Genomic DNA, 144,179 nt, shown 5'->3' on the forward strand with positions numbered 1-144,179 from the left:
GACATAGTCAACACTATTACAACGTAAACCCCTACTCTTACCACACAAAGAACATTAGTGTTGGTTTCACCGTCTCCACCTGTCTCATCAAGTTGACAATGCCACACCACTGGCAAGAATACAACCTATAACATGCCCTGATAAAAAATGGGCAACATGTGAAGACAGTTTGCTTTAACTTTTCCTTCTCACTATCATTCTCTCGCTTTTTTCATCTCCTACCGTAACAGTCATACGCACACAAACTCATGCATGCAAACACTCACAATCAATTAAACAAAAAAAACACAAAAAGTTAAGACAGAAAGTTGAGATAGGGAGAAAGAGAACTTTAATTACAGAAATAATTTCTGCTGCGTTCATAACTGTTGTCACACTTGTTATGATTTATTGTGTTCAAAATTTCATAGCCTACTTAGCTGTTGAAACGGAAGTATGCAGGAACACTACTGTTAAACACACATTTAGGAAACAAAGAACAGCTGAAACCAAAAGCTGATTAAAGCGCATCCCTTCACAATGACACTTGCACTGCACTGGGGTCTTTCTACATTCAGCTTTCAATTATCCATTGATAATTGAATATGAGCTTCCCCTTAGAGTGGTGTCTCTGGCCACTAAATGAATGAGGTTTAATATTCACTCAACTTTTTAACAAATGGTTTGGTCCACCGACAGTCAGAGCGACCTGTCTGCGGACTAGAAATCAAAAGCAATGAGTTAAAAATTACTGAAACCTTGTAAAGCTGCAGAGTTGAGTGTCATGGCACTACAAGTGATGAGTTAAGTTATCCAATTTATTCAATGTAAATGCCATAATGTGTATTTCAGTGCAACGTGAAATGTAAGTTAAAACGTTTCAATAACAAGGTGCATAAAAGGTCTTTATAGGCCCTGATAACAATAAAGGCATTATTTTATTAATCCAGACAGACATTGTATGGATTCAGCCCAATTTTAGACCTGAATTGGTCGCTCCCAACTCATTTTAGAATCAAGCTGAATTTATCCCAAATTGATTGACACCTGACATGCAGTTTGATGGATTTTAGATTAATTGTCTGAGCAATTAATCATCTGGATTTCTGGCATGTCAGAAATTTCAGTTGACTGTCTTGCAGTCTGAGCAGTTGCATAGCACGATTTCTCACATGGCTGCTGCCAAAAGATTCGTTATAAACTCTTCTGAGCTTGTTTTCATATTATTAGAATAATCTTTTTATATATTGTGACTGCTGTGATATTTTGTTTGTATCTGTCAAGTATCCATGGTTTGTTTTCATACTTCTTGTCCTTCTTAGACTTATAGACTTTCCCCTCTTAGAATTGTACTATAACATTGTCCTCTGTTTTTGTTTTGTTACTTCACCTTGCAGAGGTGTGAACTCAAGCACATGACTTAGACTTGAGTCAGTCTCAAGCCATACACTTTATGACTTACACTTTATGACTCAACTTAACAAGATAAACAAACAAACAAAAAAGTAGATGGCTAATTTGACTTGGACTTTTCCAGTCGCACAGCATCCAGTCAAGTTGCAAGAGATAACCATGACGAACTACAGTTATGTTACTGCACACCAGTTGGAAAAAACAATACGAATGATAATTTCTTTGTGTACAAAAACTATGATGTGGTTAACAAAATCAGATTGCAGTATATGTGGGTCAAAAAGTGCACGTAAATATGCAACAAACAGACTTGTTTTGCAAATTAAAGACAAATTTTAAAAACCATTTGTGATTTTTGGTAATTTAATATATTATGACTCTGCTGTTGAAAGGCGTTATAATTGCTGAGCATAATACGAATGTTTGGGACTCAAAGAATAAAATTTAGTACTCTGGTCTTGACTTGGGACTCAAGTGCAAAGACTAGTATTTGACTGTATCCAGCCCTTAGTTTAGAAAACGGTCATTATAGAGCCCTCACATTGTTACCAATCTCTATAAATGTGCAGTCTATCTCCCATTCACTTCAATTGAAACCCAAACAACTGATAAATTAAAATATGCATTTCACTTTCCCACTGCAAAAAGTGATACATCATGTTCAAAAAACATGAAGACATTATTCTAGTGCTGTATCATCACCCCAATTTATACAATATTACACTACAAGACTTCAAACTGCAGCATCACTGTCATAGACTCTTTCCAGTTGATGATTACTCCGCTATATTAGATATATCCACATTAAGTATCTGACATTACATCCTTTATCTGGGCTGAATGGAGGGCAATTCTGTCCGGAAATTGGCAAATGTCAATCTATCTTTACTAGCGCTTCTACAAGGAATCCTGATCATCAGTTACACCTGTATTATTCCTGCCATGACAAGCAAAAATGTCTGCTGTTAAGACATACAGGGTATGGCTGACTATAAATGATAGGGCAGTACATAAAAATGATAAAAGATGTTTAACATGGGAAATGTTGATGGTTGTCAGCTAGTAATGTCAGTTTCAGATTGTGGTTATAACACTGCCCATACTATTTCCTCCTGTCCCACTTGTTTTTCACCCCAGCATGAGATTCAATTTTGCCCTGCCAATTTCAGGTCTGACAGCAGCTTAACCACTTCTGCTCTAACTTGAGATTACCATTTTAGTGGTGGATGTTGGCCACGGTATATGGCCTGGGAATAAGTTCTGTCTGAGAGGCCTAATTCAGGACAAGAAAAGAAGCTTGACCAGGGAAGTGGATTTTCTTCATTGCTTCAGTACATACTGACGCTCTAGTAGAAAGTCACAATGCTTAGGTCATTCGTATGGTAATCTCAGAGGCTATATTTGTATTTTAGGGGTGTACAGTCAAAGTCATTCTGTAGTTTTTCCCAAGTTAAATATATACAGTTTACAGGTGGAATTTTAAGGGGGGATAGGGTTAACTCACCATAACCATAACTCCATACACAAACAATAACTTAACCCTTTGCGACCAGGAATGAAATTACTTTCCTTAAATACTTTCCAAGTATTTAAACCTTTGAACCTGAGCAAATTTGCACAGATTTCTATCAAAAACATGGAAAAAAAGGCACTGAGCAACTTGACAATAAATGTTTCCACAAAATGCAATAAATTAGTGTATTTAGAATTTTTTTTTTAAAATTAAGCTGGGAAATGCCTAGGGAAAAAAAGAAAAGAAAGCGAGGGAAAAAAAGAAAACTAATTTCCATGTCATTTCTTCTTTTATTTTTTCATCGTGTTCCCTTCTCCATGCTTTTGAAAGAAATCAAGCCAATTATCTCAAGTTTTAAACGGTTAATTAGGCCCTTTTGAGTATACCCTTGTATATAATTTCATCTACTGCCAAGCCAATATATAGAATCTCTCTACCTATTTCCTTTTTTCCCCCATTCACATTTTTCTACTTCATGTGCACTTGCTGCTCTTATTCTGCATTCACATTGTCATATGTTACCTATAAAAACAACTAACTGAAGTGTGCTAATGATGTTGGACAGTGTTATTAAATCCACCAATTCTCCCTCCTCTTTTCACGCATCACTCTGTGAGCGGCCCCGTCTATCCCTTCCCTCGACCACCTATTCACTCCAGGTCTCTGTATCTCACAGAGCTAATGTGACATTTATCTGTAATTAGACTCTTACATATTTTAATAGAAAATGATATCCCTTAAGGTCTCCCTGTCATTTGCATGGGCAGCTCTGATGATAATCAGGTCCTAGAAAAAACATTCTCGGTGACATGGGCTGTCATCCCAAATTAGCAGGCGCAAAATCCTTATCAGGGGAGTGACCTTCCAGAGCACTGCTCAAACTTGGGCAGCATGTGGGAAGAGAATGGTCTGTGCATCTGCATAGATACATTTTTATTAGCATCTCAAACAACCTCTGAAGCTTATTACAGATATTTTTAAGACCACTAAAGCCATAGTTTATGATGTGTTATATTGTACAGAGTCCCATATATATAATTATTAGGCAAACAGAGTATTTATCAGAGGGTGTTGGTCAAGCTTCACATCAGACATTTTCATGTCTGCTATATCAACACTGAGGTCCAGATTTTAGTGAGGGGGCTCTTTTATTGGTGCACTTATCTCCTGTAAAAATATGCAGCAGCCAATCTGTCTTTGTTGACACGATGGCTCATGAATATTCTATGTGAGAGAGTGGGTTTGCTTAGTGTGCTTGTTCCATAAAGCCATCCCTGTGAGGGTTACCATCTTATGAAGAACTCCTAGTGAGCTGCACTAGTTAGTAATGAGTGAGCATGTGGCATGCTGCGATGAAAAACTGTAAAAACTTGAAACTGCCAAGTGCAGCAGAGTGTGTTAGTTTGCGCAAGTGATGCTCCGATCAATAGAGTGATAGTTTGTGCAATTCATCAATGCCACCTGGTCTCAGGTGTCTATGGCAGTTTATGTTCCCCACATGCAGTCAAAGTGGGGACGCTGACTGTGGTGGCACATCAGATATAGTTTGCAGTTGTTTTTATTTTTGTTTGCTTTTGTTAACCTTATTTAAACATGGATTCGTGTTGGTTTGAATATGTTTGATTGGAACCTGATTGGCTGCTAGCCTATACCTTTTTTTACAGAATCCTTACGGTACATATGCCCACATTTATTACATTTATCCTTTTTACATCCTTAATGCAGCACTATCTCTTCAGCCCTTTCTTCAATCCCTCTTTCATCATATCAAGAGAGCTCTTTGCTCAGGAATGAGATAAGATGAGTAAGGTGGTTGAGTGTGGCAGATTGGGAGTAAAATGTGAAACAAAGCAATTGCGTTTCATATTGAATTGGGAATAAGGGACAACATGAACTCCCCCTGCGCAACCCTCATAGTTTGGACTTCCTGCAGAGACTGTTGAAGGTCCAGAGGAAATTGAAGGGCCTTATCAGTCAGTCTGATAACCGCACAAGTTATGGAGTCTGTCAGTTTTTTAACTCTGACATCTGCTGTGCTTTTTTTTTCTAGAGGGCTGCAGGTGTTTACATTTTAGATTGAAGAATGCACACCTTAATGTATACCATGACCATTCTTTTACCTACAACTCAATTACAATATGTTTAGTAACTCCTGTCATAGCTGAGCCACCTCAATATAGTTGTGAAAAAAAGAATGACTTTTCACGACAGAAGGGGGGCAGAATCTAAAAGAGCCAGTGACTTGTGATCAAGTGGGATTCATTATTGAGCACATCTGAGTTAGATCAGATTTGGATGGTTAAGAGCATTAACAAGGTGCATCTTGTGTTGACTTCTCTTATATTTTTTTTTTACCAGAAAATTAGGAAAAAAATATGACATATTTAAAGAGAATGTTGCTGCATGAGGCCCAATGTCTGGGCTTGATTCTCCAGTTAATGTTTGTAGTTAAGATGAAAAAAACGCTTAATACAGACAGAAGCATCCACTGATTAGATAAAGTTCGAGGTGAAGACCCTGCTGCCTGTTTTCATGACCCCTTTGTCTGTTGCAAAAATTAGATTTTAATTCTCCACTTTTGTTCTGTTGCCTCCTGAAATCTGATGTGATTCAGTTGTATTTCCCACAGCACGGTGTCTGTGAGGCTCCTTTTTCTGGATCACATCTGTCATGGGTGGCCAGAGACTGACAGTGAAAGGAAGAGAGGCAGAAAGAGAGGGAGAGAGAGCTTTGTGAGCTTCTCAGTGCGACATCTGCTGTTACACTGGGAATTCCTCCCATGCAGTTTGCTGCATGGGGCAAGGAACACGGACTCTAAGGTTTTTTGCTTCTATCTTGGCCACTCTCACTATAAGTGAAACTCTGTATTTGCTTCATTCTTGAAGCAAATACAGAGTATCTAAGAGCAAGAACATTGCAATACAACTACTAATAGTGTAACATATAATAAATGGTAAATGGACTGCATGTCTACAGTGCTTATCTACCTCAATGGACCTTAGAGTGCTTTAGAATTTGCCTCTCATCCTTACCCCCTACATTCAGAGCAACTTGCCAAAGGACCCTTTGACATGTGGTCAGTGATCAAACTATCAGCCCTGATAGATCTTCAAACAGTCCCAATTCTATGACAAGTTTCAAAATTCCAAATAAATACTGAGGTAATTGTGAATGATACTATTTTATTATGGCTCCTTGCCGGTAGCAGAAGCCAGAGGCATTATCGTTTTACATTGTTCATATGTACATACTTTCATCCATCCCTTTCCTTTGAACAAGATATCCCAAAAATACCTTCCACTTCACCATTAAACTTGGTGGTCAAAGGTCACTGTGACCTTGCATCTGGCTCAATTCTATGAACAGCTTGAGTGTTATTTTTTTTTCAATTTTGGCATAAACATTCCTCTAGACCCAGCAATGAACTGGTTAGAAATATGTGGTCAAAGTTCAAGCTAATTGCAGATTTTCTTAATATTTGGCACAAGCATTCACTGTGATTGTGATAAACTGATTAGAAAGTGGCTGTCAATGGTGAAAGGTAAAAATGTTTTTGGCCATACCTCAAGATTTCATACTCTACATTTTGACAACATCTCACACAATAGGATATACTAATGAAGTTAGAAGTTATATCCAAAAGTTCACTGTGACATCATCATCATATATTACAAAAACACTTTTCCGGCCAATATTTAACATCATATTCCAGCAACAGAATGGGAGACATTTGTTCAAATACTGAATTCGTGACACTAATCTTAAGTGCCTACCTTGAATCTGTGCAGATTTCTTGTGTTTGAAGCATCCATGTTTTCACAGACATGGAAGTAAACTCTAAGTTCAACTTGAGTGGTTTGCAGAGGCATACAACCGTGAAGTGGTAATTCTAGGTTCTAGTATTTTTAGGATTCTTAGACAGGCCAACAATGTCTCGCATTCACATGGCGAATGCTTTGGAGTATTTTTAATATGGTCAGCAATACTGAACCGAGTACCAGGTTATTCTTTAATATCTATTATAGCTTGCTGCTTTTGTGTTTCATCGTTATTGTCCCCAGTTGTTCATAAAACATATTTTGTTTAGAATTCCTTCATGTGCACTCAACTGGATTGCATTTCCTTTAATATGGCAGCTGATTTATCCAGAGAACATATTTTCTAATGGATCTTTGTTTGGGTTTAAGAGGAGCAACTTTGAGTGCAGAGAGGCAAGCGAAGGACACTGTGTTCCAATAGACAAACGTGTACATCAAATGGAGGTAAAACTACACTGGATTCTCTGAAAAATTAAATATTTCTAAATATTTTAAAATATTATAATATAATTGTGACATATCTAAATTATCAATCGAAAGGCCCAGTGTCATAATCAGATCAAGTGTGTGATGATAGTTTGTAATTGGGGAAAATGATGAATAAGGGAAGTACCTCTGCTGCATTAAAACAAGCTAGTAAAATTACATCATACCCACTGTCTGTTTTGTGCTGAAATCTCCTTTGATACTTTAGCGAAACTGTGTGGCAGTTTCTGAACCACTATTCACCTTTATCTTTGAGCAAATGCTGTCCCTCTCCCTGCAGGTTTTACATCTAAACCAGAAAAATGTGTGTCAAAGCCTGACATTTAATGGAATCAAGCTTTGCAAAAGTTGCAAGACAGGCCAGCTCTGTGTTAATGCTGCACTCATGTAGGACTGATTTGGCCTTTTGTTGCTTCAGTGCAAATCAGAGGGGACATTTTACCAAAAAAAGAAAAAAAAAATAGCTAATAGCCGTGGTAGCTATTAATAGCTACCACAACAACCAAAATGTCCCCAAACTAGTACAAGATGTTTCCTCATTCAACATGCTCTGTGCTAGAGCAGCTGCTGGAGCAAGGGAGTGATGTCTGAAACTACAGTGGGAATGAGGAGCGCTTGTTGGATGCTACCCCAGCAGAATGAGACATGGTTGATGGCATTGCAAATGTGCTGAAGCCAATGATGACAAACAAGACATGGCCCATAGTTACACAGTTACACCGACTGAGCAAACACAGTGCTGCAAGCAACAGTGAGTCCTGCTGAAGACAACGAAACAAGGAAATGCAACAGAGAAAAAGATTTTTGACAGATTGGCTCGGGGACGCTTGACTAAACTGGGAGAATGTGAGGCTGCCAAGGCCGCCGTCACATACTTGGGGAAAGGAAAGGTGGTCCAGTAAGAAAAAGAGTATACGTGACAAAGTTACAGCTATCACTCACTATCTGCCACCAACTACTAAAAAGGAACTCATGCGTTAAATAGGTATAGTGCGTTAATATCACCAATTTTGGAAAAGAAATGATTTTCACTTGTAGCGCTCTGACAGATTTGATAAAAGCCAAGGCTAAGTATGGCTGGAACGCTTTATGACAAATGTCAAAAAGTGTTTGAAAATGTGCAGACACTGGCTGCTCCATGAGTACAGGAACAATTTTCTCTGCAGGTGGACACTTCAGTGCAGGAGCAGGTGCAGTCCTATTACAGGAGAGATTATCAGAGAGTGTTATAGACCTGTCACCTTCTTCTCTACTAAGTTTAACATGCACCAACTCAATTACTTTGTTAGGAGAAAGCGCTAGCATTAAATATGATCACTGCAGCACTTTTGGCTGATGAAACATAATATCTTTTCCAGCTTTGCTGTTCTGGTGCCAGGCAGTTTAGGTTGGTCAATTTTTTTTACTGCCGCGGCTAGTTTGCTGTTCGCCTATTCAAGTGGTGTCCTTGGTAACAGTTAGTTTCTCTCTCACCTGTTGTTGTAAATGTGGCTCGAGAAATATCAGGAATTATGGAAGTGTGATTGTTATTTCTCTTTTGGCTTTTTCTTCAGCACGTTTAAGTCATAATCTTAATGACTATTCATTAATTCACCCTCAACTAAACCTACACTGGAAAATTCATGTTCAGAACAGTATTTTCGTATTTTAATTAAAGCTACTGTTGCACATATTGCCACCCTCTGTAAAGATGAGAGGTCAGTGCATTTTTGGTGATGAAGCCTGCTGTTAATTTGAATCTGTTATCCTGCATCTGCGCCAACTAGCAAAGTGTGATATTACTTTATTTAAGCTTTAATATGTGAAAACAGAAGCATAGCCTGAAACACTGACTGTTTGTAGAGTTCTGTTTTAAATTGACTTTATTTCCAACAAGAAAATATGTGGCCTTAAAGCTCTGGAAAGTATATTGGTACTATGTCTGTTTAACCTCATATACAGGTGGATGTATGAATTATACATTAATTTAAAAAGTTACAGCTCTAAATGGTAGGACCAATGGATGATTTTGGAGTCGCAATATGTTAGAAAATCTCAATGAATTCTTTGCACTCAGAATGCCACCAGAGGAAGATGCAAGAATGCACACTATAAATCTTCCTAAGATGTGTGTTTTCTGTCATCAGCATGTGTGTATCACTCATGCACTGAATGAAAACTTCTTGTTAAGAATTCTATATTTAACCTAGCAGTGCCCCTATAGGAGAGGCCAGATTGGGCTACTGAAAATCCTGGAGTGGAACACCAAACACCAAAAGTTGATACTGAATTTCAGCAATACGTTTATGGTGTTGCAGAGTATAGGCTTGTTGAACACTAGTGATATAATTTGCTTTCTTATTTTAAAGTTTATATTACCAATTAGGCTACAGTCAACATTTTGAGTTCCACAACCATCCTGTTTTAATGTGTTTTGTATCTATACATGTGTTAGGAAACTCATTGTTCGTAAAATAGGCTGGCTGTACATACATTTTTAATTTGAAGGTGTACATTGGCTGTAAAAGAACAATGAGTACATGTACCAGAGAAGACTGGTGGGAACATGTACAACCCATTTTCATTCAGATATCTTCAGGTTAAGAGCTCAAGGGACCCTTTTAAAAATGGCCATTTTCCCTCACCAAAATGTATCCTTACTCTATTCTTTAGCACTATTTAGCGCCCTTGCTTAACAGTTATGCTGACATGGATGGTACCAATGATGCCTTAGGTTATCTAGTTACACAAGATACCACTACCTTCACAAAAATGAGAAAGACACAGCCTCTCAAAGACAGTAATTTTGGCCTCCAAACATTTTTCTCATGTGGGGGGCAGCTTTTGGGAGTGCACTGATTAAACCATCTAATTTCAGAAATCAAGTGGTGACATCTCTTTGGATTAAAGAACCGGAGAACAACATTTCCAGTGTTTGATTTCTCTGTATCAAAAATATTGAATGACTTTTTGTATAACCTTCATTCTTTCACATTCCTCCTACCGCTGTTCCTCTCCTTCCTCCCTTACTCGCCTCTCAGAGGCCTTGTTGACCTTATTATAAATATTTTGACCTTTTCACCGTCTGGCTTCTCCAGTTGTGGACAAGGGCACATTACAGGTAAGTGATCAGTCGAACAGAATGGCTGACAAGGGGTCAGATGGACAGGACGGTGGGTGGTAGAGTGCTGGGGGCGGGGCTCAGGGTGGAAAGACTCCTGAATGTCAGAGATGAGGGCAGTGATGAGGAAGAAAGAAGGTGAGAAACACAGAAGAGTCAAGGCGCCCTGGCACGCTGTTCACTGTCCAGATGACCCCTCTCACTTTCTCTCAGCAGAAGGATGTGCCTGCCAGCAACTCAGTCCATCATGTTGACTCCAACAGCTGAGCAACATCTGTTCATTAGACTTGACAGATGAAAGCAAGGCCTGTGAAGATGGGATGAGGAGGATGAGAGCTGTTCCAACATAATATATCTCCCATATAATTATGAGGAGCTCATGTAATATAGCAGCCCCGGTAAGCTGTTGTGTTCCCAGTCTCTTGTACATGTGATCCACACACCAGGCTGCACAGATAGGTAGCAAGAGAGGGAATTGTGAGAGGTAATCGAGGCATTTGCTTCATCCGTCACGCTCCTTTCAGCTCTATTGTGCTGTGCTGAAGGTCTTTCTCTCCATTACATTGTTTTGTTGCTTTTTTCCTCAACCTCTGAAATGTCACAGGGAAATGAGCACAAAGCATTGACATGGATGAGAACCGATAAATAATGCAGAGTACACCCCCCACACACACCTCCTTCCATCTGCCCTCGTGTGTTTATCGGGGGAGACGGTGGAGGGCAGGCACCCAGGGGACACTAGGGCCAGAAACACTTCAGTGCACATTACATACAAAACCACATGCATCTTGTGCATGTTTCTATGCAGAACTCATTTTAATGTTTAATACAATACTGCATGGGGAACACAGCATGCCCTAGCAGAGGTAAAATCACACTCAAACAACATGCAGACAAATGGACCAGATTAAATGAAGTCAGACCTAAAAACACACATATAACCTCACATAAAACAGTTGATGCTTCTTTACTACTATACATAAACTTTATTGAACATTGCTTGGGAGGGCATGCATCAGGATACAGGCAGCGAGAGTGGCCATGAACGGAATGAATCTGATTTTATCACCCTGGGAAGGGGGTCACACCACCCAGGCCTTTAACAAATACCGTGGTTGGGAAAAGGGATTAGAAAGAAAGGTCAGTGAGTGCAGGACTGAGACAGAAAAGAGAATTAAGTCATCACTATAGCTATCTGAAGTTCAAACACTCTGTCCATTCCCCTCTATCCTTATCACCCTCATAACAGCAACACTGGTGGCTGCATGTGTGTTAGCCAGACATGCTCTTTTTTTTTCCTGCTGGTGATAGGCGTTACCAACGGTTTTTGGGATTTTGTACGTGTTTTCCATGTGTTCTTGGCATTTGGAAAGGACTGATAAGGGTGAATCTTGGAAGGAACAAAAAAAGAAAAGAAAAGAAAAAGAAAACAACTCATGATGTGGTTCTATCAAACATACTGATATGGTTCTGTGACTCAAGTAGGAAAATTAAATACAAGGACCAACATTTTATATCAGGTGCTGAGGATTCACATGTCTTCACTGAACTCTAGACTAGTCTGAACATCTATTCTTAGAGTTATTATCATTGTGGTGATGTTCTCAACCCCACCACCACATTACGTTGCCTATTATCTATCTATCTATCTATCTATCTATCTATCTATCTATCTATCTATCTATCTATCTATCTATAAAATGTTTTGTAGTATATAAAACATTGGTTTCAAGTGAAGCATAGCAAAGGTATAGGGATTCAGCTGTCCTTTGCCTGTCTGGTTTTTGTTTACTGTTTAGTCTTTTTGTACAAAAAAAATGTACACACTGTTTGAATTGTGAAGAAATGCATTCATCAATGCTTTCATCTTTTTACATGCATAATTTTCATCAAGGCAAGTCCACAAGTTTCACTTTATGCACAGAACAAAGCGCCAGTGACTGATTGCTTCTGACCATAATCATTGCCCGTCTGATCACCTGCATCATCTCATTTTGTCATGTGCAAAACAGTCAGATACATCAGGGAACACACCTGTCAACACTACTTCTTCTTACGGCCTTTACTCATACAGCCATGCTTCAAACATCAGAGACTCAAGCCTTTTGCTTTGCAAAAGTTCTATTTTCTCCTTGAGTAGTTTGCTTCTCATCTTTCCACATGCCTCTAAGTGAGGCTCTCCTTTACAAAACAGACATTTATTTCAGAGCATTGAACATTTTGCACACTTGGCTAAGAGACTTTTTTCCACTCACAATCTGTGTGCATAGCACTTTATGCCGTGTTGACATTTCTTTTTGTGATTTAAGCTCTGCGTGCACTGTCGCGTGTGATAGAACCAGTATAAAGAATTTTACATCACTGAGATAAGATGCTTGGCAGTTTGGGGCTTGGTCATAGATTTGATCAATAACATCTTTCAAGTTAGCATATATGCTTTGATGATACTGATATGTACAGTAGAAGACATGAAAGGCATGTTTGTCATGAGACGGTGGCAGGAGATTTAAGATTCTCTATTAGGCCATTGTTTTATGATACTCTTTTGCTTTGGTCTTGCTTAATAGAGTACAAACAATCGGGACTGTAAAAGGAGTCTATAAATAGACCTCACATGAAAATAACACATTTTAATAAATGTGTCTGTATTAGCGATGAGCAAGCGCACCATTATCTGAATCTATGTCTTTATCTGTTCAACCACATACATTATCTGTATCTGGGTAAGCAGGGTTTTAGCCAGGAGTGGGTGGGGGTTAAATCAAAAGTGATAGGGACCTAACCGGGTGTTGCTATCTTAAACCTGCTATTGATATGGCTGTTCATTAGAAAACTATTATTAGAACAGCCTTAGAATTGAGCTTCAGATCATTTTTGATCACAAAAATTCATTGAAAACAACTACCTAAATGATGATTTTCCTTTATAATGAGTACAGATAATGCAACATGTTCCCCTCCCAAGTTGTTGCGTATTGCTCACGTTAAACTTATAATTGTAAAAAGTACATTATCTGTACCAGATAATGGTGTCATCTGCATATTCGGCTACAAAGATCATATCCTCCTCCATGTATTAATGGTGGTTTACATGGTTGAGTGAGATTTGAAATGTTGGTCCTGCTACCTTTTGAATAAAGCAGATTAGGTAAAATATGCCTGTGCATTTTCAGTATATTTCAGCTGTTCCATTAGCATTTACAGGCTCCACACTCTGAAATTGGGAAAAGCACCACTTTGGAGCTGTGAGTCATCAGTCTCTGTTAAATAATATAAAACATGTTGATAAAACCTACAGAGGTACAACAAAAAAACAAGATCAGACATCTGAGACGGTCCAGAGAAGAACAAGACGCCTATGACAAAAAATAGGGTCATATGGACATGCTGTGACCTGAGTCTGTGCTTGCCAAGGAGACAACCCAAGAGGCTGCTTGTTGACATTGGGTGAAGGAAGCTGTCTTCTCTGCAGGTTTGAAGCAAAAGCCCTGCTGAGGAAGGAGTGTGGAAAGGCGATGGGAAAGATGGCTCAGTCGGCCTAAGATATTCTGGAAAGCTTTCAGCAATTCTGGAGGTGAGACCAGCCAACAACCAGGCTGCTCTCGGTACGATTAGGGAAAATGCTAACACTAACTGGGGATATTGTCAGAAAATGAAAGGAGGACTTTTGAGGAACTGCTATGCTCCATAAAAACGCTCTCTGGGCAAGAGAGACCCTGCTAGATTTGGCAGCGGGGGGAGGCAGTGTTCAGAGTTGGAGTCAATATCCAAAAACAACCCACTCAAAGCACATGATGTGGCACTCAGATCAAGAATCCACTTGATTTTTTCTGCTCTATAAGGACCTCCTTGCGAACAGCAATTATGTGAATGGGATATTTACAGTAAACAAGTTGATTTACAGGCAGGGTGAAATAAGAGGGCAAAGTCCAGCATTTGATGGGAAACATAACATACTGACTCAAGAAGAAAGGCATTTTCCAAACTAGAAGGGCACTTGCATTATGGCAGTTTTACAACTAAATATATATATGTATGTATATATATGCAAAAGCAAATCTATTACAGTAGATTAACCAACTGGAAAAAGTTTCTTCCTTGTGAGAAGCAGAAAGCATACAGAATATGTTGAGACATTACTGTAATAGCTTGGGCGCTCTGTTGCCTGCTCTGCTTCACTATGAAACACTTCCATTGTCCAAAGATGATTGACATGCTGGCTTTCATCTGTATTTCGTGTTGCCAGTCAAACTCTCAGCAAAGTGAAAGAAATCAGGAGAGAAAAGAAACTCTTACTTCCTCGGATGACTGTCTTCTCTCTCTGTCTCATAATACTCCATTCTTACTCAAAGCTTCTTTCATTTTTTTTCTGTAACTGCATTCCTCATGCTCACTTTACTTAGTGCAACTTTGCACCACAACAGTTGATTGAAACCCTACACATTTGCAAAACCTGGGCTGTATCATGTCTCTCCCAGAAAGCCAAAAGCCTCTGCCCCAAAATAAGAGAAACAAAAGCAATCGAGCTGGAGAGGGAGGGGGCAGAGAGGAAGGCACAGATTATGCACTGCCATTTGTTACCCTAGGAGGCACTGTTGATCCTAAATTGAGGAAAACTGGGTTGCAGCCAATGCCATCTTATCATGCCAGCTCACTTGAGTATGGAGACAGACAAAACAAAAGATAAATTCAAGTAAAAAATACAGAACAGACACATCTGAGATACGGCACATTACTCATGACAGACATGACCCCATTCTGTTACAGAATTCTGGGTATACATATATCAAACAACTGGTCTATACATCCATGCAACTGTACACTGTATCAAACCACTGGACTACAAACAAAGGGGCATTTTCAATAGCAAATTGGCAGAGATGTTTGTATTGGAAATGTAACACAATACACTGGCACCAGTTCAGTATATGGCTGAAAACAGAGTTCTGAACTATATTAGCACTAAGATGCCATTTTCGCATAAAAATCATTTTGGGAATGTTCACAAGGATGCATGCAGAGAGCAGAAAACCTGATTAGATTCATTGGTTTATGGTATGAAAAAAACAAACAAAAAGAAACTAAAAACTGCCCCTGTGTCAATGTGCCCTCTGTCCCCTAGAGCTCTTGTGCCATCACAGAGTGGCAGGCCTTAGTTCTTACTGATCTGTGAGCATGAGCGACAGCCACTGATCTCGCCTGGAGTGGCGCCACTGCAGTGCTCGTAATGCCCAGATTTTTTTTCAAACAGAAAAGTCATTGAAGAGGTTAAACGTTTAGCTATGTGCAGAGGGGAAACAGGCAGATCTGGTTAAGGACCCAAACAGGGGCGGGGGATGTGTCTTCTTCCAGGGCAAGATGCCAGCTGGAACATGGCTCACAATTACAGGCTTCTATCCACTTCACATTAGCTGGGCTTGATTTCTGCTTTGAGTCTGGGAATGAGCCTTGAACAGCTGGTTCATAAGGTGAGACATTTTTCAGGACACAGATAACACCTCATAATTGCAGGTTCGATTGCACACAGTGCTTGGCATGCGATTAGCTGCATTTATAAGGAATTGCAACTTGTTGTAGGGAAATAATTAGGGCCTCATTGTGAGAAAGTGCAAAACAAAATAGCACTCACACACAACGCAGTTCAACTTGTCTAACCATATAAACTGCTGTAACATTCAAAAGGTCAAAAGTACACTGTGGATAATTAGTTTAAAGGATACAAGACTGTGTAGGTTTTTCAAAGCACTATAACTGTAAGTCTGTTGCTCTGGTTCCACTCATGAAAATGGGAAACTGTCACAGGGTCTACACCACAGGCCTGAGTTAGCAGCATGTTTGTGCAGAGCAGCTTCAGCACTCTGTGTATGTCTGCACAGTATGGCTTTTGCATTAAATGTAATACTAGAATGCTCTGCACGCAAATACCACAAGCACAATGTTCAAATTTTTGTTTTGTTTTTGCGAGCATATGTGCTGCATATTTACACTTTGCTACAAATCCTGGATTTCCCACACATTCATTATTTTGTGGCAGCCAGCTAGGATTAAAACATCTGCCACCACAAAACAACTTTATATATATGGAGCTGGACCATTCATCAGTGGAGAAAGGACAGGACAGACAGCCTACCAAAAAGATCAACTATCAAATCGATTAACAACAATAACAACAATTATTTAAAATAATAAAAAATAAAATAAAACACAGACTGGTGGGTCCATCCTCTCTCTCAATGAGCTGCAGACTTTCCTTTATCCCGTGCAGAAACTCTAGCTTGTGCCAACATTTTACCTCTGCCGATATTCTGTATCATAGCAACCAGACACAACCAAAGGGTCTTAGCTGAAAAAAAATGCTGTGCTCATTATTGCATCTCATTGCCCTTCTGTGTTCTTTGTGGGTTTTTTTTTTTTGGTTTTTTTTAAGTTTGGGTCTTTCAAAATGCAACAATATACATAATGAAACCCTAGCAATAAAACTTATCTACATAGCACTAAAATCAAGATAAATTAAGTAATCTGCAAAAAACAACAAAACACAGTGTTAATACTGCAATATTGCACTGTTGAGCCAACCATATCACCCCATGATCCTTCAATGCAACATCTGTCCTTCGCAGGACGTGTTCAGGCACAACATTGAACTGTACTTAGGTAAGGTATATTTTTGCATCATTAAAGCCCATCACACATTCACTGTTGCTATGCAGAAAAAACTAAAGAAAAAAAGACCTAAACAAATAAATGTCCTGTAGAGATGCATTATTAGATTCTCTCATTCATTAAGTGTTTTTCTTAAAGTCAGTGCAGTTGAAAGAGGTTGCAGCATCACATTCAGAATCAGAACCTGACTGTGGGAGCACTTTGATGCCTTTGTGTGCCTGCTAGAGCTCCACTCAAGAGATCTCTTGGTCCATTGCCCGCTGCCATCTTGTTGATACACCTTACTGTCACACCCCCATGATCCTTCTGGCACACAGTTCCCTCACATCTGCTTGCACTTCCTCCTGGGCCAGACAACATCAATGTTTGCTTTGGCGATTTAACGTAATGCCAACAGAGAGGGACTGTGGCGTTTCATGTCAGCAGGCACATAAAAAAAGACTGCCAATTAAAGCAGCTCTTAGGAATGGATAAATAATAATAATAATAATGTAAAAACTATATTACATGTGTGTTTTTTATAATAATTTACCATTAATTGATTACATTTTTTTTTTATCATTGGAAAAATGCTCGACAATTGTGTTGGTAAAATAAAGAGATGAAAAAAGATGAAAAGGAAAATGGAGGCAGAGCAAGGCAATGCAGAAACATCTGGTCTCAAACTAAACTCTTATATTGCACACTGTACAGAATTTGCATGAGGGAATACGATACGATAATTGCTTTAGTTTTACGGGAACGCAGTGTTTTTTTTTTCATCCAACCAAAATCCTTCACTGACAATAAATACATCATCCCCATGATGTCCAGACTGGGAAGAATTCAATGCACCAGCTGTAAGGAAGACAAGCCTGTGTTGCGGTGAGTTCAATGCCTCGGGAAACCAAGAGAGAGAATGTGAGAGATGGATGGGATGAGTGACAGGGGAGGAAGGGAGAGAGGGAGACTGTAGGCCATGGTGCTAAACAGACAGAATGTGGCATACCAACAGATGTGCACATGAATACACTGGCAGGCGTTTTAATTGCCACAATTACACTGTGCCACCATCTTGAGGAGACAAGTGATGAGATGTTGTCACTTAGAAATAGGAGCCAGGATTGTCCGATTTTGGCAGTGGGATGGTGATTTAAATTTCATTCTACCAATTGAGTAATTGAAATGTGCTCAATTTCAGATGTACATATAATAGTTGTTTCTTTTTATTGTAATGTCACTGGTGCTTCTGTGACATCTAAATTAGTGCTGAGTGCATTCCTTTGTTTTCTGCTTTAGTTAGGAACAATGATTTCATGAATTTACCTTCCAGTTTAATTTCCCTAACACTTTACCCAAGCAGACCAAATAGGAGTAAACTGAAGGGAGAGACCGATTTGTGATATCAGTTATCAGCAACAATCAAAATGATCTATTTTAACAATAAATAACAAAACATAACAAGACTATAGTATATGCAAAACAAGGCCATAGCCCACAAATCCAAACTTGTGTCTCTGGTTAGCACTTAAACAGGTTCTTGGGAGTCAAAATTAAGCCTTGGTAGCCTTGTGACTGAATGCTGAGCTGGTCTTTGATTTTAGATAGAAGTGTTGCTGGCTCACACATAAATAGCTTAAGTGCTGGGTTCATGTCCTCCTGGCCAGCTGTGGCTAACTCTTCAATAGTATTTCTGCTGCTGCCAGTGCCACTTCCTGCAATTTCCCAAATTACTGTGTGTTCCAGTGTGCCACCTGCACCTCCTCCAGTCTGTCTGACTGGCACTCTGCTAAACCACTGGAATCCTCCATGTGCAGTATTGTCATGTTGGGTGTGGTGTTCCTGATGTGTGTTTAATATTCTGCTGGCAGCGTTCAAGATTGACTAAAGCATTCCCACCTGTGACAACCAACTGGCAAACAAATTTCTTCCTTTTCATTTGGGGAAGCTCTGGACAGGAGAGACATGCTGGCTGAGTTGTCAAAATAGGCTATAATAGAAGTCAGGGGTATGCTGTATACAATTCAAACGTTGCCTGCATTATATATAGGGCTGTCAATAGATTAAAACATTTAATCGTGATTAATCACATGATTGTCCATTGTTAACTTGCAATTAATCACAAATAAATGGCTTATTTTTTACTCTGTTCTATATATACCTTAAAGGGTTATTATTCACGTTTTTGTACTCTTGTTAATTGCTTGCTATATGCAAATGTATGTATATTATTATTGCAAAGATCCAGAACAATGACAAATACTCTACCAGAATTATCTCCAGAATAACCTCAAAGGCACTGCATGCTCCAAAAAATTTGCTGAAAGAGAAACTTAAGCATGTTTCTGTAGAGAAACTGTGATGGCTCATTGGAGGCTGTGTCCGACCAATTTGCATTTACAAATTATAGAAACATACAATCACAATAAAAACACAAGTAGTACCAGACTACTCCTGACGTGCTAATGTGAGGAGAAAATGTGATTAAATTGCTGTGTCGACTTTGGGATATAATACAATCCTGACAACTTTCCAAGTGACGCGACTTATGATGTACCTTATAAACTGCCAAAGTGTGCTCCCCTTAATGAGAGTGTCCTCTAGATTCTCAAGTCATGTTATAAGGGGAAAAACAACTGAACTGTAATCAGATTTTACTAGTAAGCAGGGACCGTTTTCAGAATGTATAATTCAGAAGCGCGTACGGTGGATTCTTTTGAATTACTGTAGTACATGTAACATCAGTGTGCCTGGCTGTCAAAATGGGGCCCGCGATAGAGCTGCCTGGTTAAAGAGCATAAAGAACAATCATATCATCCTCCTTGCTTGTTTGTGAATATCTCACACTCCCTTAATTAAAATACTTTGGTTCTAAGAAAAAGTCAAGAAGTGAAACATCTGCACAGCTTAAAAACATGAGATTCGAGTCAAAGATTCAAGCCAGCCATCGCATCATGGTTGGCCTTCCTGGTGTAAAAGTATAATCGAAATAAATGTTTCATGAGACGACCCATACATAACACAACACGGCGCTGCGCACAGACTGCCCAGCACTAGTCAACCTCTATGACTGTCAACATGCTGTTTAGGTCACCCGCTGAATATGTGAACCCAATAGTACACTAAGAATGCATGACACAGCTATTTGTTTTCTTAAATAAACATGGAAGCATGCCTCGTATGAGAGACAGGGAGACGGCACACTCTCTGACAACTGAAAAGAGTAGAGAGGGGATGCAACACTCCTTTGAAACATGTGGGGTCTTGCGTTGATCAAACAAAGCTAATCACTCTTCAGCATATCTAGTACTCCAATAGTCAGCAGTTGATCATTTAAAAACCAATTCATTTACAGCCTATTTTTCTCTCTCATTTTGTTTTACCTTGGAGGCATCCACATTTTAATCATCATTACCATGATCGTAATTACCATTCACATCATCATAATCCTAAAGACATTAAACAAGCTGCTGCTAATTCCTCATGACAAAGAGCTTGGGCGCATTCACCGACTGCACTCTATTGCTTTAAATTGCTTTCGCAACCCCGAATGCTTGCTCAAGTCCCAAATGAGGTTGGCACGGAGAACTGACAGACCTTTTACCCAGGTTATTGCAATTCAGATGTAAGCAAAAAAAAAGTACTATAATTTAATCAGTCGTCATTTTGACAAACTCTAATTTGAGGAAGAATGTATTAAAGAGAACGGGGACATTACAAGTTTTGTGCCGAATAAGCAAAAATGTCAACGTGTTTGATAAATTCAACATCATTTGAATTTGCAAAACAGGTCTTTGCATCTCGGGTTCTTTTTGAATATTGATGGCGGTCGGTTCCTGCTAAAAATGAAAGCTTGACCCAAGTGTATTGTAAAATGGTGGTCAGGGATTTAGTTAATGGGCTGTTGAGAAGCGGCAATGCAGAGCTTGTTTTTTTTTTGAGCTGCAGTTAAAATATTGATTACCTAACCTCCAACTTTCTTACAAAAACTTCTCCCCTGAGGTAAAAGTTAAATATTTAAAGTGATCAAACTATGTAATTAAAGCAGGGAGTTGTACTCTAGTGTAATAAAAATGTTTAAATAAAACCTTACATATTGTATGATGGAAAACCAGAGAGAGGAAGTGTAGGAGAAGCATAGTTATTTCTCTGTCACTGTCTCTTGCTCTCTCTCCCACACACGCGCACACACATGTACTCACATGCACGCACATGCATATATTGTAATTCAAATTAAGGATGAGTTGGCACACACCAAACTTTGTATATCACAGTAACCATGGTGCCACAATGTCAATCATTCCCCAGGCTCCTGTACCACAGACCATAATTCAACACTGGAATAAAGACATACTGTATGTAGCTTGAAGGAGTGCAGACACTTTTCTGTGTCACTAAGAGAGAAAATAACATATATTTATTTTAAATCAGGCTTTTAGTCATTTAAAATGTATGTTTTTAAGTCTTCAGTGTGTGTAAGGGTAATATCTGCAGAACAGGTGGTGATGTTAAATGAAGTGATGAATTACTGCAGCTTCAAATGTGGAAAAAAAATACTGAAAACAGAAGAGAGTCACTTTTGATTCATTGTTGAGGTCATACGTTTGTGGCTCATTGCTCAAATATAGTATTCGAAATATTGTGCATATTTTTAAGAGTATGCAGGCCACAAAGTTGCACTGTGTTGTGTTAAGGGAATAGGCAGCAGCTGTGAAGACAGTCTTTGGTGTCACAATGCACTTCATCGCTCATATCTGTGGCACATTTGTGGCACCACCATAGATGGTAAAATAGTTGTTTTGAAGATACCACTGGAGGTGCACCTAATAGTCTCCCCTTAACAAATACAACTTGTTGTGCTGTTTGGAAAAAAAAGTCAATAAGCTGTGCTTTTGTTGTCAGGCCACATCTGTTGCAAAGGTTATTTACCCAGGGCTAGAACAAAAACAATTTGCCATAAAAACTGCTGCAGCCTCTAGATATGTACCAAGTTTGGTGCAAATCAAACAGCAAATACAAGACTTACCTGAAAAAAAAACTCATTTTTTTTTCAGTTGTAAAAAGTTGCTCAAAAATTGAAAGTTAGAGTCTATATATGATCCAGTGGGCAAATTCGTACTGTCCAGAAAATTTCGGCAAAGTTTCAGGTAAATAAGTGTGAGTGTGTAAACATTTTAGTCTTTTTGTAAAAATCTGATGCTGTTTACATCTCTTGCAGGCATCTGTGCTTGCTGAAGTTGATAGTGAGCAGCACACATGAGTGAGCCAGCTATGTTTAACTCTTTCTCCTAGAAATGATGTCTATATAGTGTTAAATTATTTTCTCTATTATGTTGTGGTGAAAAGCATAATTGCTGCTTGGATTATGCTCACAGGCAATGTTTTTAGAGTAAATTTACATACATACATAAATGTACAATTGGCAGGCAGGTGTAAAGAGTGAATGACTCTGACTCCAGAGTTCACATGTTCAAAGGATTTGTGTGTCGTAACATTTAGGCAAAAAGAGTACTTTTGTTAAGGTAAGGGAAGTTAACCTTAAGTTGGTTAAACTTAACCAAGTGCTGCCTGTGTCTAAACATAAACATGAAAAAGCTTAATAAGGCTATATTCATGACAAAGAGATATTGTTTCCCAAGGTCAGATATTTTGGTGGAAAACAAATTAAACATGTTGTCAGTTAATATTTTTCTGATGAGATTACATTTATGGGTCTTGCCAGAAACATTAATTAAAGGTATTTCCACATTATGTTCATAGAAAACTTAATCCGGTTGGCAATATTTTTCCTTCAAAATGTATTTGCTGTTGCAGATTAGTTGTATTTAAATGTTTTTTGAAGAAACAACATTGGTTTAGATAAAACCATCCAATAAAAGCCAGAGAAATCAAATGTGCTTCATCAGTTTTTTGAGAAGTTTCTAAATGTGTAATCCTTTTTTCCTGCTGTCTCTTAAAGAACAAGAATCACACTTTTCAGAGCCACTTTCAAGCCTAGTAAGTGGCCAACAAAGAGGTTTTCTGTGGAACAGCACAATTTTAAAGATTATGAGCTAACCCACTAATCCCGCTCCATGATACATTTCACTGCTTCAGGTTTTTTACATTTATATAAAATATTCTCCAAACTTGGTACATCTTCTGCCTTTTGATCATATTTGGATAACAAATTGTCTTGCCGTGCAATTGATACACAGTTTATACGAAATGGTTCAACAAAGTAGTTCAATTTCATAAAACAGTTGACATACTTTAATTTCTACCACTGCTTTTGAGGCCAGAAAGTCTGTATGAGTCATTTTAAAGCAATGCCACTCCTATAAAAAAAAACAAAAACAAAAGAACAACTTGACAGATAGAAATGAAAAAATGTTTTCTCTGAGCAATGTTGTTGTGAAACATGCAATCATGCCCACTGTCATGGAGCAGAAGAAGCGCTATGAGGTCTGCATTCAGTGCCTCTGGGATGCTGAGGAGACATCACTCCAAACTAAATGTGGCAGCTCAGATAGATGTTGATTTATGGTGCCCCTCTTGCCCTCTGCACCTCTATCTGTCTTCACCATCAGGCTGCATTTGCAAAGTTTGTACTCAATATGAAGTGCCAACCACCCATGCAGTCCCTTTCACTGAGTCAAGTGCATGGGGTTGTGGATCGCAGCGGTGATAGATCACTGATACCACAGCGGCCAGCCTCATAAATATATCTCTGCAGTTTCAATCAAAAATTTGACTATTCCGATTTTTTATTTGCATAATCAACGTTCCACCTGAGTTGTGCACACAGCATTGACAGTTTCACTGTGCATTATACAGGTAAGCTACATATTTGTTGTGCCTGGTGATGGTGCCTATTTTGTGTTCATCTTGTCAGTCAAAATCATGACTCACACTCTGGGCTGCAGAGTTGGGTAAAAGCTTTATCCTCAAATGAGCTTATACAACCATCAACACAGATATAAGAGCAAACAAAGCCATGCTGTGCTGAAGCCAGCTGGAGAATTGACTGATGTTCAAATATGGTAGACAGACATGGTTAGACAGGCTGGAGTTTTTCCAAACTACCCTTGTTTTCACTTCCAATTTTAAACCAATTAGTCAATCGTTACTGACCACAGTTCAGCAGCCTGATGCAGTCGCGGCTTTATAATAGCGATTCTTCACATGTCACCGTCCACATGTGGTAGTTGTTAAGATCATGTCCAAAAAGCTGTCCAACCAAGCACATGGTTTTCTGTATGCAACCTTTAATAAAATATGTTTAAATGTCACAAACAACTAGTATATCCTTTGAAAACTGCACAGTACATTAACAATGTGTAACAGTTTAAGTTGAGACATTCATAGAACATTCATAAAAATCTATGCATGGATTACAGAACAGGCCTACCAGGCCCAAGGGTCCAAAGTGTCTGGGTGCGCCTGGCCCTCACTTGCAAAATGTCACTCAAATCAATATGTACCAACCAGGAAAACACTCAAAATGACCACAATGAGATACAAAAAGACCACGAAGAGTCACAAAAAAACTGCAAAAACCTGGCAAACTACAAAGCAACACAAAAAAAGACTAATATCTTCTTAGAGACACAAAATTACTTCAATAAGATGCAAAACCACCATAAAGACTCTGTTTCTAGCTCCTGTGTGGGAAAGGTGGTGGGCCATAGAAGGCCCCACCACCTGTGCCCAGTGGCCCCATGTCTCATAATAAACTAATGCATAAATCTACTACAAAACCTTTAGTGCAAGCAAAACATAATGCAGCATGTCCACAGCAGTCTGGAACAGTTAATGTGCTTTTAACATCTAATTTTAGCTCTTTCTTCATGTACCTCTAACAGTATGTTGTGTGCATTTATGCATTTCTTGCAATGAACTGCCTCTTCATTCTGCAACTTGAGACTTTATACTGGTCAGCAATTTAGTTTCCACTGTTCTCCTCATGTTTTACAAACTATTTAATTTCTCTGGCTTCCTGAAAGAAGACTAATGCATAGTGATGGTCCATTAAGGTGAATGTGGTGATAATTTTACAGTGAAACCCCCAAGCAGGCAGTTGCAGATGAGGATTTGCTTTTTGTGTTTCCGGTAGTTTGTTTTAGTGACTGTCTACTTAGTCAACATTAGGGTGTCATTTTCACCAAACTTCTGCTGCAAGCCTGAAACCAAAGTCGCAGTTGAAGTGCTCTGCTGTCTAAAATGGTATTTAGGCATATACAGTTTTGGGGTAAGTTGTGTTTATCAGACAACAAATGCCAAATGCATGCTCCTACTAAATTGCTATTCAAGTCACTGGTTGACTGTCAAGACTGGTCCCACCCTTTAAGCAATGAGAGTCACGCATAATCTTCTTTTACAATGCTGATTCTGTCAAAAGAGATTACAGGGAAGGGTGTATTGCTATTTTTGCCGCAAACAAATAATTAATGGTGTGAATCTGGGTGTTCTGCAAGGTTTTAGATTAGCAGTGGTGGGAGTACTGTAGTGGCACCAGTGTAAAATATCACCTCCGCTGCCAAATGTATCACCATCTGCCCTCCCTCTCTCCATGCAAATCACTTTTGCTCCAAGCGCAGCCTTGGCAGCCAAAGCATTGCATGGTGGAATATACCAAAGACAGAGCAAATGAATACCATTAGTGGTGTTTTACTGTAGAATGCTTTCAAGTTCTGCTGCATTGCACTGCGAGAAATGAACATAGACTTAAACTAAATGTCTTACTTTTCTCACTTCTTAAAACTTGTCAGAAAACTGTAGCTCATATAGCTACCTGCTAATTTTAATCTGAAAAAGTAGATTCTGTCTCATAGAAATAAAAAGGTCAACCTTAAAAGCAACAAAATGACCAGGGTATGTCCTGGGGTAAGTGGATTTAGAGACTACTTTTATCAAATGTTATCTAGCCTTCGCTAATTTAAACAACATTTGTCACAATGGAACAGTGTACAAACAGAGGTTGTTTGAAGTTAAGGAAAAGAAATATTTTCTCTGCCGGCTGCACCCTCTTTGGCATTTTTTTCGAGGGGAAACATACACTTGTGTCCCGCTGACAAACAGAATAAAAAAGATTTGAACAGAGAACCCAAGAAAACACCATATGTTAATACCTAAAACAACTCTACAGAGAGCCATCTAATAGTTGGTGCCAGAGACTTACTGGGGCTGAAATTCAGTCTGGGACTCTGAGATGGAGAGAGTATTTATGGGAGCACACAAAGGGCGCAAGCAGAAAATCTCTTGGCAGTAATTTTAACACTAATACAGTTTTTGAGGTATAAAGAGGACCTGATGAGCCTGAAGACCTTAAAGACACTTTAGGATATCTTGTTGACATCTGGCTCCTCAGTTTGTAGAAGCACGTTAACACTGTACTCAGTCAAAGCAAGACCAGGCCGGGCAAACGTTGCAACAGTATACTACCAACTAGAGTTAACTTCTGTATCAAAATGTGCACAGTAAATTAATAGAGTTAATTTAGACATGCATGCACACTAAGGTGCTGAATGTTTTTCAATATAAAAAACTACAGTTTAGTCCCATAAAAAACACTGTGTGATAGAGTGTAAATAAAACAAGAAGCTTATCATCAAAATCAAAGTAATCAAGTATTTGGAGACACAACCAACCAACTGCCAAGGTATACGTTCCTATACTTTCTCAAAACCCTCAAATCAAAGGGAGATTGTCCTACCTCACATCACCAGCCGGAGCAGTCCAACAGGCATCAGTGGCCGGGCAAACAGAGCCACAGCAGCCTTTGGTCCTTCCACCATGGGAAACATCTGTTGAAAAAAATAAATAAATGAAAAATCAGCTTCATCTTGCATTCTTTCTTTCTTTATTTATTTATTTGCTTTTGAGCTCCTATTTTTTCTGAACGGCCCATTTCTTTTTAATTTCCTGTCTTCTCTCTTTTTTACCAGTTTTGCTTATTGCATTAACCACAAAAACTCCAGATGGATGGAAACTCTTCTTAATGAAAATGACTGAGCTAATCAGATATCAACAAAAACGAGGACCAGTCCAAATTGGGAGGGCCACTCAGAGTTCAGGCCACTCAGGGCTCTATCGTACGCTCAGCGCAAGGCGATGTGGCAAGTTGTGTGTGTTGATATGCGTCATGGATGTCTCTTGGACATTAATGAGGGCACATTACAGGATGTAAGAAGGGGTGAGGCTGACCTGTGTGTGCTGATGTCAGTTAACCCAAATATGCCAGCAGCAACACGTGCACTGAGAGATCGGCTGGCTCCTCCCATTTCTGCTTGATTTTTCTGCTGAGTGGCGAGCTTTGTTTACCCCTCTTCCTCTTCACATCATTGTACACTTTTCTGCATTGTAAGGCCGTTCTGGAGGTTCCACAAAATGATTGAACCTGCACCGCTACTTCCTCTCACGCGTGCTTTACCTCTGCTGCTTTTGTGGACATCTGCTGCTTCCGCAAATTATCTGCTCGCATGCCCTCACCTCACGCACAAGCAGATCAGTTTCTTCAGCAGAACACTTCTCGCATCTGTAATTCGCCAAACCCACCATTTAGATTGCAATCCGCCAATTCCTGGCGCACCTGGTTTTTAAAGGGAATAGGAGATGATGCACGGATTGGTTAATTCATGTTCTGGCCAAAACACACCCATGACTAATTAAGAGTCTAAATACAACCCCTCTGCGCTGTGCGCTGCACCTGGCACCCAAGCTATGTGCCGTTTAACTGGCAAAATGGACTTTGGCATGCCCTGAACGCATTTGTGCCATGTGCTTTAGAGCATGCACTATAGATTGTCTAAATAGGGCCCTCAGAGTTTGAGATTGGCCCGATGTGACATGCAGCGCTCCGCTTTGCAGTACTTCTGCAGCTGTGAAGGCCAGGCTGAACAATGGCCAAGGACCAAAAAGTCACTACTTACATCAGAAATTGAAAGAACAAAAACAAAAAAACTAACCATTCGGTAGTCTTCCCGAAATTCCTGATGGCCATCCTGCCCGTGGTTGGTAAAAAGACACTAAATATCTACTGCTTTAAGTGACTCCACCAACACAATGCCGCAACATTTCATCTTCACATCATTGTAGTTTATTGTACTATAGCTCTTACTGAAACTTAACATGTTCTAATCATTTAAAGATTATCTCTTGCTGTCTTTTATACCAAACCATATAATGTGGTGTTTACACATTGTTCATTTTCAAATGACCACACTTAGCTTTAAGAGGCAATGTCACTTTTTCACCAACAGGGAATATGACGCTCCTTAGAGAAATTAGTAACAGCAGACTATGAATTAATTTCATTTTGGTGGAACCAAACTAAAGTTATAATTGGATTTCTATTCTTTTCCTTCCTTATCTTAAAGTTATTTTAATTTTATTTTCTACATTTCTTTCTCAGTAACTTGACTATCAGAAACAGGTTCTCTCATTGTCAGCAGGTGCTTGAAAATCACTGGATTACCTCAAAGAAATCTCAGACAGCTGTACTCCCAGCAGGTTTCAGACCCAGGTAATATTAAATGAGTTCTATAAACTACACAATGAATTTAACAATCTCCAATTAGAAGAGATCGTTCTGGTAACCTCATGAAGGACACGGTAAGGAAAAACGCCTTGTTACCAGAAACATATTCAATGTCAGTATTGCGTTTGACTAAATTTGTGTTGGATAAATATTGGGTACAATTGCAAAAGATCCTGACCCTCTTTATTTAAATAAATAAAAATGTCTATAAAACATTATTTATAGCCCTCAGGGCAAATCTCTGTTTGTTGCAGTATGTTGTGGTAATTAACCACCATGCTGTGTATGTGTTCTCTGTTTCCCTGAATGTCTTCACTCCTCTGCAAAGCACCATGGCCTTTGCATGCCCCCCCACCCCCAGCAGGTGGGCATGTGTCCTCGCTCTGTTATCTCCGTAGTTATTCATGGCAGCAGGTGCTCTCTCTGACATTTGTGGGGCGGGTCTTCAGCCTTTGTCTTCCAAGTCCTGGGGGAGTGCAGCAACCATGACTTTACTGCACCTGATCCCCTGTACGGCATATGCATTTGTCCATTACTCTCCCACCCTCCCCTGCTCGTGTCACTGCTCCAGTGCAGGACACTGATTATGTAAACTAGAGGATGGCACGATTAGCATGCAGAGAGGCACAGGAACTCCTTCTGTATTTTCATATGAAAGAAACTTTCTGGAACAAAGTTCAACATCAGAGTGGTAGATTAATGTAATTTCTGCTTTGATGTTTATGCTCAGCATTCCTTTGAGACGAACTGGGCGGTGGTGGAAGAAGGGACTCTGGAGACAGGAGCTATTTGATTTATCCCACCACTTAGCACAGCATTTCATTAACACACCACAACTGACTTGGGAGTCTTGTCCAGACTTTTACCAGTAAATGGACACATTGTCCCATATTGCACACCTGTGCCTCTAAACCAGGTATGGGGGGGGTCTTTTATATATTGTTCATTGTTTTTCTTATTATAAAAGAACAGTGTAAGCACAAAGGAATGTTTTTTCTTCCTTTTATGTGCATGCATCTCTGTATATGTATGCATGTGTATATGCTTTGATCTGAGGCATCGTGAGTCATTGTTTATCCAGCGGCTGACTATTCTACTTAAAGAGTTAAGAGACAACATCCTTACAGGAGTCTTAACTGCTGTTGTTCCAACAAATTTACCAAAGCGATTACCTAATTTTAACCTATTTAGAAAGGATACATACAAATTAAGAGAGAAGCTGTTTCAAATGCAGTTAACCAGAGGATTTGCTAAATATCTAATATTTGGTGCACTGCTTTTGCATGTACTAGTTTTTTAAATAGTACATTGCAACTAAAAAAAAATATATTGTATATGCATCTATATTTGGTGCAAAATTGTTTTGGAGTAGTGACTATTATTATGGGGAATCCATTTTAAAGATTATGAATAAACCCCTTTCTCTTTGTTGTCTTCATATCATTAATAATATATAACATTTCTCGATGCAATCAGCGACTTCACTTTGCTTTTTGATACCTTGCTGAGATCAGCTGTGGCATCCAGGATCCTGTGTTAGATGTGATTCTTGTCATGAAGAAGCCATACTGTGATGATGGCCTGTAGGGATCAGAATATTAAACTGATTCATGAACTGGTTGAAAGACTCATGTGATTCCACATGAAATCAAGAGCAATGTCCTCAAGGAGCTCATTCAAAGAACTTTGTAAGATGAAACACCATACAACATATAGTATTTGATAATGTGTTTTATAACTGTCTGAAATAACAGCATCTTCGACTGTGAATTCTCAGCTTTCTAACGTTTTTTCTGTTTCTCACAACATCCGAATAATAGGCATGCAGACAAAAATTAACTAGAGTAAGTCTGTTTATATGAAAAATATTGTTAGTTTTTGACCTTATGTGGGATTTGATGGTACCCAGTCAAATACCAAAGCTCTGATTTGGTAACACCTCTGAGCTAAGCTGCCAAACTAAAGAATCCCTGTTGTACCTTTGTTAAAATTTGATTTGCAATGTTTTAATGGTAAACAGTTGCTTCTTGACACATCCAGCAGTTTCTGCACTGGCAAATGTAAGACCAGTATCAACCCTCCTTCTAATTCTGTTTGGGTTTTTTTTAAATAATCTACCAACTCCTAATGAAAATATCTTTAGCTGTTAAATGCTTCACTATATGTTGACCAGTCCCCAATTTTGTCTGATTGCAGTTTGGTGCTGAGTAGTTAATGTACAGTGGGATTTAAAACTTTTTTGCCTAAAACAGCTGATCCTGAAATTGACACTTTTGACAAATTTTCACCAAATTAGTTCTGATTATTGAACTGGCTCTGTTTTTAGGATTTTTGGAACCTTGCTGCTATCTAGCGAACCAGCCAGTGTTGAGTGGAATCACTGTATTCAACACAAGGTTATGTAAAATGCACAGTGGAAGTAAAATGTAGCCTATGCAAGATAGTGTATTGCACTGTTTAACTGTTAGCATTTTTCTGTTATGACAGATATTTGTTTTCATCCAAAAAACAACAAAAAAAACCAAAACAAAACATGCATTGAGAAATATTAATGAAAAAAACTCCATCCTCTTTCCTGGCCTGTAGAATATGAATACGCCCACTGATGTTGTCATGGTTTGCACTTCAGGTCAAGGAAAATCTGATTTTTCTTTTTTTTTTTTTTTTTTAATTTCATCTAAGAATCAACTTTTCAGGTTCAGAACCAATTTATTTTGGGCCAAAATGCTCTGAACTGTTCAAAATTAGGTGCTGGACCAGGAACAATACCCATTCTATGTTGAAGAAAAAGTTGCATATGAAAGCATGAGAGTGAACCAAAACAGCTGAACAGTTAATTAAAACTTAAAGTACTGTAAAGAGGAAGAGAGTTGCACATTTGGGTAACAATCCTCTGTTGGTTCATCCGTACGAGCAAACGCTTTTACATTGTCTCATTGTTTTCACATTGTCATTTGATGCATTGTTTTTATAAAATCTTTTACAGCCACTTAAAGGAACAATAATTGCATTATTCATGTAAATGTTCCACCATGGATAAAAGCATGCATCCACGAATGAGGGAGATTTCTTTAAAAATAGTTTAAATTACTTTGAAAAAAAAAAGCTTATCCTTAATAAGCAATAATTTTACAAAAAGAGGAAGAAAAAAACCAAAAAACAAACAGCGCAGTGTGTTCATCTATGTTAGCAAGATCTGTCTTTTTGGGGCTGATAGTAGTTTCTTTAGGGAAAACTGCCTCTGTGAAATGAGAGAAAACACTGCATGGTGTACTGATACCTGCTTGACTGATAAACTATTTGAACCCAAAACTGTAATACAGCTATAACAAGATTCTGATCCCTGCAAAGATAGTCTAGTCACTTCCCACAGAATCTGAACACAAAATAGCAAAAAGGATCAGCCAATGAAGATTTCACTCTCTCTTGCAGCTTAACTCAGCTTCTTTTCAAACTAACTTATAGTCCTTATCTGCTCTATGCCACATTCCATCCCTCTTATTCCTTCCCATATCCCTCTCCTCTCTTCCGCTGATCCAGCATCTCAGCATCTCCCCCTCCCTCTGTCTGTTCACCTCCATCCCTCCATACCCTGTCCCTCCATCCATGCCAGCTTCTCTGACACCCTGCATTACTCTAGCAGCAATGGGCACTACTGTTGGACGGCTTCCCAGCGCCGGACGTCCTCCAAGGGGAGAGTCAGTGTGTCACAGCAGATTAATGCCTTGCTCGCTGACTGATCAACTCCCGCCGGTCTGGAACCTGAGTCTACTGTGGCGTGGCCCAGATAGGGAGGTGATGCTATCCAGACTCATTGCCACTCAGGTGGTCTGGCCTGGGAAAGTGTGATCTATACATTTAATCTTCCAGACAGTGTCACAATGGAGCAGCGGGATGCTGTTGTGGAAAAGGCTTTGACAGGTCTGAGAGCGGAGGAGAGCAGTGAGTGGGAGGTAATCAAGCTAAGTGGCTGTTTATGAAGAAAGAAAACGGTGCGGTCACTACTTATGTGATTTAACTGCAAATGCAACATAAACATTGTGTATTTAGTGAACGCGTATGAGCAGCTTCCTGAATAAATATACTGCCTTTAAGCTCCGTCTCGTTTTAGTGTGATGCCTGTCTCACAATATGAGCAATATGCCTGCATATTTAAAACTATTCATCTTTTATGGCAGTGCTAAGGGGTTTAAGAGAGAGAGAGAAGAGATATATGTTTCACCAATCATTAACTCATTAACTATATGGCATTATCAACCTGTCTGTCCCATTCAGGATATAATAGGTTTTGACATACAGAAAAATGAACACCTGTGCATGTTTCAATCACTTATGAAATTACAACCTCAGCAGGCCTGTCTCTTCAAGACCCTTATTAACCGTAAAGGAAAGTGACACGGAAAACATGAAAATTCTCATATCTAAAAAGCTGCCGCAATAATAAAATAATAGGGGGTCATCTATAATCGGCCCTCACCTCAAGATGATGGTGTCTTTTCAAACTCAATTACACATTAGCAGGGCAATTTCTTCCTTTATCTATCACACTTCATCAACTAGGGCTTGGCTGCATACTCTATCCTCCTCATTAGCAATCACTCCATCACTCACTAATAATGGCCTATCAACACTGTCTCAATGACCAAAGTTACAGCTGGGGAGAATGAAATATTAACTTATGAAGTTAACCCAGGGTCGTGTTTCAACATTGTGAAATTAGATCAGATTTAGTCAAATATCATCATAAATCAAATATGAAGGGGACTTGAGAACAATCAAAGTAGTTCAAAAAATAATCAAAAAGAAAACACAAGCTTTTAAGCTGCCCTCACATGATAAGAATTGTTTTCTCCTCACTAACTGGGAGGCAGAACACGGATACCTGCAGAAGAGTTAAACAAAGCGCAGGTATATGTCACTTAGGAAACAACTTTTGCTGTTGCAGACCTCTTGTGGGTTAAACCTCAAAGAAGTTTTATTTACAATGCATTTGAGTTTATTTCAAAAGAAGGCCCTGGCAATCGCCTTTCAGACAAGATGTTTGCGATACAAAGTAAACCGCCTGTCACTGTGTCTGCCTGGCATAGCTAACGTACATAAACACCTATGCTAACTTTTTCATTGGACTATGAATTTGCTGAATTTATAAACTTAATGCCTATTTTGCAACCCACTGATGACAGTGTAAGTAGCTAGAATTGAGCCTGATTGTTATTATTATTATTCATCCTGTTTCTCAGCTAAATCGGGCAACCAGGCATCACCTGACTTATCTGTCTGACGGGCCAAGTTTAGGCTGATGCTGGGGCAGGCCATTTTTGATAACAGCCTGGTGTGGCAGTACAAGCAGTCATATTTATTTTGCCCCATTCTGAGGAGGAATTCATTATGGTTGGAGTTATTTCTTCCTGTGTGCCATGTTTGGGCCAATGCTGGGCCAGGTCATGGATGCTACCTGGGAAAGCAGGTAAAACCATCTGACTGCTGACATTTTCCCATGTATTATTTTTCCTTGTTAGATTGCGGTATGTTTTTATTGTTGTGTTAAAATGTTAAGAAGGTTTACAAATGTAAACACAGGTATGAAACTGGGGAAACACATGTGTCACCTTCCCCTTGTCTCCGTTCTTATTTTGAATATATATTCACACACTGTTCCCTTTTGCTTATCTGTGCTCTTTTCTATTTCGTTAATCGTAAACGTCTCTTACATCTATTGTTGCACTTGTTTGTTTGTTTTTGTATTTCTTAAGGATAACTTTTTTATTTATCACTCTCGACTGCCCCTGCTTGCATGATGCGCAACTCATTCTGGCAACATCGTTTACAGCTGTTATCTGATTGGTTGCATTTTTAAAGGTCAGCACCAAATGAGGTCAAGTTGGAATAATTTGATCTTTGAGCGCTCTGTTGCAATTTCAAGCAGAGGACCATGCCAAGGGTAGCGCTTCCATCATGCTGGTCGCCACCACTCTTGCAATAGGAAAACTATCATAGCAAGTGCACAGTGGTTTTATCATTGATCATGTTTGGGTGACTTTAAAGGCATGGAGTGATTAAAAGTCTTACAGCAGACAGGACTCAATTATAACTGAAAAACTGGTCAATTCTGAGCATAGGAAGGACAATAAAAAGATTCATTTAAGACTGGTTTAACACACAGAAACAGCACATTGAGGGGAAAAGGGAAATAAGCAGGACCCGAGGCAGGCATCTTGGTTTGTGTGTCTCACCATTAGCATAAATGGATGCTGACTGCCTGCAGTCAGGACCAATACACTATCTATAAGGGCCCATTTCTCTCAAATTTACTTTGCCGCCGGTGTGACGGACGGTCGCTAGTCTTAGCAGCCTAAATCAGTTCACTTTCAAATACCTCTTCAGGCATGCCTGCCATAGCCTGAGGTGCATGCAATGAGTGTCACACCCCCCCTTGTCCTCTCCCATTACCCTCACAGATGCCATGGCAAATGGCTGGCTTGAGGACACGGGTCTGCTGTTTTGTATTCATGTCAGGATAGTGGAGTATTGAGAGTATCTGTTCAATACAAATGCCACGTGAGTAACATTTCCTTAGGTAATGACGATTTTAAAATGCGGTAAGAACAATAATCTGTCTGTCCATCTCTCTCTGAAACACACACACACAAACTCTCACACACACAGAGAGTAAATGCTCACATCTGCCAAGAAAGCACTTAAGCAAAACTGGCATGGTGAAATTTGATACTACTTGATTAGTGCTTTGCATAAGTATTGCGTTTTGTGCTTAAGGGCCACAAGCAATGTCAAATAGACACTTGAGAATCAACAGCTATTACTACGTCTCCTCACGTAAACCTAGTTTTCATCACAGCACCGATCTGTCCTCATGGGACCGTCCTGTTTTAGAGCAACTTAATCTATGCCCTTGATTCATTTTACGATGTACAGTAAAAAATGTGACACCGTCTTGTTGCGCTGTTTCTTCCACTGAGTCATTATCTCTCTGACAAAGTTCATATATTTTCTAGCAGAGTGGTCTGATGCTCAATAATGCAAATTAGTTCTTTAATCTAAGCCTCCCTTAAACTGATAATTAAATAAATGATTTATAGTTGCATGAGAGGCAATAACACTTTGCATGCAAAATATCCACCTGATTGGTTGGATGTGATGTGTTTCCTCAATATTTCCTATCAAACGAATATGATTTCAAGCTGCAGTCGTCTATAATTGGCATGAGTTCTGCACTGCAGAGTAGTTATGTCTGTTGCTTTCAAATTTAAACAGCAAAAGTGACTTTGATTCTAAAAGTGCTTCACATACACACTCTATTACCACTACTACTGCATCCTGGACTTCCCAAACAGGGATTTGTCTACTGTCTGAGCTAACCTTGTACTCCATTACGAGGTCAAGGCCCTGCACCTGCTTTTCCAGGTGTGAGGGAAGACCCTGATGATGCACTCCTAATGACTTGCCAGAAGGAAAGGGCACTCCATGCAGCTGCATACTTTACATCCAGGTAAAGGCTGGTCATTACCATCCATCTTCGTATAAGTCAGGATTTAGAGAGTATGCTTGCTGTTGGGCTTTCCTTGTTAGGCAGGAGATGTGTAATGAAGAAAACATGTGTTGATCACTGAACATGAGTGATGTCTTCTATGTCCATTTGGCCTGAGCTGGCGAGGCATGCAATGAAATTAATCAATCAGAAATGTTGGGGAATGTGCTGCAGTTATAGCATATTAAAATGTTGGAAACCAGTCAGAGTATGCAAGGGTCATCACTGCAGCAGAGTAATTGCTGAATTCCTTTCACCAGACTATGAAAAACAACAATATCTCTATATGCAGATGAACCCATTAAAAATGCTGCATACAGGCCCGTCATGATTTAGCACCACCAGTGGTACAGGTGCTGCTTCATCGGATAATATATATTTCAACTGAGTGATAAACAAGTGAGTTATTTTATTGTTTATTATCTAGATCAAAGCATTTTAAAGTGCTCATCAATTTATCAGGTGTCGACGACGCCAATGGAAATGCCCCAGTTTTCTGTTGGTGTAGGATCGGCTGTTGAACACGTTCACTTTATTTCAGCATATGCTCAGCCTGCCCTTCATTTCAGTCACTCTGGCTCTGTTGAACACTCCCTGACCTTTGTGTCCTTTCTATTCGACTTATATCAGGGAACAAAATTTGCTTGAGGCCCAAGACACCACAGCTTTTCTAAAAGACTGCAGCTATACTAATCCTAAGCAGAAAATCAATTCATGAATTAATTGTTGAGCATGTCTTGCAGATCAATCTTTCACTATTACCACAACGAGGGAACACTGGAGGCAGCATGTCTATTTATATCAGCCAGCAGCAAAACTGGAATGGTTTTAACCTGTTCGCAAATATGGACTAAATCAAATGCCAATATGCCTTGGGGTAGCATTGAAATGATATGGTATATTCTGTTAAATCATATATGTACATACCATACAAATAGATGTCGCTAGGGTTTTGATTTTTTGTTATTTGTTTTTCAATTAAATGCTTAATTCAAAATCTATTTTGCTAATTTACAGAATCCACACCTCTTGCTACAAAACCTTTCGAGTTTCATAACTCATTCCACCAATCAAAATATTTGACTTGTTCAGAAAAAAAGAAAAAAAACATAAAACATGATGAATAAATATATAAAAGACAGCATGAAGAAAATCATGCACACTGTTTTTCTTACTGAGGACAGATACCATGGCTTCATATCCATGTTTATGTAGCCAACTAGAGCCTCGAATCACAGCATGTCCTTCGCCTCACTTCCCAGACTACAGACTACCTCAGCAGAAGGAGAGTGGGCAGTAGCTACAGACAGGGACCCCCAGTCAGAAGCCGCAGCAACCTGAATTCAGCCAGTGAATACCCCAGCTCTGGGGGAACGGACACTCCGAACTCCCTGCTGGACCAGCTATCAGGTTAGACCCAGTGCTGCTGCTGGCCACCAGCCTGCTCGCTGTGACACCCGGTGTTGCAGGGTTTGTGCTGGCTGAATTCAAATTGCTGCAGCCGCTGATCAAAGGTTTGACTTCGAGCTGTTGCCAGTTCTCCTCCCGAGAAAGCAGGCCACAGGCGAAGGGATATTGTGGTGGCTAGTGGTAGTTTGCTACTTGTCTCATTTGTTATCTGATAAACAGAGAGAGAAAGAGAGAGAGAGAGGCCCGGGAGGGCTGAGCAATTGTGCTGTGTGCAACTCTACAATTAAATAAAATTAAATAAATCAATGTATAGGAAACACTGGGTTACTGTATGAGGCTCATGCATATGCCCGTGGTCGACTGGTGGAAGGGGCTTGGGGCAGAGAGATGAGAGCTGCAGGAGGAGGGTGTATTTTCAAATCCTGACCCTTTTCCCAAATTTCTAGTGTTACACATCTTGAATTTTAAAGTTCAAACAACATCAGCACATCAACTGTTTTCTGATACAGATTTTGATCAAAAATCTGTTTTGGTTGGAGATATATTGACCAATATGAATTGAATTATGTATATTTTAGTTTCTTTATATAAAGCGTGTTTTTCTCAATGTACTTTGCAAATGCTGGGATTTCTTTGATGCGGAAACTGTGATGTGCACATTCTAATCTATGTTTTTGCCCCGGGATTTGGCTGGAGAAGCTGACAAACACTTCAATCTCCCAATTTAAGAAAAGCCATTAACATTGTCTGCCCTACTTTATGGTGATATAAGGCAGAACAAGACCGTGGCATTTCAGAGATGACTGACGCAGTTGTTTTTCCTAATCTGTTTCCTCTGTCTTGTTACGAAACAACAACTTCTGTTCATCAAATGCGGGTCAAAAGTTCAGCCTGCATGTAGCCAAGTTCACAGTTACCACAGGGCAGCAACATGAATTTCATAGTGCAAACAAACATCTAACCAACCACAAACTCCAGCTCTTCATCTGTCATTCCCACAGCAAGGTCAAAGAATGCTTTCGCCTTTCTCCACATATTCCTCTTCCTCTGATCTGACCTTCAACCCTCCTCTCTCTGAATCACTGTTCACTTGTCTACTTCTATGACACTCAGGATCGCCTCACACTGTTCATCTCTCCGTTTGCACCCTGACCTGTTCTCTTCAGCCCAAACTCATCTCTGGTGACAACACCCGATTGACATTAACGACACTACAGAAAAGAAAGGTTAATTAAGACCAAATGTTCCCTGCCCATTCCTCAGCACCATCTGCTGTGCAGGTCCAGTCAAACAGACACAGAACTGACAGTTCCCACTGCAGTAACGAAGTGTATATGTACTATCTAAATGCATACCTCTTCCAAAAAACACTGAAACTTACAAAAGCTGAAATACATCTATATTTCTTTTCTTCATATAAATAAAACAACTAGCTGGTAAAAAAAAAACAAGGGTAAATTCACACAAATACCCCTTTCTCACCAAAATTAACACATGCAAATGGGGTTTTCAAAAACAGGTAAACCTGCTAAAAATAGTTTGACGTTTCCCATTGCCAACAGAGCAGAGCTTGTACACCGCCCTGCAACCGACAGGGGTGCTTTTTTATTATTTGTGTTTGGTTTTGTTTTGGTGTGTCGGACGGAAAAAGTTAAACCATTGAAAGTGACATGGACCGAGGACTGTGAAAACTTTACAGTGGTTACTTCTCTTTATATCTCTTATGTATTCAGTCTCTCTTTCAAACTTGGTGCAGACTAAATTGGATCGATGTTTTAGCTCTGCTTGGGAGGCGATGGACAGTATTTAATGGCGACGCATTATTGCATCTCGCCAGTTAAGGAGCTTAAATTATCGCCTTCATCCAGGTGTTGCGTTTCCATCAATGCTGATCGGAGCTGGAGGTGATAAATACCTGACACGAATGTAAATAATGATTGTTTTTATTCCCATTGCATTGAAAAGCTGGGGGTTAGCAGGGTTTTTATGCATGGAAATGAGGCTTAAATGTGATCAAGTACATGCATGCATCTACAGGTTGCCCCTTTTTGTCAAGTGGCATGAACAATTCTTAAGCTCTTGTTTTGGCTCATGACCAATATTTTTACTAAATCTTCCCCAAGTCTGTGAAGTTATTGAAAGTTAGGAATTTCTCTGTAAGAGGCCACTCCAATTGTCACCCCCTCCCTATTAGCCAACTGGCATGACCACAAACATACACCTTCATACACTCGACCTAAATGCCAAATTTTAGCCTCTGATGGCAAAAACTTTGGCCACCAGATTGTAGAATTTTTTTTGTGGATAACCAATAGACTGGCCGATAGAGTGAGCTATAGAGCTGCTGTTTGCAGCTGCAGACATTATTAACTCCATATGTCTGTGTTATTAAATTCACAATAATTTCTATCAGGGTAAATCTAACACCGTATTAAGACCTGACAGTTGCATTTTGAACATACATGTAATCCAGTGTAGAAACTGATAGCATCTTTTTCATTTACTCATGCACTGGTGAACCCATGGCCCTATGGTAATGCAGGAATCTGCACATTACTGATAACCTTGAGGAAAGACAAGAGAGAAACCATTAACTTTAATAAAAATCTCATAAGGATCTAAGGTTTTTCTATTTGATATAATTTACTGATTGTGTCTCAAGTAATTTTTTTCCCCAAGTTTTTTTTTAACCTTTTCTAGCTGTAAAAATGAAGGATTTCAAATTGACAAAAAGTGTTTGTCACTTAATTTGTGACAAAAAAGCAGCTGGATGTGGGTAAATATTTGTTGATGTCATGACTAAGTAGCTGTCAGGTTACTTAAGCAGTCCAAACAAGGCTGCGGGGTGCAAAACCTCGGCAAGCTCAGAAGAAAAGAAGGTTGCAGTAAAACACATAAACAAAGTGATGACAAACATCTAAATATGGAGACTAGAGGGGATTTCAAACTCTCTTTATCTTCACTTTCATTCTCTCTCTGTCTTTATCTCCATTGGGATTCTCTGCTTTGATCTTTGAACCTGTAAAATTCACACGCAGAGACGCTCTTGACAGTAAGAGAGGAGTGTTGTGCAAAGGCAAAGTGAGGGGGTGAGTGGAGGATTATATATGCAGAACATGGACGTCAAGGGCAGAGGAGGCAGATACAGCTGGAGGCAGCCTATCTGAATATGGGTAGCTTTGGAACTGCTCCTAAACTAAACAACGATGTAGCAAATGATGAAATGATAGAGTGAGCACTTGTAAATGCATCAGGAACAATTCTAGCCCACAGTGCATCACAGCTGTGGACATGTGGTAGGCATCTTTTTTGGTCTGTATCCAATAAACAGGGTTGAGACACAATAAATAAAACACTTCATGAAAAAGTGATAAGAACTAGAAAGAACTAGAACTAGAAAAGTGCACTCAGAAGGGTGCATATCTACAGCTGGTAGCCATCCTGACCGATTGTGGACACTATAGACCAGGGCTGTCCAAACTTTTTTGAATGGGGGCCACATTAGATATTGTCGAAAAACCTGAGGGCCACCTGCTTTTGCCAATAATGGGTTATTAAAAAAGAGAAATCAGATACAAACAACACAAATGCAATATTTCCATCTTTAAGTGAAAAAGCAAACAACTTCCCACCGCCCCTGAAAGACACAACCCTCACTGTCGACTTTATGCTTCTTTGCAATGGCCGTGTCTGCTACACTGCAGGAAATATCTAGTCATAGGTAACAGTTAGTGAGCTTCTTTACCATCGGTTCATTAAAAACAAATTCGTTTTTCCAACATAGTTCCTACCTGGTAAATGTTTACAGACTGTATGATTGTATTGCCTTGTTAGTCTGAGGTTAATGAAAATAAATGCAAAGTGATCTTTGCTTAATTAACCAGTATTGTGTTAATCATATAGTATATTTAAAGAAAACAAAAAAAAAACAAGACAAAGACAGTTTAAAAATTGGTCTTTGGGCCATGATTGGTCCCTAAGCTGGACTTTGGACATGGCTGCAATAGACAATCCTTGTTTTACACTGCAGCACATTTTAGAAGCCAATAAAAATACCCACCCAGTCAATTTTTGGCGACTTTTCCTGCTAATATGGCACTCTGTAATATGGATACAATTCAAGTATGCAGATGAATGTATTTTTAATAACTGTAAAACAGCCACAAATCTTTGATCCATGTCATTCATAACTGAGCTTTCAACAGTTTTCAATTTGTCCGTGGGCTATAGCACAACAAAGTGGGAAATATAAACAAAAACAATTAAAACAGACACATAAAGGGATCATTTAACTGGATAGCCTGCTTACTTACTTATGGTAGAGGCACAAATATCAAGAAAAAATGGCAGAATCAGCAAAATCTGCCTGGAAAAATTGTACCTCCTGGCTTCATTACAGTCAAGATGGTGGTGGAGATAACAAAAACAGGGACTGATTCATCTTGTCACGTACCTAACTTCAAGGGATCATGACATGCCAAGTATGAAATTAATCTGCAGATGCACCAGTTACAAAATAAGTCCACACTTTTACTATGAATGCCTTTTTTGAGCCATGACTAAGGCCAAAATTTGCTCTTGCAACAGACAAGGTTGGGCTTGTTGTTTTTAGTTGAGCCATTTTAGGAAAACTTGCTGTCCCTACTGGAGTCCGCAGACAGACAGATACACACACTTACTTGCACACACAACCAACTGCATTATCTCCTCTAAGCGCACTCATAGGGGAAATAAAAAAAAAGCTACAACATTTCACTGATATCTTTTTTGCTTGGCAAAAATCAGTTTATAAATCTTTGTAACTTGAAAATAAAGTGGATGTTAATTAATTAATTTTTAGTTCAGATGCTTTACTGTTTCGTTTCCACAAGTTTTTAGGTAAATTGACTATTGGGGTGTCCTCCCTAGATTAAAGAGCTACCTAAAATATACTGCAATTCATTCATTCAATTCATTTATCAGCCAAATGGGGTTTTCACAAAACCTGCTGTTTTTTAAACATTTTTTTATTAATGGCTGATAACTGATAAAGCATTGCTAAATGATTTATCAAACATAAATAAAGCTGTTAGTCACTGCGAATGAACCCATTTCAAAGGATTCCATTGTACCAAACATTTTCTTAAGGTTTATACAAAATGCCTCATAGTAGAAAAATTAAGAAAAACTTACTGCTCCAGTGGTGCTGTAGTAACATGCAGGACACAGTAATATAGGCATGTTATTGGCTGCAGCCTGGCCATTGCTCAAAATACAGCTTAACCACTTGCACGGATGGTGAAATAAGTCAGCTGCATTCAGTTTCAGCTGGGGACACCCTGCGTCGGGAAAATAACTACTCCGCCCCTGGACTGGGTTGCTTGCTGTGCTAACATGGATGTTTAAAGTCAATGAATGCATGAAGCCCTTTATGTAAATTCAGCGGCTGTAATTGAACAACAATGGCAACAGAAAGGAAAGTGCAATTCCTTATCTTGTTCCGCTGCTGAATGCACCAACCTTCATTAAGAAAACCAAAAAGAAAAAAAAACAACAACAACAACCAAAGTCTGTATCCGCCCAGAAGAGCATACATCGTCAATAAAGGTCACATTTAAATGACACATTCTGTCAATTCATTCGGTTGGCTTTTGGCAGTAACTGAGGCATACAGTATAACCGGAAAATCCATTCAGCATGCTGTGCCAGAGAATGCCGCAATGATCACCATTGAGAAGCATCATTGCATGCCTATTCTGCCATGCCTTCACATTGTTTCTTATCCTTTCTTTCTCATTGCCTGAGGATTAAGTGATGCCTTATACCCCATGCCAAGGCCTTTCTCCAAACAAACCATTCACAAACAGAAAAAGCAATCAGGCAAATGCAGTTAGCATACAAAGAGAACTGAATGCACGGCTGTAGATGGTGAAAAGACATTTAAGACTCACTGCGCTTGTTAGAGCAATCCAGGGCATGAATATTCATTTACCCAATTTTCCTACTGTGTGTGTTTTATTCATTTTTCATATTATGTTTGTGTTTCGCAGACACAATGGAAAAACGGCATCTCTCACAAACTCCTTCTCCCTCTCCTTTTTTGGTGCCATGAGTCTATGCACATTTGAATCCAAGCGCATATAAATATTGCACAGTCATGACCTCCACTCCAAAAGAAAACATTACCTGGCTTTCTAACAGCTTTAAAAACAGCAGTGCAGCTGGGTTAGAGCTCGCTCATCCTGTTGTTGTTGTCACAGTTCATAATTTCAAGCTTAAAACTTACCACTGTGATGCACTTTCTCAGGTGGGAGATAATGCACTGGCTCTACCATCTCTGAATGCCAGTTGCTCGTATAATGAACGAGAACGTTTTGCAGACTCTCATTGCAGAACTCATTCATGCTTCCCTGAGAACAGTTCTTTGATGACTCAAACTGAATTCATTAAGGTGACAAGTGAATCAAATGTAAATGCAGCTGCAATTTTTACTTTTATCTCATCGTCAGCTCTCTCTTAGACCAGACTGCTGAAGTCACTGCTTCTACTGTATCCTGGTTTCAGTAACACAACCCTGCCACCCACCAGTGCCACCATGCTTTATGTTCCGACAGTCTTATTATGGTAAAGGCTGTTGAGTGGCTAATAAAAATAAGCCTTTTTTCCCTGAAACTGACATATCTATGACTATAATGCTCAATTTCTCTGACAGCACATGGCAGCCAGCTGACACAAGACAGTTTTATGCAAAAAGAAGGTTGCATATACTCCGTTAGTTATCAGTAGGTGCAGTTGACTTAAGTGATGAAAGAACCTTTACAAATACACAAGGTTAGGAACACTGGGAGAGAGGTGCCATGTTGAAAATTCATGAGATACCCATCCTGCTATCACAAAGGTTTTCCCTTTCTATCCATCCTGCATGTACGTTGTTAGATTACAGAATGGCTTTTACTCTTGAGTTTGTCCATTGACACACGCAAGGCACACACAAACACAAATCAAGTCCACTCACCGCCACCCCGGGGGATTCGGTATTGAGTTGATTGTTGCTAAGCGCAGTGGACATTACGCGGTCAAACCTCCAACCATCAGATAAAAGCTCCGCCATAACCGTCAGGCGCATTAACATTCTGTCCTCAGTCTGCTCTCCAAGTGTCTTGTTGACTTTAATCCATTGTCTTACCTTGATAAAGTTGAATTGATTTTAGTGAACCATCTGTCTGGCTGCCTCTCCGAAGGCAGGTCTTTAATGTTAGAATCTACAATTCTTAAACTGTCACCTGCAGTGAAGTATATAAGACACTGAAACGGGAGGGGGGGCTGAGGAGACATAAATGATATAAAAAAAAACTGGACCAGCTTTCCTGCTTGCCTACAAACTAATCCAACAAAATATAAGATTTGAATAGCAATATGTATCTGATAGCCACAAGGCACCAGCAAGACCTTGGCACCAGACTTGCTTTTGTAGTTGTAGACAGACACTGTCGGCTCAACAGAGATCTGGAATCTGTTGCACTGACAGTATCTGTCCTTGCTGAAGGCAAGAATACACCTAATCTAGACTGCTCAAAAACTACCAGCCGAGTGGCATTTTGGTTTGAGCGTTTCTCTTTCATAGTTGGCTGAAATGAAAGTCCGTCCTATTTTCTTGATGCTTGCCATTAAGCATTACATCAGGGGATTGGGAGTGAGCCATAGACACTTAAACCAGCAAACTTCTGCACAGTTTGGCCGATGCTTAGATCACTTAAATACGTGCATTAGTCTGCAATTGTGGCAAAATCAAGGCTGTATTTTTGCACAGGTGCAAACTCTGCAGGGGTGCATATGCAGTGGCAAGATCATTTTTATTTGTGCAAGTCCATTCTTTACACTTGCACCTGTGTGGCACTGAATGTACCCAGCTTCTGCGCACTGGTCTAAAGCATTTAGGCAAGAAAGTGCCGCTACACGCACGCACGCACGCACGTACGCACGCACGCACGCACGCACACACCCACGCACCCACGCACCCACACACACACAGACACACCCCCTTCTTAAATCAGACAGGGCCTTTTCTTTCACTTTAACTCATTTGGTCTTGTCACACATTTAAATTAACATCATAATCTCCGATACAGTTAAGACAGAATCTGTGCTGGCTTAGATAAATTGTTGATTTTTTTTCACATATCATACACAACATGTATGATGGATAAGGTTTTTCCCTTTCAGCTGATTAAATACCTGTAGTCATCATACAGCAGCAGGATTAACATGTGCACTCCATCTGCAGTCTGCATCTGCATGTGTAATCAAGCAAGGGGTCAGACAGTGTGGATATCCTTAATTAATTAGCCAAATCTTCCAATGTAGAACAGAAATTTCACCAAATAGGTGCATGACCTTTTCTGGTTTTCTGCCAATCACAATGGTTAAACCGAATTTCACAGATTTTAGTTTCACACACTGAATCATCAGGAGCAGGTAGGAGGATATGTCCTGAGCTCTGTCAAACACATTTCTTTCATAAAACCTCAAACACCATTTCCTGTGGTTAATTAAAGCAATATGTTCTGCCTTAAAGCAGGAGTGTTAGGTATTGTTTCAAACTTGAAAACAGAATCATTCTGAGTGGGTCTAAGGCAGCATGTGACACTCCATATTTATATGTTATATGTTAGTGTGAAACAGCATGTGAGATTATTTAGCAGCTATGTCCGAAACCTTTGTATGAAACCAAAGGTGCAGGAATTGCATATCTTTTTCAGTGATATATTACAGTATGCAAACACTGGACACAACACCGGCACAAATATCCCACAATGCAATGCAGTAATGATGACAACATTCATAACAGTTGACAGCAACTAAGGCAGCTTTGTATAGCCATTAAGTAAGAAATAACTCCCTAGAGGTTAGTTTGCTGCTGATCTGCAATTTAGGTAGCACCATATGTGGTATTATGGTAAGAGTACCATAACCAATGGATGACATGTTAAATGATTATTGAGCTTTGTTATGAGTACAACATGGTTTGGCCTTTTCTCAGTTGCCTCCAGAGAGTCAGTTGGTCAATGAACCATTTTGATCCAAACTGACATGTCTCAAAACCAATTTGAATGGCGCGCGAAGAAATTTGGTACATGCATAAATACTTTACCTGCTGAACGTAAGCTTGCTATTATGCTGATTTTAACATTTAGCTAAGCATGAGCATTAACTGGTGACAAAGCCTGTGACATAACACAACACAACACAACACAACACAACAAGTTTGCTTGAGGTTTTCATTTTAACAGCCAAAGTAACGTTACCACAAGAGATGTGATGAAATATCAAAATCAGATGAGGTTCATCATCATCAACCAAGTGAGTTTTGTGCCTAAATGTATCTGTGGTTTGCAAACATGTAAAATGCGAACAGTTTTTTTTACTGGCGATTGATTTGTCTTACTGCAGGGAGTGTGTTTTTTTTTCTTTTTTAAAAAGTTATTTTGGAGTGAGAGGTGTTTGTTTTGGGGACAAAGGCTTTTCAGAGAACAGGGCTTTGGCCCAGTGGAACATTTTTTAAGACTAACAGAGCTTCGGGATTTTGGGCTGTTGGAACAATGGGACAGTAGGGCTGAGGTTGGCACAGGTTACCAAGGTTATAAAACGGCAAGGAGACTCTCAGAAAGTGGTGTGGTAATTAAAGTGCATTTCCTGCTTGAATGTTTATTAATGCAGCAGCTGACTGGAAGTAAACGGGGACCAAAGCTGTCCCCCCAGCAACAGAACAGCAATCAAACGCTCTATAGAGGACTGTAAGTATATCATGGTAGTGAATTAAACAGACTTTGGCTACACCCACTCTTGCAGCATCACCATGTGCATGAAAACATAATAAACTATGGCAGTGGCACGGCCAACCAATTTATGTGAAAGAAGTCTCAGCAGACATTCTGGTTTCAGTTACCCTACTTTAAAGAACTGGGTCATACCGGGTGTGCAGGTGTTTGCACTCCACCCAGCTCAAGTGAAGCAATTCAAAAAATTGTCTGCTACAGTTAATTTTCTAACTCACATTTGATAATGAATCAAGAATTAGATCTTAAAAAAGTGTCTTTGTATTTATCATATTTTCTAATGCATTTTACAATATTTTCTGGGAAGTAGCGTGCAACAGTGTATTCGGCTTACATTTCAGAAATTTAAACCTCCTTGACAACTAACACTGAGCTGTGCTAGGCTTTCCAACTACAGATTCATCCAGACCTTGTTAAATTCATGTCACACTATAACAGCAGTAAGGCAATACTATGAAAGCAGGCACCACAACAACCATACATACAACCCAACAATTCATCCATCTTTTTTTCATGGGGGAAAATAAAAATCACACTGAGTAATGTCGTGCCGTGGACATGCTCGCCAGGAGGTTAAGCACACATAAATAGTAAAAGGGCCTCATTACTGCAAATGTAAATAAATAGAGACGGATGATGCAGACAGAGAGTGGAAGAGGACCACAGGCCTCTGTGTCATGTAAATATCTGCCTTGGCAACGCCAAGTCTCACTGTGTTTGTATCAGAATTATCTGATAATTGGAGTGGAGGGAAATTTTCCATGTACCCACCCACATCACTGCTGCACGTGTTCTTGTGGAGGAAGGATGACATTTCTATCCATCCCTTTACTAATTTTAAATAATGATTTAGCCTACAGTAAGTGTCAACAGCAGAAATGAAATATAAAAAAAGACACACACACACACACACACACATATATATACACATTTACATATACATGTAACGCTTAATGAAAGAAGTGTAAAGTGTCATGATCCACATGTGAAGTTGCTTGTATTGAAATAATTTAACATAATACCGTATAATACCGTTAATATAAATGATGTCTCAAAGTGAATTAGCAAAAATGAAATTGATTCAACAGCACTGAAATGAATCAAAGCGACATTCATTTAGTTAAAGTAAGCAAACATAAGCATGAACGCCGTGTGTCTCTTGACAGAAATTGAGGTAAGTGCATGACTCTTTTTCTATTTTACTTTATTTTTCATTTTATTTTGACAGAAAACTTTGCTCATATTCAGTGTGTTTAAAAGGTTTTTGTTTTTTGTTTTTTTAAAGAGAGAAGGAGAAAAATAACACAAAGCCATTAGAGTCTGCTTTATTATTGTGGAAATATCAGATGTTCAGGACTCATTTTGAAGAACTGGGCTGTCTGTTAGTCTTTGTGGGAGCTTCCCCATGGGAATGTTCCCTCTGCTGTGAAGAAATGAGACATATGGAACATTCAGGTTCAAGCATCATCATGTATGCAGTTTTTACTGTCTCCGCAGCAGGTTTTTCTCTTGTCGCTGATGGTTTTATACATCAGAAGTCAGCTTACTGTATGCGCTGCAGGTGTGCCGTAATACTCAACAGATCTTCAGCGTCTTACACCAGGATTAGAAGTTGTTTTGATTAAGAAAGCTTTAGGTAACTCAAGGGATAATATTCTGCAGATGCCCTTTGCTTACTTCTCAAGATTAGAAGTTGAGTGACTTGCAGAACACTACAAACACAGCCATAATTTGTTGGCCTCCAGGGGACATCCCTTAGAGCTGTACTGTGCTAAATCTAATTTGCATGGCCCGCCATTGCCCACAGGACTTTGATTGTCTATGTTCGGTATCAGCTTCTCATTACATTACTGTTTATTGCACTTCAAGAGGACTATCTTTGGCAGAGTGCAATTTAAAGATCCCTGTGATGCTGTATAAAGCAGAAAGACTACAAAACTCATCTTTAAGTAAGTGATGTCTCAGCATGGTGAACTACAACAAAGAAAAGTATTTTTTATTTACCTTGAAATCACTGGAAAAAAGTGAACACTTCAGTAATTTAGAGGGTATAAAGGAACTGCTCACAGATAGGAAATCAGTACCAAATGAGAGACATGCCTATATGAGTACACAATGGGTTTGCATCACCATTTTATTATTATTATTATTATTATTATTATTATTATTATTATTATTATTATTATTATTATTATTATAATAATAATAATAATAATAATAATAACAATAATAACAATAATAATAATATTCATTATTTATTTTTGATTGTATTGCACTTTGGTCAACCCTTGTTGTTTTTGATGTGCTTTAAAAATAAATTTGGATTTTGGATATACCTTCCAATTAAAGAGCTTACATTTAGACCTCCATTACTGTGATAGACGGTACCCTTATTGTTTGTATAGCCAAGTAGTAATACCGCAAAGTAATTGCTTTCACAATGGCATGAAACCAAACACTACAGAGTAGCTGAAGTACAGAAACTGACAGTTTAATATTGCTTTATCCCTATAGAAACTTTGTGGTGGTTTGTGATTTATTTGCCTAAGTATTGTTCCTCAATAAAATGTCTAGAACTCTCCAATATCTTCATATCATGCTCTGTGGCTTACGATATATTGAAACCCCTGACTACTTGTGCATTCACATCAAGGTTTATGTATGTAATGTGACAATGTGTAAAATGTGCTCTGCATTCAGGGACGTGGGAGTATGTGTGTGTGTGTGTATTTGTATCTGTGTTAATGATGTATGAAAACACTTGTTTCAACACATGTATGCTCCCCTTCTGTAATGATTGCCCTGTCTGATATGATTGTTTACACCACAGATGTTGGAAAAATGGAGCTCAGAGGAGCATATCATTTTAAAACCCAGCTTTATTTTTGATCTTCCCCTAATAGAACGGTTCAGCTGCTTTAGGAAACAACATCTGCCACAACTCACATCACAATAAGGTGACACGTGCCACTCTTTTTTTTTTTTTTTTTGATAGTCAAGTCTGTGTTTATAATCTATTTATTATGATAGTAAAACGCCTTTGTACACTAGGTTGGTTTAGGAAAGGGGCCAAATTGCTGGTGGTTCAATGTCAGCTGTTATTGGAAGCTGTGCAGTTTGGAGGAAGGCTGCATTCTTTGTATTGTTGTGCTGTTTATGGCTTTAGTCTGTGTAATTAGCACTGCTGTGCTCCACAAGAACTGTCTGACTACACTCATATAAACTGTCCCCCTTGTTTTTCCAAGAATTATAGTGATTATAGTGAAATATTTTTCGACTTTACATTCTTGTTTGGGAGCGGCGGATTCATACTTGCGTAAGATTTAAATCAGATTCCAGTGCATTCATGTAGTTTCCTACAACTGTCCCCCCATTACGGCTAAAGAGTGTGCTCATATGCAGACTTTGATTTGTGTATTCAATCCATTTTAGCACACTCCCACAGAGGCCCAACAAACCATCTGCTGTTTAGATAGACTCTGACCTCTATGCCTCTCAAGTCCAAGCACACCACCGGAGCATATCCATCCATACAGCCCGCCTGGTTGTTAATCTCTGAGCAGAAGACAAGGAGGTTATCATCACATGCCATTTGAAGGGACGGGCCCGCTGGCAAATCCCCACCGAGGGCCTTGTTTCGCTCAGTGCACTCTCTCCCTGTCACTTGCAGGACACAATATGTGATTAATACATTGTCATGCTGTAGCAGTGTGACAATCTTGATGGCTGCACATCCAGGGTCTTTAGGGCATGTGCTATGTCTGGACAACATCAGGAAGGAAGTGACTGTTTTTGTATCTCTAAATGTGTGAAATCAGTCAGGCAGCACAAACATTCCTTTGTTTTGTACTATTCTTATTCAACCAAGCTTTTTCTGTAATAAGTATGAAACAGTCAAGTGTTGATTGCACTGAATCCCTGCAAAGCACACATAACCACTGACATAATCCCCAATACTGACCATTCAAAATGGGCAGTAATGAGGGTAATTTGTCTAAATTGCAAGATCTCGTCAAAGGCAGCAGCATTTTAGTGTTAATTATCTTAAAACATCTGGCTCTGCATAAGCATGTAGTTTGATCTGTACTCCTCCTCTACTGGCAGAGAGAGACTGGATGTGGTGCCTAAAGAAGTGCTCTCTTCTGACCTGAATTCTCCTGCTTCTACAGCAGTGGTGTTAGTGGGCCACATTAGCATTTTCACCATTTCTTTGAACCTCTGATGTAATTAATTTTGAAAATGAGGGGAATGATGTATAAACCACTTAAGGGAAAACGTATGTGTCCTACTAATAAGTAATTAGCACGGGGAGAAAATAAACATTTATTCTGCCAACAAAGGGGTTTTTAACTATGCTTTGTCCAATGGTAGCATGTTGAAGAAGTGCATCTGCAGCACCCTGCCTTGCATGCTATTTGTAGAATCCTTTAGAGGATATGAAAAATATGATTTAAAAATAGAGCTGTCTTGTAAAAAAATAAGAAAGCTGTGAGTGACAGGTGTCCAAGCTTGACTGAATGTGAATAGCACTGCCTGTGTTGCGTGCGGAAAACCTCAAAAATGTGAATCCAGCAACCTTATTCAAAATGACAGGAGAAAACATTCCAGTACCATCAGACCAGGCCATATTTTATCATACAGTTTTTGAACAAAACATAAAAGGCCATTATATTGGCTCTTTTCTTCATAGTGCCAATGAGACAGCAACACATTTCCACTCTCTGTGAGGAGGTTGGAAATGGTTACAGGGATACTTTGCTGATTTTCAACCAGCTTCGTATTAAAACAATGTGGGTAGTATCAGAAAATGAACTGTGTAAAACTCCCCCCATCTTGCCAGCACCAAGAACTTGGATTTTTGCTGGCTAATAGGCTGTTGCTCAAACTACAAATTGCACTTCCTCATATTTGTATGCCTGCTACCACCACAGATACACAGTACAGATGTGGATCAAGAGAGACAGAACTGGACCTCTCTCTCTCTAACTCACAAACTCACAAACTCAGACCAAACTCAGATCAAACTGTAAAACTAAGCAGTGCTAATCAAATATAAACCAAGATTCTGTTACCGTGTTGCCTCTGTTTTGCCTGAAATGCTTCTGCTCCGCTAAAGAGACTAAAAAGTCAGATCTATGTGAGGCATAACAAGATGAAAATGCTGCTCAAATTGATATATGAAACAAACAGAAATGCCTTATTTCCAATTTCTTTTATATTCTTTTTCCATCATTGTATGTTAGACTTCTGACCTTTGAATTATGTCATCTCATTGTCCCCTCTCCTTTGGCAATCACCTACATGGTACCTAAATGGAACACCAGCTGTTTATACTGAAATTAATTCACATTTTCTTTTTACAATTTTCTGCCACTTTATCAGCCAAGGACACACTGATCTCAACCATTACTTTGTTGGTCTTTACGCTTGTCTTTTATACAAAATAATGGACAGGCAAGCTTTGCACCTAATTACAACTTAGTGGATTTGGTGGTGGTCAGGATCTTGGATTTGTATGAATAAATGATAAGCATTTCTTGCCAGCATAATAAAAAAGAGTGAGATTCTTGGGATTTGAAATCTAAATGGATGTGCAGCATTGCAGAGTTTTAAAAAAAAATCTGTTAAAAATGAAAATTTAAGTGAACAAGAACAAATGTCCTTTGGCACCAAGCTTGAGAGATGTCCATATGCATTATTTGTATGCTAGAGGCCTGCTAAGTATAGCATCACTAAGCCTGACAACTGCAATCACGCTGAGCATACAGCAGTGGTTATCGACTTGGTAAGTCAGCCAAGGTTTTTTTTTTTATTCTAATCTAGCCATGAGCGCATTCACACAAATGTGGTGGTTTTTGCAGCAATTGACCAAATGCAATTGCTGCAAAATGGACAAGCCGACTGGCAGCAGAGTGGAATATGTCATAAAAAGAGAGCAAACTACAATATCACACACATACAAAGAAGTTTAGGGTTTCCCACACATCCATTTTTTTGTGACAGCCCAAAATAATTAAAACTTCTACTGCCACAAGTGCCACATTTTGCTGGGTCTAAAAGTTTGCATTCACTCGCGAGCGGCTGCTCCTCTCATCCATTGATCTGATCAGCTGTGAATGAATCAACAGATCCATTATCAACACTGCAAATCACAAACTGCTACTGAATCAAAGAAGATCTCTGTGCTGCCTTCAAAGACTCATAAAAGCCTCCACATTTAGAGAGAGGCATATACATTTTTTTTTTTAAAATGCAGGAAGGACAGCTGGAAAGAAACACAGACTGTAGGAATGCATAAGTTAACAGGCTTTTCATGTCATTGCCCAATCAATAGCGTATGAGTAGATCTGATTATAATTACATTTGTGCATGTAATTAAATCAAGGTGTTGCTCATATTTAGACTATTATATGACGAGTATAACAGTTTTAGTCTTATTCATTCAGTTGCAACCCTGGCAGTGTCAAAGGCCTCCAGAGCAAATAAAATAAATAAATAGAAAACCATATCTTGTAAGTACAAGGCTTTAGTGCTACAATCAGTCTCTGCTGTAGGATCACATCAGTGTACAAAAGCACAATAAAATGGCTCAAGAGGCTGGCATAGATAAGTCTTTCACCAGAATCTATATCTTTCAAAAAATCATCAGGGAAAGCCACAGCGCTTTGCTGGTCTCTGAGTAGGTGGTGCTTTTATGTGCGTTGACCTGCAATCTTGAACATTACCTGCTCCGGAGCAGGTTAGGTGTGCAGCATAAGTAACCATGGCGATTTACACCAAGTAAGAAGTGAACCACCATTGTAACCCTGAAAGTTAACTCACTAACCCCAAATCCTACTGTGTATAGACCTCTGCTCTCAGAACTCTGAAATTCTGATGCCGTAGATTCTCAAAGGAAGCTGGGATTATTCTTAGCCTGAGTCAAACTTCTGATGTGATTCCTTGGAGCGGTTCTGATAAATGTGGGTCCAGGTCGGGTTCAGGAATAAATGTCAAGCTGTAACAGATGTGCCTCAGTGATATAAAGTTTCAATTTACATTTTACACCTGAGGTATTTAGATGATGTTATTTCCAAGGGCGAATCACAAAGAGTCCAACAGCAAAAAAAAAACTAATTCCAGTTAAAGACCCTACTTGCATAATATTAACCTCAATAATTCATTCTCAAGTTATTATTAATACAAATGGCTGTTGTAAATGTGAAATGGTCAGGACTGAAAAGGGAGAGAAAGAGCCTCAACACAATAAGGTATTCCTTAATCCTTATTTGAAGAATTGAAGAATTATACATTGAAGACAAAGAAAATAAGATAAAATAACAATAAAAATACTGCATGTTATTATGTATTTTCTCCAAAAAAGAGAATTTTGTGCACATGCACAGAGTAAAAAGGATGTGGGCACATTATCCAGGTGGAGAAAGATGCAAAACAAGGCAGAGATGGTAAACATATTGGATCTATTCTGGTAATGATAAGCTGCTGCCTGAGCACTGAACAACGTTTTCTAATTTTAAATTGAAGTTCTTTCTTTGCTTCTCATATCTCTGTCATGTAAACCAACATTAAAGATAAAATAGTAAGCAGTATCAGTCTCGGAAGAACAGACACTCCGAATATGGTAATTAATTGGACCAACAACAATGATAATCTGCCTCACAATTTAGCAAATAGCAGGGCGGAGTTTACAAATTACATTTATTCTTTTTACTGTAACATAGTCATTTGTTTGTGTCCTTAAAATCTTTATTATCTGTTTCAAGTTCTCTACATTTCAAGTCTCATTAATTACAGAGCAAAAACAAAAGCCGTGATGAATCGTGTGAGAATTCAGCAAGAGAAAGAAGCAAAATAAGCAGCTGCAGTTAAAGGAAGCTGAAGGGTAAAGAAAAAAAAGGAAAAAAAAAAAAAACAAAAAAAACAAGCTGTGTAATGCAGTGCATTTACATGTCAATGTAGTCTACAAACATCACACCTCACAGCCCTTATGTCCAAACCAACAATAAATAATTTCCTTGAAGGCACTTTGCAGCCTGCTGTGCATACAACAGACTATCAATACAACAGCCTCACCCCAATTTAACCAGCAAAAGGACTACATTGAGACATTAATTAAAAATGATACACAAGAACTAAAATATCGGATGGCAGGTGCAAGAGGCATTATTAGACCACAGAAATGACTCAGCCTTCCACTTTCTATAGAAAAAAAACCCACAACAGAACAAAACATCATGCAGACATTTTCCTCTGGACAGTTAGAAGCGTCACATTTCGTGTGTTGTTGTACTCACCCGTCTGAACACAAATCCTGTGAATTGCCCCACAAGTCCTCCATTTGCTTCAGTTTGAACTTCTCTGCTCGTTTGTTTAAATATAACCAGTCCACTCAGCCTCTCGGTCACACTGCGCTCCTCGAACTTTTCCAACACGTTAAACTGAAAGGGGCTTGGCAGTAACACCTGTGATAGAGAATAATAATCCAACACAACAAGAAAGGCCTCCCACAATTAGCAATTTAGCATTTGGCATGCTAGCCGCTCCCAGCATGCACATAGCTACATCAGGGGTGTGTTTGATTTGTGTCGCTAGGCATGCTCCCCAGTGCTGCTTTAAAGAAGAAAGAAAGAAAGAAAGAAATAAGACCACTACTACTACTACTACTACTACTACTAACTAAATAAAATAATAATACTAATACTTATAATAATAATAATAATAATAATAATAATAATAATATACTATTATTATTATTGTTATTATCATCATCATCATTATCATTGTTATTATTGTTATCATAAAACGTATTTTGTACTTTTTATTGAGAGAGTAAAATAAAAAGGTCACATAAAAATGTCCTGATAACCTGTGTAAGCATTTTAAATTAAAGGAGCTAACCTCGGGATTAGTAAGAATAAATAATAATAAATAACAACAAAAACAAAAACAACAGCAACAACAACAACAACAACAAATAATAATAATAATAATAATAATAATAATAATAATAATAAGTGCACGCACCGCACTGACGAGTATTATTATTGTTACTATTAATATTTAATTTAGTTATTTTGGGGGTTATTAATATCTCTGCACCACCCAGCCAGAGGGCAAGTGACTCAAATCAAACGCACCCAAGCTGTTGGTGCCAAGAGGTGTGGGTGTGGCTTTGGGTGTGGCTTGAATGCTCCTGGTGGATCCCCAGATGTTCACGTCAGTGAGGTGCGTGAAATGCCTGTCAGCCATTTTAACACGGTCCGTTACAGTGTCATGTAAGGAAACTTTGAGTGCTGTGGGACAGGGAGGCAGCGTGGACCGGGTACTTTGTCACGCACAGGCACTAAAGGAGCAGAGAAGTTGTTCTCCCAGCAAATTAAGGACTTGTGAGTGCAGGTGAGTAAAACAAGAAACGTCGACAACCACTGTGTTGTTAGTATACAATAGCATTGTGCAATGCTGCTTATGAAAACAGCGCAGGCCCCTCTGTGTGTCACTCTATGGCTTTGTGGACTGTAGCTTACTGGGCAGCTTGTAAGTTTATATTGTGTACTCTCTGTGTTGGCTGACATGGTGATGCTTCATTTGGCATTTTAGAAGGCTAATTGAATATTGTTGGTTGCAGGCCTTTTTTAAGTCATGTGCGTTTTCTTTTGGGTTTTTGTGCTCTTTGGTTAATTCAAGTAAGGCTACACTAAGGAAAGGCAGTTATGGGGTAATATGTAGGGCTGCAAAGTGCCCTCTGCCATCTATAGAAATTGAATGTTTTGTTGGTTTGGACAATGGACAGATATATGTTTTTTTAATAGTTCTATAATATGGTATCATTACAATCACCATCATCATCATCATCATCATATACTGCTGTCTGACATTTCTATTTACGGTTATTTGGGTACATTTTTACAGAACTTTAAAAATACTCTGTTGCAAGTAATAGTTATGAGTCCAATTGTTTACATCAGTAAAAGTTCAAAAATATTACAATCAAAAATTTACTTAAAGTACAAAAGTAAATATTGTGCCTATAATGCAAATTGACTTATTTCAAAGTAATGTATTTGGTATTCTCATTGGATCATAATATTGATGCACTAATGTGCATATCACTTTATTGAAGAGGCTGGCAAAGATGGAGCTGATTTGAATTAATTTATATACCAATGGGTAGCTTTTGAATTTCCTTCTGTGGATAAATACAATTTTATGTTGCTCTATAATAATAAATCACACTTTATGATGATTTTATTTTATTAATGAGAATCTCCAAAGAAACAAGTCACTACAGAAATCAAAATCTGCAGTAAAATTAGAAGTACAATATTTGCCTCTGAAATGTAGTGAAGTACAATCAAAAAGTGCCAGAAAATGGAAATACTAAAACAAAGTATAACTACCTGAAAACTGCACTTAATGACAATACTATAGTAAATCCATACTCTATGTTGCAAGGACACTTGAATGATAATTGGAGCACTTTTTAACAAAGTTAACAATTCGCCAACATATCTGACTCTAAAGCAAAAAAACAAAAAAAAAAAAAACCCCACCAAAAAACAGCATTGATGACAAGGAAATTACATTACTGTAAATGTAATTTCATATACTGTAAATTTCCTCTTTTTAAGTCCCTAAAGCCAAAACTCAAAGCCCCTTGTTACTGCTTTGAGACCAGTGTAGGTGTTGCATTGATGTAGCATCACACACTCTTGGTTGGCAGCTGTACACTGACGCAATAAGGGGTTTGAAAAGGTCATCTGTATCAAAATGTTTACAGTACCGTAATATTTCTGGTGATTCACACGGGAATGAAAAGACTCTAAGCTTGTTTTGAGATTTGAGAACAGAACTAATGAGAGGGTTAGGGTGAAGTAACAGCCTGTGAAAACTGACAAATCAATAAACCAACTAATATTGATTATTACTGCAGATAGTGTGCATGCTGCTATATAGAATACTACCTATAAAAAGCACTGAAAAAAAGAAAGTGTTTCAACCCTGATGAACCACATGTTCATCCTGATGATGAACATGTGGTCTTGGATTGTCCTTAGCATTTTGCTTTCTATTTCCCTTCTTTATTTTTAGGTTTTTGTGCAGAGAGAAAGTAAACAAAAAAAAATCTAAAGGACAATTTTTCCTCTTTTTGCCTCTGGCATAAAAATGAAAATTATGACATAGCCTTTGATACTGATCTAGCCCACAATGCAAATATAAAACAGCCATCTGTTTATACCTTTTTCCTCATGAATTTTTAAGATACATTTAATCAGATCTTTGACACTGTCTCATTTAAAATCTGGTCACCTGTAAACTGAAGAGTTGATGGTTGAGGCAAGAGAGAGATAGGCAACTTGCATATGTTCATGAAAGGCTCATAAAGCTCATGAAACAAGGCGTATCTTTAGGTACAACAGCAGCATAATTTAAACATGAATATTCCCAATTTCTGCCCCAATATTCACCATACACACCTTTATCAGTAAAGAATTAAAACTAAACAAGAACAGATCAATTTGAATAAATGCTATAATAAGCATTACAGAACAAATAAACACATTAATACAGAAATTAAGTCACACTATCAAAAGCAACTGACCTATCTTGTACTCTGTCTTATATATATCTTATATAGTGCCTGTTTCCCTCTCTGTTCTACCGTCTCACATCCCTTCAATATATTGTTTTTAAAGATGTGTTCAAGAGGTTAACATAATCGGAAATAAAGATGGTCAGTGATGACCAAATCATCCGTGCCCTCTGCAGATGGAATTGAAGTTGCACATAAAAACAGCATCTGGAGGCTATTCTTAACCTGACTTGAGGCTTCTGACCTCTGTTGTCTGTAATTTCTGCTTTGCTTCTATCGGTTTCTCAACTTGGATCTGAAATAGTCCTTTAAGCTTGTTACAGCTATTACACAGGAGCTGCCTTGTACAAGATACCACACATGAATGTTAATGTTTGAGCTGAGAGGCACTTACATCCTCCGTTGGTATCCTTTTTGCATTTGCAGACTTGGCTAGTTAAAGGATCAATCTACTGGGTGTGTTGCACATTATTCATAAAAAAATAATTGAGAGAACTGGAAATTGCTGTTTCTTATTTATATTCTATGTTTATCCTGTATTACTTTGATAAAAGGAGAGAATGCAAACTAGTTGGGGAATAGAAGTTTAGGGTGGAAAACAAACTGCTGTATAGGATTTTGAGTGCAGAATATCAGCAGCTTATAGCATGGGATATAGTATTTTCCCTAATAGTATTATGGTAAATATTTTGTGTGTTTTGTGCACTTTGACCTGCATGTGCAAGGCATTGCTGTGACTCTTGCTGAACCATGTTATACAGACTACTAGATCTCAAGTGCTTCCTTAAATCACAGCCTCTCCTTGACACACACACGGTGAGATAGCTATTCCACAAATGGTTGCTCAACGTTTCGAGTCTACAGCGGGAATTTAATTGTATCCATCTGTCTGTGATTCGGTAAGGCAGGACTCAGGCCCAAGAGCAGATCCATCAGTCGAGGTAAAGTTAACAGGCACTTTACTAGATCGTCAGTCAGGCGTCCAGTCTGCAGTGGGTAGGCAGGATAAGGCAAACAAAGCCCAGTAGAATCGGCTGGCAGGCAGAGCCATCAGATAACAATGTAACGAGAGTGACTCAAGCACTAAAGGCGTGTGCTAAACTGGTGCTTAGTCCAGTGCTGTAGGTTGTAAACTGTTCAGGAGAGTCTGCTCTTTTCTCTCCTTTCTTACAGACATGCTCACTTGTCAAGCTTAGGTGTATCTAATAACTTTAGCGATGTCTGCATTTCATGCAGGTTAGCCAATAGAAGCACCTCGGTTTGGGGCATGCTGCCTCTCCGGTATGATTTCTTTTTTTCTTTTTTTAAATACATCTAATGTAAACAAGCAACACATCCATGGCTTAAATTATTTGTCAAGTTTGTACTTTAACTGCAATGACAAGTTACTTCCAGTGTGGGCATTGATGCCACATTGGTAATTAAGACCTAATGTGTTTCACTTGGCACTTAGTAATACAAAAGTGTCTGCGAAGCAAAAACAAAAACAGATTGGTCACATCAGCGTAAATCCAATTTTCAAGGTAACTGCCCTAATTTAAATTTGTTCAAGCATGCAACTTTTGCTCCAACTCTGCCCATAATTTCATGATAGGTAAACATTTAGTGGTAAATAACACCTTTTGTTAGTAATCCTGGCTATAACAATGACATGAATAGCTCTCACCACTATGACTACCTCATCGCTGTCATCCATATCCCATGATAGGAACGTGACATCACCTCTCTAGAAAATTTCCAGAATGCACTAATATATGCAACCACCTTTGCTCTCTGCTGTCATGACTTAATATGATGACATTTCCATTTGGTGTTACAATCCATCTATCCGCATTGATATATCGATTAAATGAGCAATGTTCATGTGTCATCTATGCAAATTGAAAACATCGATCCATATGGTCTTCTTTCAGATGCACCATTATTTTGAAATTCTGTGTCACTGTTACGCAGTGTCAGGCAGATGATGGCAAGCAGCCAAGAGAAAGATAATGGGGAATGTTATTTACTTGGGAATAAATCAGTTTGCTTTTGAAGAAACTTGGGGTTAACAGACAAAGCACATGCCATATGTAAACAAAAGCCATACTCAGGAAACACGACGGACAAGCCAGACATCTCACTTTGCCAACTTCTTGCTACAGCAACATTAGCTCCTCTGTTTCAACAATTTTAGTGAATGTTAGTGATGAAAAAACCCGCATTCAGGCTGAAATTGATTTGTGCAGTTCTGTCAGGAGATGCAGTGATTTAAACCAGTGGTGAGAAAAAGAAAGTATAAACGATACACGTAAATTGGTTAAGTTATGAGTAGAGGAAATGTCCGCTAAGATAATTTATGCAATGTAAAATGCCATGCTGATGCTAATGAATAGATTTTATACTTTTATTAAAAAACTTGTTGTTAATCCACATTTTAAGCATGTTGAGGGAAGTTTGTCTTCAAGTCAGATAGCCCTGAAGTTTTAGGAAAAAAGATCACGTTTTGAGCTAAAATGAAGACATTTTTCCAGAAAGCAATTTTAAACATAGTGAACCAGTTTTAATCATATCCAATTATTTAGATGTTGTTTTTATCTGTTTTGGCCAAAATGAAAAAAGGGGTGGCAGTTTCCTTTGTAACTGACTGTGTTAAATGAGCATATAGTATCACTTCATATCAATCCGGGCCCCTATATCGAATTGAACCGAAATCACATCGTGGCAGACTGATATCAGCAAATATCATATCGTTGTTCAAAGCATCAATAAAATATGGTATTGTGATGAAAGCAGTGATTTACACCCCCATTATCTACACTTCCATTACACCCTTTCCCCAAGTCACAGTCAGAGCTGCTGCTAACAAAAAATAATAATGGGTAGGTGCTCTGAATAATCCAATGGCATATATATATATATATATATATCAGCAGTGCTCCTAATGAATGATTTGTCTCCTTCAAAAAAAGAGAAAATCAATATGTGATGGCAAATGCTGATATTGTGGCTTGCCACAACAAATAAATGAGTGTTTCGGAAATCTTTGTATTGACACATCTGGCAGTTATTTGTTCAATTCATTGAACATGTGTGCAAAATGTCAAAAATAATAATAAACAAATGTCATTACTCATTGTGAGCTCTTCAAGTTGCAAAGGATTGTTTTTTTATTTGCTATGATTTAAAACAGATTAAAGCATCAAACGTCAACATTTAACAGGCTACAATTTTTAAATAAAGCATTGCTCTTAGGTAATATATTTCGATTAAAATGTGTATTATCTAAATTTGGAAATATATATATATATATATATATATATATATATATATATTCAAATATATATATATATATATTTCAAAGATGTCTGTTATGTTTCTTTTGCCGCATTCTATTTTTATGAAAATGGAATATGGGTTCCATCCATTTTGTCCAAGTCCATTTCTCAGATTAAATATTAATTGAATGTGGCTTTTCAGTGTGCTTTGGTTATGGCTGTGTTTTGTATTTCATTTTTTCCCCCCAGCAAGGACAGAGATGCCACTATCTCAAACCTAGTGGCACCATACACAGAGCCAGAATGAAACAGGATTTCTCAACTGCTGTTCTCTCTGAAACTCCTTCTAAATTTTTCTTTGTCTCTTTCTTCTTGATAGAATAATTCTGCAGTCCGGAGTCACAGCCAGCATTCACAGCCAGCATTCACAGACAGCTCAGTCAATTGGAGGTAAGGCAGATCAAAGACAGCGAGTCAGAGATCTAGAGATCACATCAGCTCCATCCACCTCTTTCACTTTGGCTTAAAAAAAAAAAAAATCATCAAACTCTGGGAGCACAATCACGTCTTTAAGGAAGACAGCCTATTTGTATTCCAGGCTCCCACTCTGTCTCCTCACGTGTGACTGAGTGCAAGTGAGCGAAGGAGAGTGAGCAAGGAGGGAGGAGGGCAGAAAGAGAGAGGGAGTGTATGAGAGAGGAAGGATGAATCTAATGCATTGCAGCAGAGAACTGTGACAGACCGGGCATTTATTTGAGCAGAGACTGCTGCTGTAGCAGGAAGGACGCAGCAGCGGGAGCGGCAGCGGCAGCAGCAGCACAGCTCTATCACTCAGTGCCTCCTCCACAGCTGGAGACAAGGTGGGCACGAAGAGGCGGAGGCAAAAGGAATACACACCGGGAGCACAACACCCCTCCAATGCCACCAGCAATATGATCCCTGGAATACTATGTTTGCTTTTCCAGCTTTGCCTTGCAGCATATCAGTTCCCTTTTCCTCCTGATACTCTTCAGACCATCTATTACCCTTTCCTGTGTCTTGATTTGAACGGGTATTCTTGCCAAGGGAAAGCATGGCTTAAATGAGAATCAGTGCCGGTTTCTCTACAGGTCAGATGTTGGTACCTGCAGAAGACTCAAGGCGTTCTGCACATTATGAGAATCTCCTGAGTACTCCTCTGTGATCTCCAGGGGTTTCATCACAGCTCTGCGTCTCATCCAGTGGAAAGAAGTCAGGGGAGTTATTGGCATTCACAAGTACATGCGAGAAGTTGTGCTCCAAATAGGCCCCAGCTTTTCTTAATTTTTCTGTTCCTGTATGGCTATTGAGTTTTTTTGGTCAATGTGAGGAGAAAACAAAGACAAGCAAAGCAGAAGATTATAAGTAATTTTGCTTTACAAGAGGAAGAAAACAGTAAAAAATATATTTTTTTTCTTCAGCTCCACTGCTGGCGAATCTTGTGCATTCCTCCAGAGGGACAGCCAGGACTAAGATGTGACACACAGTGGTGAGTAATACAACTTTCTAACTTTGATACACTCTTTCTGGCTGTTGTGCAGACCTCTATGGGTTTTTTGCACTTACACCTCTATATCAGCATAAAACAGTGTGCAGTCTGAGTGTTATTAAATATTTAAAGCAATGGACACTTGACAAGGTCAATATTACAATATAAATATGAATATGCAACACCATTTTTTTGTAGCCCACATGATTTTGTCTTGTGCTCTTCCTACAGACTACTATTAACATATTTTATTGATTGAATTTTTTTAACAATAAATTACTTTCTGTTGTCCTTCCCTTAACTGCAAGGATTGATTCCTTACAAATGTACCAACATAGACTTGACAGGTTAACTGATCCATGGCAAGGCTTCTTCACCAAAATCAACTTTTTGTAATTCCGTTGCTTAGCTACCGCTCCCTTCTGCGAGAGTAATCACACTACCTGTCAGGAATGACATGATTTACCCTGTTTGGACATCAGCATAATTCATTACACTGGGTCTGGGAGCCTGTGTCAAACAGTGGATGTCCACATATGTGGAGGAAACAGCTTGTCCTTCAGAGTTCTCTGCTGATTGTGGCTGCACAAGGCTTGTTGAATAGTATTCCTACACTGCTGCAGCTGTACATGGTGGAGCACACACACACACACACACACAGCAGTTTAATATAGTACAGATCAAAGTGTATCTGAATATCTCAGGTTATTCAGCGTGTTAAATATTATCACTGAATACAACTCTAGGCTTGGGGTATGTATTGATGTTGGTCGTAAAAGCCAAATAGTTTGAACACTTGCTGTGTGAATGCTTGGACCTCTGTGTGAAAGATTAACTGCTCAGCTTACAAAATAAATTACTGCTCGTCCCTCAGAGAGATGAACATTGTCTCTGCTGGAAAACACTGCCTCTTTTTTGTCTTATTAGTTTCATGAAAAAGCGATGCGATCCATATCAGTCAACAAGACATCAATCACACGTCCCTGCCTCTTGCTCAGTCTCGTCTAACCTAACTTAACTATATCAACTGTAATTACACATTACCATAATTGTAAAGTACTGCACTGAGAATCAAGTGCACCCTACACTGGCCTGCGTCCTAGAGGACTGGAGCACTGGTGGTGGGCGGTTTCTATTTACCACAATCACACTCCTCTGTCACCCACAGGCCTGTTGAGATAAGAAGGAGCATGGCACATGCATTTAGATTACACCATCATCTGTTCGTATGCAATCAGGGCCTCTGAGATGCTGGACAAGTGCTGTGCCCCTGAGAGAGCATGTTGTGATGAGCCATGTGTGCGCAACCCTTGATGCCACTTGTGATTCTTGAAGCAGTGAGGTGATGATGAAAGGCTGGTAATTGCTGCTGATTAAGATATTAGAAAAAGCATTCACCCATGCATAATGAAATTATATGCGTCATCAGAATCAGAGCAAACATACTTCAATTAGTTCAATTGATAAAGTCCCTCCATCAAGACAGGATCACTTGAAAAAGTGATCCGAATTTGATTTCATTCACTCGCCATTCATTATGAAAGGATGCTTGTTGCATGTCATTGTGGTAAACAACACTATGTCTGCCTGAATGAATGATGGTTACAGCGAGCGCAATGTTTTAATCATCACACATGGCTTGTTATTCTCATTTTGCACTGTTTAGCCATCAGCTAGTAAGTCTCCAACTGCATACTCTACACACTACAGCAGAATAATACAGGATTGCATAATATTGGTTCTATTTTCTTCTTACGAAACCCAAACTGCACTAAACCAGCAGGCCTATGGGGAACTGAGCATGCCAGCATTGAACAATAGACTGTCAGCCATTCTTTTGAAGCTTAATCCAGCACAAATCCCACACCAAAAAACATTAGTCTCAGTAGCAAGCATATGTGCCATATAATATTGAACAAGGAAAACAATAGGAACAGCATCAAAAACAAGTGGGAAACAGGAGCACACTGGTGGACCTCTGGAGTGAGCCACAGCTGGCTTTTACCTGAGTCTACTGATGTGTACTCATTTTACAACACTGATAACTACAAACCATGTACTTCAAATAAATTTGCTGCAATAACTGATCAAATGCTGATTTTGCTTTAATTCTTTTATGTAGACCTATGTCAAGTAATTTATTCTCTTTTTTAATCAAGTAAAATGCATTAATCAACCCTTATCAGAATAGTTGTACAAAGCCCTTTTTAAGAGAATAAATGCATTTAAATAAGTATTTAAAACAGATGAAAATGAAATAAAACAAGCTCTCCAATTAACCCCCTTTCCCACTGGAAAAAAATCCACTAAAACTCAGGAACATCTGGCTTTTGTATTTAATGGGAAAGTTACAATCGGCTTTCACTCCTGGGGCAAACGACTATGCAAGTATTATCGGGTCTAGCTCCGATTGGCTTTGAGCGGTAGTGATTGAAATATCACATCCAAGTGGATGCACTAAATTTCACCCCTTTTTTGATGTGATACAATTAATGGCCACCACAAAATAATATCTGTCTCCAAGCAAAGTTTAAACATATTTTTAAAAAAAAGAAAAAAGGCATACTTGTTGAAAGCTGCGTACCCAACTCTGGTGTGCAATGGGAAAGACATCTATCGCCTTTTTAAACTGATTTACTTGAATTCACATATGGTAATTTTGGTGACAAATTATAGAATCATACCAATCAATCCAACGTAAGCCTTATTTTTCTGGTACAGGCCATGATCTATTCTGGTTTATGATAACAATATACTCAGCAATACAATTTCCTGATTGCATTGCTACACTATGATGGGATTGATAGGTCAAAGTTAAACAAGGAGTCCATCTGAAGATATTACAGCTGAAAAAATATCTTAATTGAATACTTTTTTTTCTCTTTCATATAAGTTTTCATCAGATGGGGATTTGTTTAAAAGAGAGCTACCAAACAGGTAGTCAATTAATCAATTAGTTCACTGTCATAAAATAAATCACTCACTGTGTTAATTACTGCTTTGAAGTTTTAAGATTTTTGGGAAAACAGCAATAACATTACATAGGTTGAGCCTCTCCAAGGTGACCATGTGCTGCTTTAATTTGTTTTATATTCTTGAGTTTCTGAAAGTTGGTTGGATAAAACATGCAATTTGATGACGTCACCTTGGGGGAAATAGTGCTGAGCTTTTTTTCACAATTTTTTTGCAGTTTATAAACTATTTGAGAATGTAATTGGTGATTAATCAGCAATGGAAATAATCACTAGTTGCGGGTAAAAACATGTATCATTATGTGAATGCAGATGTTTCTTGCCTCATCTGTGTACTTTGGAGCCACGTTCCTTCACATGCTATCATGGCAATTCTGAAAATATAAAAAATAAGATGAGTTTGAGTAGGACTGGGTGATAAAACAATAACAATTATAAAACAAAACAAGGAAAAAAAACTCAACTGTGGTCTGCTTCCATTGTTACTATCACACACGAAAGATTTAAACCATCTGTACAGAGTTTTGCTGCTGACCACAATTAAGATTTCTTTGTCAGTTTTTATTGTTTTATTTAATAACTTCATTTTGTCAATATAGCTGTTTCAATCTACCTCATATTTGTGAAATGTTGTGTTGTTCGGAAAACAATGTCATATTCTGACAACAATAGTTGACACTACAGTTGGTTTCTTCAACTTTCACACAGGAGCAACAACCAGCTTTAAACTTAAAAGAAATTATTATTCAACTTTTTTGGTGGATTATATTATTATGATATCGACCAATATGAATTTTTTTTAATCACAATAATATTCTTTTCCATATCACCCTCCCCTAAGTTTGAGTTGCAACAAAACTTTTTTCACAAGATGTGTGTTTAGTGAGTATGAGGATTCATGTATTCACAAGTGTGTGATTTCTTGCTGCCTTATTGCTCACAGTGATATCTTAAAGTATAAAACTGATAATGTGGTAAACTGCATATCAGTGGTGAGGATGTGTAATAACAGCACTCAGCAGACTTTTGACCTGATCCTACTAGAGTTTCATGACGTGTGCAACTCATTTAGTAACTGTCTCCTCAGTGTACATCTCAGTGCTTATCTATGCACTACACTCTCCCTGCTGAACAGTAAAGTGGCAGGTATCGCAGGCTGTCAGGGAGCTGGAGGCAGAAAGTGCAAAATAGACAACTGACCTTCTCACTCCTCTTTTCTATGCTTTGCTGATGATGTTACCCTCCCCAGTGTGGCAGTTGCAGAGTGGGACAGGTGCAGAGAAGTTTGGGGAGTACAAACTGGAAGCTTTGAATGCCTCTGTCACTCCAAAAGGTGGCGAAAATGAGAAAATGTAACCTCTATGCACTGATATATCTCTCTAAGAGTTGTGGACCTTGAGATAAAAGGCTCATATCAACACGGTGACAACTCTTGTAATGTTGTATTCTATCTCAACAAATTTTGTATGTAGTTGCACAAAGTCATATAGTGTGGTTGATGTTCAGAGTACTTGGGGGAGGGATCTTTTATTGACACGACACAGCGCTCACAATCTTTGTGCTTGTCATTTCATGCATATTGTATCCAGCTATCATTGTAACTGTATAACTAAATCGAGATATTTTGAGGTTTCTGTATCTACTGACTACCGTGATAATGGCAGAACACTAAAAGTGGTTACTTCCCTGCATCAATTACTAATGGGGGTCCTATTTGGGATGAATTTAGATTACAGACGCTTTTTTAGCCGTGCAAGTGGCATGGCTCTAAGGATTGCAATGTCAGTTGGTCAACAACTTGGGTCTAAACCATTGATAAAAGTATGCCCCATGGGACAACTGCTGCCCTTAAACATTTTGTGCGCCCCCCGATGTGCTCAGTAGCTTACATTTAATACTTTACTTAGCTACTGTATCAAACTGCAGCACAAGTGTTTGTCAGCTTAAGAAAGACAAGTTGTAGAAAGTTACTAGTTGGATGGGAACTACTGGTGCCTTGCAAATGTGGCAACTTTAGGGCTCCCTAAATTGACACTCAGCCTTAAAAAACTTTTAGAACGCCTGGCCAGAACCTTATCAAGCTCTTTTGGTTGGTTCATAGAGGGTAAATTCTGCTGCTGTTGATGATACCTGGGCTTTTCCTTCAGCATCACCAACAAGTAAATGTTGTTTTTTTTGGGGGGTTTTTTAACCTACATGTGAAATATCTCAACATCTTCTCCATGGACTTGCACAAAATTTGGTACAACAGTAGTTGTTTGCTCAAATACTTAAAACCACCCATATTTGCATTAACCTGACAAAGAGCACTCATAGCCAGTGAATTGTGAATTTTGTCCATCAGGTGCAAAATCAGAATATTGTGACTGGGTTTGATTCTTGAGACCTGGACGTTTATACTTTTGTTCACATCCGTTTTCCTCCTGACAGTCAGGATTGGTTTCCAATAAGCATGACCATAATCTTTCACCTCTTAGCCAACCCCACCTACAGCAACATTGTTGGGTTCTGAAGTAACTTTGCAATCCCAGTTCTGTTGCAACCCTCTACCTCAGCATGCTTTGACAGACATAATCTTTTCACACATTGGCAAAAATGCTAATTTGAAATATAAACCAAATGACACATGTTTAGAATCTTAACCTAATAGGACAGGTCCTCCCTATGCTAATGCAGACAAGCCTGAAAAAGGTCTCTTCCCCAGGCATCCTTTGTACCTCCTGCCATCTGGAGTAGACATTTGAGAGCGTGGGCATGTCAGCAGAGGTCAGGTCTGCCCTAATTAGTATTTCATCATAATTACACAGAGACTGCAGACTGACAACTCTATTTAAATTGGTGTAATGCTGCAGGTAGATAGTGACCATCATAGTGGGAGATATCACATGACACGGGTAACAGCTCATTCCCTTATGATAAAGATATTTGTAAAAGACAGAAGAAAAGTGTAGAAGGTGCAAATGGAGCATGGTGTGGAAAAATGAATAAATAAATGAAGAAAGGGCAGTTGGATGTTTCTGCCATTTATATCAGAATTTTCTATAAATAAAGTGTCATCAGATACTCAAACCTATAATTTTTGTTTGACTTTTGACAGTTGGTGATAGACACAGAAGCTCTGGAGATGAGTGCTCAACCAAGCCTTGAAAACAAAATAATGTGTAGAAAAAGAAAGAAATGTAGCTTACTATGGCAATCGACAAGTGTCTTAAGATTGCCAGATAAAGCAAGAGGTGTGCTTAGTAGGAGCAAGGCCATCAGGATTCCTTATGGCATTAATTTCCATGTTGATTTAGAAGAAAAAACACATCCATCAGGGCTTGTATATGGCAAGCTTCATTGTTAAAAGAAAGCCACGTTCTTGTACAATTCTTAATAAGAACAGTGTCTAATGATTTGCATTATAACTAACACAAGTGTTTACCTACAGACATACTGAGTGCTTTTCTGTACTTTAAAAATCTGCCGAGCAGTGCCAAAGTAGACAATAAAAAAAAAAGATGGACTTTTTAATAATGAATAACTTAATTATTATTACAACGGTTCATTGTCAAGATTAAAAGCAAGCGCAAACTCAGAGAGAGAGAGAGTTTAAGTGAATGTGACGATCCAATTTTGAAAACCAGAGTTGACCATGATCTTGGCAGAGTGTGGTACAATCTGGATAAAGGGGCTGGCGCAGAATGAATACATTATTAGTGGGAGGAATATATTATCAGCAGATGAAGTTTGGGCAGGCTTTCATAGTGTCCAATCACATTAACTACTCTTATCCCCTTGAAAAGCAGAAGACAGTTTCCTAATAGGAAAGGATCAGCGTCTGGAAAACAAGGTGCAAAGACATGAAGCACAGATATACAGAAACCCAGATATAAATTTTCAGTAGCCCATATATGTTGCAATGGGCCACTCAGGCATATACAAATTACACTGAACTTGTTTTTGCTCCCATTTTTCAACTGTTTTTCACAGGTTTACAGCAAAGGTTTAGGACTTTTTTGTGCAAATAAAGTACTTATCTCTTGCCAAGAAAAAGAAAGGGGGAAAAAAAACCTGTGGTAGCAAGCAGTTCTCCTTTTCCAAGATTGTCCAGCATAATTGACTGCAAAGGTGTGCGTTGAGCTGATCACAGTTAAAGGCCGTGCTTCAATGTGCAGTTTTATGACACGCAAACAGCATGTTTGGCCCCTTTTGAGCTACTGGTTTGCGCACGCCAATGTTGCCCTAACGTTGAGGTGGGATTATGGTATAGTCTGGCTTAAGCCACAGATAATGAAAATGCATTTTTATGGCAATTTGAATGCACTGAGATACTGTGTGATCCTTGGATCCATTTTCATACCATTTATCCACCACTATGACGTCAGCCTGGTAATGCACAACCCCATGTTGCAAGTATCTGGACACAATTTGTGGAAGCTGAAAACATTCCAGTTTTTGCGTGGCTGCATACTCACCAGACACAACGCCCATTGAACATGTTTTGGATGCTTCAGATCGGCGTGTTTGACAGCTTGTTCCAGTTCCTGCCAATATCCAGAAACTTTGCACAACCATTGACTGAGAGTGGGCCAACATGCCACAGGTCACAGCTAGCAACAGCTGGGAAAAATGGGGCAAAACAAAAGTGATGCATTTTAGTTTTTGTTTGGTGTATGTTCATATATAGCTATTCTGTAGCTTTCAGTGATCATGTGGCAATAGTTGGTACATGAAGGAAGTAGTGATTTTTATATATCAAGGATTAAAGCGGAGTTTAAAGAGGTCTTATTTTTGTGTGGTTGCATTAGTTTTGTTTGTGGTTGTGTTTGCAAGTGGGTAACAGCCGTGACTGAAAGTGATCTCTCAAGAATCCCTTGAGGGAGTTTTCTGATATGGGGCATAAACTTCCACTTGGACCCAGTGATGAATGGATTCGATTTTAGTGGTCAAAGGTCAAGGTCATTGTGACCTTGTGTCCATCTCATTCTTGTGAACACAATACCTTGACAAGGTCTCAATGGAATTTCTTCAATTTGGTATAAACATCCACTTTGACACTATGATGAACTGATAGGAATTTGGTGGTCAAATGTCACAGTTACCTCACAAAACATGTTTTATGCCACAACTCAATTTATACGCTTTGTATAATTTCATGCAAATGTCTAACAGAATAAAATGATGAAGTGATGACATTTTAGAAGCACTGTCAGCTGTCATGTCTACATATGAGTCTGGACAGACATGGATGTAAACTGTAACGACAATGTGACTGCTTCACAGAGCCACACAACTGCAAGACGGTAATTCTAGTTTTAACTTGTAAGTAAAATATAATATTATTTGGAGGCGTGGCCAGACTGCATGTTTGCTTTTCCTGAATCTTTACACCACGTGTGGGAAGTTCAAAGTTAATATTATCCATTGTCATAATGTCCTCAATTATGATAATAAGACCCTGGTTTAAAATTTCTGCAATTTCCCTTTAACGAAATACAGATGTGTTGATTGAAAGAAATAAAATCACTGTTTTACACATCTTTCAGTATAATTCACAAATCATGGTGTTGGGTTGATGCGTTACCAAGCATTTGTGAAATCCCTTGAATCCATTTATGGATTTTTTTAATATTTAAAAATAAGCTTTTCAGGGCTTTCATACCTTTTATCATATCTCATGCATGTGCTGTTACAGTAGGGTGTAAAATGAAGATTATCAACCAAAACCAACCCCTCAATATACAAGCCATAATGATTATATTTTATTGCTGCTCGGTGAGATAACAAACGAACTGAAGCCTAATTGGACCAAGTGGTGGCATGCCACTGCAGTATTTACAAAACCTCTGGCAGCCTCTCATCTCCTGGCTTTTGGCACGGCTACAGTGGAGAATTATAGCCCGCTCTCTCATCTGCAGTGTTAAATATGGCTATATATGCTTAGGTAATGTACCTTATTTTATATTTGCCCTTAAATTGCAAAATAGGTATCCCTTACTACAACATATCAGCACAGCAGCAACACCCTAATAAAAATACTGTATGTCCATCCACCAGAGGAAAGCAAACACAGGCAGTTTCTAAGATTGAAAGAAATTTTGCGTGAATACAGGCATTTCAACTTAACATTATTATCATAATGCTGTTGACTTAGTAATGACTTCTGCAGTTAATAAAAGCTGTGATGTGTCATATTGATGCAGTGGCTGAATGTCACATACATAGCCAGTTTGTCTTATATGGGGGTCAGACTGCCAGCCAACAGCCACCTGTAAGTACTGTAAGATATTGTAATGAGGCTTAGAAAGTCATTCGTTTCTCTGCAGAGGACTGCTAACAGCTTGAAACATATGGAGGGAAAATCGCAAACCAGTGTTGCTGGCAATTCAGCAGTGATTATTAAGGAACACCTGTTTGGCTGGCTGGCAAGGCGACTCAGGGTCCTGCTGAATAGCAGCAGGCTAATGAAGGTCTTCTCAGCTTAATTGTTTGGGCTATAAATAGTGACGGATAGAGGGATGGAGTGCGGCGCCACTCTCATCCATTTTTTTTGTCGTACATACAGTGAATGCGCTATTAGAGGATTGTTGTTGTGGGTTGTGAAAAGGGCGGAGGAGGCATTTGTGTAATTGTCGACATTAGCAGTTACAAAAGAGTCATTAACAGTAAACTGTGAAATTAAACATTGGTGAAAGGATAGATACATAAAGTGAGGGTTGCTTTTTTAAGTGTAAGGGAGACCAATATTCTCCAAGAGACATCTTGGTTGTAAGGTATGTTAAACTGCTATTATAGCAGTTAAAACTGCATATGATCAAAAAGGTGAACAGTAGTTTTTAGTTTGCAGCAAAGGTCCAGTAAAAGGTCTTCTGCATCAGCAATTCAAATCATGACCAGAGAAATTTCTTCTCGCGTTAGCCTGCACAGTCCCCAGCTCTCACATTGCCTTTGCTCTGACAACCTCATTTTAGGGAAAATTAAATGCAGAACACATCACTAATTGCAACATTACCCACAACTATATCTCCAAAATGACTCTTTGACAGAAGAACTCAATGAGAATAAAGCAGGATCATCTGATTTTCAGTTAAATAGCGTTTGAAGCATTGCCACTGCAGTGTGCGCCCTGCTGTTCAGGGGTCACCTTCATTGATGTTGTTCAAATGAGTTTGGCTGGCAGTGTTTTCCAGGTCAACCCTTTTGAGAGAGAGGGAGGTTGATAACTTTCACAAGCCTTAAAGTTTCACAGCAAGCATGAAAAGAATTACATCATTGAAATGTTGTTTTGAGAAGCTAAACAAAGAGAACAATGGAGCTAAAATTGCCTTTGTTTCCTGAATTACTGTTGCATAGCAGTGAGTTCTGAAAATTGGAATGTTCTTGGATGAAAAACGTCTTTTCTCAAGCAAAAATAACTTCAAAAATGACTGTTTTCCTTGGGGATTAAATCACACACAATTAGATATTCCCATAATAAATCCCTTATCCTTTGTTGTAAAATGTATTGTATACATATGGTGGAATACATAGCCTAAATGCTAATGTAAGGAATATTGGTATAAAAATACTAACAAGGAGCGACCAATCAGAGGTTATGTAAGGGTGCTCAACCTTAGAGCATAAAGAGAGAAAATCCGTAAGATTCACTCCAACTCAAGCAGAAAATACAAAAAAGGGATTGTGCCACAAGGGTGCATCAGGGCCAGAGCAGCAAGAGCAAACTAATGTCCCCTTGCCTGTGCTCAAACTCAGTAGTGAGGCAACCAGCATGCCCCACAGTATCAGGAACAAGCATGATTATTATAATTTATGCAGGTTCTGCATTTGGACTGAGGCCAATGCCCAGTGATTCACCAAGAACCTCCACCGATGTCATGCATTACTGCACTACAGATGAATACGTAGCCACTTTGCTGATCATGGGAATTGTCTGCAGATCACAGGTTCTGTATTCATTTACTTGAAATCAGAGCTTTTACTTGATTAAGTTGATACTAAGTACATTTGGTTTTGTACTTTCTGATCATAATTAAATTAACTATTTAGCTATAAAACGTAGATTGTAGATATTGCATCAGTGCTGCATGCAACTCCACACCTACTGTGATAAAAAAGAAATCAATATAAATCAGGGGAGTTGCGATATATCCACATCATTGCAAAATATTGTGTCAAAAATCCAGCGGTTCTTCTTTGCACTGTATTTAGGGTAATTGCCTATTGTACACCATTGTGCAGTTCTCTCTCCACCTCCCTACAAGCATATTTTTAGTGTAATTGATTGATATATATTGCAATTCTGTTTACTTTGTTTACACAGATTGTAAAATTATCTGCTGCTATAGTAGAATTATGCCACTGCTGCTACTATAGCGACTTACTCAAATGTTTTTAATTTACAAAAGCCAGAAACTGAATATAACATAGGGTGTTACATGTGTATTTTCAATTGCTGCTTGGAGCTTCCTGAAAAGTTTGTTCCAGCTGAGATTGAAGACCACTCGATAGATTTAAAGTCCCTTCTGATCTCAATCCACATTTGGTTCTAAAATTAAATTGTATGGCATACTTAAACAACGGTGGAATAGAGTGAACCCTACTCCCTACATAACTGACGTCAGCTGTGACACTAGACTGCAAGAACTAATTCCAAATTGATTGTTAAAGAAGACAATGCAGATTGTGAATTCTCTGTTGGATACCTATTTAGGCCAAGCTGGCTGTCTCATCAATCGCCTGAAGCGGCTGAGCGAATTTATGTGAACAATGTCGTAATCCTGGTTGGACTTCTTTCTTCCTTTAATAGTTTCTCTTTGCAATCTCTGTTTCTGTGGTGGAAAAGGCATTATGTCTTGATTAATAAAGACTAATGTACTGGAATTATAGGAAATGGAACATATGTTCTAAGTCTGTATATCAACATTAAAAAAGACCATGGTTAGGTATTTTTGTTTCTTGTAATATGTCATCCTTAAGCCAAGCATTATCTGTTTCAGATGCTCGTTTCATCTGAGTACATAGCTCAACGGGACTTAATGGCCAGTTGTTGTAGAAGACAACTCTTCAAATTTTAGCAATAAAAATATATTTTTAGGGAGACTGCTGACCTGTATTTACCCTCTTCTTCTCTCCCTCCAAACTCACATTCACAACTTTGAAGTCTAATGGAATTTGTCTTTGCTTGATCGAGGTATTGTGATGCTTAACAGCACTTCCTAATACCCACCTGATGTTTTTTTAACTTAGCATTTCAAGATTTTTGAGAATTAAAGCAACTACTGTATTATGCACTAAAACAAAATCAAGGAGCAACAGAATAAGAACGGAATAAAGACTCTTACTGTTATATCTACTAAAATATAAAACACAGACACACACACAACATGACTAAAAGATGCTGTGCCTTCTAATGCTGTTTTGTGTTGGACTTGACCCTGAACATTCTCCTACAGTCTTTTTCTCAGGCTTTTGGTATTGTATTATGCATGCGTTTTAAACATGCGGGGCTGTGCGAAGCCAGTCTGCATTCCCTTTGATGTTCCTCTCTCTTTTCCTGTCTCCTGATGCAAGTGTATTATTATCCTGTAGGTACAGATACCAGGCATACCCGTGCTTAACTGAGTAAATATGTACAGTATATACTGGCAAGGATGGCAATGGAGAACAAACAGCAAATAAAATAGAATAATTATAAACAAAATAATGAAGTCTTAATTTCTGTCTTTTGGAAATCAACAATTTTTTTCTGAAAGATTCAGTGGTAATTTGATCTGTTTTACTTCATAGAAATAAGACAAAAATCCCAAAATGATTTCATTTAGACAAATAGAGAGCAAATATAATGACAGGAGCAGGCGGGTAGCTCTCTGTTTTTAGTTTTCTTACTCCATCTTTCTGATATTGTGTGTGTGCATGTGTGCATGTGTGCATGCGTGCATGCGTGTGTGTGTAAGCATTTGCTGTTTCCATGTTAAGGAGATGCTGGCAGGCAGTGGGTGTCGGACTCCGGTTTAAAAATGGCCTCTGCCTCCTCTTCAAGCCCCCCTGTCAAATGCAAGAGTTTGCAAAAGTATCAGGAAGAAGAGGGAGCTAAATATTTCTGGCTTTCGTGTGGGAGAGAATAAATACATGGAAAATTGCACAGTGTGCCACAGGGTATGTTCTGTCACCCATGGAGGAGTATGTGATGTTAAACAAAAAGCCTCAGGATCGTAAATGTAAGGATCCAGATGACTTTAGCACAAATTTCATAATTGTTTGCCACCACAGGTGTCTCTTGATGCAATGCAGCTATGAGATTACATTTGTCATTTGACACCTGCCTCTCTCTCTCTCTCTCTCTCTCTCTCTCTCTCTCTCTCTCTCTCTCTCTCTCTCTCTCTCTCTCTCTCTCTCTATACTCAGATCAAAAATAATGAACATTTGAAAATGAAAATATAAAAAAAAGGCTCTATATGTATATAGAGTATGTGTAATATAGTATAATTTGTACACAGGCTCTATATGTATATAGAGTGTGTGATAAATTTAGTGATATTTATGTACAGTCCAGCAGGATGAGGCAAAAGCTCTGGATTACAGATGGTGATGTTCAAAGAAACAATCTTAAATCCTCAGAGATGACTTTCTTTTTAGAACAGTGAGGTACACTAAGCACATTTCTTTGTTTTGCATAACCTTTTGCATCTTTTGAGTTATTTCATTTCTCTTCCGTGCATGTGTTTTTGTGTTTAAATACACATGTGTTGAGGGAGAAACAAAGATGCAGAGGGGGGAGAGCAGTACATAGCTGCTAAAGCCTTGACTAATGAAGCTTTAATCTGCACCCATTTCCACACTGAATTTGCAGCCAGACCCACTCCAGGGAATCCAAAGGGTTTCACTACTCAGCCAAAGACGGTCTTCTTGCATCATCACAAACACACAAACCAAATGTAAAAATAGAAACACCTGTTTGTTTTAAATAGTCTTTTAGTTAGTTTGTTTTAGCTTGCTCTTTGGTTTCTAATGCCTTTCAAATTGAAAATATAGGCTCATTGGATAGATTGTTATCAGTTGCAAATATGGGCATCATACACACACTTTACTAGATGCAATTTTCAGACAACACAACAAAACAAAGGTTATGATATTGTAACTCTAGTTTGATTAGCATATGCAGAGCCCTTTACCTAGGGGCCCTGTCACTCCTACGCCGCTCGCTGAATTAGGTGCTCGGGGTGCTCCCTTATGTACTGTTGGGGTCTGCGTTTATTTGGTTAGGCACATCCTGATTGGCTGGCTATATTTATATAATTTTCAGTGGGTGAATATGTGCTTGTGATTGGGAGAAAAAAGGAATTAGGCAGATATATCAATGATACACTATCATTATCTAAGTTACATGAAAATAATACCAACTGGCATCATGCAAATTCACATTACATTTTGCAGCAATAAACAAAATTTTGTAACATTAACTGACTTACTAGAATTAAAACACAAGCAGAAATGTAAGATTTCACTCAGTGGTTGGCTGGAAACACTGTCGGAAGAGGCAGCAGGTGTTGGCAGGACGGGAGGGTGGGGTCAGGCAGGGAGAAGGTTGGCACGGCCCCCAGCGCCAGCAGCACCGGTTTGCCGTGAACCCCAGCTGTCTCCGGTGAAAGTTGGTAAAACTCCCCAACGTGAAGTGGTTACTGCAGAGGCGAGTTTGGCAGCGATACGTAGCTCTCCATCCATGTGGTTACTAACAAAATCAACCCACCTCCTCTTCAGCTCATCATCCATCGGAAACTTGAATAAGGTGACCGAGCTGATCGGCGAATTCAAGCAACAGGGAAAGATGCACTTGCAAGAGTAAGGCATAGCTAGCTAGTGAAAAACAAACAACGACTGACACGGTGTACTGACTCGATAACAAGCACGATAACCAACGATGCTAGCAATGCTGGTAGCTTTTATAATGCTACAGTAAAAGGGGGAGGAGTTATGTAAGTAAGGGCCACAGTGCGTAATGGACCATCTATTTAGCCCCACCCAAAAAAACAGAAATAGTGTCATACCATTTTACTGTTTTAACATTCTATCTCCAAAATTAAGTACTTTAGAGAAATGAGACTTTTAACATGTTTTCAACAATTGATTTCCAACATTTATGATGTATTTAGAAAGAAATATCAGAATTTGCTTTACACGGACTTTAAGGGTGTCATTCAATTCATGATTTTCATTAATGTACTAATTCAAAAGTGTTTTCTGCCCATCCTATACTGTTGTAAAACAGACATGTCTACAGTGGGAAAAACATGAAGTGCTCCACTGAATTCATTACCTCTGTTGTAAAATGCAAAGAACCTCATTCAATCCATTAATTAAAGTAGCTAAAGGTTTTCGTAGTGCTGAACTGACAGCAACTCTATTGACTTAAAAAGGGTGCAAGGATATGCTTCATCTATCAGAATGGACTACTGCAGTGTTTATTTACACTTAACAGTCGCCCACATCTCTCCAGCCTTTCTGCCTCTTCCTCCATCCGTCTCGAAAGTTATGAATGATCTGACATTTGGGAGAGTAAATCAGCTTCCTGTAGGTGTTGTTGAGATCATCCACTGCTTGTTGTCCCTGTACCTGTGCAATTGTCTTTAGTACTCCAGACAGTGCAAGAGTGATTGTGACATCCCTGCTGTCTGCAGGAAAGACCTCAAGGCCAAGTGATGAAGTGTTGCTCAAAGTTTGGCTGGCAAGCCTTCTCTCCACCTGTGATACCAAGCCTATTTTCTTTCAGTTGAGATGGAACTGTGTGACTTTGTGACCTGGACCTATTTTTCACCTAATCCTCTGACACCCCAAATAGAGTAATGTGCGGATGAAACACTCTGTTGTCCAATTCTGCCTCCTCGTCTGTTCCTCCCTGTGAGCATGGCAGCAGCCTCGTCAGTGCAGAAAACTAAGGCTGGCAGCTGCTGTTGTGATACTGACCCAGGTACAGAACGATGACAGAGGTTCAGTGATGCCTCATGAATAAACCAGCTTATGATGAAGGTGAAAATAAGCGAATGCTAAAACCTGGCTAAACTGGTTTACGTTACAACTAAGCTGTTGAAAAAATCATTTGGAAAACAGTTCCAAGATGCAGGAGTAGGATGAAAACTACACACAGTTTTCTACTCACAGGAAACAGGGCCAAACATTGCTCCAACTGTCACATAAGCACAGTCATGGGCACGTCTCTTGTCGAGCACCATGGACAGTTCCCTCGCTGATGACGGCCTCAGAGACCTTGGAGAGCTCCACAACCAAGTCATCTACTGCAATTTCTCAGAGACTGCATTTTTAGTAATCTTTTTGCATCGCATTTTTTCTTATTCACACACAGTTCAAATCAATTGACTGACAGGGAACATGGTTGGTTTTGTCACGTTTCATGAAGCTGCATATAGTTCCGTCTGTGTCCGCGTCATGAATAGTTTCAAGTGGGTTAGACAGCAGCGACTATATTTTCAATAACTGTTGCATAATATGCATTGATTGCTATGTTCACTACACTTATAGTCAATATACATATTATAATTTTTATGGGGAGTGGTGGCGAGACAGCATTAATCTGTTTTTCAGTGTTTAATTTTGCAGGGACGGAGTTATGTTCCCATAACGTAAAATACATTTATAGTATGTATGTATTTATTTCTTTGTGTGCTTCTATGATCATAATTACTCTCAACCAGCACTGTAGAGTAAATACTGTACTTACTGGCTACGTGGTTCTCACAAGACAGCCATGCTACAAACACATGATGATATTTTATAGTATATGATGCATTGTTAGTGATACATGTGTACGTATCTGTTGTGATCACAGACTGTATATAAAGATGGACAACATGGCCACTTTCCCCAAAGTGAAACGAAAACAAAAATCTACGGTTTTGGTGATCACCCATCCAGTCCTTTCATTTTATGGCATTTAACCATTGCTGTCTTCGTTTTTGTGGACAGACTGATTTGAGATAAAATTTCAATTTTGAGCCATTACTCCTTATATTCTGGCACCCAACAACACAACAAGACAATATTTTCAAACTCCTATGTAGCGTTCCACTCTGTGGTGGCAATTTGTGTCTCCCATGGATAAATTAAGAGACTGGTGTTTCCCTCCAGTTTTCCTTTGTTTTGCCTCCAGCTACGCGATTGTAAGTGTGAATGTGTCCTGTACAGTGACCCTTCTTGTTTAATTGTTTCGCAGTAGAGTCACATATAGTGTGTTGGTGTCGTTAAAATGAGTGTGAGCATTTTGCTTTACCCCTGCAAAACGGTAGAGCCTTTTGGGAGGAAAGGGCTTTTGAAATTAAAATAATGGGTATTTACTGTGACCATATCTCTATGACCGCAGGCAGAACACTAGCAACCTTTAATATACCTGCCATGGCTGGACAGATGTTGGCTTACAACTATTTTACAGCCCATGTTAGTGGGTCTGTCCTCGTTGGCTGAACTGGGGTAAATGCAATGTGTACAATTGTAGTCACATCTGAAAAGCTCTCCAGAACCAGGGTTAGAATCTGAAACTTTCATTGACATCTATGTGGAACTATGTGAAACAGCACTAGTTATATGTCAAGTGTTTTCTAGTCTTATTTAATATAGGGTATTAATAGTTATCATGAGAAAAGAAATAGGGGATGCTGATGAATGCATTTTGTCAAAGAACAACAAGACCTTTTTTTCTATAATTCGATATCTGTTTATGTCTTGCAAGCGTGACTTTAGGAGATATAACAAACAGAAGCATCATCAAAGAGTGGTCAGTAGTTACTTATACTCAGGGATTTCCTCTGTCCCCATGGCAATATGTATGCATGACACTGAGCAAAGATTGGCTTCCTGCCTCTTCTCTTAAGACCTTGTTGAGTGGTATAGTCTCCTCCATGTGACTCCTTGCTCACCCAGTCTGTGCATGCTGTCTGCTCCAATGATTATTTCATACATGGATTTTTCAGTATGGAATCGCTATTTAATGGTGGTGTCCAATGTACATGAAACTCACATGACCCAGAACCTACTGAATTTTGAATGGAAACAAAATAGGGCCCACACTGGCAAATGAACAGCATGCATTTTGTATTCAACTCTGGCAAGCTAAAGTCCATGCTCATTAGAGCTGTCACTTTTCCAAAAACTGTTTGAAAGCAAAACCACAAGGCTTATAACCCAAGTCAAGGAACATAACAGAGGTAAACACAGTTGCATGGCTGTGTCCTCCAAATTTCATTCATACTTGCTTGTAATTATTAATTTATTTTGACTAATTGTGACAAAAGAAACGCTGCTTTTCAACTGAAATTTTCAACAACCTTTATCTTCATGCTTTCATCTCATTAAAGAAAAAAATACTGGTAATGGAATGAGATTGTTGCTGTTTTCTCTCTTTGGGACACACTAAATCTGTTGTTAACGCTACAAGTATTTGGCTGTAAGCCTGGAGCCTACCTGTAAGTGGGTCACCATATTTTCTCTTGACTCTCGTGGCCCTAGTTTCACACAAGTAAGACATGAGGCGTGGCTGTTAAATTTGCTTTCCAGATGCAAAGTGCTTGTCTTTGTCAACCTGCACACATAAAGTATTTCAGCGACTTTCCATTTGCCAAAGCGGTGCGGGATTTGTGATATATGTGCCATCCATTGCAGACCAGCTCAGACAAGGTCAACAGTGAATGCATACATTTTTTTTCTCTCCACTTCAGCTGTCAGAAACAGACCTACATCCAGAATAACCTAAACCTCAGTTTTATATGTGCAATGCGTTTTCTGAAGATATGTTATCCATTTGGATTGTATGCCTCAAGCTAAAAAAGCAAGTTAAACCATTGGTTAGGTATTCTTAACCACATAACCACAAAAACCAATGTGTATGAACAGATTCTTATCCTTCCTTGTACAATTCTTTAGATATCCAAATCATATCAAGAGTCAGCTGTTATAAATCATTATGTTTTAAGGGGAATTTAATTTCCTTATATTTCCATTCCTTTCCCAGTTTGTTGTATGATATTCTGTCAGGAGTGAGGAGATAGGCTAGTGAGATGCCACCAAAAATCCTCAGATACTTCAATGTTTTTCATATTTTTTTATGTCTCCCACATCTAAAATTGTGGTTATTAAAAGTGTTATTGTTACAGATATTGCTAGCTGGATATTGCCTGACCAAATCTCAAATGCTAATTTGTCTGGAACTTCCCGGTTAATTTTTTATTTTCCATGGGGCATTTTAAGTGTCCTTAGATGAAAATATCTCTGGATGTAATTGTAGACCTACAGCCAATCAGAGCAATGAAAAGTGACATAGCGCTGAGTGGAGAATAACTGTAAACAGACAACAGCATGCAAAGTTAAGCTGTGACGGTGTAGCATCAATGTGTCTGCAAACAACTGATGCCATTTTTGTCTTCAGAATCAAAAAAACATTCATTCATCATAAATTTTCATTTCAACTGTAGCTGTCTTAGTTGTTTTGGGGAATACGTCAGTGGTTCTCCTCTGCATTAAGCGAGATTTATGCTCGCTAAAGTGTCCTTGACGCAACAGTTTGTGGACCAAAAATGTTGCCAGCATATATTTTGCATAGGGAACGAAGGCTAAGTTGTTGGTCATTGTCTAAAACACATTGTACATAAACAGTTATGACAGGCCCAACCTGGGCCAGGTCGGCTGGCAATCTATCTGAACATGAGAGGGACCAGATACATCTGCCAGAGCAAAAAAAAAAAAAAAAAGGTTCAGGTTCTCAAGCTAAAAAAAGTTGTGACACACTCCATAAATAATATATAATGGATATATATCTACAAACACAAAAATTCCCCTGATCTAGTTTTTTGTTGCTTTCTGTTTTTGTATGTAGCATGTCACAATGTTCTTGGTTACAACTTGTGTCGTGTTTTGGTGGCTCAGGAAAGGGGTATGAGAAAAACACAGTGCACCATAACCCCACTGAAAGACACTGCCATTTTCTGCAGTCGCTGCATGTCACATCACTGCAGTATAGGTATGTGATGTTTCTTAGCTCTTGTGGAGCATCTGGTTTCTGAAACAATGTGGTCTCAGTGGATCTCTCTTCTCTGACTGTCCTGCCTTTCATCCAGAAAAGATGGCTATGATTCCACGCTACTGTCTGATACATTGCTCTCAGAACATGTTGTTCGAGAGCACCCTCAGTCTGGGGGAGTTTTGCTGCTGATACATCGGTTGTGGATGCCAAAATGATCTTAGCTCATCAAGGCTACTGCAAATACTGTCATTTCTCTTTTCTCTTTTGTCCATACAGATGGAGGGCATATTTTACTTTTGCCGTAGGCAATGCTTCTTCCAAGCTGCCAGATGATCCAAAGTTTGACATTTCTTGTAATTCAGCGATATGGGTCTTCAGCATGATTAAAACTGTTGTCTTCTCTTTCCTACAAGCTACTTGTGGTATCACAGCCAGCGAGGGTGTGGCATCCATGTAGACAATCACAGAATTGAAAGTTTTTGTGAAATAGCACAGATTGGGACAAATCTTTCCCTTGGGTCTACTCCAGAGTGCACGTAGACAGTACATGATACTAACATCCCTTTGCTTGCATAAAACAGACAAGCAAAACAGGTACATCTGTGTATTGCATGCACTTATACAAACAGGATAAGACTGGTCATGGGGAATTGCCTGTAAAACCCCCATACAGAATTTTACTTAAACAAAAGTACACAAGTATCAGCATCAGTGTAATACTTAAAGTATCAAAAGTTAAAGTATGTATTTTGCAGAATGTCCAATTTCAGAATTCCTGCTTGTTGTACATTTGTGTTTATAGTACTGTATTCCCTCAGTGCATTAAGAAATGAGCATGATGTTTCCTTGCACATGTAGAGGGAAACCTGCCCACTGTCACACTAAAGTCAGGATTTTTTTTAGAACTTACATTATGAAATTACATGAATCAAGGTGTATCATCTCCCATTCTGCCTGTTTTCTTTTGCAGTTCTTTTAATACCGTGTGTCACGTTACCTTGGTTTAACCGCTTTTATACAATAATCAATTTAATATGTGGGAGACCTAGGAGAATATTGTTGTGCTTTGTTCTAACTCCAGGAGGGTTAACTCAAAAACTAAAGCACTTTTAGGGGTCTTCCCTCTAGCCCAGGAAACATTTTCACGCCTGGAATAGACTGACACGAGCAGTGGACCAGCGGGTGATGTTTGGGGAGTGCAGCAGTAATATCCAGCTGGTCGAAATGTCAGCAACAGGCACCAACACAATACTCTCACATATCGGCGCTAATCCCAGCGGGCAATGTAATAGGGCTGCGACATTTAAAAAAACAATACCAGGGAATATTGTGCAACCAAGATGTACTGGTTAGATCCGCCATGTAACTGTGGTCACACTTGTTCCTTTGCCATACAAAAATGCTACAATATGATGCCACGTTAATTATTGCTGTTATGAAGAAGTTCTCAGTTTAAGACAGACACATTTCTACTGGGTTTGTGTGTTTTGCATAGGGACTAAAAGTTTTTTGTTCTCCTGTCTGCATGTAATGAGACACACAAAAGCGCCATCAAGAGTGAAGAATGCTCATATGACAGTGATGAATGGCTTGTTTAAAAGCATGAATAGCTCTTGACTCCACCGAATACTGCTGTGCCCATATAAGGGGCTTGATCATGTGGCATGTAATTGCTTTGGTGAGAGACAGACATAATTGCAGCTAATTATTTTCAGAATATTGATGAAAACAAGTGTTTCCTGAATAGAGGGAAGTACTTTTAAACTGGTTGGGAAAGAATTACTCAGCCGCCCTGTTTGTTCATGAGACAGTAAGTTTGGGTGTACAACTGAGCTCATGTAATTTAGTTTGGAATATTAGAGAAACAAGACAGCGATCATACATGAATAGAACCTGGAGTCACCATTAGTGGCTTTGCTTTTCCTGCCAACGTTATTGATGGCACAAAGACTGCCTCCAAGGCTTCATGCTTCCATGTGTGACAGAATGAGAGAGAGATGGCGTTGTCTGTGAGAAAATATCAATGTTTATCAGTCAGCACAGCTATCCACAATAAAAGGCATTCTGGTACATACTGTATGTAAATGGCATGCAGCAATGCCTCCCTCGCCCCTGTTTGCTTCCCCCTGCACTGTCCCCTGTTGTCCCTTTTGACAGAGGGGCTTGACAGATAGATCACAAAGATGCACAATCATTGCATGGTAGGGGCCGGGATGGAGTGCACCCATTATTCTAAAGCAAAGCTGTCTGGCGGGGCAAGGCCTGTGCGCCACATGGTGCCGTGATAGATGGGAACCATTAATCAAGGCAGGACGGGGCCGTGAGATTGATGTGCAGAAATTCAAATGCTCAAGCAGCATTTGGAAGATTAAGGCTGTGTGGGCAAGGTTAGGAGGCTACCTTTCTGTTGTAGAGAAACAGGTGTGGTGGTGGAGCCCCTGCCCAGCAGTGACATGGGATAGGCCTATAGGGGATGCTGTGCCCTGTAACTGTTCTGCTCTCAGTGTCCTTTTCCCATAAGGCTCTCCCCATGGTTATATTGAATCAGATGTCCTACATTTGTCATTGTCTCAGTGACTTTTTGTCCTTGGTGTTGAAGTCTTCTCAGGAGCAAGTGGGACTCCTTGTGATACCAAGCACTGAAATTAACACAAGGGAATACAATTGTGTTTTTCCACAAGTGTAAACACATAAATCTCCTTTATACATTGTACATTAAAAGCATGCAGGTAATGATGTAAGACAGAGTGCCTGTCACAGCGGGAAATAGAGGAGGTTTATGCTTTAAGGGATCAAAGAACAGTCACTTTCGACATATTCCAAATGGCTGTGTTGAATATTTGATAGGTGATTTATAAGATCCTTTTATTTTGCTTTGTATATCACACGGCACAATGCTCAAGCTTTCAGAATGCACCAAAAAATTGCAACTGCCATTTTCAAATTAACAGACTTCTTATTATGACCCTCATTGCTTCTCATCTTGCTTTGCACAGTCTGCCAACAAAGCTGTTCTAAATAGGCTACAGAAATGGATAATGACTACAGTGAACTTACTGGAAATAGTCATTTTGCACCCAGTTTTGCTTAGGTTCATTTTTATCTTAGTTGCAAACTATATTAGTGATAGCAACCTTATCTTGCAAAATTAACAGTTGTATTTGGTCATTATTCAAACATGAGCAGTAGCAAAGAAGTTGCACACAGCAACAAAAATGTGCTCATAACAAAAAAAGAACTGTGTCAAAGCTCTTTGTGCTTTATAGAGGCTTCATGAGTGATCACAGCAGTCTTCAGGCCATGCAGTTATACCACTTATGTTTAAGTACTTTTGGCAGTAATACTGTATTTTGGCATTGTCTTTGCATCAATAAATGGTTGATCTTAATATGATATCCATAGTCAGATGGTGTGAATAAGTCTGGTAAGTATAACATTAACTTGATAGCATGCAGATGGGAACAGAATAAGCCAAATGGCAGAGAAGTTTTAAAACTGCATATTGTACAAAAATACAGACATAATCATTACAGAAGTCACACAGTGGTGGGTATCAATTGGCATCACAGAAAGGGATGAACAGAGTGGACATATAAACTGAGAATAAAAGATTTTTGGGGTCAGAGAAGTTTAAAAGTAAAACTAAGCAAAGTCAAACTCAAACATTATGTGTGTTGGCTGTGTTTGTGTATTTGTATTTGTGTCCCAACAAATACAAAGCAAGACACAATAAAGACTACTGGCCAGATTGCTATGGAGTATATTTTAGCTATGCGAGTTCCCCAGAGTGTACTTCTAAAGGTGCTGACCTTTTGATCTAATGCCACAGTCAAAATTCCCTCTTGGCCAACCTCATGAGATACATAGCAAAGTAATGAATGGATGTCAATGAAATTTGCTGTGAATATGAATTATATATTTGATGCTAAAGCAGGAGGATGTAGGTCATTCTGTTCAATATTCAAAGAATGGATTTAGCAGCCTCTAGTGGGGCTTTAGCTTTTTGTTACCTTAATGACGTGACCCCCAGTGCCTTTGTTGCACCACCTTGATGAATGCTTGTTCATCTATCTAGATGGGCAGCAGAGCTCATCAGCTGAGTTGTATTTCCTTTTGAACATTTTATTTGTTTATTGCTGCTATTATATTTACAGGCTCACTTGGCATATTACTTGATGGTTCGATTCCTCCACCTTTTTAAAAATACAAAATCAAATTTTAAAAAAGGTTCAGCTCAATGACAAAATGCTCCATAAATGTTATGTCTGCTAATGCACAGCTCTGTGTGTTTGAGTGTTTCGCCTGTCGATGTGCTGCAGAGCTGGTTGGACAGCTTTCTGTGCTTTTTCTTGAGGCACAGTGAGTCATGCTGAAAAAATACCTACAGCATTTTGTATTACTGCAAATATAGTACTCAAAAGTTTATTTATTTATTTATTTTTGTTGTCAGTTTTGGTCCGCTGCACTATTTTTAGTGCTCCATTATATAAGACATGAGGTGTTGCTGTAGGATTATGTCCTTGTAACATGGACATGTTTGTCAGAATCCATCTTTGGAGCAGTCTGACAACCACTTTTTCCTAAATATTGAGAACAAAGGAAGTCAGGATATGCAAAATAAAAAGCATGTGAAACAAACTAATAACTGCTACGGAGAACAACCGACAATTTTAATTCATGACCTAAAAATGTTTATATACTATTTGGATCAAACTAGTAATTCAGTCCTATCAGTGCGCCATCAAGGTTAAAAGTGGTCCTTGGAGTAAACAGGGAGTTTATAAAGTAGAAAGGAAAGAACAGGCATGGATAGCGGATCATTATCAGTGCTCTGAATAAAGAAAATGTGTAAGTGTTTTAAAGTGCTGCATTTGAAAGAGTCATTTTGCTCCCTGTAACATGCACAGCACACAGGAGGAAGAAAAGTCTCTTATCATTTATGGCAGTTGTGTATTTTTCACTGTGACCTGCGCTCATCAAACATTATTGCATTCTGTGAGTGCCAACCTCTGTCATATTTAAAGTGTGACATCTCATTTTCTGTGCTACTATCTAACATCATGACAAATCAGCAAAGATGGCCGTGACCACGCTGTTGCCCCGTTAATTTTCTGCTGTCAAATGTGTTATTAACATGTTCGTACACACACACACACACAAAAGGCACACATGGACACGACAAATTGGGCACTGGATGTGTTAAATGACTTTTGTCTCAAAAATACATGAGACAGACAAATGAAAGCATGCCACTGCTGAGACAAATATCAGAGAGTATTAGTGGAATTGATAGTGACACTCAACTGACATGATGTTTTGGTTTTGTTTAAGCATTAATGAGTCTTAAAGATCTTTCCTTTTCCCTAAAAGCGAGCCCATGTAACTTTTCTTTCTGAGAAGCAGCCAGTTTGGCTGGAATTAATTATCACAGGGATGGAAAAGGTATCTGTATCTTGTATTTAATTAAACATAACAATAAAACACTTCACAAATACTCTATTAAAACTCCTGAATACAATAGTATTATCATCAAAATATACCTTAAGTACCAAAATTATTAATCGATCTTATCGTACAATAATATTTGGTAATTTATTGATTATATTTTGTGTTATTGACCAAAATCCAACCCAAATGATAAAATACATATAAATGAATAGAATGTACACTGTGGATCTCAAAATCCTAACTGCACTGCATTAGCCAATGCACATCAGATAATTAGGAACAATGACTGTAGAATAAGAAACCAAAAAATGTGATCACTTAACTCTCCATATTGACATAGTTTCAACCAGCCTGTATACTTATAAAAAAAATAGAATCCCCGAAATTCAGTTCAGGCTTTTGATTTTGTGTGCCACCCCAACATTTTCAGTGGCCCTAGTTGGCCACCTCCATGAAATATTTCTGGGGGTACCACTAATGTTGTTCAAGTAACAGTTGGCTTAAGTATGCAGTATTCAGTACATGAGTTACTGTGCTTAATTACTTTCGACCACTGCTAAACAATGGTAAATGCTAAAATGTAATGTAATAGTTACACAAGCAGATAAAAATCAGCCATTAGCTGAAGTTTGCTAACTTTACCAAACATTAGCAACCTTAATAAACTACTGGTCGTAACATGCCAAGTAAGATTGTAGCAGCAAGACCCCCGAGTGTATTTGAGTGAGAAAGGGTGTGTTTTATTACTTACAAAGTCAAGTTTTACTTGGAATATTGCATTATTATACCGTCTTATATTGGTGCTATGTTTAAGCAACAAAGATCAGGCTGAAAAGCTGACATTGAGTTGACATTTAAGGTAACATTATTAAAATAGTGTGCATTTGCTTTTAAGAAGCAAGAAACAAGACAAGGAATATGCATCTTTTAACACAAGTTATTGTTTCCTGTCTTGTGGCATTAGAGGCATTTGTGCTATGCCTTTTCAATTGCTTGTGTGATTTTTATTTTTTCTCATTGAAAATTCTCAATGTTGGCACCCCCAGATGTAGTGACACACAAAGTCAGTGGCTCTGATTGTCACAGATTCCACTTACTGCTGCGGATCACCGCTGCATGGAGCTACCATGAGTGCTTACTCATTTACAGCCCTGCTGGTTGCCATGTGAAATTAAAAACCTGACCCACCTTCATTTCATAAAGCTGCTCATTATAATCTTTCCTCGCTGAGAGTGTGCTATTATCAAGTAATTAATAACGAAGAGGATCTCATCAAGGGGTACGTCATGTAATGGGAATATGCTCATGACAGACTTACTTCAGTTAAGTGTAAGTCAATATTGAGCAGTAATGCTAAATATCTGCCAGTTTTTCACGAAAATAAGAAATAAGTAAGTTCCAAAGAGACAGTGTACTTATTGGCAAACATTTTCTGGAGAAAGAGACTTTAGCTCACATTTGCATGTTGTTAAAAAAAAAAAAAAAAAGGCGACGCCCTGTAATTTTCAAAGCTATTATTCATGATACAATGAGAAATATCTGCGCCTCACGGACAGAAAAGCATAAATGTGTTAAATGTGCTTCAGGAGACTTTAGTTGTGATTCTCATCTGGGCATCCAGCTAAGGCAAGAAGTAATACAGTAGAGGCAATAAAGAACAAGATAACTAGGAGAGACAGCTTGTGAATATGATTCAAAACCAGACCAGGGCCATATCCAAGCAGAAAGCAGTCATCTGGCTTTGACAAAATGAAATACATCAAGAAAGCCCTGAAAAATCCAGCTTTATCATTTTTATATTGTTCCCATGACAAGAAAGACCTTCAGCAACTCTAAACCCATCCACAGAAGCATCATCCCTGGCTATCTTTCCCCCAGGGAAGACTTAAGCCATTAGAGGAGAGGGAGGAAGAGGGAAAGATACTGAGAGCTAGATAGAGGAAGAGGTTATGAAGTGAAGGCAGCCAGCACTTCTGATGAATATTTCCAAAGGGAAAGTGCAAGGAGAGGTACAAACATCCATCTTTCACAAAAACAAGCCTGAGGGGATGTGGGAAGGATAATGCTGTATTCACCACTATATTTCTTTTTTTTCTGTTTTTATTCACCGATTCGACAAACTATAATCTTAAACATGAAAATATAAAACAACCACTGTGCTCAGCAAGTGTCCAGGTATGATTCAATCCTCATTTTGTACAGTAGCCATTTTTGTTCTTCAAAGTAAAGTCTGGGCATCTATAGTTTTAACTAATAACTTGGTGGTTACCATATAAAAATGTGGGTTAAATGATCACCACTGCTTTGGTGCCCACTTAATGAAAGTTTTTTCTGTGAGTGGCTTTGCTGCCGTGCCATTAGTGCCATCCTGCTGTATTCCCTCTTCATCCAATTAATGATTGATCTGAAAAATAAAAATAATTGACAGTATATTGATGATGGTTCCCCATTAATTCACATACTCACACTCTGTAGAGTACTCCACTATGTAGAAATCAACTCACAACCCAGCCATGTTCATGAGGGCTGGTATTAAGTGTGTTAATATTGCATTTTACACAAGATATTCAACATACTCCAGCAGAATTTCTTTTAGATATTTACTTACACAATCACATGCACAAAAATAGTTTGGATAGTATTCAACATGGCAGGTAGATTTAAAGGTAACCTGTGAAATTTTTGACATTTCATTAATCATGGATGATATGGGTTTACCACTGGAGGTGCTATTATGATGAGCCATTATGATGAGCATTTACCTGTTTAGTGCTGTAATGCACTTATTCAGTGCATGTAAGTTATTGTATTCCATTGGTCAGCAGAAGAGGAAGTTTGATGTTGGTAGCTGATGGAAACATGGCTGTACAAAGATCACATAATATTCTAAAAAAGAAAAAAAATCAGCATGGCAAATGTTTAGTGTGAGAGGAAATGCATTTAACATGTTTGCTTGGCATCAAGGATGCACCCAACCCTTTTTGTTAAGAAAAAGTAAATGCAAAAATATGTTTGTTTACAAGCAAGAAAAGGTGTTATGGGGCCAGAAGCCCACACCTGTTAAAGGGGCCACATAAGAGGGCCCATGATATCACACTCTTATTTAAAATAAAAAAATACTGATTAAATCAATAGCTACTGTTTTCTATAAGGCAGGAAATATTTTAGAAATTTGAGCTTAGTTCACTTAATTCATGCAGTGACTGCATCTGCAGTTTTTCCATACGTCTCGTGTACCATTGTTGTGTTTCTACAATGTTGTTTGTCTGGTATCCCTTGAAAGGGCCCCTTGCTTGACCTTTGTTTTGCTAAGCTATTTTTGGTCGACTTGGTTATTCAACTCTCTGAATTTATTTTTTCTTAAATGCTTTGTTTCTAATTATTTATTTTGTTTGCTTAAATTAGTCAGTTTAATATTAATTGCAGAAAGCTTTGTATTTGATGTTGATTTGTGTCCAATTTTTTGTGCCGGCTGGATTCTTTTTCAAAGATATTATAAAGACTTGGCCCTAAATACATTTTTGTTTGCGTGTTTGTTTTTGTGAGAGAAAATTACAAGGACACAATTTAAGTGGTAGATTTGTGGCTTCAAAACTGTTGTGCACTGTTTGCTTTGAGGAAAGTTTTTTTCTTTTTTTCTGCTTTTAGTGTATCATCTCAAAAATTGTTAAATTCAGCCCCGGGTGTGCACATTGTCGAAGTCTGGCAGATTACTGTATGGATAATGTCCTTGCATGGCCTCTTGTTTCCCGGTGGTAAACAGGTACTGTAGCAAAGGCCAGTAACACTGGGCTGCTTGTGATGATGAATATTCCTCCTACTCTCTTCAGCTCTGGCGGCTGCAGATTGCAAATAAATCCCTTCCCCTTTATCTGGAGAGACTCTGGACAGGACGCACCGACTGATAGTCTCACAATATATTATACTGATTTCACATGAGAAAAAAATATCATGTTGAGTATTTATAAATAACTTATGTTATAGGATGAACTAATAGAAGATAATGTTAGGTATGCCATGCGGAATAGGAAATGTAAATACACCAGAGGAAATTCTGAGATAATAAATAAATATGTAACTAGCTCTGTGTTTTCAGCACATTGGACGTACAGCATATGTTGAAGTGATATTATATACATACTATTAAACAGGGCTTGAAATTATTAACTTTGAACTAGTGTTCAGATTTTTTTTTCATTCAGTAAGCATACTTTGCCAGTATATATATATAAATATGTATATATATATATATATATATATACACACACTAGGCAGAAAGGGCCCACAAATAAGTAGGGCCTTACACATAAATTCAAAATAAAAGTCAATGCAATCATTTGACTTCTTGATCCTATGCGCCTATAGATTCTTCACAATACAAGATTGAATATCCATTCATCAAAGTACTGAAAAATGTTATCAAAACTGTAAAACAAATATGGATTCTAAAAAAATAGGGTGGAGATGACCTCAAAGGATGGCAGGATATTTATTGGCAGTATACCTCGGGATGAGCAGACTCATTACATAAGTAGCCCACATCCGCACATTTGTGTGTACACCTCATTGTTGTCTATCTTTATTATTGTGCAAATAGAGTACACTCTTCTCTCTTAACCTATAAGATGCTGCACTCTGACACAATCACTCTCTTTTATGATGTGTGTACCATTACCAGACGCACTGGACCTCTTCTAAAGAAGACAGGCTCACCTCTGTTTCGCACAGGGCCACCGTTCATCAGGCCGTATACTGTGACCTTGTTGTGCTCTCTCAGCAGTATCTAGTTAGTCCAAATTTCTTCTCTTTGTTTCGCTGTTTTCTGCCCACATCTGTAGAAAGTAAACAATGCAGTATTGCAATGAGAAATGGCAAGCTGGGAGAATGGGATGGGATAAGACCTTAGAGACTGTATCCCCCTTGCTCCTTCCTTCCCTCTCTCTCTCTCTTTCCCTCTCTCCCTCTCTCTCTATTTGTGTGTGCTAGTAAGAACAAGTGGACTGCCAAAGGGAGCGAGGTACCAAAAATTGCTTCTGTTGAATGCACTTCTACGCCTTTATTGCTTCCTGTAATTGCTTCTCTGAGAGGTAACTGGTCTTCTCTTGTCCATTTTTTTTTTTTTTTTTTTTTTTTTTTTACTGTTGAAGGATTGTACCCTGCAAACATGGAGCAAACCACACCTGAGTCATGAATCCCATGTGGAAAACAAGCCGGCGTTAAATGCATGCAACATGACTTGGTATAGAGTCTAAATCTGCACTTAGAGAACAGTTTTAGCAACCTAGAAAATTTAAATATGACATACTTTATAGATAGATACAGATTTTTTTTTTTTTTTTTTTTTACAAATCCATCATATGTACTAAGCATATCTCAGTGGTTGAAGTGCTTAATTTGAATAATGCTATAATCCTACTTCCACAGATCCATACTTTCTCCCCTGATCTAATCTCTTGCTAGCACATTTTGGATCTAAGTGTGCAGTTTTATGTTAAGAGAGAATATTGGAGCAGATCATGGTAATATGATAGACTAAGGCTAACATCTTTTGAAAGATGCATAAGGTCACGAGTGCACACTCTTATTCCCTATCAGTATGTTTATGCATTAGTGTGTGTGTGTGTGTGTGTGTGTGTGTGTGTGTGTTTGTGTTTGTGTGTGTGCGCGCACTGTGTTGATGGAGCAAAGCACTAACACTGTGAGGGTTAGAAGTTTAATCCCTATTGGGAGCAACGATGCTAATGATGCATGCGTTCACTGCATGATGAATGCAATGGAACTTAAACACGGAGCAACCGTGCAGTGGCATATGTTAAATAGCTAATTTAAGAGGAAATAGAGGTAAGCCCTCCAAGAATGGCTTCATTCTTGTCTCCAGGTGTTCAATAAGAAGGTTTTGTAGAACACACTGATATCCAGGGATTAGAGATTACTGTCACTACAGTGGATTTCCTTTGGTCGGATACCAGAGAGGCAACAGACTATGACTATATGAGGTCAGAGTAGATATGCAGAAAAAAGTAGATGTGATGGTAGAGCAGAAATTTGTCCCATAGTGTGTGTTAGAGGAAGGCCAACAAAAACTGATAGCACATAGAGGTGCACACAAGCATATGTAATGATAGTACAAAATACCAAGCCTCTCTTTTGAGATAGTTCTCCTCACATCCAGTGTATGTGTAGTAGGGGAGACAGTGGTTGGTTGGCACAAAGTAATTTCCCGGTCCTCTGATGGTCACAGAAACAAAAATGTAACATCACAATGTTTGATTTCTTCACTCATTTAGTATAAAATATCTGAAAGTCACTAACTTTTTTTTTGCTGAGGGTGACATTTTGGCTATACAATATCAAAAATTAAATTCTGGTTTGTGAACTAAAAGTATTATAAAACTGTTTGAGTAAAACATTGAAAATGCGTTAGTTTTAGTAAATAAACAAAGGAATCAGCTACATTTAGATATCAGATTTGAATGATGGTATCGGACTAACATTATTTTATCAGTAAGTTGGGTCAAATGTGAGCGTGAGTTGGTTGGCACACTGATTTTGGGATTGGTTAGCACTTGTGCCAACCAATTGGAAAATGTACCATTTTTAAAAAAAAAAAAAAAATTATTATGATGAATGGTCATTGATAAAAGTAATTAGTAATTCCTACTGATAAATAATTTACAAAATATTTAAAACTTGTGCCCACAGTGAAGGTGACTGAAGTTGCATTATAACAGCAAAGCAACTATCAAAACATTTGTGAAAGCATACCAAATTACTTGTGCAGCATAATCAAAATAATAATAAGTTATGGATTATATGCTCAAGGTATCAGCTACTCAGCATGTGAGGCTTTTTTACACTAGAGAAGACATCAATACACTCACAAACATTTTAATCATAAGAGTAAAGGCATAATTAAAGTTAAGCACAGATAATGAAATAGCCTAAAGCTGCTTTCCATCCATATTCTTGCTTAGTTAACTTTGTCCTTCATAAGAAATATATTTACATGATAAATGTAAATGCTAAACCAGGATTGTAGTCCAAACCTGAATATAGATCTTATATTAGATCAGTGGTATTTGATATATCCTGTATGAATTAATAATTTTGACCTTTAATTACAGTACTCTAAATTAACCAGCTATCAAGATTAAGGCCTCCCTGGACGGCATCAGCTGATGCACTTGGCATTAAATTCTGTATGTGAACTTTCCCTGCTTTGCAGCTAAATTAATGGCAGAGCAGTTTGGTGCTTAAAGGGGCATTTATTCATTTATGCTATTTAGCATTATGCATTGATTAAATGCCCATAAAATATACATTACTGTACAAACTTGCACTGCTGTATCTAAATTTATTAATGATGAAAAGAAAAAAAAACACTGAAACAAATATTTCAATGCCAACAATATCTATCAAAGCACTCATGCATATTAATTCATGTTAACTCATGCTAGCTGGCATCAGTCATGCATAGGTGGTTGCCAAGTAGTTGCCACAAAAGATGTATATACAAAAGCACTGGGCTTTCTGGAAGGGAGCAAAAAGGGAAGCAGTGCTAGTATTTCAATATAGAAAAAAAAAGCATTAACAGTGCTGACACTGTATTTGTCAAGAAGTGGTTAAGGGTTCTTAGCCGCTGTATTGTTCAATATTTCTGCACATATTGTCATGTGTTATCCCCTACTTGTAATGCATACATTGTGGCTGGGTTATGAATAATCCTATTATGCAATGTGCTTTTTAAGCATAATCTTCATTTTTTTTTAATTTATTTTTTGTCAAGGTCTCCATTAGTCCATATGAAACTGAGTTACCATAACATCTCTGTGGTAAATGGAATCCATTTGAACAATCTGAAGCTGAGGCTCAATTGGCCATGTATGGGTAACACTTTACAGTAAATCCCCATATTTACCATTCAATAAATTGTTTATTACAATTTGCAATGTGAGCAGTAAGAGTTTATTTATGTATTTGTGAGCATCTTTAGCACCTCCTGTGGGTATTCATAAGTAAAGGCTGGTCCATAAACAGAGTGCAATATAATAACACCATAGACTGTTTAAGTAATGGATGTGGCTCATTTTGACTGCCTTTTTTAAGCCTCAATTTTGGCTTTTTGGCCATTGCTATCTTAGTTCTTTTGAGCCAGAAGTGACCATATTTGGACGAAAGGTTGGAGCTGTGGAGGAGTGAGGACTGGATCTGACTCATAAACTGTAGCAATGACTCGAAGACAGCCTGTCACTCAAGTAGCCTTGTCCTTAATTACTTTGGGCCTTAATAAAAATGTAAATGGGTGAGAAGATAAAAAATAAAATAAATTCCCGCAAAGTTGTCATAATTGTTGTAGAGAATTGTTCGCTGTAGAGACCAAACCAGTTTTTGTAGAAGGCTGTAAATTTACAGCATATTTACTTCTTAGAAAAAGTTTGGCATTTTAACATGGAGGTCTTTGGGGATTGACTTTGGTTTTGGAGTCAGCCTCAAGTGGCCAGTAAATGAACCACAGTTGTTGGCACATGCCCGTTGGCTTCATTTCTCAGCCTTGGAGGTTTCGCTTGACTAAAACACACCTGTAATAATAAAACATATGTCTTTATAGGAATAATGATTCCTATTGACGAATACTGTACATTGAAATTTTTGTTAAATTATAAAAAAAAAAAAAAAATGGGTGTTAGAATGTGAAATATATTGTTCCTATTGTATTTCCTACATATCGTGCATAGATTTTTCCCCATAGTTTAGTCGGGTGTCAATCAAGCCATATGTGAGTCAGATGGTGAATATAGGGCAAACATGCTGAAACAAAGGCAGCTTGAAAGGAATTTGTTATTCCCCACTGCATTTGTTTGAGTTCCCTGCTGTTCAAGTAACCTAGTTTTTACATTCAAATTGGAACATGAAGTGATATATTCAGCGTTTGAATATTTGTGTACTTACAGTAGCCCACCTGTATACACAGCAGCACTCAAATTCTCTCACTCTACACACTGCATGTACTCACCAAGCCTTTCCCATCTGCTGCGCACAGGCACATGCTGGTGTGAAGCGGTTACTGCATAATTTGGACAAGTGGAACGTACAACTGTACCTGAGTTAGCATTGTGGTTTCTCCTTCCAGTGGTAGTTTTGGCAGTGATGGAAACGTTGTGTCTGTGTGCATGTGTATGCATATGAAACACATGTTTATTTGTATTTGTGTTTTGTAGAGATTGAGCAGCCTGGAGTGGAAACTGCAGCACCCCAAATATTTTTCAGCAGGTGGTGTTTGCACAATGAGTACACCGTGTCTCTGCAGTTCCACTCCCTGTTTGAATGCCTGGAAGCAACAATCTCCAAACCCAAGTCCTCTTCCTACATGCCTATCATTGTTGCTGTCACTCCTGTGTTGCCTGTCACTACCATTTTGTGCTTTAAAGCTCTTAATTTATTCATCTTCTTTGCCAGGCACACTGCATTTAATTTGTGATGAAGGAACTGGAGCAGGCGACAAAATGTTCCCATAATATGGTTACATAAAGCTGAACTTTTTTAGTAAAATGTATGTATAAAGAGGAGATGCCCCCTGGCTTTGGAGGCATTTATCAGCAGTTTTGAGATGAGAAAATTACTGTAAATTGCAATGCTTTCAATTACACAAAAAACACTGCAGTGCTCATCATACATACTCTCTTTCTCTGTCCTTTCATTGTTTTTGAAGACGTAGACACTATGTTTTGAACAGTTTGCAGAAATTGTTGATATAATATCTTGTTTTTTATCAGTAGTATTGTAAAATGATGAGGGATAATAGTGAAGAGCATAATTTAATAGATTAACCTTTATGTACACCCATTTACCATCACCAATGCAGTTATTTAGTAGCAGGGAAACTGTTGTTTTTGCTGCTTATGGTATATGTTTGATGCTTTTACTTGAGTGTATTCAACCAAAGAAAATCTTGTTCAACCAACCAACCAACTGCTCTTCAACCAATCTGTTGGTCAGTTTGGGAAAAGTAATTCTGCACATTATATCTAGATTAACTAAAATTGTCACAGTGCACTGATTGCAGTCTACCTGGATGTTGTGTGTCCACCATAGTGTTGTCACGATACCAAAATTACAAGTTCGATATGATACCTGCCCAAAGTATCTTGATACTGATACTGAAACGATACCACAGCAAAAACCTAAAACACCAGTAAAAGTAATGAAATAATATATAAGATGAGAGCCCTGACAGGACAGAAATGAAGGGCTTTAAAACGGGACGGCAGAGGATAGGCATTTACACTACCTTTGAGCTGTTTTATTATCATTTATGAACATTATTATTGTAGAAATTAACTGTAGAAATCTGGCATTTAGCCATTGTTTTTTGTGTCTTGCAAAGTCAGCAAAGTGCTATATTTAAACTGCACACAAGAGGGAGCTATTATGTAATCACTGAGGGGATTTATTGAATGAATTATATGTATCTAATCAAGACAGATTAACTCAGCTGCTCTGTTCACTCTTTTTTCATTTTTTGAGTCTTTGTCACACTGTTGTTTTCAAACACAACTGGAAGGTAAGGCTGCCTCCGCTGGGTGGTTGCACATTTTGCTGGCATGTGTTTGTGTACCCTGTGGGGTGGGTTCTGGTATTTGACCGATCCAATCACAGTGGAGAAGGGGCGGGACAAATACCAGAAAGTCCAACCATCCCATAGGACGAATGCAAGCCCTGTTCAACAGCAATTGTTATTGCCAGATGGGCATAGAAATGTTTTGGTCTATACACAGCCTTATTAAAGTAACAACGACAACAACGATTGTCTGGCTGTTGAAAATATGGTCAGATGTTAGCAAATCAACTAATCAGTCCACCATTTAAACAGAAGTTCACAGCCCTACAAATCATTAGGCATAATGGTAAAAAAGAAAACTTGAAGAGATTCACCTTTATATACACTTATCTACATTACCATTTCCACTCATTTAGTGAAAGGTGCTCTTTGGTTTTCGATGTTTACAGTATTTGTGTTATGCTATTACAGTGAGAGCTGATAGCAGGACTGACCATTGAGGTATAGATGCTGTCTCATAAGTCAATCTTCTGACATCAACCATTGGATGCAGTCGGATTATTGATCTTAACAGTAGATAGATTTGTTCTGTTCCTTGTTTCAGCTCTATTAATCACAGTCCAAATGCATGTATGTGAGTTGGTTTCAACAGCATGTGAGCATTGCACATCATACTTGTAGATACCAGGATTTAAATCAGAAAGATTTGTGTATATTAGTTGCTCTTACAACAATTTACATTTAATTTGCGGATGAGTGCAAACTCCCCACATCGGCTGCTCCATTTTGATGGAAAAATAATCAAATGACATTTTTAGATAAGATTAAGATATGTAAATGTGTATGTTTTTTGATATTGAGAAAATTTGTGCTTTAGTTTTACACAAACCCAGCACATCTTTGTTGTTCTTCAACGTGAGAGGAAAAAGTAGCCAAGAGACATCTATCCTTCTCATATCTTCTTGCTGAAGCATTTTTTAATACCTGAATTTTTTAATTGAGTTTGGCTAAAGATGACTCCAAACCACAACTTTTTGCCTTTGAGCATCAATTGGAGAAACATTCAAAAATCTGCTTCAAGAAAAAATTAAAATTATTTGCTTCAAATCATATACCCAAGATCGCTGAAAGGTTTTGATCAAAACTTTTCAAAATCAATGTCTTAATTACAAATGCTTTCAATCCAATTTATTGGATTTTCTGGGGTCAGAGAGGGACGGCGCAATGCAGGGGGCATTCCAGGCAAAAGCTGGTAACCTCATGCATAAACTTATTTTAGGTTTTTCCTGCATGTCACACTAATTGAATCTGCTCATGGAATGTCACCTTTCCTATTCCCGTAAAATCCAACCCCGCACCCTAATGCTCTCATACATTTGAAAATCCCAAAGCACTAAGGAATCTGTCTTTGATTATGCTTCTTGGTGCATCTGTGTCTCTCATATTTATTGCTCTCTACCATTACAAGCTGCATCAGGAAGGCTTAAGATATTCCCGCACAATCCCCAGACACCCAGCGGGGCTGATGCAGCACCTGTCGCCAGGATGAAGTGTGTGCACGTTACTTTGATGGGGGAGATGTCGGCAGTGCAGTGTAGCTCTGCATATAACCATTCAAAAGATGGCACTGCTTAGAGATCCATCCAGAAATACTGATGCTGTCTATTAAGCGTCAGCACATACAGTATATATACACAGTTTCTTGGCATCCTCTGTCAGCATGGGTATTACTGTCTCCTTTGATGATCACTTAATATCATGAGTACACACATTATGGGACACATGTAGACTGCTTGCATACAAACAAAGTGATTTCTTGGTGTTTCAAGGTGTTTTTGTGGGACAATTTATGCTCTTTTAGATGATTTCATTTTTGACATGAGAGAACCGGCAGGAGTGTCAGGGTGAGAGATGGGGGTCCACAGATTATCGGCCTGGCTGATTATTGGGGCGGATATTTGGCATTTTGCTGATTATCTGTATCAATGTTGTATTTTAATCATAGTCAATACAATTAATGAATCAAAAAGTATAAAGAAAGTGTCAGTGTGGGAGGAACATTTACTGTTTCATTTTTCTATAAATTTTCACGACTTTATAAAAAACGATGCTGGAAACTTTAATAATGTTTAAAGTTTCAGTTTTAATTAGAAAATTTGCTAAAGGCGTTGAAACAAAGTTTTGCGTTGGAGTTTTTTAAATTCCAAATTATAATCATTGACATTAAGATTTTGATTTTAATTGTAAATGCATATTGGTTCCAAATATTGGTTTTCGGTCTCATTAACTACAAGTGATCGGTATTGGTATTGGCCATGAAAAAACAATATCGGTCGACGCCTAGTGAGAGATGTGTAAAGAAACGAGAATACACATTCTTTGTTTCTTTTGTTGTGTTTTTTTTCCCTCGTCTATGAAATTAGTCAAGATTCAGAAACAGGTTGGGGGGATATATATATATATATATATATATATTTATATATATACATATATATATATATGTATTTTTTTTTTTTTTTTTTTCGTTTTCTATAAAGTCGTGACAAATTATAGAAAAATGAAACAGTAAGTGTACCTCGCACATTGACACTTTCTTTATACTTTTTGATTCTTTAATTGTATTGACTAGGCCCATTTTCCACTTGATGCAGTGTGTCTGCTGTTGGTAAGGGGGCAGCGGGTTGGACCCTCTCAGCTCTGTGTACTGATGTGCACTAAAAAAAGTTGACAAATGGCTTTTGATGGAGGCAGTGAATGGCAGACCATATTCCCCCACTGCGCCCTGGAGTGACCGAGAGAGCATAGCATTAAGTGGGAGCTGTACATGGCTGCCTACAGACTGCAGCCCTGCAAACACTGGTAGTTGAAAGCTTGAGAATAAAAGAGCACCAGATACCCAGAGATAGCTCCCCTTTATTCACTGTAGCCATAGTCACAGACTGAATAATATTTAGCCATGGATATGAATATTTCGCTTGTGAATTTTCTGCCTTGGGTATTTGGAATTGGTGACTTGTTCAGCTCCTTTCTCTTGCTCTCTGATTTATCATGGTGGAATACACCAGGACCTCCTCACATTGCTTGCAAGCTGCAGTCCTCCCTGAGGTAGCTTGAGAGCAGTCAAACAAGTCCAAAACATTTGCACACACAAATCCACGGAGAAAAGGAACAAAACAAACTGCATTTGTTTGAGATGTTTCAATAATAAGCGAGATACATTGTTAAACATATAAGGCACTCTGTAGTGCTGTCCAACCAAACTCGTATCTGCAGCACGAGGGAACACTGGGACGCGCTATGATTTCTGCACTGTACGATGTTACATGAGGCGAAGCAGAAGACCGTTTTCTTAATAAACTACTACTGAGCAGAGGGGTCCTGTGGGACACACAATTTCTGGACAAAATTAGAACAGCTGTGATTATTTTACATGAAAGAATTCTGTACTGTGCTGTGATCAGTGGTATGAGGTAGAAAATGTACAATTTGAGTTTTCAGGGCCTTAAAAAAGCAGCTTAGAAGAACTGATTTTCATTTGACCTTTTTTGCAATCCATTGTTTTTTATTTAGTATTCTGCGTATATTTACTTAAATAAGTAAGTATTTGAGTCTTTGTTTCGAGGTTTTTTGTTTTTTTCTAAAATAACTTTTTTAAAATGTAATTTTCACGTTTATTACAACTTTTGCCTGTTTTTTGTCATGTGGCTAATTTTCTTAATGGAGGGTGTATGCTGAATGGTTGTCTCTGCTGAAAATGTGCAACATATGTACAAAAAAATGAAACATACTTGATCTTGGGGCTCCATTTTCCTGATGCACCTCTGCTCCATTTCAGTGTTCTCCGACGCTAATATGCTGTTTCCTCTCAGATAAGGATTGAAGCAGAGACACAAGTGAAGCATGACTATTGGCAAGCACTTTTAGTCCAGAGGTCAGAGGGAATTCAGGCTGTTATGAGTGATGCTGGTCTGGGTCATAGAGAAATATGAGCATTTAGTGTAACTCTTTTCCACAAACACTTCTACCTTCCTTAAAAACATTTCTCTGCTGCAAAACTCCAAACTCAGAGAAAAAAAATGAAAGATTTATTTAAAAGAAAGTGGAAATGAACGAATCATTTCACTTGAGGCTCTCTTTTCAACTACTGTGCAGGACTCAGCAGATGTTTGAGCGAGCAGGGAATATATGGAGCAGTGGACACAGATTGTCCTAACAGTCCGTGGGAGAAGGATAAGCCACAGCTGGTGGGGGGATAAAGGTACTGAGCACAAGATTTTTTTTTAAGGCACCTGTACTCAGGTGGAACATGAGACACACAAGCAATGGGCACAGAAAAAAAAGTGTATTTAGCAATTTGGTAAACCTTACTGAGAATAGGGATAGGCGGTGGAGAAAGAGATTATGCTGCAGGGATGGTTTCAGAAGTTTCTATGGATGTTTTCATATTTTCTCTACCATGAAAATTTGGTATCAGTGGAGTATATTTCAGCTGACAAGAATTCAAAATGACCACAGCCGCTGTTGTCACTGAAGGAGAAAACTTCAAGCCTTTATCAGCCATAGGGTGTGTATCAAAATAAGAGATGTCAATGATTAACGTTAATCGGTTAACCATCAAGATTGCTTTTTGATGAATTGTGCATGTTCGTTTGTAGCTTCATTTGCACACACTCACTCCACTAATGACTTTAAAGAGACTCGCCGCCGCAGGCAGTGCCAGGATACAACTTCTTGGATGGCACTTCCACAATAGTGCACAATAGCCCTGCAGTGGACAAAAACTCCCTGTGCACAGTGTGTGTAGAATAACGCATTAGCTAACATTAGATACTGACTGCTCCTGTTAGCGTGACTTAAATAATCAATGAAGTCATGCTGCTGCGCATATCATTTCTGCTGGAGTGGGATCACTGCACAGATATAAATGTAATTTGTGCATCATTAATATTGAATATAGTGTTTGATACCTTGCTAGGTGGCTCCTCAGTCTGTTGTCTCTGTGTGTACATGGACACAATGAAAGGAGATACGTGAAATGAGGAAATGTTTGTTTGTTTTTAATGGCCTAAGATGTCGCCCAAATCTTGACATGACTTATGCAAAAAACGTCAGCAAAATCAACCAAAACTAACATTTACACAAAACAGTAAAATTTTCAGTATATCTAAATGGAAAGCACTTTGAAATGTGTTGCCAAATCTCATTGAGTCAGCGGGGGCCTGACTAAAGTGAAAGTGTCTCTTGTATTACACTTGTAGGGGAGGGTACTATCCACATTTAAGCCAATACCACTATTGGATCCAGTACCTGGAATTTTGTACTCAGCCGTACCGTTTTGGTACAAATTTTCTTTTGTTTCTATATTTCTGTCTGTCAGCTTGAGTGCATATGTGTGTATGCTTGTCTAGCAGGTATTCTTGGCTATTACTTAATAATATTGAAAAGAAATTGACCAGATGCTGACACCATCGTGGTAGATCAGCAATAGTTTGGCTCACTTGGAAAGTGATGGAGTGGTCGCTGAGCTCTATGGATGGCTTCCCGGCTTTTGGATGCTTTTGCCTCCTGTCTTGAATCCAAGCTCCATGGTTGTGATCATATTATTGATAATACATTATACAGATTTGAAATAAGTAATGTCACACAAAAAAATTGCATGATAGTTACATCACAGTCAGCGCATTACTCTCTCTCACTCTCTCGCTCTCTCTCTCTCTCTCTCTTAATGGCGTGAATGTTGTTTGAACAATATTGCCAAAGCAATACAATTTATGAATAGAAATAGATATATAAATACATAAGAATAACAAAACATCACACATTGTTTTGTATTGGAAAGAAAAAACAAAAAAACACAAAAATGTAATACAAAATTGCAAATGTTGAGAAATCTCTCTCTCTCTCTCTCTCTCTCTCTCTCTCTCTCTCTCTCTCTCTCTCTCTCTCTCTCTCTCTCTCTCTCTCTCTCTGTATATGGCCGTGACATACCATATCAGCTTATCATTTGGCTCTACAATCACTTCCTTTATGTTGCTTCTTGCCACTCAGTTTCTTCCGCCCAACCCAACAACAACAACACATTTCACAGAGCTGCTGCTTGATTTGTGTTTCTTCCTTGGTTTATTCATTAGTGGTGGAAGTGAGGGCCCCAGTTGTGTTAAAATGAAGTAGAAAATAGGAAAAGAGTAAAGCTCAGAACAACAGTGACATCATTATGAAAATATAACTTCCCAGCATGAGTTGGTGTTTTTAAGTAGAAGCAGTGGCTCTCTCACTTAGATGTGTCTTTTAGTAGATGCATGTTGTTTTGCAGTGTGTCTTAATTCACTTGTTTTAAGCTCTCTCTTGCCAGTTAAGAATAAACAAATAAATAAATAAATAAATATAACATTTAATTGACTGCAGGCTGGTTTAGCTCCAGAGACATAAATGTGCTATATGTTTCTTAGATGAGCACTTACTTTCACATCCAATTTTCTGTGTTTGTGTGTGTGTGTGTGTGTGTGTGTGTGTGTGTGTGTGTGTGTGTGTGTGTGTGTGTGTGTTAATGAAAGCAAGTAGGCCTACATTATTTGGTTGTTTAACAACTTAGCATGCTCTGAAGTTTCTCAGAATTTACATTTGCAAGGGGAAATTTCTCAAGAGGTAACCATTGTTGTCACATTGTTGCCAAAGCAAAATAACAGATTATTAAATTATGAAATACATTACAGAAAAATATTTTATATATATATATATATATACTGTTTTAGTTACATAGAAACATTAGAGCTTGTTTCTCTTTTTCCATTGTCACTTAATTGTTCTGATTTATAATCAGCATCACTGATTAATATTACTATTTTTAAGGTAGACATTGATAAATAGTTATTATCTATCTGTGCACAGCAATTAAATCTTTTTACCTCTGCCCAGCCCATAGACTTTATTATAGAAATAAAGATAGATGACGTGCCCCCACTTACCCCAGCTATGCTGAAGGGCGGTTAAAATATCCCGGGGAACAAGCATTGCCATCTTGCGAGGGTGATATTATTTGGGAGCCGTGCATCTGCGCATTAACAATATCCATGGTGGGGGAGTTCTCCTCCAAACATCCGTTTGACCAGTCATTAGCAGCGCCATTTAATGCGAGTGCACGGATTGGCTGTCAATCATGGTGGAAAAGCCCCCATTTTTATAATTTAATTACTCATTAAAAACAAACTTATCATGAAAACAAACACTTGAACAAACACCAGGGTGATGAGAACGACCTGCAGTGACAGAAACCATCTTTGGGAAAAATTTATTTGGTGTGTACTTTGACTTTTTAGTTCAGCCTATGACCTTTCACTAACATGAAGGGTGGGTCTTAGGACCTGTACTGCAGTCAGACACCAGGGGGCGATCGAGATTCAATAACCTTAATTTGGGGGAGCTGTCCTGTCGTCCATCTTTATATACAATCTGTGGTCCAGCCCTGTTCTTGTTTTTAGCTTTATGCCTGTTTCTGTGTATTAAGAACAGTGAGAGCAACAGAAAACTGGATTCTGATTATTTTATGTACATAGGTACTTGGCCAATAAAGTGGACTCTGAATTGAGAAAGGAATTATACCGCATGAACACCTGCTAGTTTATTGTAATGCTTTGAGTGTAACATTTCCTCAAAATAAAATAAATTTTTAAACAGAAATATGAGTAACTGTGGCTAACGGCTGAACTCAGCTGTGCCTTTATATATAGAACATGAATTCTTACAAATCTCTAACAAAAACACCAACTGTTGAAGAGATGAGAGAAACCAGCAGGCATGCAGGTGTTTCTTTTTTAATTGAGAACATCACCTTCATTTTGGAGAAAAGAAGAAGTGCAGTCATACATTTGTACCTTTCTTGATACCAATGCCATGTAGAGAGGGCAGAACTTCTCTGGGGAACCTGCCAGGCCAAGACAAAGCACCAGTTTTGGAGAGTGTCCTTGCAAGTTCTGGTAACACTACTAGAATTTTAACTCCTAGTTTCCTCCTCATCAATTACAAAGAATGGAGTGTAGCCTTTGCATGAATTAATTTTTTACTTACTGCGGATGTAACTTCATGCACTAAAATATATAAATATATATATTATATATATCATTTGTTAAAATATGATTGTACTGTTTTTGCAGAGTTCTGCTTGGATACAGATTGTGCTACACTGACGACTTGATATGGTAGCATAGTTTTAACTGAAATACACTGTTAGCATTCAAAGAAAGTAGCAATGTCTCTAAGGTGCTGAACTGTGGCCACTCAAGGTTGAAAGCTACTCACGTCCTGATGAATAGAAAGGAGGAAAAAAAAATCCCTCGTGCTACTTGGTAGCCATGAATGGTGTTTTAATATTTTGTGACATTAAGGTCACAAAGCATTACAGTGATGCCTCGAGTAGTGTGTCACTCAAGAGAGAGAACCAAAGATACACACACCTGGTCTATGAATATGTTTATAAAATTCCCTCTCTTTGAACATTAGGTATTTCTCACTTTCTCTGACTCAGACAGAAGTGCTGATATTGTCATAATTAATGTCAGTTTTATGCTTCCATCTTTTCCACCCACATTCTAGACTGCCTGCTTAGCTCTTGTGTAATTACACTAATGGAGACTGACACAGGTGTAACATATCAGCATTCTTAGATGAACCATTTCTCACTGCCTGAGATTGCCTAAGCATGTGTCATTACAGGCTCACTCCTCTTGTCCTCCTCTTTATCCCTGCAAGCCAGTATGTGAAACCTCTTGTGATAACCATTCTATAATTATCCTAATTATAGTTATGTGTAATCTCTGTGCCCAGACTGTGTGGAAACTATACAAACTGCACATCAGTGTTTTGTTTCAATCTTCCACAGAATGAATAATTGCTTATTTCTAATTATAGTTCTTTTACATTGGTTACCTTTAACATCACTCTTCCGCCTCAAACCCTACCTCTGTTTTTGCTAAATATTCTGTAAAAGCAGGACTATATTTTGAGACTTTCTGTCTCATCTATACATAAATCAGGACACTACAACTTTGTTGGGGACCATAAAGGGACTACTTTATCCCCAAAATGATCAGTTGTATATCAGTTACGATCCCAGTGTTACATTTTTCCTCACGTTACCTCGATGAGCAAGGAATCCAAAAAAAGAGACCATATTTAGGTGATAGGGGTTTGCATTTAACAACAGCAGAACTATATTAAAACCTGCATTTACTAACTCTCACACAACTTGCACAGTATGGTCCACCTCTTATTTATCTAGTTGTATGCTTACTTCTGTTACTATTTAAAACACTTCCTCATAAAGAGTACATGCAGGCTATTCACCTGTGCCTGAGACCACTTATGCAAAAAAGTGATTTAAATAGTCGAGTTTTAAATCAAGCAGCAACCCCCTCAGCTGACAAAAAGCCAACGTGGAGGCGCCAAAAACTGCAGTTCATTTAATGGCCACTTGAGGGATTGATTAATTGATTGACAGACAGTCTATCCACCCCTGACTCCTCCACAGCGCCACTTTCTTGTCCAGATATTGTCACTTCTGACTCCAAAATTCAATATGGTGACTGTCAAAATGCCAAAATCCAGGCTTCAAACGAGAGTTTGCGAATCAGTGTATGATGTCACAGTCATTATTTTATTACAGTCTATGGTGAAATTGTATGCATTTTGGAATTACTAGTACACTTGAGACTTGATTGTATTGCACAAGTTTTGTGAACATTTGTAAATAGCTATTTTGATATAATTTGACTCATGTTAAAGTCAGAACCTACGATTTGAATTCTTCACGAACTACGCTGTTTTTAGATCCTTCAGAAAAACAAACTTTTCTTCCCTATTCATTGTGGTAGAGGATGAGCAATTGATATACAAATGGTCATTGAGGGGTTGAAGTATTCTTTTACAATGTATCATGGAGGATAAGATTATGTAAAGTGACTATTTTTACCCAGAAAGTCATTTATTTTCACCCACAAAATTACTGCACATTCAGAGGAATTAATGCCTTGTGGGATGTTTTTATTTTCACATGATCGCAAAATGGGAAACCATTCAATATTTTAATTAGAATACTGATCTTTAATTACAGGTATCAAAGGAATTGGCAAAGTGAGCTTTCTTTTAAATGCTTTCACAAACAAACATTCATTTCTTTTTCTTTTTTTTTTTTTTAAACGGAAAATGTTTACTCACATACCGAAAGTAAAATTTCCGTAGCTGTAATTTTTGGAGTTCAAGGACTTAAGTACCTGCCATTTCACAGAAATGTAATATCTCTGCTGACACCTGGAAACGAAATGACTCATCACCACAACTAAGTCCAACATCCAACTCATGCTATGCTGAGCACGTCCTTCAGAGATGAGGCTGTATTTACAAGAATGTCCAGCTTGTGTATTGCACTTAGAAAGCACCTCAAGAGATTCACCAGAGGCAGACTGCGCACACACAATACCTCAGCAAGGCACAGCACAGCGGTGAGAGCCATGCAATGTGATGACTTTCATTTGCATCGGCATACGACTGCGGCTTTGTTTGCCACCTCCATTCTGTGAGTTGCGATAAGCGCACATAGCTAACAACAGCAGGATTAGATGAGCCTCTCTCCCACATGGATACGAGGCTTCTCACCTGTTTCTGTGTTTGCTTGTTTATGCATCTTTGTCTGGGAAACATTGTAAAACAAAGAACAGAAGGCAGAGCACAGTCATTCTCTGTTAGAAATATTTCATAAACCACAAAAAAGCTTATAGCACCAAGTGTAATACCATTTGTCCTTGAGAGGCACTGCATCATACATCTTGTGTTTTATACGAGTTGGTAAGCTTTAGTCAGTTTTTGGAAAAGAAGGATAAACACCCTCAAAATAGGATGTCTCCCCTCACTGCAAATGTCATTGATAAGAATTATAACTCTGCGATAACACCCAGAGATCTTCTTTGCCCTCCATTGAGGATATATTGAGAGAAAACCTTGCAACCTGAAGTTTCCCCTATATCTCCAATTAGATGGGATTATTAAGTATCGGTGATAAATAACTGCCCTGATTGATTCTGGGTCACTGCAGGGAGTTGTTTCTCTTTTGGACACCCATGTTGGCAATCCTCCAGTACTGATTGCAGAGCAGGGAACAAACGACAGGCTTAGTTTCACAGTAAGTGTTCCGAAAAGTCTCGGATGCATTTAGCATATTAACTAATCCGTTTATATACCTGCATTTAGTCTTTAAAAAAAAAACAAAACAGAAAAAGGCAAATAATATAAGCTCAGAGAGTACTCAAGTGTAAAATCAGTGCAAATGTATTTATGTCACCCCTAATAAGTCATCACCCTCCTCACAGTGGTAGAAATGTATGACACATTCAAATGAAGTTGCCCCACTGCAGATAAATGATATAATAAATGCATTGGATTGGATGGCACATTAGACACTTATCACCATATATGTATGACCGAGTGCTGCATTATATATAAAAAGATGTGTTAAATGTAAAAATACAGTCAACAGGGTTTTCATAGGCAAGTACAGTAAGTCTCTGAGTTTAAGGTCCATGTACTCAGTCCCTCTTTATGAGGCACTGATGGGGTTTTTGATTTATGCTTTCTTGGGAAATGACAAGATCAACTATAAAATACCACATACAAGTGCTGTGCAGCATCAGAAAGATTTAGCCCAGCAGAATAATGCGACAAGTTATTGGCGACAAATTTTTCTCACCATAAACAACTTGCCACCGAGGTGAAATATTATTTTGAAACAATAAAAGCATTTGGGAGAGTTTGTTGCGGTATGTGGGCCGGGCACCCGGGGTAAGATACCTGACATTGTTATTGCAGTAGGGTCAGGTTCACCTCTGACATTGAGGAGTACTTAGTTGGTTTGTGTGAGTGTTGTTTGGTTATTGGAGCAAAGAAAAATGGACATGTATTGCCTCAGGTTTTTTCAGCTTAGTGTCAGTTTTTGCAGCATTGATAACTCCTTGTGCACAATTCTTTATCATAAGCAGTTACTTTTTTCTTACACATGAGGTCATGAATATTAGTTTGATTTAGTAATTTAATATCACTAAATACCTTCAAATGGTTGTATGGATGGGTTTTTGTATGTAAAACATTCTTGATATTTCCACCAGTAATTTCATTCCCTTTGTAACTACCCAGACAACAAATTTGTTCTAGTCTAACATCCTCATTCTGACGGCAAGAAAGATGTGACAGTGAAACTGTTTGCATTCACAACACCCAGTTATTAATCCTCAGTCTCCCTCGCCATTTGTCTTTCACTCAATTACTTCATTTTAAATTTTTCTTCCAGCTGTTTGAATTATTCCCATTTGTGTCACCAGCAATTTATTCATCCTTATTCTCTCTCTCAATCTTATCGCTGCCTGTAAGTCATCTGTTTTCTGATTACAGTGTGCTTATTTTTTTATTATAAACATTAAGAAGTGAATAAGACTACTGAGCAAAAATGATGGCCTACAGTTACTCTAAGGAAATACAATTTATATCTGTCTATTGAGGTTATTCATATAAAGAAAGGAGGAAACAATCCTGTCAAACAACTTTTCTGCTTTGTCTCAAGTTTAGTTAGAAAGACAAAGATGTTGACGGCTAAACAGCGCTGCTTTAATTGGGCACTTTATTGTGCACCTAACAACACTACAGGGGACTCAATAAGTAAATCTGAAGAGGAATTACAGGCTTCAGGCAGTACAGCATTTTTATGTAGCTCTTTCTTTGTGGTTCTCTCCAAATCTGCTTAGTGCTGCTGTGTACACAAATGCAACGGAAGGAGCTTTGGAAACTACATTTAATAGACATAGAGGCCAACATATATTTTCATGAAAGTAGAATTTAAGTCTCCTTTTTTGTCATGTGTTGTCTTAATGCATTGAACATCTCTTGCCATAGAAAGCATGATATAAAAGAACACGAACAGAGAGAAAATCCTATGAAGAAAACAATTTTGCTCATGTCATATTGGTTTATGTTTTGTTAGATATTATAATCCTTGAGATTTCAACCATCCATTACTTTTCTGCATTTAATTGTTTCTTCAGTATCATGGTGGGGTTGCAGTTTACCTCGGCATGCACTGAGTGAGAGGACTGGAAACACACCTGGCTGCTACTCTATCACAGAGTTCATACGGACACATTCACACTTTTAATTACCTGTTGGTAAATTCATACTCACATACCGGCAGTTAACCAACTTACACGTTTTTGGGTTGTAGGAGAAAACCAGAACAGCTGGAGCAAAATATAACCCTTGTACAGTGAAACCAGTCTTGCAGCAAGAACTCACTATAACTTCATAATATTTTGACTCTTCAGCTGCGTTTCTCTAATGACAGAAGGCGAAAATAGTTTTGTAGGTTTTTACGAAGCTGCTACTCACCTCCACACGTCCGCACTCAGAGCAATCTGGAACTTATCTGACCTTAGCAGAGGACATCACGCATTGACTACAGCATGTTCAGCATCAGAGTCAACCATCAGGGACCGGTGACTCATCTAGAATATCTCAAAACTTACATGAACTCCTGCAGCGTTGAGGGATATTTGAACAATTTAAAAGTGTGGTAAAATCAGACTTTTTGAAGAGGAGAGAATATTTGCATTCAATCATATACAAGTAACTAATGGGAACTACAGTATTTGTACAAAAGGATGCAAGAATAGGAAGAAAAGGCAATTCAGATAATCAAGAACTTAATGTTCAACACATTCCAAGTTGTTACGTATTACCGCTTTGCAGTGGACATCGGCGTCATGTTATGCTTTAGGTATCCTTCTGCGTCTGATGTTAACATTCTGGGATGCTGTCAACCCAGGCACATGGTGGGATTATGCTGCACACGGCTATGTTTAGGCAACCAACGCACATGCTTGGCACGCATGATTAGGATTAGGCAACAAAGGCTCAGATGGTTGGGATTAGGGGAAGGAGGCACATGGTAAGGTGTAGAAAAACAAAAAAGTCAACATTCAGGCGGAAAGCAAATGCTGGACTCCTGCATGGAAGTCCGGGGTTTGTTGTAACCATCCATCGCCCCTCTCGCCCGCCCTTTCGGTGCCCTCATGCTCCTTATATTAATTGTCACCAGCAGTGTTTCAACCTGACACTGTTCTGCTGCTTATTTTGTGGACGTGAGAGGTTCCATTCATCCACGTTCTCAAGTGCAACCGCCTGTCCACGTATCGTGAATACAACAGGTGCCATCCGGCCATCTGCTAGTGTATAGTAAAACCGGGACAAGTGTCTTTCTGGCTGCGTTGTTACCTGACGACGCCAGCAGTGTATCATACGAATGCAGAAGGTTGCTTTGGCATTGGGATCTTACACCAAAAGCACTGTCTAAGTGGCGGCATTTGACAGCTTTGGAATGAGAACGAGCTGGACTGTTATGTATAATGTATTATGACTGAGGACATTAAAAGAGGAGCGATATCTGGTCACTTGCAGTCTAAAAAAGATAATCACCTTTTGCCATTTTGATGATGTCGACAATCTGCTCATTCCTCAAAAGCATTGGCAGCGTTTTCCTGTTTGAAAAAAAAAAACAGTAGTTCAGGGTAAATTGTCTGCTATATGCCCCAAAATAAATAAACACATCACAGCCTATTCCTCCAGTAAGGTGTCGAGGCCAATTCAATTACAGGCAGGCTTGTCCGCTGGAGCCGAATGTAGCTCTTACCCCTGTGTCTGGAGGTGAAGTCTATGGAGAGTTGAGCTCATTTTGCTAGAAACCCTCAGGAGAACAGGTACTGAAAAGCTCAGCCTGCACAGTCTTTTAAAAGAAGCCCCAAAACTTTAGCAAATAAACAGTTTTCTTCCCCAGAGCACTGTAGTTAATTGAAGCTTTGATTTCTTCCAGAGGACATATGGCCTCCGCTAAAAAGGATTTCATAAGATACAAAATATGAAGGGATTGTAGTTGTGTTCTGTACATTGTACTGTGTTACATCTATTTTTGAACATGTGAGAAGAGCAGGCCAGGGAGGATAACTTTGATGGTCCCTGAATGAGACAGTATTGAAGTAAGCGCTCCAGAAACAACACACTGATGAATTTTTCGTTTTACTTTGTTTCTCCCTCCAACTTGTGTAGTGTGACCCTGCAACATCCAGACAGACAAAATATTCACATAATTTGGGTCCCATATGAGTGACACCTTGGCAGTTTTTAACTTTTTACATTGCCTTTGTATTGACTATAGGTCTTTTTTATGAGTTTTGCTTTGTTTTTGTGATTTTTGTGGAATGCCTCAAGTGAAAAATGATTTTGGGTAATGTAATATGTGAAAATGAACTGCACACTGTACGACTGAAGCAGAGCTTTTCCAGCTGTCTCAACTACAAAGTGTTAAACATAACATTACTAAACTTAAGTATCTCTGGAAGGCTGACAGAGACCTACTTTGCTTAGCCAAGAAGCTAACATTAGCCATCCTGTCACTCCAACAAGGGCCCCGCTGTGATCTTATCTACCAGAAAGTGTCAGCTCTACAAATGTCTCTGTGCCATTTAATCTTACTTAATAAATACATTATTATATATTAAACAGAGCAAAAGTAAACTTTTATTTTTTTCCTATAAACTTGTTAATTTCTGTCACATCCTTCATTGGACTTCAAAGCGATAGATGAGTTTTTAGGTTTTAAAAAAACTTCTATAAACTATTCTAACCCATTTAAAATGTGACTTCAGTTTGGTATTTTACTTTAACAGTGCTTCTAAAGTGTCTATTATTTTTGACAAATGACAGAATTTCCCTGGATATGAATTTTGCAGAATATAAAACCTTTTATAACTTAATATCACAAAACCATTCAGATCATAAAAAACCCTTATAATTACAAGGTCACAAATTATACCCACATCTGAATTGTATCTTGTAGAAGAAAGGCTGCAGAGTGTTGAATCATTTGGTTTTACACACTGTTAAACTCTGCAGGAGATAATGCATACTGTATATGTGATTGTTGACCATTTTTGGTAAACATCAATGATCAGGTATTGCAAAAAGGTCATTTTTTATATTATCCATAAAAGGAGATTTAGAAGCAGAAAAGTGGTGCACAGCTACATGCACAGTATGTAAAACTTGAACTATTATTCTTGAGTTGTTTAAGATAGTATTATCAATGCACATTTAAATGACCTTCATATGTATGGAGACCATTGATTCATGTTCAACAGTTAAGTTGTCAAAACTGCAGGTCTTCAAAGAACATGAAAAAATAAAAATAAAAGAGAGAAACTGAGAAAAATAGATACTGTTTGCCACACAGAACATGCTGTTCTCCTCCCTTTTGTACATTGGCACACTGCTTTCCTTTTCTACTTGGACAAAATGGTCTTTATTCACACAACTGCAAAAGGTTGCTTGATAGATGTGAACATATGTTATTTTATGCATTCAAACAACTGATGCTGCTGTGATTCTGATGAGAACAGCCTCGTTTAAGATGAAACATCTAAAGGTAACCTTTAACACTGATAGCTTGTGTTGTAAGTAAGAAGACGGAGTGTTGTAGTTAGAGGGAAATGCATTCTTACTATTGTCTGAGTATGTTGTTGTGCCTTCTGAAGACATGCTGATCAGCTGAAATGGAGACTCAGTAGCCCATAGATGTGACAAGAGAGTACATTTGTTTATCTGTTAATATGCCAGCCCTACAACGCATTGTCTACCTGATGTTTTTCTGCCTTTCACCCAGTTCATGCTTGAATAACCCCGAGTCCTCCAATGACCCTGTGTGCAAAAAGCAGTAATACATGATGAACAGGTGAATTGTCAGCAAGTTCATGGGTCTTATGTCTGGTATTGCTGGTGATTAAGCTGCTTATGCAATTCTTTTCTGGTGGATATTTTTACCATATTAATCCTATGTGATATGTCCTCTTCTGTGTTCTGGTGTTTACAAATCAGTGACCTCCAGCCTTTAATTACTTCTTCCAATCTATGAACAAATCTCTTTTAGTTGATTGCGGCAGTATTGGCATTTGCCTGTGTGACCTCATTGATCACAGGATTGCAAAATTTTGTAAATGGTTCAATAAACAATCACAAATACATAGCTGTTATTGGAGAGATGTGACCTCTTAGCTTGATTGATGACTTCATTAGGATTTGGGGATTTGGTGATGACAATCCTGATTACGTTACTGCTTCTTCTACATCATTTTCATAATTTGTTTTGATTAAAGTGTGTTTGCCTTCAGGGGGAAGCATTTTACAGAGGTGTTTTTACTTAAGTTAGACATATGCTTTCTGCTGTTTGTTGGGTTGTTTGAGTTATGATTTAGTGATTTATCATGCTGTTCCCTAGATGCAACTACGAGATTAACTGTGTCCCGAGGTTTAAGCATTTCATGAAAACCTGTTCTCCATAGCTGCTGTAATGCAGGCTTTTAATTTGGTAAATATATCTTTATAGTAGCACTGTAGCATCATTTTTTATTCATGAATTTGTGTGAGGTCGCAACTTGGGGCAGCATTTTCTGTCCATCTGCGGAATATGTTATTGGATCCCCTTAACCTACTGTAGAGATTGTTACACTTGAACCTGACACAGGTGCACAGAGGTGACTTTGACAGAGATATCTCAGAGGTTGGGGAGGAATTGAGGCTGCAGAGAATGAGATGCCAGCTGCAGATTTACACGCCTCCACTGGCTCACTGCACATCATTAAAGCCAGAGGCCGCTTGCAGTGGCTTCATCTCTGTCCCAGCCCACACAGGCTACATCGGGGCCCCACACACTGATTTATCTCAGCTGTCTTTCTGAACGGCTTTTCCCGCCAAGAGAGAGACGGGGGCTGACGAGATTTACGCATGTATATGCGATGAAATTCATTTTGTGAGGAGCACATGCCTCCTCTGACAAAAAATAACCCTTTTTGCTCCCGTCTTCATTCTCTCCACTACTATGTCTCCCAGCGTTCCCAGAGTGAGAATCAGTGATGGATGTTCATGTGCACAATGTCTCTAAAAATACCTCAGTTACACCAGCATTAACTTCCTCTGTTCTCCTTTTTCCCATGACTCCTCTGCTTGTTCGTAGCATAACATATAATGTGCTGTTGGAATTCATCCGCTTTCCTTTTTGTCACTAGCATGGCAACTTTCTGTTGAGCTTGCTTGTCACTTGCATATTCAAGAGCAAATTTGACAGCAAATGTACTTCAAACAAACATTGCACACTGTAGTTTTATGAGCATAAGTGAAGCTCTCTTACAGGTTTTAGGCTTGACCACTCATCTGAGGAACTGGACATTGGAATTTGTATATACTTATTAGGCTAGCAGTATCAGCCTACACCTTATCTATGGTACCAGCTATATATATCAATCTGGAGCCAAGTCAGCCCCTGCTGGTTGAGAAAAGCAGAGCTAAGATCCTATGGGACCTGCTGATCCAGACAGATAAACAAGTACTGGCCAACCAAGCAGACATTGTGGTAATGGAGAAGGAAAAGAAAACAGTGATGATGGAAGTGGCAGTCCCATGTGGCTCAGCAACATCAACAAGGAGGAATATGAGAAGTTGGTGAAATATCAAGGCCTGGAGGAGGAAATGGTGCACAAGTGTTCCCAGTGGTAGTATGAGCACTCAGAGCTGGAAATTGCAGTGCTGGTTCTAGAAAACACCACTTCTCCTCTTCATACCATAGCAAACAATGAGAATTCACATCAGAAGTTGTAAGTGTTGCTTTTTTTGTTTAAATTCTGTTCAGATGAGGTATAAAATGACTATAGCCCTGCTGTTGATCTCATGGTTAGGGACATAAATCTTTGCATTGTGAATACACATCCAGACACACCTGGTTGGAATTGTATTTGTGTCAGAGTTTGTTGCTGACACCCCAAGGCTTTCATTCTAATATGAATCACCATCGTACCATGACTACAGCCTTCATGAGTCGTCGGATTTTTGTAGAACTTTTACACTTGGTTTCATTATTTCCTTTTGCATTTTAGCCAAAACCCTCCACATTTGACCAGACATCTCTGCCTCTGCATATGCAGCTGTCTCTGTGAAATTACCTTGTACTGTACCCCTAATAAAACATGTCCAGGACATGAATAGCTTAATTAATGACTCGGTTCTTGCAGAGAAATTACTTATACGCAAAGCAAGAGGGACTTATTTCAGAATGGGCAGTGACTCTGTTCATTTTGAAGGGACACAACGCAACTGTTTCTTTTTTGATCCAAATGACATAAATGGATAAGTCTCCCTGGCCATCTGTTATTACCAACTTTAAAAAAGTAAAAACTTTCTAATGCTTAAGTTACTTAAATTATTGAACCCCGGGCCATGGGAAAGAAAGTTATTTTTAACAAGCTGGCAATTTGATCTCTTAACTCAAAGCAAAGATAATGAGTAAGAGTGTATTATTGAATTCTAGGTTTAGCTGTAAATCCCACAAGGTGACCATGAAAGCACGATTCTGTCACATAGTTAGTGTTCATCTATGGCCATTTCCATCTTTTCAGAACGCAGACAAGCTAATCCATGCAGTTGTTTCACATGGACTGAATAAATGGCATATTTGTTTTTAAACAGCTCCCTACAAAAAACTGAGTCTTTAGTGAAATCAAAATTCTTCTGCCACATGAACATAACATAATGTCATATGTCTGTTCACCGGCCTCAGTCTGAGGACAAAAAGCAGGTGACCGCAGTGTAAATCATTAAAATCCTTTTTTTGACACCTTTGGTTACTTAAGTTACTTTTGACAGCTTCAGTGATAATCTGAATGATGAAGTGTTCCTGTATGTGCTGATTTTTAAGATAGGTGAACAATTTAAAAACCCTCTTGGATTAGATGGGTTTTATAGCATTGCAGTTTTTCTGAGCTCATATCAAGTTGATTTTTTTTAGAGATATGGGGTTCTTGCAGGTCAGTTACACTGAAAACATGTTATAATCCTATGCAAAATGACGAATTGCTGTAAATTAAACTACCCAGCAGTACATACAGGAGTTAAATGACCACAGCCTGAAACATCTACAACAGCATATTGCAACGTATTACATTAATGCAACAGCATTTTATGTAATGGTAAAACACTGACAGGGAACATTTACTGCATATATCTTTACCTCTCATACTAAAAGTACATTTTATACTTTCAGTATATCAACGTATTTCAGTGTAACTTCATACAGTTGTCCATATCTTATGAAGATGTATATACAACAATTCATATAATATCTAATTAATTAGCATCCTTCAAATGACACAAAACACTTAAAGTTAAGTTTCATACTCAACGTAAAGGCACATATGGTAGGTTTAAAGAACCATGGTGGAGCGACTTTAAAGTTAGCCAAGTTATGCGAGTTAGGTTTAGCAAAATAAATAAGGTAGGTTTAGAATAGTAAAGTTACATAGGTTAGGTTTAGGAAAAGCAACCTCTTGAAGTGTAGCCAAGTAAAGTTAGGTTAGAAACATGGTGTTGATGAACCTTAAAATAACTCAAAGTTCACTATATTTCACATGTGCCTGAACACTGTTCTCCTGGGGGAAGGTCCTGTGTTATTTTGACTTAATGAACCACCCCAACCTGTCTCCTTATGCAGACTTTCACTCTTCTGCTCCTGTCTGTGCATTGGTTGTGTGATCTCAGCCTTCCTGATTACGTGTGGCTACATTTAAATTGTAGTCCATTACTTTTTGTAGATAAAAATTGAAACAGTGCATAATAACAGTCTAAATGTGTTCACAGTGTGCTGTTAGTACAAAGTATTAGTAAGTAAAGGATCTGAATACTTCTCCCTGCATGTATAGGTGTGTGGTAGCATCTATGGTTTGGTTGAAACAACATAGCATTTATGGCTAAAGAGAGAAAGCTATTGATATACTGTACTTTTATTGAACTCAATTTTGAATACCTATCTTATGGATTAATACACTGACTGTATACTCATCTAGCACCATGATGCAAGTATTTTTACTTTTTTCCTGCTGTGTGTCTAGCTTCATATTATCCCCTTACATTTAGCAATGCCAGATATTTCATCCTCAAATTGAACTAATTGTTCCTCAGTTATTGCTGTTACTGAAATTCATCTCATTGTGCTCATTTCATGTCTGCGATGAAATGACAGTAAAATGAACAGCCAGGTAGCAGACAGTGGCCAGCTGGCACTGCTTTTATGGAAAGGCTTGCCGGCTCTAATGAAAGACAGTCAAATGAGTCAAACGCAAGCAGTAATACTTTTGACCTTTTCTTAACCTGCTGATGAATGGGACTTTTATGTAGATGTAGGCTATATTAAACACGACAAAAAGATATTTCCTTAAGATGCAGAGACGGGAGGCTGTATGTGGAATCTAAACTTAAAAAACCTCTCAGGATGAGTGGTGCTTAATTTCATTCATCTGTCAAATTGATTTTGAAGTCAGTTCTATCGAGGTGCAGGGTCAAGTATCGCACATCCAGATTTAGATTCTGGCCTCTTCTTTCTTTCTCCTCCAAGAGGCAATAGCATGCTTAATGTTACTCTTGCTGACATAACCAATTTAACAAGAGCCACTTTTTAAACAATTCAAGTCAACACCATTTTTCTCAATGTTTGTTTGCCTCTGGGGGGGAATCGCAGACATTGCTTGCAAAACTTACCAAGATATTTCTATCACTCCTTTATCGTGTTGTCTCTAACTTGTGATCCATCAAAATGCAGTTATAGTTTCACACATGAGGCAGCACTGGTTTGATTAACCCAAACTAATAGACTGTCAGGGTTAATCAGGAACGAATCATGAACAAAGTGGTCAGTATGGTAACTCACATATTCATATATTTATCATTACCTAATGATTCATTAATATAGGATAGTCATGACTTATGCATTGCTCCATGCTAGTGCATGCTAGAAGTTTGACGAAGGCTCTGTCACTCTTTCAGTCAGTCAGTTCCAACACTTTGGTCCACACTAAAACATCTCAGTATTGACTCCTTCATTTTTCATTTAGGGCCATCATCTAGTCAAAATTTTAATTTGACAGATACTTGGTTTACAAAAACCTGCAACCAGTGACTTTTCCATTAGCTTCAGCTGCCTTGATGCTAGTTCAGATACGGTTTATAAACAAGGTTGCACATTTTAGAGTCATTACTGTATCTAAGCCTCGCCACATCAGGAGATTAGTGGCGGTCCTTAGTTTAATCCTTACAATGGGAGAGGTGAACATAAACACAGATTATGACCGATTATTTCGCCCCATAGTCACTGAATTATATATCTGAGCCTTTTTTCACGAGCCACGCATCTTTATGACATTCTGACACTAAAATGTAATTTTTATTTGACAAACAAATTAGGATAAAAATTAGCATTGTTCAAAAACTGCCTCTGTTTTAGCAACACCCTCTCACAAGGTCTGGCAACAACTGATATGATCAAATAAGGAGCAAATATTAAATCAAATTTGTATTGTATTTTAAATCTGCTTTCATCCAGGACACACAACCGCATGCTAGCATTGTATGTGAGCATTTAAACATTAGTTAGTGTCTTAAAGTTTTGCTGTGGCACATTTTTTTTTCACCAATACTATGGCCTTGTCCTGCCCTACTGTGCTGTGACTGGTTAGAGCTACTGTGATGTCATAGGCTAGTTCTTGCCACGTCGAAATGTCAAGCTCAGGTGTGGTGTAGGTCAGGACAAAGAGGTAATTGTTAGTACAGGTCTATCAGAGCACAGTAAATCAAGATTAGGCAGAACAGTCTTGGGGAAAAAATAAAATTTGCTTTACCTAACTCTTTATCATGTTATTAACTGATTTGTAAAAGATTTAGAGGAAAATTTTGCAATAAACATCCTTGGCCAAACTTAGATTCAGATTGTCATGGTTGCATGTTGGACAACCGGTGACCAGGACAATTTATCCTTTTTTGCTTGAATATTTATCTGAGAGACCTCACATACAGTAAATATACTTATACTCAGTCAATATCTCAATAAACCTGATGTCCTTAGTATCCAGTATAATACTGTGGTTAGCCTTCTAAGTGAATTTTTACTTTGTGGCATTCTTCCTCTCAACATCTGTCTTTGTCTTTGGCTATGTGAAGTCAGATTATTAGGTTAAAATGTGACCAACTGTTAATTTTTGTTTAATTTTTCAGCATATGAAATTATGATAAACTATCGGTTTGTCAGCGTCAGCATTTACAGATGCAGATTTTGTTTCCTAAAATGCTGTGAATGTTTTAATGTTTAATCACAACAGACTTGGACACTTCCTATCTTATACTTGTTCAGCAAGGCTAATCACAATACTGCTGTTTCTACATTAATTACTCTCAGAGTGTTGATACAGCTGACAAATGACTTTTTTTCCCCTCACTGCCAGTGACATTCTGCATTCATGGTCGGATAAAACTACTCTCAGAGAAGTGTCCCGTGCAGTCTCTTCTCTCTACTGAACCATTTTTTCTCATCCCTCTATTTCACTTTATCAACTCAAAGTACAAATTGGGGCTTAGTGGCTTGATGGTAAATTGAAATTCATTGAAGCATTTACATGACATTTAGAAATGGTTGCATAATGCAGGAATAATAAAACATGTGTCAAACTGAACGGGTTCACTCTCTGCCTTGTGCTATCTCATCATTAAGCCTACGCAGGCACTAGCAAGGAGATATTTCTACACATACTATGTTTGTGTGTGCGTGTGTGTGTGTGTGTTTTCTTGTGTGTTTTCTTGTGTGTTTGGGTGTCTATGTTGTTGAGTTCATAAAGATGATATGTGTGGGTTGTGATGTGCTTTGGAAAATGTTAGTGCTACTGTAATGCACTGCATACACATACATGATGATTTTAATGCAGAGATAGCTGACATTTGAGGAAGTTCGGGTCACTCTGACCACCCTTGCACAGAGCTGGTGGTTTTATGACGACTACCGCTGCAGAATCAAGTTCATTTGTATTCCATGGTGCCTGTAAGGACTAGACAGCCATAATAATTATGGCAGATTGGCAACTGAATAGGGTAAAAAAAAAAAAAAATCTATTGGCTGGTCTCAAAGGCCTGGGACGTCAATAGTCTCCACTGCATGTCTTTAAACATCCTTATTACTGCCAATTTCCAGCCAGACCAACAACAACAAAACAATCACTGCCTTGATTGCATCGAGGCTTAATGTGGCCACAGTGTGGCTAATGTCCATCAGATTTCATTTGTGCAAACCTTATTTTCTGTAAGAAGTTTTTGTTATGTTGTGACATGTCAGCTTTATAAATACGATAGACATCAATGTGTGATGATGAATGAATTCTGCATATTTTAGCTTTTGTTCACACAGTATGTTTAGATATAAACCTTGTCCAGTTACACAGGGAATAACTCACAATATATATCTATCATCTAATTATTGTGTAAAATTTTGGTTCTTATTCTGATTTCTGTGAGTTTAACACTTCTCTATGGGGTGTAAACTTGAATTTAAACGTAAACAATGTAGTGTTTTCCTTTAAAAAAAAAAGTATGTGTATATAAATATATATATATATATATATATATATATATATATATACAGTATATGAAAGAAATAATGATAATAATTACATATTTTTTTAATGTATGTACTCATACAAAAGTAATCCCTCTCAGTATTTATCGGCAGAGACTCTGCCCCCTGCCTGTATTTATTTTATTTATTTATTTTCCTCCTATTTTCTGTACCAGGCCCCTAGGAATGCCCCTCAGCCATGCTTTCAATTTTTTTCCCAGTGTCCACTCACGTTATTGCAGCAAAAAACCCTCCTGGCCCAAATACCATTTTCCTTATATAGGCCACCATAAAACTGTAAAACTGTAAAAACCACTGTAAAACTGTTGACAGGACACCTTGAACTGCAAACAAGGTCAATTATGACATTGTTTTTTATTATGAATTTTTGAGCCAAGGTGGTTTTATATTTGTAAAACTGTCCTCAAGATGAGAGAAGGGATATAAAACTCTGTGACGTCAGACAGGGCCAGCAGCGGAAACATTAGTTCGCATTCAGTGGGCCATATGCCATAGAAGTAAACCTGGAAGCTACAAACTTTACAAGTGTGTTTATAAACAGTGCCCAACAATTCCTGCAAAGTATACATTTTAATGCCATTTAAAAGGTGCATCCTACATCAGTAGATTGCATATAGCACAGATTTTTGGCCATTGTGATTTGGGGAATATATAATGTAACTAACTGGCCATTTACAATGACTTACCAATGTATTTTTATGTGCACTTCTTAAAAAACACTAATATATTACTTTTTTGACTGGTCTTGTAGGTCCTTGAAGTGAAAGCATCAGATGCAAATTGATTTGGACTATCAATGACACCCTCAACATCTGAAGCTTTGAACAGTAAGTTCATCCATCCAGAATTAATTTTTGCTGTCATAGGCATCACTTTCTGTTGTATTAAGTGCAGAAGATCTATTTTTGTCAAGTATAACTACATTACACAAACAATCAGTGATATACACAGTTGTGCTAAAAGATCAATTTGCTCAGTAAGTGAAGTCAACCTAGATATAGTACAGTGTTAAGGAGTGATGAAAATAATTAACAAGTCTTTAATTGTCAGTGTTTCTACCCAGGTAACCAAATACTGTAGAACAGTGCAGCAGCAGTGTTTGATATGGGGTTCTATTTTTGCACTACAAACTTTGTGCAGCTTTTTGCTTCTGACAGGACAGGATAGGACTTTGGCACAGAAAGTTGGTGTTTTTTTTTTTTTTTTGCTTTGGTTAGGAATTTCGGTGACTGGTTGCAAGTATATATTTCTGAAATACTGTAAACCCGCTCCTGTCTGAAATGCATGAATGTGATTTACCATGATTTGTAACCAACCCCTAACATATCCACCTACAGAGAATGATACATTTTTCTTTATCCCAGCCTGTTAGCAAATACATCCCTAGTGCAATGTGCGCCTGCAGCTACAGGCTAGAAAATGTGTGCATGGCTGCATTTTGTGGCCTTTTTAATTGATTCATATTCCTAGGTGCTGAGTAATTAAAATGAGGGATAACAGTTGATTTGATAAGTCGTGTCTGATATTGCCCCAAATCTCAACCCACACTTGATTTTGTCATGCACAGTTTTTCCCACACATTTACTTGCCTCAATGTAAACATCTGACATCACAGATTGATTTTCTGTTTTTGAAACTGGACTGTTCACTATTAGGTGCACTGTTGGAATATGAATACTGCTCGTTTATGCATTGCACCACACTATCAGGGCACAGAGCGTACTCTGGACAAAGGAAGAGCAGCTGAACATCTTTCACCATGAAAGTGAAACTTAACCACTCATTGGGCTGGTTCTAAAAATTTGCTTTCACTCACCTTTGCAGCAGCACCATCAGCCTGATCAGTTAAGGCCTGAACTGTTCAGCTGATAAATTATCGATTCCGCTAATCAAACTCCTGAATGCTGCTGTGGAACTTCGCCTGCACTGCATTTACAAACCTGTTAAAGCCTCTGACATACCAATCATCATCCCCCCAGTGTCAGCTACTACCACCCATAGTTTCCAATCAAAACAAAATTGCCAAAATGCCAATATGGCTTTTACTTATTTGTTTAACATATGAAATTGCAAGAGAGTAAAAGCATGACTGACATTTTCCATCAGTTCAATAGAAATCCACAGCATTATTTAGCATGTATTTTGTTACAGTTTTGTATTCATCATTCATGAGTCATTTCACCTTCCCTTCAAACGGCCTTTAGAGAATACAGAGACTTGAGTATTGCACGTAACAAATTGTGAATTTTTTTGTTGCGGTGGTTAACCTGCAGAGCAAAATAGAGTATAGTGATAGCAGTTAGTCCCTTTTCAGAAGTCAGCCGTATAAGCACACACACAAACATCCATTCAAAGACTCAGAAAGATGCATAAGGAACAGAAAAAAATGAAAGGACAAAAGGACACAAAAAAAAACTTACATAGAGTCAAAGCAATTTTCACAAAGTGTCTGCAAGGCTTTTCACAGTCCTTTGTGCTACAATTTACGGAAAATTACTACGCATCAACAGGAGAAAAAAGACATGGAGAGGATTTGGAAAGGCAGGTGAAAAACAGAGAGATTAAACCTTATATTTCAGCAAAGCAATCCAAAGCCAATATAAAGGGCTCTCCAAGCAGCGCGCCTGCAGAGCAAGCAGGTGTTTGTGCTCTTATCAGGCTGGAGTCATGCCATATCAACCACAGCCTTTGAAATATGAGATAACATTGCACGATAAAGAACATTTGATGTTGAAATAGACTGATAGATGCGCACTGAGTGAAGCAAAGGAAGAGCCTTCAAATTTGCATGTCACATCCTGGAGATTAGGTTTTAGGCCTTCAACCACCTGTGATAATTCTGTGCTGAAGATGCTGAGGATTGTTATCTCTGGAAGCGGATGCTGCAAGTAGATTGCTTTATGAATTATTTGGATTGGTATACTTCAATTATACATTAGTATGTCTGCTAGACAAGTCTCCAGTGGAGTGTCTATTGTGGATTTTCCTGTTTCCTGAATTGCATACTTGTGACAGTAAAAGTGACATAATTTGTATTATAATAACATTTAATAGTATAAATAAATGACACTAGCTGCAGTTGTATTAGGAGTTTGAAACACCGTCTTCACATTTTCTTTATCTGATTTTGTTTCAAGTTTTCTATTGCAGCCCTTTAATTTGTGGAACCTTTATTTATTTATTTATTTATTTGTGTATATCTATAAGGTCACAGCATATGGAATGTACGTTTGCATATAGTACTTTAATTGTCCATATGTATCAGAGGCACAAAAGTTTCCAAAAAAAGCCTCACATTGTGTGCAACAAATGAGAGGAGGATCCATGTGTGTGTGTGTGTGTGTGTGTGTGTGTGTGTGTGTGTGTGTGTGTGTGTGTGTGTGTGTGTGTGTGTGTGTGTGTGTGTTGGTTGCGTGTGTGCATGTGTGTGAGTGTGAGCTCTGATCGCTGCAGCTGGCTCACTGCTGTATGCTCCTCTACACTGAGGCACTCGGACAGACCCCTTCAGCATTAATTACTGCGGCCATTAATCAGACTAGCACAAATAGCTGTGTAATCCCCCCACAATGCAGTTTTCTGGAGGGGGCCACCAGTGTTAATTGGATTTGATTGGATACTGGTATGATGCTGCACGCAGAACATCTTAAGGTAATAATTAGAAGATAGATCAATTGGTGCTTTGTGGCATTGATCCTATGGTGTGGGCTGCAGTGCAGTTCTAACGGCTGTTAAAGAGCATTGTTTTGCCCCGAAGATCTGTTCTAAGATTTTTCCTTTATATTACTAAAATGTAACATATCAATATGCAACACACTTAATATTATCTTATACAAATCAATCTGTGGAGAAAAAAATTGAAAATACAGGAGTGTGTGATGGTTTTAAAGGTTAAATACATAACTGCCTGGAGCTCTGTTATCTGGGAAAAGGAATCTTTAAGATTATATTAATACAACAATGGAGAAATAATAAGCAGACTTATTAGGGGGTGTCTTTTTTGTTGTACCTCAATGTCCCATCCTATCCTTTTTACACACCTAAATTTAGGGCGGACGTGAGAAGCATTCCACACACAGATAGTATGTTACCAGTGTCTGTGTTATTTGAGTCAACCCAAAAATGTTCCTGCACTGATGTTGCTTTCTGCATAATGTACTGTAAACACACACATTTTTTACATTCTGACTACAGAAATACAAATATAACATTCAAGTTTGTGAAAGATTTAATTTATACATTCATAAATGGCACAATATAACACCTTGGCTCTATAATTTATTCTCCCTTCTTTTTTCTTTTATGTGCTTTTTCCCAACCTCTCTTTCGAACCAATTTTCAAATTAGGCGTCAATCAGATGTCATTTTTTAAAAGCCTAAGAAGCCATTTTCAAAAAAAGAGTTATAAATAAATCCACTATGAATGCAAAAGAACATGTAGTGAGCATTTTCAACCCCAGTCACTTAACTTAAAATACAGTTTTTCAGATTATTTTGTCAGGTTTTTTTTTAATCATCTGTCAGAATAGACTCAGCAAAAAACAATGCAAACTTTCACATCTACATTAAAAAAAGTTAAACCTTGACTCCTTCATGTGGTAGTAGCCATTTTTTTAGTAAACTGCTACAAGAGTGTGAGAGTGTTTCTACTCTATGTGCCTTATGTCTGTATGTTGGGTTTGGCATTTCTTGGGCCAATCTCAATTGAGTTTGGTCGCTTCACTGGTTCTCTTGGCTGTCAAGTCAGAGCCCATATTCCCACTGCACATCTCTCTCTGCCTCTTGGCAGAAAGAACAAACCAAATAAATGGCTGTGCTCTCTTTCAAGAAGCCACCTTCAAAACCGTTTTCTTTCTTCTTTTTTTTAAACTTGTGTTAAAGTCCCTTCAGTCGGTTGCACTTTGCAGCTGAGGCATAAGTGTAGAGATTGGCTAATTGCTGCTTCACCTTTGGAGCCACTGCAGGTTTTCTGTAGGGGAAAAAGCCAAAAGGCCAGGCGAGGCCAGGGAAAGGACAGGCCATCTGGAGAAGGATTTACACGGGGGCCCATGTAGCGTACAGTTCTGTTGCAGACTGACTCCATACAGTATTTGTGTGCAGGGTCATAAGTTCATCACATCTCATGAGGCCAATTTTTTCAGAGTTTTATATAAGCTGACTACGATAAACAGTAAAGTTGACTTAAAGGTTCCCTGTGGAGTGGCCCCAAGTACTGTTATTCGTTCTTTGAATGGCTTTATGTTGTGTTTATCGTGTGTATCGGGCACGTTGGTGACAAGGATACACATGAGGTGTTTTGCTGATTAACTCCTCTATTTGCTGTTGGGAAAAAAAGAAGATAAAAACAGGAGGGCATACATGTACTGATTTTAGGTTAGGATGTCAGTGGTGAACTATTAATTTGTTTGTTGCTGATATTATTGTTGACCAATTGTGCATATTGCTCTATGAATTAATTTTGCTACTCTTTAGTTTGCTGCGCTACACATCAAACGGGTTGGGTGGGAGGTAGATTACTGCAAGTAATGCTCACCCAACCCAACAACATCACTGTGGAAACATTTTGCCCACCCTCTAGCTAGCTGCGCTGATGTAGTTAACCATGTTAAAGACGTTTTAGGCCTTAAAATGAAGCTGCTTTTTTACCAGGGTGACCTGGGGGAAACCATGAGAAGCCACCATGTTGGGTGATGCTGTTTTCAGCAGAGAGCCCCTATTTATATATATAGCTATTTACCAACTCAACCTGGTCTGTGCGCTCTGCCAAGTGGCCAAGGCCAATGTTAGTCAACCAGTTAACCATAGAGGGTGGGCAATGGGCAAGATTAACCAAATGCCTTGGTAACACAACACATTAATATTTAATAGTAAAAGTTTTAGTTTCTTTTGGAAGGCAAAATACTAACTCCCCAACAATCACGCTCCTAAAATTTCGTTTAACATGCTCCAACTTTTTAATAAAATACATTTTAAATACTGTTTGTAAGTCACTCCAAGATTCACCCCTTAAGTATTGATTGTTTGTGTCACAGTCCAATGCAAGTTTGCATAGGAAGAGGGAAATTACTAGAAATTATGATTGCACAGTTGACCTTTTTCGGTTTTGTAACATGACTGATTAAATGTGGGCCTCACAAAGACATGATAAACCCAAAAAATTACACTAGAAGCAATTTTCCCTTGTTTGCTGACGATTGTTAGCCATTCCTTAAACAAAGAAGAGTAATTGCAATACAGATCTGTGTAAGCGTGCATGCAAGAAAGGGAAATGTATCATAAGGTGGTCTGTGACTCAAACATTTATGAGGCATCTATGAAAGAAACTCCCCAGAGACCAGACGATGACTAACACAAAAAAAATCCAAAGTTATTATCACCAGACAGCACCTGAGGGGCTCCTGCAGTCACCTTCACCAGACAACTGAGAACTAAACTTATAATGTTTTCAAGACTGTGCTGCTGTTCTACAGAGCTACTCCACAGTGTGTTATTTGGGAAAAATGCCACATTTTGTCTCATTAAACTGCCCAGATTCATGTACAGGGACAAGTTGCTTTGTTCTTTTGTCTAGCAGTAGGAGAGGCTATATACTGTTGTTGATGATCTATAAAAGAGAGTATATACATGCTGTACTTTTACTTGCGGTTAAATTATTAAAGATTGACTTTCCCTTACTATTCTGCCCTATCAATGTGAAAGAATTGATCTTTTACATTGAAATGTAGAGAATTTACTTCTGTCATTCATCCCATTTTTACTGTGAACCCTCATATATATTTTACTTCAATTCCATCTATACATACATGCTATAGTTTTTGTTGTAGAGCAGAATAGGCATTACTAGTGGCAGATTATACTATCCCTTTTTCCTGGGCCACTAAGTCCCCATCAGCATCAATCAATGTGGAACTCTTTCTCCAACAAACACGCTCTCATCAATGTGTATATAACCCGCAGTGAGCACACTGAGCACTGAAACAGCACTAGACACAGGGTGCATTAACCTGCTATTGGTCTTCATCTTCCTCTATTGCTTGTATTGATTAGCTTTGACTGTTTTTCTTTTTCCTCAATGTCATTCAAGAATGTTTGAAACCCGTAAAACACGAGGACGAATACTCACAACTGTTCAAACAAGAAGACATTCTGCAGGGGGTTGAGATGAGACTGTCTCTTGGGTTGTTCTGTTGTTACACTTGGTGTAACAAAGTACCACATACATGATGACAATTGGGTTCCAGATAATCTTAGGACACTTGTGTGTGAAGATGTTAAATTGAAACATTGAGCCCAGATCAGTACTGACTGAGTGACTGAACATAGTCTACTCTACCTGTTCACAATAGCATGTAGTTTACCACATAATATACGAATTTAGTGGATAATATTTAAAGTAGTCCAGATTAAGGTGCCATATGTATGAAAAACCCAGTAGTAATGAGATCATTCTTGAGAGAGAGAGAGAGAGAGAGAGAAAGAAGTTACAATGTAAAGCACTTCATAAGTCATGGTGAGTTTATGAATTGTGAGTCTTAAGGTGCTTCAGATCAATTTGACGGAGCTTTAGATGTGTTGCCTCTGTGGTCTGTCTTTTTCAGTGTTTATTTCTGCCACCTCCCCATAATACCACAAAGAGCATTGCAATAGCCACAACAGACTGATTGAACAAGGAGAGAAGCGTTTTGCAGACACTGAAGGACACGAGCCTCCTAGCTCGCCACACTATCTCTGTGTCCTCTCCCCTGAGTGTGATAGGTGTCAGTGACTACCAGCTTTGTTGGAAACCTTCTACAAGATATTTTATCTCCATAATGTTTAGCTGCAGATTTGTCTCCTCAAGCCCTCACAACTCATGTCCCTCACTGCTGTGTGCATGTGCCACAAAGGCAATAAAGAACTCATCTTAGACCTTCTGAAGTAACTGGAGTTGAATCTGAAGTCAGAGCTATATTGGAACAAACAACAATAATGACATGCCATTACCACAGGTGCAGCATCTTTGACAGAGTCTAAAGTCTATTGGATCTGATAAAGTATTTTGAGTTATTTTGTTCAAAGACTTAAGTGTTCCATAAAAAAATCTGTAAATTTATGTATTCATTGTTAGGAAAACTCAATTAAGAGGACCAATAACAAAAATTTGATTTTTTTCCCTCCACAATCTTGCTATGTTTTTTTTCCCCAATAATTACATTTATTTTTTAAATGGATTGATTTCAGTTGTGACTTGAAAAAAAATCTGAAATACATTCAGAGGTATATTTAAATGAACTCTTTGGCTGTCATAAAATAATTAAACTAAACTTAAAATAATAAAACAGGAAGTGGGTGCCTGTTTACTGAATTGTGCATTCTGGTTTTCTACCACTTGAGCAAAGGCAAATGGCACAGTCTTTTTCCTCTGTTTTCTCTGGGTGTGTGGCACCAGTCTGAAAAGTATTTTCATCTTTAGTGCATACATGGTCTTGTTTTATGAAAAGTCCATCTTTCCAGCAGTGACATTCCTCTTTAACTTTTAGTTTTTTTCCCTCTGTTTCAAGCGAGACTCCATGGAGTTGAATGACTTTGCGAGAACAAAAGTTTTGAGTGGTTTCTTTTTTTCTTTACAAAATGGAAAAGACCATGGACCATACACTCTCACTGAGAATATTCTTATTATTATTATTGTACTGTTCTAATATTTTATTATCTACATGTGATACCTTCAACTTGAGTAATGTATCTAATTTCTTCTTCAATGCTTCAAGATGCTTTACTGTGTAAATAGCCAACTGGAATATAATGGAAAACAAATCACTGTTGTAATGAAGGGTTACATGTAAGCCCTGTAAATGAGAGGTTACAAAAAATATCTTCTGCAGGCTTGAAATGAAGAGCAGTGAAATAATTGAAAGGGATTACAGACATTCTGTTCTGCAATTTCCTTTAAAGTAGATTAGAAATGAAAATGTGAGATCCACTTTTGTTATTATGGAAGGTTGTGATGGGTTCATACTGCAAGCAGTTGTGTACTCCTATAAAACGTAAAGGGTTTGTATTCATTCCTCAAGAGCAAATTGCCAATACTCACTTCACTAGTTGGAGTGTAAACATAAGCAGCCATATGCCAAGTCTCACAGCCCTTTTGTTGCCTTTGAAACTCAGAGAATTGATTTTAAAGTATGTTGTTTTAATAATACCATGTGTTTAATTTTATGTACGAAATGAGCAAATGTTCTTTTATATTGCAGTATATCAGGTGTTTGAAGTATTATATTCAAAACTTTCATCATTCACATACCGAACACGGTTGAAGTTACATAGTGATAAGATGTTTGTTTATAATAAACTCAAACACACAGCCTTTTTATTTCCAAGTTAGATTATGCAAAGTGCACAATATGAGCAAAAGAATGCTCTTGCTACATTACATCAGAAATGTGAGGATGAAATTAAAGACAGAAACAAAATTGTTCATCTCCCTGATTTAATTTGCGCTCTGAAATTGTTTTGCTCCAGATCTTTTTATTTTAAACAGCCAGGCCAAACACAGTTTATGCTTTGAACTGCGTCTTTGTAAAGTAATGAATTTATCTTGAGCCAAATGACTCACAAGAAATTCCATGGTTATGCATGATACAGAAATCCAGTAGCAGTCTGATGTTAATCCCATTTGTCAATTGCACTGTTTGTCCTGTTGTCTAAAGACTGCAGCATTCAAACACCTGCATGGAACGCTGCTCTTTCTGAGGCATGATTCACTCTGTCAGCTTTAGATCATCCAGACCTGGAGGGATCTGATGAGGTCTGATTGGTTGTTATCTGAGCATGAAAATCTTCTTATACACCCATATCCTGTGTACAAGTTACTGCGCAATGTGGGCATTTTTAATGTGAAACATTGATTTACATTATTTGATTCTGAAATCATTTGATATCTGTACTCTAGTGTATTGGTATATTTACCATATTATGTTATCATCTGACAGTTCTGCGAACAAGCTTAAACAAATAACTGGAAGCAGAGTGGAATCTGTTGGTCTAACATGGGACTTTTCCCTCACATGTAATGCCGTTTATGAGAATTTTGAGGGACCAGGGTATAATGTGCATATGAGAGCAGTGTGCACACACTGTGTTAGTGATGTTGGTGATGTCAAGGGGGAAATTGCTTTTCCGGGACCCCTGCTGCACTTCAAGGGTCTTGCTCAGGGCTTATGTGATGTCTGTTTTGAGAGGATTGCCTCCTGTTTGCCTGGGATTCGGGGAAATGTTTCTGTTTTGTAAGAGAATTTTACTTTATGCAATTTATTTACTAACAAAACTAAAATGTGCAGAGGGCCCCTACTGTTGCCTTATTTAGGTCATATGATAAATACAGCAATTCTGCTTTCAGTGTCTGAATTGAGTGATTATAGTTTATTTTTTCAGAAGTTAACTCATTGGCTCCATATTTGGTGATAAAGGTAAGGATTTTCTGCAACAGTACCACAGACGCTGGTGTGAATGTATTATTCCTTATGCAGCAGCTTGAAATTTGTGGTAAAGATAATGATGTTGTGGGATAGCTCATTTGTGTGTCCACTCAGCATAGTGTTTCTGTTACAACAGGGTGAGAAAAAGTCTTGATAAACTGTCCTCTCTTCAAGTTGTCACCTGTTATTGCAATTTTGTAACACTAACCAGTTATTTCAATAGGTTTTCTATTTGTCTGTCTTTCCCTCTGCTGCCCTCTCCATGTATGACATACTGAGCTGTCCAAATGGCTTTCCCTGTTCATTCTAATGCTAATCCATAATTCTGCTGAAAAAGAAAGGCTCTCTGGAGCCCAGATCAAAGGCTCGGCTGTTCTCAGCAGGGCCCAGGTGTTTAGAAGGCACAGCAAAGGCAGGTAGAACACCCATCTCTTTTTTCCCATTAAATAGAGCAATTATGAAAGCCCCTTCCTAGCTTATCATAGGATGAAATGGCCACTCTTGTTCTGGTTTAACAAATGGATAATGGAGTGCTGATGCAGAACAAGAAAGACAGTTTATCAAGATTTGTCTATAGGTGACCGTGGGCCTTGTTTTGACAGCCGGGCAGCTTTCTATTAGTTCCCCTATGCTGAAATGTTTGCATTTCAAGGAGCTGGCAGAAGAGCTATTTCAGAGATGCACTCATCATTCAAATAATACACTTTAATCCTCTTCACCTATACATGCAGGAACAAATTGCTTCATGATGCATTCTTCATGTACATCTATTTCCATTGAATGTCTGTGACCATGTTTAATACCATAGGGTGTATTTGTTGAGTATAGAGGCAAATAAAAGCATGCAGGGAAACATACTGTTTTCCCCCCATTCACACTGCTATAATAGAATTCAAGGTTTATTGGGCCAACATATCCCCAACCCCAACTACTTAAGCTAACTCTGAGTATGAGCTGTAAATCCCAGACAAGATTTGGTATTATAATGCTACAGATCTCTGCATTAGTTATGGGCTGGGCTGGATTTGTGCCAGGGACATTTAAGCTGTATTTAAGTTTCTTGTGGCCAAGGTTAATTGTGTCTCTAAATCAGCAGATGATGTATTGTTCTGATATTAGATTTACTGAATGGAGTATCCTCAGTATTACTGATCTCCAATGTTAGATTAGTAAGCAAAATCTCAGCCCCACTGCAGTAGCCACCTCAGTGTGGGAAATGTACTAATCTCTAATGTCATCAGTCACTGTCTGAAATATTCTTTTCCCGTAGGATATGGATTAAAATTCACACATCAGTTATCCAGCTTAATTTTCTCAGTTGTGCCAGCAGGGTTTAAATTGTTTTAAATCCACCTAATATGTGTGTGATCCGAGCTCTTCCTTCCGTTGACTAATATCTAAAAATCAATTCTGAGCAAGAGAACGTCCCTTTAAATAATGCATTTCATGAAGGAAGTGTGCATTTGCACATCACAATTCTTGATTTTTGCATATTGTTTTATGAAACGATAAAAAAACAGCACATCAGAGATTGTCTTCCAATCTCAGCTGTTTCACACTGTTAAGTTACTAACATCTTTGCTCAAATTGCTTGTTTGCTCAAATTACTATGGTAGTCTCACAGGGGTACTTATCTCTACTGGAATCACATATCTGCACATGATTACAGGTTTCAATCATAGTTTACAGATTCACTGCTAAATGTGGAAAAAAAGAAGACAGTGAACAAAAAAAGAAACAGGCAGCACATCATAACTTTGTCGTTTGATATTAGTCCCTTTCTGTCTCTCCACACCGGCAATAGCCTAGGCCAGACACATTATGTGATCGGGTTACCAGTGGCATTCCTTTAGTTATTTGTCATAGCAGATGTGAAACTTCTTGATCAAAACACTTCATTTTGATTTTTTTTCCATGAAGCAGTGACTGTCAGTGTGTATTCATCATCATAAAATGTTAATAGATATCATAATTCTGACAGTGTAATGCAATCCGATGCAAGAGCAAGGCAACAGATCCTACCTTTGTGAGGCTTTGTGAAAATAGTTAGTACAGATTTGTTTATTATTTCTGAGGTAATACACATAGATTTTGGCACTCTGGCCATGCGCTGTGATTTTGGCTGGGTTGCAATACAGTAGATTACAAGGTGTACTTGTTATTGTGTCCACTCATTTTGTATTATAATGTCAACACACATATAAACAGATTTAAGTAGAGATTGAGAAAAGTTAAGCAAGTGGCTCATTTTCAGAGAACAAATAGAGGTTCAAATCTCTGGGCAAAGAAAAAAGGGTTTAAAAAGTTGCTGATTGTATCTGCACATATTCTGCACTCCTTTTCACATGAAATGTCACCAAATGTATAAAAAAAACTTTGCCATGGTGTTTGTTAAATTAGCTGCTAATGTGGAAGAGTTGGAATGTTATTTAGAAATTCAAGGTGCACTGTCAAATAACTTATTTATAGTTTCTGGTTCACATAGAGAAACTGCACACAAAAGCCAAAAAGTTTCATTTTGTGTCAAATTTAAGCCTCATGGTGCTCATTTGTGATGTCTCCGCTTTATTTAACCGTTTTATGAGCCATACAATCTGGTTTGCAGCATTGCAATTATAAGTATTGAGTGTAATTTAATTTATCCAAATCTCTGTCATCTATCCCAAATTATCCCTCACCTCAGTCAAGCTTATGCATTAATAGATCTGAGTGTCGCCTATTGAGGAGCTGAAATGGCTTTTGTTCTCACTGAGAAGAAGTGATGGAATGTAACACATTCCCTTTACTTTTCCCTTCACTTGCCAGTCTGTTGTGCCCTCATCCTTGAAGTCATTATTAATAATTCTCCCCTCCTGTGACTCAAGGAGCTTGAATGCAGATGATGACATCGTGCACACTCCAACGGGACCTCACTTTTCCACTTATCATGGGACATTTGTTGTGATGACAAATCCTAGTGCAGTGCAAAATGTAATTGTTTCTGTTACAGCAGCTTAAATTTGCCATGTCAGGCTTTTATTACATCCGATTTTGGCGTCCTTCTTGGGCTTTCTTCCTCTTTGAAAATCCCCCTTGAAAGACACAATATCATCACATTTTGCATCACACATGATTAATACAAAATTGAAGCCTGTAAGTGTATGATGTCAATCTGGAAATGAACACCTGTGAACTCCACACCGGTCCCACCGACACCACTCTCCTTCCCCCTATATCTACCTGAAAAGTGCAATGTTATGGGAACAAGGCGGGGTCGTGGACAGTGGATTTTCATTTGTTTGTTGTAAAAAAGTATTGGCTTTTAGAATATATAAATGTTTTAAAACCCACCAAGTTGCCACCAGCAACTCACTTGATGTAGTTTAATTGGCTTAGTATTGCACATTAAAATATAATGTTAGATGAGTAAAGTTTTGCCAATATGGACATGTTACACACCTGGGTTCACAAAAATCATAGCTCAGTAACAGTCATTATGTAATGTAATATATCATTCTTAATATTTGCAGTACAAAAGCTGAAAAGTTCCTCTTTCCAAGAGTGTATAAAACTCAAAAAGTGTTTCAAGTTAAGTATGACAGGAAAATGACAGAGCAAGTCACAAATGTTAGTGTTCAATTCAATATTGGGTGGGTTCTGGCCAGCATTATTTATTTTACGCTTTTTGGATGTTAGGTTCCGTAAAGTTACTTTGTATGGACCCCTGCTCTCTAAAACCAAAATCCAGATGGACAGGAGAGGAAATCAACACTCAGACTGCCAATCACATACAATTAAACCAAAATGTCTTCTATTCCTGAGGGTGATCTCCATCAGTGAAAGATCAACAAGACAAAAAGAGAAACAGAACAAGGAATTGTTTAGAATTCAAGTATGAACCTTGGATGGTGCTGGATAACAAGTTGGCTGTCCATTTGTGTTGCTCTGATGTCATCTTTATTCTGCTCTTCTGTGAACTTGTGTTTTTCCAGCCTAATGAATATTTATGTCGCCAGGAAGCTAATGTGATATGAAAAGATGAGGGGCTTTCAGCAATTTTCAGTCTATGAGCAATGAGTGAGACTGCATGCTTCTCCATAGTACATTTGAAACTATTGAGTTTACTGAAGTCTTTAAGATATACTTTAATAGGTATACTTTTTTAGATATTGAGAAACATTATTCTAGATGTGCATTAAATCATATCCACTTAAGATGAACTGAAAAGCTGTACCTGGTATGTGTTAAGAAATCAAAACCTGCATGTTAAAAGGGTGAAAATCTTAAAACATTTGAAAGTGACCAAAATTAACAGGGCCCAGGAAGATGTTTACTGATATGGAAGCTGAAAGACATGGTTGGGATTTCATAATGTCACAGATAAGGGGGAAATACAGCATCTGAAGTCATGACAAAACATTTTTTTTAAAGCATCTGTCTTTCATACTTGTCCTTGTAAAGTTCAGCTTCTCCCTTCTTATAAGAGAAGCAATGTGGTGGAACATGTCTATATGACTATTACATCTGTGCCGACTTAATCTGGAATATTCTTTTAGCTATCGGCCAGACTATCTGTTTGTTCTGCTTAGTCACCACCTTGAGCATGAACCAGGAAAACCACAGACATGAGACCAGAGTTGCAACATTTAAATGCTTTTAAGAGGACACTGCACAAAGTGACGGCAAAGTGCTCAGTGGGGACAATGAACAATGCTGCACACAGGCCTCGGTTTTGCTACCTCTCACACAGGGAGCAATTATCCATGAGATTCTTCTGGTTACATTATTCCTGGAATAGGTTCACAGCCTCATCATACGTCCTTTAGGTCTCCATAAGAAAACAATGCAATTGCTAACTTCAGCCAAAATAGCATATCTTGTTTGCGAAAAGCTTTGCACATTGTTCTAGCAGATGTCAGTTATCTAACACTTTAAAAGAAACTCAACCTCAGTTTTTGCCCTATTCAGGTTATTAAAGGGATGCCTCTTTGATTTTCAACCAGCTTTGTATGAAACAGTGTCTGTAATATGTGTAGATGAACTGTGGTAAAATACGTCATCCAGCAGAATTTTGCTGGCTTGCGGGCTGTTGCTGAAACTACAGGCTGTAGGTCAGTATTTTCGTATCACCTGCCGTCAAGGACTCAAAGAAAAGATCAAGAGACAGACCTGCCCCTTTCTATAATAATTAATCTATAATAATTTCTATCATAAAATGGTAAAACTGAGTAGCAAATATTTGGTTACTGAGTTGCATATTTCTTGCCTAGTTTTTTCAGAAAGATGTTTAAGCATACCATTGAATTGTAATTCGAGAGCCAGACGTCACTTTCTTAAATGGACAGGTGCATGTTACATTACTAACCAATGAAAGTGGTATGGTACCTATTGGGCAAATGTCAATGCTGGAGTCCTTTTTTCTCTTTTTTCTCTAGTCATGTATCAGAATTTCATAAGTATTTGGGTCTTTCTGATGCAGAGATGGCCTAGTTTCATGTTGGGACCCTCTTTATAGCGGTGAAATACTTTTTTTAAAGGCTTTTTTTTATTGTAAAGCCACAAGGTTATGGTAAAATTAGAGCTCCACACAGGTCAGTATAAGCTTTAAGCCACAATGGGATTCAAATAGTCCCCCACTGTAGTGTGTAGACTCATGCTGTGAGCAGCTATAAATACATGTCATTATAGCCTGCAACTGGAGAAATGGAAGCTGAGGCAGGCCAGTTGTTCTAGCCATGGCAAGTAGTTCAGCACAAATACAGTCATTTCGTTGAAACTCAACTGCCACACACAAACTGGCATGCTGTATATAACTGCTTAAATGGAAGAAAAAAAAGTGCAGCACTAACACATTTATATACCACACTGACACCCCCCGATTACATCTGTTCAGACATTGAAATTGGGCCACTTTTTTTCACATTCCTGTGCCATATCTATTTAAATTAAACTTGTCATGCTCCAAATGAGGTGGCTGTCAAAATACAAAAGTGCGCCAGCGATGATTTGACAAGGAAAGCAGATTGTGGTCAGCAAAAGCACCTGCCACTCCTGCCACCCCGTCCTCAAGCCCCCCCCCCCCGCCAAATAAATAAATAAATTAAATAAACGGTAATACTTGCATGGACTCAGCAGTGGCAGGCTTAAATTTTAGGATTAGGTTGTCAGAGACATCATTTTTTTCTCGAGGATAGTCATGCAAGTAGGTAACCCACGGAGCTTTATACAGGTGTGAAGAGACTATGCGATTAGAGGTTTCTAATTTGGAGCTGTGATGAGGCACCAGTGAACATCCTCTGCTTCTGGATGGCACAAAGTTATGGTGGTGCTAGTTTCCCCTCCAGAGCATGGATTGATATCAAAATTGGCAGAGAATCAGGGCTGAAATATGGTAAGCAAAAGGACAGCAAGTACAGGTGACAACAAAGCACGTTCGCCCCTGACTCCATCTACCTTCACCGTAGCTGTTGCATTTAAATCTATTAGATGCTTTATCCTTTTCTCATATTCAAAATGTGATCTTCCTGGGATTAATAAAGCGCTGATTTATGAATTCTATTACTTTGGGTCATTTTAACAAAATGGATTTTCAATGCCACATTTTTTCAGTTTGAATATGAATTAAACATATTTGCAACATTCACTCCGGCTGGCACAATTCTGTTCTCATCCTGCCTGAGCGACAAGATGCGGGAATTTAATGCAGCTTTATAATTCATAGTCCTTTCCCTGTCATCCAACACAAGATGCACTGATTGACTCATCTTTTTGGAGGGGAAAGCATTTCATAAAAAACAACTCAAGGATAAAACTTTCCCATTAAAACAAAATCTTTCTGAGAACATTTTATCTTGTGGCATCCATGGAGGGTAGAGATATAAAAGTCATAAACACAAAGTACACAAACCACAGAAGTGTAGATCAGAGCCATCAAAATTATGCAATTAGGGCGGAAGCGACATCTCTCAGCCTCCCTTGACAAATTTTTCTTTTTATCATAGACAGGCTAAAAGGCTGGAGATGTTAAGCCTTTCATGAAAAGGCAGCGATAGGCATGGGGCGGTTATGCTACAGCTACATGCTATCAAAGGATCTCCCATAAATCCATCTGTTTTTATTATTATTACTATTGTTATTATTATAAGATGAAAAACATTTTAGTAAGACAGTGATTTCCCATGCCTTACCTTTTTTATTTCTTTCAGGTTTCTTGCTTTTTCTTGAGTCTCAGACAATACCCCAGCTCCTACAGGATTAAAGGGTCTATTATAGCCTGCAGCCAGATACAGTTGTGCCTTAAAAATAATCTCTAGAATATGTAAAATCACTTTCTGAGCTTGAAAATCACTGCAGATGGGTGGTTGAAAATAAAAGAAGGTTACATAATCACATTTCCAAGTTCTGGTAAAAGTATTGTTGCTGCAAGGAAATAGAAAAAGGCCAGTCAAACGAGAGAGTAATCTAAAGAAGAAAAGTATATCACATATAGATTACGTCCCCAGTTTTCACATGGAAGTATAAAAAACACAACTTGTTTGTGCAGATCGGTAATTTTTCTCATCTAAAAATTATTTGCCGGGCATTTTTAGCTTTCAGGTGCTTCTCTGATTCTATTTGTCTCTGTTGAACAGAGACAAATAGGTGTAGATTGTGTAACAATAATAGATAAATGGAAAGGCCACTGAAGTGCACTGCGAGGGATTAAATGATAATGGAGACTTTCTCAGTGTTACTTAGAAAGTTCTGCTGGTGAATTGGGACATAAACAATCTAAGTACTTTTGGCCCCATGTTTTGAGGCAAAATGGCAAAGTTTATTGTATTGATTGGCACACAGTTTTGAAATAATTAAATTATTGTTCAGCAGTTACTTATCTTAAAAGAAGACATTGGGATCAGAGCTGCCTGCAGGTCTGTCTGAGAAACTGTAGATTTTCTCTCAAATATTGTGGTGAGTCATAAAAGGTATTGGCTTTTTAGAGATTATTTTTCTCTAAAACTGTGATAGGAAAGGGGATTAGGAGGTGGGCCGGTAGCTACTCTCTGAGATTTCAGGGACACACTCTAGATTTATTTAATGTTTGAAGCAAAAAGTCATCCAGCCAGTGTCCAAAAAAGTAAATTATGCAAAGAGAATATTGATGTGAGTCATGAATGCTCTGTTTGTGCACATCATATTAAAGAAATGTGTGCCTTTTGATCTGTACGTTACTTTAAGACCACTCTAATTTGTCATATTTGGGAATAAAAAAATCACAAATGGTTGGAAATGTCTTTCATCTACCTTAGGAGTAATAAATATGTAGAGCATGAGATCTTTACTTTCAACTGATGTCAAAGAGAATCAAATGTTTAGGACGCTCCAGTAAAAATAAAAAAGATTATATTCATTGTATTCTTTCTATAATCCTTTTAGTCTACACTGAAGCTGCTATGCCATTGGTTTCTGGATTTGTAGAAATCATTTAAATGAATCTATTTTTAACAATAAAACATGCCTGTTGGGTTGACAATGGCTGCTACAGAGAAAAAAGGAAGCCACTTCCCTTCTCTCCATCACAGTGAAAGGGGTCAGAAATGGTTATGGGGTCTGCTTTTTCTCCTGCAATCAGGAGTGGTGTTTATACTATGGCCTGCTGGTGCCCAAGCTTCTAACTATCTGACTTTTACCTGAGAGAACTTGGGGTTTGTGGCTGTTGTTGTGGCTCTGAGTCAGACTCAACTACAAGGGCTTTGCAAGGCCACTTTCCCACTGGCAGGTCCTGGGGCATAACGTCACATCACTTCTCTCCCGAGGCTGTGGGGTCTGGAGAAGAAACAAACACAGGGAACAGGTGTTTTTTAGATCATGGGTTTGTGGATGGGTGGGTGTGTGATATGGTTAAGGATGTGCTGTGGCCATGGTACTGCATGTCAGTCTGAGTTCCGCAATATTGATGAAGTGCTATACTGGAGTGACTAAGCTAATTTATGCAATGTAAAATGCTATAGACTTATGCTAATAACGTTAGAATGTTGTATATATGGGGGAAATGTGACTTGAGTTAGTTTTTGTCTATGAACCTTTGCAATTATTAATGAGCCGAGTTTTATACTTTTGTCAAGTGACCTTGTTGTCAATCCATGTTTGATGGCTGCTAGGAGAAGTTTGTCTTCAGGGCTTTGGGCCAAATAGCCCTGAAGTTTTAGTAAAAAGATCATGGCTTTGGTTGAAATGAAAACATTTCTTCCAAAAAGGGTTTGCTGACAGAATGAACACATTTTAATTGTTAATAATTAGCCTATGAATGTGTTGTTTTTATCTTTTCAGGCCAAAACCAAAAAATTGAAAGGGATGGAGACTTCTTCTGTATCCCACTATGTGCAATGGGCATATAATATCACTATATAATATCAATAGCAGGCCCTTGGATCGTATCAAATCGATACTGTGGAAAATTTTGTGATATTGGCAAATATCATATTGTTGTCCGAAAATTATCAAAACAATATCGGATTGTGATAAAACTAGTGATTTATACCCCTAGACTGAGAATGTAAATGTTATTTGCTAAAGTGAGAGGCACTCATTTAATTTCAGCTCAGCCTGAGGGTCCC

This window comes from Plectropomus leopardus, chromosome 11 (genome assembly GCF_008729295.1).
Source record: "Plectropomus leopardus isolate mb chromosome 11, YSFRI_Pleo_2.0, whole genome shotgun sequence".
Classification (NCBI taxonomy): domain Eukaryota; kingdom Metazoa; phylum Chordata; class Actinopteri; order Perciformes; family Serranidae; genus Plectropomus; species Plectropomus leopardus.